General features: G+C 47.1%; 1 protein-coding gene across 1 annotated transcript; it reads right to left on the minus strand.

Annotated features, from left to right (window-relative positions):
• Positions 1-6,441: 6,441 nt before the first annotated feature.
• LOC119431849 (cytochrome P450 2J4) lies at positions 6,442-104,288 on the minus strand. Its single transcript, XM_037699303.2, has 9 exons — positions 104,237-104,288; positions 30,791-31,059; positions 28,487-28,608; positions 24,285-24,391; positions 16,742-17,046; positions 14,905-15,017; positions 14,156-14,414; positions 10,575-10,765; positions 6,442-7,136 (listed from the first exon to the last, which is right to left on the minus strand). Exons 1-9 carry the CDS (start codon positions 104,258-104,260, stop codon positions 6,958-6,960), a joined length of 1,569 nt encoding a protein of 522 aa, XP_037555231.2. The 5' UTR covers positions 104,261-104,288; the 3' UTR covers positions 6,442-6,957.
• Positions 104,289-144,179: the final 39,891 nt, after the last annotated feature.

Consider the following 144,179-nt stretch of genomic DNA (forward strand, 5'->3'; position numbering starts at 1 on the left):
CTCTTTTCTGAGGGCGATCAGGGAGTGGGAGGAAGGAACTCACCATAGGTGAATGTGTAGTTTTCGGCAGCAACGCCAGCCACCCACCGTGGAGTCCTACAAGGGGACGCTGCAGGACCTGTAAACACAAGTCCTGCAGACGCAAGCTGTACGTCGCCACTATAACCGCATAAATAACCTAGGGTGGCTACTCACGGGGTTAACACTCGCTGCCAAGATCAGAAGTAATGTAGAAGAGAGGAGAAGACAGGAGAGATTGAAAGTGAGAGAGAAAGACGACGATTGGAGAGAAGGATAGGAAAAGACAACTACCGATTTCCCCCTGGTGGGTCAGTCCAGGGGTGCCGTCTATGGGAAGTTAGCGGAGGCCAAAGAGGTGTGTTCCCTCCGGCGAGGGGCCATAACGGTCCAAACACCCGACATTGGCTCAACCCCCAGGATCCCCTTTTCCCCGGACACGGCTAAGCCGCACACGGTTAGACGTGGGAGGGTCCAACCCTCGTTTGCTCGGGTACGTGGTGTCGCAACACACCAAACGCCTGCCAACGGAGATGACTACGTCAGGGAGTAAGAGCGAGAGAAAAAAGGGTTTATTCTACATATTTACAGTGGCTCCAGATATGGAAGCCCACTCCATGAAGGAGCACTTTGGAAGTCTCAGCTCAGCTCACTACATGTCTGAGCACATATCAGAACACGTCAGGACACTTCCACTGAACCAAATGCGTCTGCTTATAAAACAGTCGTCTTCCCTAGTTGACCCGACTAGGGAATCTGATGACCTTGGTGCGGCCAATCAGAGGGGTCGTATTGTTCGCAAAACTGCACCTCTAATGTCGCACCCTTGCCCTCGCATTTGCCGCAACTGCGTGGCCATCTGGGAAACCAAGATCGTCGCCGTTCCCACGGTAGTAATTCCACGAAGTAGGCCCCTCGCATCAATCAGTGGCATCTCCGGGACGGTGAGCTTGTCATGGTCGGTGTCGGGCACTGTCGTCAGGTAGGCGGCCGCTGATGGAGGGGCTAGAATCGGGGGAAGCACCCAAAGGATGCGCACTTCAGATTTGGCGCGGTGTTTGCCCGTGACGTTCGGTGTCGGGCACAGTCGCCGTCTGGGCGACGCTGATGAAAGGGGCTGCCTCGACGGAAACAACCAAAGAATGAGCCTGCCGATTCGGGACGCAACAGACTCCTCCGCCGCCGGCAGATCCGACCTGAAGGTGACCAGCCGTCAGGTTGCCCGAAGCGGCTGTGGTCATTCGCGACCTAGGGGTTTGTTCTTGAAATGATGGCGATGACACAATTTAGCTCGAGGTCCCAGCACTAACTTCGTTGTGACCTTCTCCCTGGGAACACACACGACCACATAGCAGAGGAAAGCGCCGTACTCGCACCGAGAGCCATCAGGTGCGAGCACGGCGTTTTAACTTTGCGTTCAAAACTCTTAACTCATACGCTCGACTCACGCACTAAAGAAACAACAAAAAAACCTTGCCTGCTCAAAACTGCAAGAAGATTCGCGCTTATTTATAAGCACTTCCACTCACGCTCTAAAGGAAACTCAAAACACTGCCGTCTTCTAAATATGCGTGCGAGACACGTATCGGGGTCTCGCACACGTAAGCTTTGCCTCTTTGTGTCCGTGCAAGACACGCCTTAAAGGAGCGGCACAAACACCTTTTTAAAAGGCAAAGTTACACAACTGCTCCTCCAAGTAACGCGCTTTACTTTCAAAAAGAAAAATCTCGTGAAAACTACCGAAAAGTGAACTGATACTCAAGCGCGCCACTACAGTCCTCTAAGAAATAACCTGGACTTGACGCTGCTAAGCGTATCTCACACACACACACAAAAAGAAGCCTATCTGCTTGAAAAAAGAACGACACGTTGAAAAAAAGTTTCGCAAAAATTTATGCGCACGCACACCACCTCTTTCGGAATATTGCTGAGTTTCTAAAATATACGAATAAACGCAGGCATTCAATGGAAAAAAATATCTGCGCTATATAGGTGTACCTCTCTCACAGTATAGAAATAGCAACAGTCACTGGTCGGGAGAAGTTGGAAAAGTACAAAGCAAAGTGAATTCATGGCGAGGGCGAAATTTGTCAATGTTCAGCCGTGCTGAAAAGTGCAACGTGTTCTTAGTTTCCCGTCTCATGTATGTTCTGCAAGTACTGCACTGCTCATGACTTCGAAATCAGGCATTTGGAGCTCGAGTTGTGAATCGATGCGGCGCGATAATCTCTTCGTCCCTCTTGAACGAGGTGGTCTAGGATTAGTCCCTCTCTTCGTCAGGTAAATTGTTTCTCGTCTGTTTTTCTTTCGACAGTGACCATCCTTTTTTTTTTGCGTGAAATGTTACAGCTCCGATTAGTTCATTATCTTCCTGATATAGTAGTGTCATCAGTTGCCAAAGATGTCACACAGGCTCCTTGGGGCTTTCTAAAGGAAGTTGTTGATTCATTCCTTTTCTTGAAAGTTAAATTCAGCCTGGATTACATTTTCACTGCGAGTCGAAAAGCAATTTCTGCTGCACTGGTGGACTCGATTTTCGCAGATCCTTTGTATCGTGCACCATATTTAAATCGGCCTTACCGGGAAGTACTTATAGGCGGGTCCGTAAAATGTGTATACCTCCTGGAATTAAAACATTTTTCTTTAAATTGCATTCGGAAACACTTCCTGTTAGAACCTGGTTGAACGCGAGGAGCTGCTTCGTGCCGTGGTTCACGAACTGTCGACTCTGTCCACGTGCTGAAACCATATATCACTGTTTTATAGACTGTACGGATGTTATATTTTTCTGAAACATTCTCCAACGGACGCTTAAAAAGTACATTGACATCCCTCCATACGCAATGAGGTCCCTACCGCTTAAGATTACTGGCGGTCCTCCCTATATGACACGTTCATAGTACTGGTTTTGTATAGCCTATGGACCCGCCGTGGTTGCTCAGTGGCTATGGTATTGGACTGCTGAGCACGAGGCCGCGGGATCGAATCCCGGCCACGGCGGCCGCATTTTGATGGCGGCGAAATGCAAAAACACCCGTGTACTTAGATTTAGGTGCACGTTAAGGAAGCCCAACTGGTCCAAATTGTCGGAGTCCCCCACTACGGCGTGCCTCATAACCAGATCGTGGTTTTGGCACGTAAAAACCGATAATTAAATTTTTTTTAAATTAATAGCCTATGGAAAGCTAGAATGTGTGATCGCCATGCCGAAAGCCCGCGATCTACAAGATCATTCTTTCTCGAAAGTGCAGCTTATATAAGAAGGGTGTACGCGGCGCAGGAACCTCCGCCTGACGTTGGATGCACTTGTTGAACGCATGTGTGTGTTGGCTCGAGTTTTAAGTCTGTAGCTATGTCCGCACTGTAATATATTTTCAGTTTTTTTCCATGTATTAAAGAGAAAAGAAAGTGGCTGTATACCTTAGTGGTTACGACGCTCGCCTTGGGACCGTGGTTACGCGGGTTCGAATCCCGCCTCGGCAAGAAAGCTTATTTTCTTTTATTTCTTCATGGTTTCTTGATACGAACCACAAATTACGGCTGGCTTAAACAGGTCGCTGTTAAAAGATAAACATGGTCAATTACTATGAACACCTGCCCATACTGCGACCTCACCGGGGGACGGCGGAAACAACGAGGCGGCACACAACGTAACTCCAGGGCTAACCGACCGAGTTGCGACAAACATTGGTGCCGTCAACTCGGGGGCCGCCGAAGAAGGTGATGACGGAGACTGGGAGTGGGGAGACAGATTGAATAAATACAATGATATGACAACCCATTATTAAATGCACAGGTGTATTTATGCTGGTACTGGTAATACACAGCGCGAGAAGAAACACCACATCATCAAAAACTAAACAAATCGCAATCTGTCCAGTAACGGCAGTTACAAACACGGCCGTACTGTAATCGAGTAACGTGGAATATACTATATCCAGATATATACAAGACAAACGAATGTAAGTTACGCGGCTCAAGAGCAACTCTTGAGCATGCTGTGGGAATGCCAAGGGCTGACGAGTAGCAACGGGGAGACAGCCTCTAGCGAAAGCCTCCGCGCGCGTTGTTGTGCTGTGCTGCTCTGCTCAGCCCCAGAAGATCAACTGCGGGCCGTCCAGCGGGCCAACGACACCGCCGGAGCCCAAGGGCTCGTGGTAGACGCCTAGGCAGGGTGAAGCCCACCCTATTAACTTGCCGGGAAAACGTAAAGTTTTTACCTACCTGCCTACCTGAATAATTGCTTCTATGATGTGGATTAGCAAAGGGCAACTAACGACACCAATGTAAGCCTTATTATCTCAATTTGCAGTGTCGGACACTCTCTGTCATTTCAGCAATGTCGAGAGAGGCGCACTTGATATGCTAAAACCATTTAGGATAAAATCTGACTTTTACGCAATTAAAACTTGCCTCACAATTCACCGGCTGTTCAATATAGCTTGGAAAACAAGCTACAAGAAATATGAGGTGCCCCAAGGTCAAAATTATGCAAAAAAAAAAAAAAACTCAGGGGGATACAACCTACAAATGCAGTGAATTTTAGCTCTCCTGCATGTTTTTTCCAGAGCTATGCAGGTGTTTCAGATGTTGTTCGTTGATTTCCTCAGAACCAATTTCTTAGCAGTTCTTTCATACGACAACCAGCATAAATGTTTTTAATGAAGATTTTTAAATGAAACTTAGTACACGTACTGTTTGCGTAGTTGACCATTCAATGAACTACCAAAAATAAAATCTTACAAGAAGTTTTCATATGGCTGTCTTTTATATTAAGGAGCGCCTATCAGAAGAGCGCGTTTTTTATTTCACCATTAAGCTCCCGTGACTCTTCCGATTTTGTTAGTTTTGGTTCATTGCACAGAGTTTCTCATATGTGACTTCCAAGAATCTTTTCGTTATGGTGAGCTCAAGTTATCGATAATGGCGTGGGACCCACATTTTGTTCATTGTAACAGGCAGCGCGAACGACGAGGACAAAGAACCGCAGAGGACGAGCGCTAAACTTCGACTACATTTTATTCACAAAATATGTTTATTTAAATATGAACAAGATTACGTAGTGAACCCAGCTACCACACGACATGAGGACCGAAAAAAAGATGGCGAAGAATAAAGAAGACTTAGAAGTATAAGAAAACTGGTATGTTGACACCAGGTACAAATCTGTGACACACTAGTTCAACATCACTTGCAAAAAATTAGGCGCCTGCCTAGCCTTTTTCCAACACGGTTACTGCACCTCCTAAATGTGATACTGATGTCTAGCTGACGCACATACTCTCTCTTTATGTGGTATGCTGCATCCAACTGGCGCGCCCTCTGATTTTCATGCTGGTAAAGCACGTCAGCTTCACAGAAAACTGGCGCGCAAGCGCAACATTTGTAATGCAAAACCGAGTGGGAATGCGCTGCACCTTTATAAGAGTTGTGATGCTTCCTTAGTCGTTTATTAATAAATCTCCCAGTTTGACTTATATATACTGGACCGCAAGGAATTGGTAGACGGTATACCGCCCCGCATTTACAAGGCATAAACTGCATGTGGTGCTTGACTTTGCGAGCACCTCCTTCGGGAGCATTGATGTTGACACGTGATCTTACTGCTGAGCCAATCATTCCAAGTTTGTTGACAAAAACACTACTTCCACGTTATAACCGCTGGCAGCCTTCTTCAGTCGACGAGAGAGCGCGTGAGCAAGTGGAATTATTGCTACTTGGCTTTCATTGTCCTCGCTCATTCTTTTCCTGCACTCTTCTGGGCCCTGGATGTTCGCAGTTTAATAAATATTGATAAGTTTTTATTATCGATGTTCCATACCACATTACATAACACTTCTATGAGCCTAAAGGAATGTGGTCTACAATATAAACTAATAATGCGTATTCAAACTCGTCTCTGAAAACATTTTGTCTGAGCTTGGCATCCACCTTGGAAAAGACTGCATTTCTTTTCGAACGCAGTATACTCCTTCATGACAGACACGTGTGACGACAATAGAAAGAAACACCAAGCTGGAGGATCAAGCACGTCACCGTCAAATCTCTCTCTCGCCTCTTCATTAACTTCACAAGCGCGCTTAGCTTCATGAGGACTTCCTTCAAGCCGCTTGGGTACTTTTTAGATGGCGCTATATCATACTTGCAAGATAAAACGCCTCACGCGTCGCATACGCCACTTTGCTCCATCTTTCATACCAAGAACCATGTTGAAAGCCCGGTGTGTGAGTTAAAGCAAAACACAAGTTACCCTAGAAAGCAGCACCTGTCAGACATGCTCTTCAACAGCATGATACCGCTTGGAATTCAGCAAGGTGGTTGTTTGGGCCAGTTGGTACTGGACTTTTAACTGAATATCAGCGAGAAACAGAGGCACACATGCGCTGTATTTCCAAATAATTTTAATACACATGTGCTCACAATTTATGTAGAGATGTGCGAGAAAAAGAAACATGAAAGAAATGAGCGCTACAAAAAAGTATCTTCCATTTAAATTTCCCTTGGAATCAAGGGCGAAAAACCAAAGACACGGGAAGCTAGCGGATAACGCGAGATCACCGAGTGCCATACGCGCAAACGATCAGGTTAACTAAGCCGCTTCAAGACGGTGATCTCGTGATTCGTCTGATCGATGCTCCCACAAATTACGCTGGTGTGATCAAACCTGGTTTTTGGGTGTTTGATCAAACCACGATCAAACACCCTTTGCGGTAAAATAACCCCGATGAGCCGTATTTTGCATTGTTATTATGCTCCCGGAGTCTATTCAGGGTACGCATTGGTGTGGCTTTTCAGAAAACTCCAAGCAGGTGCAAGTGGCCTATGTAATATATGAATGTTCTGCTCACGCTAAGTTTCTGAGATACTGTATAGATGCAGCCAGACGCAGCGTACGGATATATAATGTTGCTGCGTCCTCAGTTCCTTCCTACGTAGAGTTTAATCAGAGCGGGGCAGGAAACGTATCTTTGTAGCAGCGTGCTCTGATAGCGGCTGGTACGATCCAATTTGCACGGTGGCGCCCTCTTCGGGAAGGATTATGAACTTCTGAAGCAGCATGGTCAGGTACAGGAAAACCTCAGCCGTGGCCAAGCTTTCTCCAGGGCAGATTCTTTTACCTGTAACAGATGGTGTCAATGATCGTCTTAATGACACATCCCAGGGAATATTCTGGAACTAGCATGAGTTGGTTAAAGTAGCTTGGATTGACACCACAATGATCGGTAAGCCTGCATTCACTTTTTTCTTCTTTATATTTTCAGCGAATTGGCTCTCAGCATCCTTGCAAGATTTCTCGTGACAGATTTTCTCAGTGAAATGCATGCATAGAAAGAAAATTACAGCGCACGATTGAGAAATTTCTAGAATAACAGTATTTTGAATTGAGCTTGGTGTGACATAATATCATGCGAAAACATTCAAGGCTTAAGTACGGCATGTTAACTGCAATGCCATGTCAGTGTCTCGTTAAATAATTTTTCTTTCTTTTTGAGAAACTGTATACTGCGAGCAAGCTTTCAAGCTTCGGTAAATTTTTGAGCTGATGAAATTCTCTTTGCGAGGCTGTGCACCCGGCGGCGCGAAGCGTGCCGCTGGTTACACGGCTCACGAGTCCCCAAGGGACACGGACGCTCGACGTAACGAGTAACAGGAACTTTTAACTACATCGTCAGGGAGCGGTCAGCTCTACAAGCTTCGTGACGGAGACCGACACACACGCTTTAAGCTTGCGCTGAAGTCCGTTAAGTACTGCCAACCCCCGAAGGAAGCTTTTCCCTAACTCGCATAAAAATGTTCCCTAGATTTTTGCTAAATGTGGCTGAGTAGTTTGCTAATATAATTTGTGTAATGAAACAATTTCGTTTGGGCTATGCAAATTGACTGGAAAGTTTGTAGTTTAAGTTTAATTGAAATTCAGGATTTGGGGCTATGCCTGCCGTATGCACTCCAACTCAATTTTATTCTTCTGTAAATTTCTTTCTCATGATCAGGGTCCCCTACGAGTAATTGACCTACATAAACGTACTCCTTTACAGACTGTAGAGGCTGACTGGTAATCTTGAATTCTTGTCCCTTGCCATGCTATTTAACATTATCTTTATCTTCTGTCCACTTCAAACCCACTCTCATACTTTCTCGGTTAAGGTCCACAATCATTTGTTGTAATTCTTCCCCATTGTTGCTGAACAGGACAGTGTCAGCTGCAAACCGAAGGTTGCTGAGATATTCGCAGTTGATCCTCACTCCTAAGCCTTCCCAGTCTGATAGCTTGAATACTTCTAAGCATGCAGTGAAGAGCATTGGATAGATTCTGTGTCCTTGCCTGACCCCTTTCTTTATATTACCTATAGTAACACTCTAAGAACACTCTAGTAACCCTCTATAGAAAGTTACCTATAGGTAACTTTCTACTTTTCTTGTGGAGGACGAAGGTAGCTGTGGAATCTTTGTAGATACTTCCCAAGGTATTCAGATATGCCTTATACTCCTTGATTACGCCATGTCTATATGACTGTTATACAATATTGAAAGCAAGCTAATGGGTCTATTATTCTTCACTTCTTTAACGTCTCCCTTCTTATGGATTAGTATAATGTTGGGGTTCTTCCAGCTCTCTGGTACGCTTGAAGTCGTGAGGCATTGTGTATAAAGAGCCGCAAGCTTTTCAAGCATGATATCTCCTCCATCTTTGCTTAAATCGGCTGTTGCATCTTCTCCTGCAGCTTCCAAGGCCCTTCCGCCCTTCCAAGTTCATCGCTAGTTATAGAAGTAGCCTCTGTATCCTGTTCATCACTACTTGGAATGAAGGTAGCATGACTGCTCTGTGCACTGTACGTACTACTGCGGCAACAACTTCATTTTCTGAGGTAATACAGCGCGCGATCCGTGGCATCGCCCAGACAGGTTGCCAGCGAGTTTCGGAAGCAGGGGAGAGCGGGGGGCGGCCGCCACACGGGAGGCATAGCTTTGGTTACAGAACGAAAAAGAATACACGTACTGTTTGAATTTAAGTCCTTGGTGAACTTCCACCAGAACACTACTTAACAAGCATTATAATCTTAGAACACATTTGGAAATAATAATTTAATGTCCGTGCATGAAGAAATAGCTGACTTCGAGTCAGTCGCACTAGCTGACCGACTCGAATACGCACCCTTCGTCCATATCCCACTTTGATCATGGATGCCGAGTTTGAAACAAAATATTCTGAAGGTATAGCCGACGCTTTTCTGCAACCGTAGCGGCGGAGTCAACGGAGTCGCTACGGCTGAAAGGGCACTTCACATTCGCTTCGAAAGTTATTTTTGCAGCCGAATACGGCACAGTGGTAGCTCGTTGACTTTGAGCCATCTGACATCGCAGCAACCACAGACGCAACACGTTAGGATCGCACTAATTCGCAATCACATCACTACCGTTCCAAGTTACTGCTGGTGGAAACGGCAATCAGCACATATACCAGTGGGAGGAGGACATTGGCGCGGCGCGCTGGGTGGAGGCTACGTTCTTCCTCGCCGATAAAAAGGTCTATAGATTGAGGCATCATCTGCATGCCTGCCCAGAAACCAGATAGTGAAATAAATATGCTTAATAGGAAGAACATTAAATAACTAAGCGTTTTTTAGAGCACTGTGGCTTCTTTTAGATCACCTGTTTTTCCAAATGGTATACAAGAGTGTGGCAGCATAGAATAAAGTGCCGCGCGACTAGTCACAAAGATGTCTGACTTGCTCCAAGCGACGGCAGACAACATTACCTTGGTTCTGTCCAGCTACCTGGAACTTGCATACTTTTTTCAAATTTGGAACAAGTAACGTGGGGCTCCCGTATATCTTGATGTATTCGTTAATTGTTGCTGCGTTGTTTTCCCTTCTGTTGCCCGTACTGCAAAATTCTCTCAGCTTTATTCTTCTGTCGATCTGCGAAGGACATGAGCAGCCGTCCCCACCACAACGCCGTCAACACCTGTACAACGACGTTTTATAACCGCGTGCTTATCTTTGTGCTTATTTTTGTTCATGAAGTTCTGTTGTGCTAGCGGATTTATTTCTTATCAACCACCCTCCCCCTTATGTAATATCACTGCCTCCTTTAAAATATGCCTGCCGTGTAACTTGTAAGCCGACAAGCTGGTCCCGGCCCTCTCTCCTCTTTCCTCCTCTTTGCCAGTGTCGTTTGCAAGCGCTGGTCGCGGCGGCCGCTCCAAACTTGAATCACGTACCCCTTCCTCCTAGATCGCCTGTTGCAATCCCAGAGGCAGTATTCGCGGGCTCTCGCCGAGTCATTGGCCGAGCGGGCGCCGGCTTCGTAGTCGTCACTTCTACTTGCAACAGGAAGTACTGTCGGCCGCGAGCGCCGTCTCTCTGCGATTACCCTGAACTACGGGAACCTCCGCTTTAATGGGAAAACGAGCAATGCGGCAGCCATCTAGTAAAGGAGGTATTGATAATACCCTCCTCCCGGGGATCATTAGGATAAACAAAAATAAAGTAAAAGTGATCCCAAACGTTCCACAAGGCAAACGCCTGCTGCGTTCACCTTCCTCCTGAACTTACCTATCGAAAAGGTGATGATGTGTGCAGGCCTAGTGGACGGTGCTTTGCCGTCAGGTCCGATGAACCGCGACGGGTCAAACTTCTCGGGCTCCTTCCAGAGCTCGGTGCTCTGGTGGACGGCCCAAAAGTTTGGCAGCAACACGGTACCCTTGGGAACGTGGTAGCCACCGATCACTGTGTCTTCCGCTACTCTGCAGGTGCGGTTTAAAACAATGGAAGCCCACAGGTTGGCACACAACGCGAGAATGACAGCTGAACGCCTACCTACACGCCGGGCTATGCACCTCGTTTCTACTCGCTTCAGCGATCAGTTCCGACAAAATCAGCGACGTTCCGATACAAATGTATAGGCCTACCCGCTCGAGCGACAAACCACACTCGTCGCTTCCCAACCACATAGTCGGTTGCTGACCAGTGAATGCTTCTATCCGCTCTAAATCCCAGCGCTTCTGAATGGTGGGCGTTGCCTATGGGCCTTGCTGGGTGAATATCTTGGCATTACATTACGATGTGCTGAGTTGTGTCTGGACTTTTGCTGGAGCAGAGACGTGCCTCATGATGTTGCAAATAAATTTGCTCCGGTATGTTTTAGAGCGCCGCTCTTAGGCACCCGTTCCTGCGGCGAGCGTCAGCGGCGTAACCGAGCTAATGAGCACGGCGAAAGATGAACGCGGATCGAAGCGGTGGATGAAAGACCCGAGGAGGAAAGCGGAGAGGAGGGTACAGTGGAATGATGAGGCGGAAATTGGAGGAGGGTATGGCGAAAACGTGTGAAGAAAAGCGTAGTGCGGCGACGATGGATACGAGGTGGCGCCAGAGTAGCGCGCGTCGTCTAGCTGGTAGATTTGTCGGCGGCGGCTGCTGCGAATCGCGACCACGCATCACCCACGCACAGGCTCTCGCGATTTCCAGATTAGCGAGGCAGTCGCGCCACACTTCGCTCCGTTTGCAGCGTGCTGCACGAGACAGATTGTTCGCACCAGCCAATATATCGTGAAATGAAAACGCGTTTACAGCTGCGCTCACATTTCGCATTAGGGAGTATCGTAACCGTCGGTGAATTTTTTTGTCCTCAGGCAGCTAGCCAGCTCAAGCCTGAAATAACAAGGCACTGCCCTTTCTGTAATTGTAAGGATTTCCCTTCTGATTTTGTTCTCGTCGTATTTGTAAATTTCCATGGTCCTTTCTGTTTACATCGTTTGCATCAAATTTACAGTGTCTGCTTCTCGCACTTTCTTAGTGATGACTCTCCGGTTGTCTAATTATCCTGTACTTGGCTGCCAACTTTGTTGACCTGTTCCTCCATTCCATGCCCCCGTTTTTCAGTTAGAGATATTCGTGCATTTGCGCCGCCAATTTCGTTTCAGTCATGTCTCTGAGTCTTCAAAAGTAATTTTGCTCTCCGCTTCGCAGACTTAAAAAGAGGCACAACACATGATACCCTGCGCTAAATCATTTGTTGTTTTGCCGTGGGTCCCGAGTGTAAAAGTGGTCCGCCAGCCTTTTGTTGACTGCCAACCCGACAAGACTTTCAGCACAGGATGACATTAGCGGCGCTGGCACGTACCATTGCTTTTTTTCGAATTATTCGCACCGCTTCATATTTACTGCAACTTCAAGGTGCTCGATTTTTCAGTATCACTGCATTCCGATTCCCCTTCATACACGGAGGTGGTGTGCTTCCCGTCGCTTCCGTGTGGCGTCGCTATTGTCACCGGCTGTACTGGTAGCGGGTCGGTATACGCGCTACTTGGAGCTGAGCTCCTTCGCTTCAAGCGTTGCGCAGGCACAGCTAAACCAGCAAGGAATGCGGGGACCACGAGCTTGCATCCGTACAGTATACCTTCGGCGGCGTGGAGGAATAATTGATCAATAATTAAATTTTTGATGTGATTAGCATTTTTAGCCCATTTACCCCGCTTCGGCGTGCTGCTGCTGTCTGCTATCTAGCCCCGGAAATGTCGCTGTCCCTCACGAAAAAAAAAAGAAGTTTGCATGTCCACCGGTTGGTTTCGAACGCGGTTCCCTTTAAGGTCCCTAGATAAAACAAGTGTATCTATATAGGGACCTTAGTTTCCTCAGCGCAGCAGCGCGATGTTCTACACATTAGACTATGAACGCACGCCTCGAAACGTCACACAGCACTCTTAACAGCTTCAGTCTACCAAGTCAGCGATTTGAGACGCTTTGGCACGTGAGTCACAGCGCACGGCAACAATTTGGTGACAAGAGTGAGAACGCTCGCTCTTCTAGATGACAACAAAAATTAGTTTTACGCCTGGAAAGGAAGCCTATTCAATCGCGCCGTAGTTAATTGGAAGTCAGATATGCTGAACCCAATTTCGCAATGCTAGCGGGACAAAACTGGCTACGGTTGAGATGCCGCGCTTAGTGTAGCTTTCTGTGGCATCCGAAGGTGCTCAGTGTCACCCAATACAGAATACAGCAGCTGCATGCACTGCCCTCTGTAGAACGTCAATCAAGACCATACATAAAACCATGGCACTTACAGAGCCTGAGCTTGCAGTTAGGACATGCCACCTAAGAGACTTAGAACGACAGAAAACTGAGCTAGTAGGTAAGGATTCATAATGCAATAAAGGTACTGCGTGCAGACACGGGCACAAGAGAAGTATACAACACAGGGCCTTGTCAGCTGCCGAGCTAGAATGTACCCTCACATGGGCAATCGGTAACGAACATCAAGCAATGGAAATCTCAGAATGACCACTAGAGATTGTAAGCAAAGGTGTCTTGAGCAATACGATGTGTCATTAGATTGCTTGAATGCTAATTACATTTACGTCGAGAGTCATTATCTGCTGGAATTTTGAAGCGCAGATTTCATAGCCTTTCTTTCATAGCCTTTCAGAGCCTTTCTGCACTTTGGAGGTATAATGTACCCGCTAGCATCTGTGCTATTGACTGCACTGATGTCGAAACGCCGCGCTCCCACAACTCAGGTGACGATGATCATCGAAGTTACGGGAGGCATTCGTCGCCGGAACTCGCTGCTGTGCTTTTTAAAAAGCTGAACACGTCGTGTCTTGTGATTCTGCAGGTTTTAATGATGGATAAAACTTCGGTTCGCTGCGCAAAGTCTGCCATGGTGTCTGAAGGAGGCGTTCGTCGTCGAAATCTGCAGCGCCGTCTCTTGTCGCAATTTTCCGCGCTGGCTCGCGAAAGCTTCGCGCACACCGATTCCCACAGTACGTGAAATGTGCACAATGATCTTTTTCTACGATGCATCCACTATAATGGGCTCACTTCGAGCCGTCTCGACTCCTCCAGCAGTCCTTTTTTCTTTCGAGGAAAAAGTAACGACTCGTTTATAAATATTCGCAGCGAACCTATGCGTATTGTTCTCGTTGCTATAAACTTATTATGCGTAACCAGCTACTTGAAATCAGAGATAATTTGGTAATTGCATTGTATCGTGATAGTAGGGCTGGAACTAGCGGCGCCAGCACTAGTTGCCTAATTTTAGCCCATAGCGCTTCTACAACGTTGCCAGCTAATCATGCGATTTTATAGCGCGATATATTTGTGCGGTAAAGTAAAGGCAGGCGTGATCGTCATACCCGCGAGGGATGCCAAAAGGTGTGCATGCTTTCCACCGGTACATCTCCCAGATGGTGGCCATGGTGAGCGGCATGTGGACGTGGTCCGCCCACGTGGGCAGCCGCTCTCTGCCCACAACGCGGTCGATCTCCTGCCGCACCTGCTCTTGCAGGCTGTCTGCGTGGGCGGCAAAGTTGAGCACGTGGCTTTGCAGGAACAGCGCCACCACGGCCGTGGCGCCCAGCAGGTAGTCGGTCGTGTTGCCCACCAGCCGGCCCTCTGCAGACGACGAAGGAAATCATCGCTGTATGCAATGCAGACAGTCTCTCGACTCGACGGGTCGTACTACGAATGCATCGAACTTCGAAACCTTGTCGGAAGGGCCAACTGCAGAGAAATTTCACTTTCGATAAATTACTTTAAAGTGTGCAGTAATTAATACTGAGGGAGTGGTGGCGTGGTGTAGAGGTAGAACACCGAGTTTCTATGCTCAAGGTCCTAATTTAAAATCCGCGTACGGGCCACTGCATTTTTCAGGCACGGAGGGGTGCCTGAAACCGTAAAAAAATTTTCGAAAGCCAGTAGGGCTGTACTAGTTCAGGTACAGCCAAAATAAGACGGTCCACTGAGCTTCAGAGTCCTTTAGACAATATTTCCGTCCTCACTCATAGCATAAAAACCCGTGATGCTGGCTGCATCCGCCAACGTCCTCATCGTGTGGCTCACGCAGAATGCTAGTCATAAAATCGATGAAAGGCATACCACTTGCCTGTAAAGATGCTACGGTCGCCGCCGAGTTCCTCTAGTTTTTCGTTGTAGATGTCGATGACAGCTTTGTTACGCTGGGATTTGTCCATACGCATCGCTCGCTGCACTTCTCTCCTGCAAGGGAGACGAGTGTGCTCTTGCTGATTTCTGTTAAGGATCTGCTACGCAAAGGCAATATGGCTTGCAATCTTGTGGATTGCAAGCCAAGTTGTTAATATATATTCACTTTTTCTACGCGTCGTGAAAGATCAGCAGTATCATACGCGAATATCTCAGCAAATATTTGCAGGAATTCCATATATCTGCCCTGATTCGTCAGAAGAGAAGCGGATAAATGCTGGCGATAAAAGGTGTCAGTGATAAAGAAGCCGAGGTCAAGAAGTCAGAGGTCAAGCCGAGGTCAAGAAGAAGAGGTCAAAGAAGCCGAGGTCAAGCACTGTATACTTGCAAGAATTCAACTTACTGGATTAATAAAGGATTGGGGCTGATATCAATGGAGAATTTTCAGCTAGTTGCAGTTTCTAGTTATTCATCAATGTTGGAGATCTTGAAAGTTATTAAGTAAAAGAAAAAGTCAAAGTTTCGCCTAAACGGCGAAACATCGATTGCGATAGCAAATTAGTAGACAGTTATACGAAGTAAGGACAGTAGTTTTATCGGCCTTCTTAACTTGTAAACATTCGCAAACTACACTAACAAGCGTGGTGTCACGTGTGCACAAGTAAACATGGACACATCTCATCCGATGACCGCGCATACTCGCCGTCAAAACGCTGGCGTGAGGAAGCGCGGCAGCAGCAGCGAGGGAATTGACCATCGTGCACCTGTAGCTTCAACACGAACTAAGTCGCGAGAACACAGCACACACGAAGCTATCAGCACTCGGCGCACTCTGCCCCCTTCGCAGATCGCTTTTAAGATAGTGTCGTGTAATGTCTATCTGGCCCGGCGGGTACTTGAAATAAGTAAATAACTAAATTAGTCTTTTAAATAAATAAAATAAATAAATAACTTGAGCAAGCGTAAACATTGCCGAGGGCCGGATATTCTTATAATATTTGCGTGCATATCTCGGGATTCCAGGCACTGCTGCGGGGATGGCCGCTCGAAATTTTCTTGCAGTTGTCATTATGGAGTACTATAAAAGCAGCTGCGCAGTTGTATTCGGGCTTTCAGTGGTTTCCCTTGCACACATTATGTTTGGAAACGAGGCTTTTTAAAGCTCCGCCTACCATGCGGTGAGGTACAGACCACCTGTCAGATTATTTTGAGCCATGGTCATTCTTAGTGTCGTCTACCGTACACCTCGGTTGTGACCAAGGGGCTCATGAGAACGGAAGCCTCCCTGCTGTACCGCAATCACACGCCGCGAGCTCAAATTCCTGCGTTGTGACACTAGATATACCATTGCCGACGTCCGCGTGTGCTTGTTATTTCAAGCTCATGTTCATGTGAAAAAGACTGCCCAGACTTTGTCGTTATTGAATAACACCCCGAAGGGTCAAAGATTGTATAAATGTTCTCTTTTGTCGAATTTGACCTAAAGAGCTAGCCTTATTCTACAGACATAATTAAACAGTATGTGAAGTGAGTTTAAAGTGAGCTATAAGATTATTATGAGAGTGCACAACAGCCACTAAGGCCACCACTCTTGCTTTCATGTTATGTTTGGGTAGGTCTAGCTGTTGCACATTTAATTGTGCAACAGTATTTGTGTTACAGCGATAATCGTACCGCGAGTTCTGTGTTTTCCTCAACAGCATTCGCGTGACGCGTCCGCGGACCCGTCACATAAACGTTCACGTTTTCCTCTCATCACTCTAGGTGCGTGCACTCACCTGGACATGGCCTCAAGTTCATTGGCCAGGTTTTCAACGGTCACGCGGGGCGAGCGGGGGCAAAGCCGGCGCTCGAGCCTCTTCAGCCATTGTGGCCGGCAGTCGATCGACGCGGCGGCGCTGCCCAGCAGAAAGCCCTCGAGGTGATCGTCCATGTCCTTCCGGCGTGGATCGTCCAGGTCCAGGCGTCGACCCAACAGGAACGTTACCACGTTGTTGCACGCAGACCGGAACATGAAGCCGCGCGGCAAGATGGGGGCACCGCGGAATTTGCCAATTGTGTCAACCAGATGCTGAGCTTCGGCCTGCGCCAAATTGGAGAATAAAGGAGCTTTGTAAAGGAGCTTGGAATATGACCACTAGTGACCCGAGAGCGGGGATGCCGTTTTAGCAATTTTGGCGACGTTTAGAGGCAAAAATGAGGTTTTATTTACTAAGTAATTTTTTAGCCAGAGAAACACTGTGACGTTGCATCACTGAGGAAATGCAAGAACCCTTGAAGAGACTACACACTAGGAGAAAACGCTCCGATCGTACTGGGACTTCGCCATGGAAGCCGGCGGCAGTAACGCAGTAACGCAGTTAATAAAATTTACTATTCTGCGGTCGATATTTTACGCACCTTTTTTAAGCTAATTTTCAGAGAATACGCGAAAAACGCTCGCCATATTTTAGGAGCAATACGAGTCGCTTGAGTTCGCAGTGGTGCCTGAATTGTACACCGTAAGAAGCGAAGCTGTGCGTGGTCTTTTGCTGTGTACATGATGAGGGTGCGTGCGGCGGATTCAAGCGTCGGCTAGCACGGATGCCTGTCCGGACAAGCACCACGCTAGAACTGGCGAGTATGGGAGGTCAGCTTGGTGATATTGTGGCAGAAAACACGTGGTACGATTCGGCGTGCGACCTGTCGTGCTGACAACTGCGTCCAACAAAGTTTGCGTCGGATGGCCGGAGGCACTCGCAATGGCCGTAAGTGCGGCGCCTCAACGTGTTATGGCCCGCCGCGTCGCACCATGTGTGTTTGCCGCTTAATGGCGAAACTCGGCCGACGAGCACTGCAGCTTTCCCGCTGCCAGCGTCACTGCGACACTGCCTTGCCACTGGTATACCGGGAGTATCCACATACTTGTCTGAGCACAAAGTTCCTCTTTCTTTTGCCTATCGTATGGTGTCGTAGCTAAGTAGTGATCGGTAGACAGCTGTCGTTTGTTCGTCTAAGCCGATCTCTTTAGCCACTCAATTCCGATTTTGCCTTTCTGTCATGCGGCTAAATTAAAATTAAATTCTGCAGTTCTACCTGCCAAAACCACGATCTGATTATGAGGCACCTCGCAGGGTAAGACTCCGAATTAAATTTGACCGCCTGGGCGTTATTTTACCTTTTTGCATTTCACCGTCATCGAAATGGGGCCCTCGCGGCCAGGATCGAACTCGCGACCTCCTGGTCAGCAGCACAACGCCATAGATACCGCGGCGGGCCACGTGTCTTACATTGTTGTGATGCTCGCACCAAATAAACAATCCATAAATGCGTGTAGTGCTCGACCTAACGGTTTCATCGGCATTGTCTGAGTATCTGGGCTCGCGATACACCGCAGAGACATGTTTTAAAGGGATCATCGGCTTTTCGCAATAACAGCTGTAAGTTGCAGTGTTCGCCTTTGATAACGCGGAGGATGCGATGAACATTCAGGGCGCATTTTGGGTTTCATAGCACGAATCATTTTTAGAAAAGCCGCTACTGAGTCTGGCCAGCCTCCATATACAGTATTATCACTACAATGAGTGGTGATTTGAGGCCTTTATTTTATTTTTACCGCATTAAAATTTCTTTGTCTTCCAAGTTCTTATAGCGGATTTTGAGCGATCTCGCAAGAATACTTCTCTGAATTCCAGTAGACTCAAAACGTTGCTTTAGCGCATTTCTTGCGAAAAGAATACAGCAACGTTTGCCAAACATTTCATCGAAAGGACTCAGGCTTACAGGTGTGTCGCAATCTCACCTAGCCTAAATTGCTCCCCTACGTCTCCAGAGAAAATAGATAATGAATTAAACCAAGCATGTGAGAAATTATTTATGCCTATTGAAATTTAAGAATAATGCGAGAAAGAAACTGAAAGTGAACGAAAATACGCTGTGCTCACGTGGCTTTACCAGGTAAGCTACCGCGACAGCCACATTGCCGTCCACTTTCCTGGTTATTTGTGTATCTGTACAAATTTGACGCTGACAGTTTTAGTCTGCGCCACTCATGGCCATGGCGGCGGATGTGGAACACCCTTTTAACCACAGGAAAGTAGTCTGTGAAGTCAGCAGCGGGCTACTAACCACTTTGATGGAACCAGACCAGCCATTAAATGGATTCATTATCCTTATCTGAGCATCTGAGTGCATGAATCATCAGGCGGAACCAAGCTCTTTTCCGTAAAGTACCACATGAGTAATGCGGAAAGTCTGGGTTCGGCTCCCACCTACGACAAGTTATCTTTCCGTCCGCTTTCCTTTCCATTTAGCTTATTATTGCGATAAGAATTATATGGACACTCCAGGTGCATTTACGCCTTCGTCGTTGCCATGATGTTCCGTAAAATTCGAGTGAAATGAGTTCATGTTTGCTTGTGCGCGCTCTACACCATGCTTGTTAATGTAGTCAGTAAGCAAATCTTTACAAGTTTACACAGCCGATAAAACTAATATCCTTACTTCGTATGACTCTAATAATTTGCTGTCGCAATCGATGCCTCGCCTCGTAAGTGCGACTTTAATGCGAAAGCACTATATGCCCCATTACGCGAAAATCCGCCGGCGTCGGTGGCGTGACCCAACGATGGTACCATGGACGACTACGCATTGAGTAAGAACACGTCAAAAAATGCTCGGATTGGCGTCAAATTGCTCATGGAAGTTCCTGTAAACGAAGTAAATTACTGACGTAAACTTACGAAATTTACATATCATAAACTTTGGTCTAGGTGGGAATTGAACCCGGGCCTCTGATGTGCGAGAAGAGCACGCTTGCCCGACGCCACGGCGGCTACATGGTTATGACTGACTAAAGGTGTGCCTAGTGCGTGCGTCATTGCAAACGTCACGTCGCAGCCATCTGGCTGACTAAAGGTGTACCTAGTGCGTGCGTCATGGCAAACGTCATGACGCAGCCATCTGGCTGACTAAAGGTGTGGCCTAGTGCGTACGGCATTGCAAATGTCACGTCGCAGCCATCTGGCTGACTAAACGTGTGCCTAGTGCGTGCGTCATTGCAAATGTCACGTCGCAGCCATCTGGCTGACTAAAGGTGTACCTAGTGCGTGCGTCATGGCAAACGTCATGACGCAGCCATCTGGCTGACTAAAGGTGTGGCCTAGTGCGTACGGCATTGCAAGTGTCACGTCGCAGCCATCTGGCTGACTAAAGGTGTGCCTAGTGCGTGCGTCATTGCAAATGTCACGTCGCAGCCATCTGGCTGATTAAAGGTGTGCCTAGTGCGTGCGTCATTGCAAATGTCACGTCGCAGCCATCTGGCTGATTAAAGGTGTGCCTAGTGCGTGCGTCATGGCAAACGTCACGACGCAGCCATCTGGCTGACTAAAGGTGTAGCCTAGTGCGTACGGCATTGAAAACGTCACGTCACAGCCATCTGGCTGACTAAAGGTGTGCCTAGTGCGTGCGTCATGGCAAACGTCACGTCGCAGCCATCTGGCTGACTAAAGGTGTGGCCTAGTACGTACGGCATTGCAAATGTCACGTCGCAGCCATCTGGCTGACTAAAGGTGTGCCTTGTGCGTGCGTCATTGCAAACGTCACGTCGCAGCCATCTGGCTGACTAAAGGTGTGCCTAGTGCGTGCGTCATGGCAAACGTCACGTCGCAGCCATCTGGCTGACTAAAGGTGTGGCCTAGTACGTACGGCATTGCAAATGTCACGTCGCAGCCATCTGGCTGACTAAAGGTGTGCCTAGTGCGTGCGTCATTGCAAATGTCACGTCGCAGCCATCTGGCTGACTAAACGTGTGCCTAGTGCGTGCGTCATTGCAAATGTCACGTCGCAGCCATCTGGCTGATTAAAGGTGTGCCTAGTGCGTGCGTCATGGCAAACGTCACGACGCAGCCATCTGGCTGACTAAAGGTGTGGCCTAGTGCGTACGGCATTGCAAATGTCACGTCGCAGCCATCTGGCTGACTAAAGGTGTGCCTAGTGCGTGCGTCATGGCAAACGTCACGTCGCAGCCATCTGGCTGACTAAAGGTGTGGCCTAGTACGTACGGCATTGCAAATGTCACGTCGCAGCCATCTGGCTGACTAAAGGTGTGCCTAGTGCGTGCGTCATTGCAAATGTCACGTCGCAGCCATCTGGCTGACTAAAGGTGTGCCTAGTGCGTGCGTCATGGCAAACGTCACGTCGCAGCCATCTGGCTGACTAAAGGTGTGGCCTAGTACGTACGGCATTGCAAATGTCACGTCGCAGCCATCTGGCTGACTAAAGGTGTGCCTAGTGCGTGCGTCATTGCAAATGTCACGTCGCAGCCATCTGGCTGACTAAACGTGTGCCTAGTGCGTGCGTCATTGCAAATGTCACGTCGCAGCCATCTGGCTGATTAAAGGTGTGCCTAGTGCGTGCGTCATGGCAAACGTCATGACGCAGCCATCTGGCTGACTAAAGGTGTGGCTAGTGCGTACGGCATTGCAAGTGTCACGTCGCAGCCATCTGGCTGACTAAAGGTGTGCCTAGTGCGTGCGTCATTGCAAATGTCACGTCGCAGCCATCTGGCTGATTAAAGGTGTGCCTAGTGCGTGCGTCATTGCAAATGTCACGTCGCAGCCATCTGGCTGATTAAAGGTGTGCCTAGTGCGTGCGTCATGGCAAACGTCACGACGCAGCCATCTGGCTGACTAAAGGTGTAGCCTAGTGCGTACGGCATTGAAAACGTCACGTCACAGCCATCTGGCTGACTAAAGGTGTGCCTAGTGCGTGCGTCATGGCAAACGTCACGTCGCAGCCATCTGGCTGACTAAAGGTGTGGCCTAGTACGTACGGCATTGCAAATGTCACGTCGCAGCCATCTGGCTGACTAAAGGTGTGCCTTGTGCGTGCGTCATTGCAAACGTCACGTCGCAGCCATCTGGCTGACTAAAGGTGTGCCTAGTGCGTGCGTCATGGCAAACGTCACGTCGCAGCCATCTGGCTGACTAAAGGTGTGGCCTAGTACGTACGGCATTGCAAATGTCACGTCGCAGCCATCTGGCTGACTAAAGGTGTGCCTTGTGCGTGCGTCATTGCAAACGTCACGTCGCAGCCATCTGGCTGACTAAAGGTGTGCCTAGTGCGTGCGTCATGGCAAACGTCACGTCGCAGCCATCTGGCTGACTAAAGGTGTGGCCTAGTACGTACGGCATTGCAAATGTCACGTCGCAGCCATCTGGCTGACTAAAGGTGTGCCTAGTGCGTGCGTCATTGCAAATGTCACGTCGCAGCCATCTGGCTGACTAAACGTGTGCCTAGTGCGTGCGTCATTGCAAATGTCACGTCGCAGCCATCTGGCTGATTAAAGGTGTGCCTAGTGCGTGCGTCATGGCAAACGTCACGACGCAGCCATCTGGCTGACTAAAGGTGTGGCCTAGTACGTACGGCATTGCAAATGTCACGTCGCAGCCATCTGGCTGACTAAAGGTGTGCCTAGTGCGTGCGTCATGGCAAACGTCACGTCGCAGCCATCTGGCTGACTAAAGGTGTGGCCTAGTACGTACGGCATTGCAAATGTCACGTCGCAGCCATCTGGCTGACTAAAGGTGTGCCTAGTGCGTGCGTCATTGCAAATGTCACGTCGCAGCCATCTGGCTGACTAAAGGTGTGCCTAGTGCGTGCGTCATGGCAAACGTCACGTCGCAGCCATCTGGCTGACTAAAGGTGTGGCCTAGTACGTACGGCATTGCAAATGTCACGTCGCAGCCATCTGGCTGACTAAAGGTGTGCCTAGTGCGTGCGTCATTGCAAATGTCACGTCGCAGCCATCTGGCTGACTAAACGTGTGCCTAGTGCGTGCGTCATTGCAAATGTCACGTCGCAGCCATCTGGCTGATTAAAGGTGTGCCTAGTGCGTGCGTCATGGCAAACGTCACGACGCAGCCATATGGCTGACTAAAGGTGTGGCCTAGTGCGTACGGCATTGAAAACGTCACGTCGCAGCCATCTGGCTGACTAAACGTGTGCCTAGTGCGTGCGTCATGGCAAACGTCATGACGCAGCCATCTGGCTGACTAAAGGTGTGGCCTAGTGCGTACGGCATTGCAAATGTCACGTCGCAGCCATCTGGCTGACTAAAGGTGTGAATAGTGCGTGCGTCATGGCAAACGTCACGACGCAGCCATCTGGCTGACTAAAGGTGTGGCCTAGTGCGTACGGCATTGAAAACGTCACGTCACAGCCATCTGGCTGACTAAAGGTGTGCCTAGTGCGTGCGTCATTGCAAACGTCACGTCGGAACCATCTGGCTGGCTGAAGGCGTGCCTAGTGCGTGCGTCATTGCAAACGTCACGTCGCAACCATCTGGCTGACTAAAGGTGTGCCTAGTGCGTGCGTCATGGCACACGTCACGTCGCAGCCATCTGGCTGGCTAAAGGTGTGCCTAGTGCGTGCGTCATTGCAAACGTCACGTCGCAGCCATCTGGCTGACTAAAGGTGTGCCTAGTGCGTGCGTCATTGCAAACATCACGTCGGAACCATCTGGCTGGCTGAAGGCGTGCCTAGTGCGTGCGTCATTGCAAACGTCACGTCGCAACCATCTGGCTGACTAAAGGTGTGCCTAGTGCGTGCGTCATGGCACACGTCACGTCGCAGCCATCTGGCTGGCTAAAGGTGTGCCTAGTGCGTGCGTCATTGCAAACGTCACGTCGCAGCCATCTGGCAGACTAAAGGTGTGCCTAGTGCGTACGGCATTGCAAACGTCACGTCGCAGCCATCTGGCTGACTATAGGTGTGGCCTAGTGCGTACGGCATTGAGCACATGATAGCGCAGCCATTGGTGAGGAGATGGCGCCACGTCATGAGTGTATAAAATCAGCGCGCGGCCTCTCGTGCGTTACTTGCTCTTCGGATTTTATCGGTGTTTTGTCTACTACTATGGACTCTAGACGCCACGTCATCAGTGTATGAAATGAGCTGGTCTGTGGCCAATGTATACGCAGACAGACACACGCCGAATGAGCAGAAGGAACCATAATGCTTTCGCATTCCCACCCATAAGCAGTATTAAGTGTCTCTGCCGAATTTTTGTTTTTACATCACACTTAAACGTAAAACTGATTTCCGCGGCGCCTTCTATGTCTTCATTGTCTGGTTTCTTCATATGGTTCCAATAAAAAAAGGAGCCCCTAGACACCCTGACTCTTATATGCTTCTTCAAGTAACACATGAAATGTTCAATATTTTAAAGACCATTATCAACCGCTTTTGTCTGCATAAGGAGTATTGACATCAACATGCGCACTCAGCAGAAGCCACATGGTTCTCCTCATGCCGTTTTTCAGCCCACAGCTTCAAACTTACCTGTACTCGGTCCCACATGGTTTGCTTTCCGTAGCCGAGGTCAACGAGCGCTTGGGTCACAAACCGCCTGTTCTCCCGCCATTCCCGGCCGCCAAGAACAGCGAGACCTGCAGACACCAGATGTTCCCTGACATGGTCTGAACGCGCGCAGCAATGCGTCACTCATGGAAGACTAACTCGAGCCACAAAAGCACCGGTAATCGCAGACTGTGTTGGGCTGGCGTGAATAAAAGAATTGAAAAGAGACATTATTTGCTACAGCGCGACAGAAAGACAAAGTAATAGAACAAAATTAATGCACAGAACGAAGCGTGTCCTTGTCCTGTAATTGTCTTCCTGTCGCGCAGTAGTTAAAAATGTATCCACACTAACTAGCCCTGCTTTCCTTTTCTTATGTCAGGGAACAGACAGTTATAAATAGATATATATATATATATTCGCCTTACTTATTCGTACTTATCTGCTTTATGCATCCCCATTACTGAATAAGATATTGACACGTATACATGTTTATCTTTCACCGGTGGCCGCTTTCCACCGGCTAACAAATGTTAAACGTTATCGCTCGGCGCAGGACGCGCCTGTATCGGAAGTTTCTAGAACGTTATCGATGCTTCTTTCCGTTGCCTGTTTTCACCGACGCTTATGTTATCTGATTGTATGACCGACGCGAATTGTCTAGAACTTTCTGGAAGACACGCGGGCATTAGGGATTAATCTGGAACCTTCGATGACTCGGGTGTAAAAGGCGACGCGCTTCGCCGCTGATCAGATTTTCGACGACCGCCGACTGTGTTCGCCGCTTTCGTTGTGCTTTGAGTGTAGCTTGCTTTTGTGGGCACAGGTTCGCCCAATAAAGAATCAGTTTCGTCATACACAGTTTTACGACTGTTTACTTCAGCGTCACTACTACGTGACAATATAGATTTTAATATAGTTCGTGCGGCTTTTCTTATTTCCTACGTGAAGAACGAAGAAATATTGCTTGTTGTTGTTTTTTCACTACTTTTTCCCTAAGACAGCGAGAACTGTACACCAAGGCTCTCATGAGCATCAGTCAACGTCCTTATCATTCAAAGACCTTTAAAGTTAGGCAAGTATTAGTTTGCTTGAAATGTTAGATCTAATGACACCTGAGTTACACTGCCGTCATACCAAGCATCAAGGCATGTACTCGCAAAACTCCGGCTCACTTGATTGTCCTAGGGCTGATCGACGGCGACTTGGGTTCAACCTTATCTATTATCGATGAAATAGTTGTTTCCTTTAAATTGTTAACTTAATGGTTGCTTTCTTTAACTTTAACTAGTGTAAGTGTGAAATTGTTTCCTTCAAGCGTAAAGAATAAATAACGTCTCGTATAATTATAAACAACGTTTTAGTGCCTAGGGCGTTGTCCTTGTAAGTGCTTAGACTTTTCCGAGTATCTATAGCGTCTAATTATTCAAGGAAAACCAGCACTAGGTTACTTACATCAAAGTATGTTTCACAGCCTGGTTAAATCGCGAAAGTCGGGCTAGCGTTCGCTTAACCGCGGCATAACTTCCCGCCATTAACACACACACACACACACACACACACAAACATATATATATATATATATATATATATATATATATATATATATATAGCGGCCCCATTAAAGAGCACGAGGTCGCGGGATCGAATCCCGGCCACTGCGGCCGCATTTCGATGGGGCGAAATGCGAAAACATCCGTGTACTTAGATTTAGGTGGACGTCAAAGAACCCCAGGTGGTCCAAATTTCCGGAGTCCCCCACTACGGCGTGCCTCATAATAAAATCGTAATTTTGGCACATAAAATCCCATAATTTAATTTTTTAAAGCACCTTTCACCTTAGTCAAATTATTTCGCTGTTGGATGAAGTGTTGGGAGAGGCCTTCGTCCTGCGATATACGTGAACTCGGCTGATAACAATCACTTGTGATAGAAAACAACGAGGAAGCCCGATATATATATATATATATATATGTGTGTGTGTGTGTGTGTGTGTGTGTGTGTGTGTGTGTGTGTGTGTGTGTATTTATACAGCCATATCATAAGAAGCCAACAAAAATTGACACCAAGGACAGCATAGGGGAAATTTCCGTAATTGTAATTTGAATTAAACAAGTGAAAATAAGTGGAAATGAAAGGGGATGAAAAAACAACTGGCCGCAGGTGGGATACGAACCCACGTCTTCGTATTACGCGTGCGATGCTCTTTCAGTTAACTAAGGCGTTGCGCTACTTAGCAAGATGTCGCGGGATAGAATTCTGGCCGCGGCGGCCGCATTTCGATGGAGGCGAAATGCAAAAACGCCCATGTGCTTGCGTTGTAGTGCACGTTAAAGAACCCCAGTTGAGAAAAATTAATCCGGAGCCCTGTACTACGGCGTACCTCCTAATCAGAACTGGTTTTGGAAAGTTAAACCCCATAAAGAAAAAGAAGAAGCGCGATGCTCTTACAATTCAGGTACCGCTGCGCCGTTTTCCCATCCACTTTCTGGGGCATTTACGTTTTATCTACTAGAACTAACTCTGGGAGTGTTTGTTAGCCAGCGCCACCACTCACGGCCGTGGTGATGGATGTGGAACATCCTTTCTGCCACAGCTTCGCGTCTACGTGAACCCTTTAGGTGAAGGCAATTGGTCAATAAACCCACACATGCTACCTGAAGGCACCAAAGGTGCCAGATTAGAGACCCTCGCTATGTTATGAACGGGAAGAAAGGAAACCGAGAAGCCCGATTTTACAGTGACGCCGTTAGCCTCTAGTCGGCCGGGATTTTTTGTGGGGTGCTCACCCCAAAAAGAGGCGGTCCTGGAAAAGGGTCTGTGTTTCAGTTTCCGCGCAACAGAATTATGTTTTCTCGTATAGTCGTATTAGAATCCGAAGCTGTCATGTCCTGCAGTTTGTGTTTAAGTGGTACCTTACGCATTTCATGACGCAGTTTACTTGCAAACATTAATTTAGTTCAAGGCACTTGCGCTTCACGGAGGGCCGAGAAGAATGAGGATTTATAAGCTTCACTTACGCACACGTGCGTGCGCGCGTTACGTTCGTCGCTTGTGGTGGTGGTGCTTGTGTACCGTCGTCTAATCTCAATTGGGGTCGTGGCACTTCTCTAACGTCGGTTGTGCTTGCCTAACGTCCGCACCAGCTTCGCTATACATCCACAAACTACTATCCTTCGTATAGCTGTCCATTAATTTGCTGTCGCAATCGATGCTTCGCCTTGAGGGCGAAACTGCAACTTTTATTTTCGGTTCAGATTCGGTTCGGTTTCAGGCACGTTCCAAGAATCGGTTCGGGTTCGGGTTAAGTTCCAGCTTGAATTCCGGTGAGGATTTCCCGTTCTGTTCGGCCCCCCTTTTCAGAGACACTGGAAGTGAGAGCCCTGTCCTCAAAATTCTCGTGCAGTGAACGGACATTTACCGTACGAGCATTTATATTGTAACACACAGTTGGTTAAAGTTAGTTTAATTGATTTACGTTGGGCGAACTTGTGCTGACAAACAGTTAAGCAAGAGTCTCGCTCCAACGTACACGGTCTTCTCACCAGCGTTCCACACGTCTTCTTCTTCTTCGAGCCCCGCCTGATGATCTCTTGCTCCGATCGCACGTGCCTTGTGCGCACGTATCGGCCGCTTCGCTGCTGCTATCTTTCGTACGTAGCAACACATGCACGGGCACAGTAGATGGCTGGCGCGCGAGATTTGAAGGCACCTTGTGTCAATATATATCTACCCAAAGCAGGTAAATATATACCTGCTTAACTGGTGCGTATTTACAGGAGATAGACATGGCGCCCAAGCAGCAGCCGCAGTCTTCGTTGTCTCCTTCGCGAAATACGTTGTTCGTTCTCTTTCACGCAACAATATAATAAATGCTTTTCAAATGTAAAGCGTCATCATGCATTATTTCTTGGAGCTAGAGCCGGAAAATGTATGTCGAGCGGACACTCAGCAACCATATCACGTGGGGTAACGCGGTCTAATTCCACTGGCATCCTGGTACCGCTACACGTTTCGAAATTGGGCCTTCAAATTATTTGAATACAAAGGTCGCTGCAGTGACCACTTCATGTTCTTTTATCGGTGCTGTTATTGACTGGAGCTGCAATCAATCGCGCGCAAGTGGGACCAGTGCACCCCTACAGGGATACACAATTATAGAAGAGAATATCATGTGTTCATACCTTCTGTGGTCTCCTTCAGTAACCAAGCTGCCGGGCGGTGCAGTACCTCTGCCTTCGAGAATGTGTCTCTGATTAGATCGTAATCATTGAGAACGACCACATTCACTCCAAGCATCTTCAATCTGAAAAGAAAGCACCATGGTTTTAAATCCTGGTTTCCATCTTGATATCAAGTTTCTTCGGAGTTTCTGCAGACGTCTGTATACCTAGAGTAGCACTTTTGATAAATAATGTGGGCAGAAGAATGTTGTAAAAGGCAGTTCCATATATTTAGTGGTAAACAGCACCGCCATATTACAACGTTCGTAGAGCTAACAAGGGTCCCCAAAATTATCGGGAACTCTTAACCGAAGAATTTATTGGTTTAATGTGATCCAAGCCCACATACACGTAGAACCTATCTAAAAGGTTCTAGACACAGACGAACACACACGGAGACTGCTTCTTTTTACTCTTCCACTTAACAACTAATCAAATGCGACCAGATCAAGATGTCTCGCTCGCGAGGTTCGCGCATGCGCTCGTTCGAACCTTCTTTGTTCGTCGTACCTTAGCGCTATTTACTGGCCAGTATGTTAACGCGAACCAACTTGCGTAAACTTTCCTGCACAATCTGAAAAGCTTTTTGCTACAAGGCATATTGTTTAAACGGCCCCTAAACCACCCAGAGGTCGAAATTAAGTTTTGGTTTGCAGTTGTGCACGAGTCTACGATGAACACTTAGCCGCAAAAATTTTTCGAAATGGTGCCGTAATAGCGGAGTTACACGCGTTTGATGATCGAAACACGGCCCTCGATCGTTTCACTCTTTCCTTCGCTACGCCCCGTTCGTCGGCTGGTCTCTCCTCCTCGTCGAGTGCTCCTCCAGATGTCACGTGACATACGTCATCGCCAAAGCGCTTTTCAAAACGCTGTACTTCCGGTTAAAGGCACGTCCTCGCTAGCGGCAAACATACCGACGGCGAACCGGCCTCCAGTGCTGTGGAACGTCTAGCACACGAGAGGTGTCCAAAGTATACGGCAGTTCGGCCGACGCACCGTCCACCGCACGACCGACGGGCCAATCGACAACCGTGAAGCTGCGCGCCTCCGCCACCGGCGACGCAAACATCGGCTACAGCTTCTGTTCCAAGCAAAATAATTACCGCTAGATAACGTGTACTTAAATTGTACATTTTATGAAAAAGTGGCAGTTTCGCCCGAAAGGCGAAGCATTAATTGCGTTAGCGAATTAGTAGAGAGCTGTATACGGAGTAAGGATAGTAGTTATATTAAACTTGGACACTTTCGCTTACTAACTGAATTAACAAGCATGGTGTCAGCGCGCACAAGCAAACATGAATAGATCCTACTCGATGACCGCAGACAACCACTGTGAAAACGCTGACGTGAGCAAGGAGCAGCAGCGAGCGAATGTTCGTGCGGTCTATCGCTTCAACGGAAACTGAGCGGCGAACGCACAGCGCACACAAAGGTAGGAGCCGTGTTGCAGGTAAATTTCAAGATACGGTGCGGGCGAACACCCGCAGCCGCGCAAAGTACGAGTACGCAGTTGCGGGCACAGTAGAATCCGCCCCCTCCTCCCTCCCGCGCTGCCTTCTCGCTTTCCTCCTTTCGCGTGCGAGACTGAGTCGCCAGTTCCCTTTGAGCCGTTGGTGCTGCAGCACAACGTCACCTCCCCTCCCTCCCATCCCCCTACGGCCTTAGCGACGGTCGCGTTTGCTCTCCGCCGTGCGTTCGCTCCGGGAAAGCGCGCGTCCCTCGCTCACTTTCACCCGCACATACAGCATACGGCTCGCGGCGACTATTTTATCGCCCTTGGACTTTATACGAAACCTCACTCGCGCGCTTTCACTCGCACATACAGCATACGGCGCGCGGCGACGATTTTATCACCCTTGGACTTTATACGGAACCTGACGGCGACGGCAGAAATCCGCTTGAAGTGTCCATATAATTGCTATCGCAATAAAATGCAACATTATGCAGTGACTATGCACGTGTACAAAGTCCTATTGTTTTATGTGTTGAGAAAAATGGGATCGTTTCGTAATTTAGGACAACAAAGGGCACGCCAGACTTGCGCATGCTGAACCTGCGCGTTTCCGTTTGTAACAAGGTCACCAAATCCGCTGGCAAGGAATTGCTGAACTTCACTAAACATACCATCGCAAGAAACTGGACAGGTGATACCTAGGAGAATGGACAGCCGATACAGTTGGACAAAACCCTTGCCTAGGAGGACCTTATTATATAACTGCAGTGTGCTCATGACAAGACCGAAAAGAAATCGTGTGTACTTGCCTGAACAAAGGCCCGTACTGCCTGACCCAATCCATGGCCTTGGTGCGAAAGAAGCCCTGTTTGTTGAAATCCATGTTTCCCAAAATGGGAATTCCCCTCGGTCCGGGCGGCTGCTGCTTCGGGCGTAGACCCCGACTTTTTCTTTGGGAATGCCAGATAAACGCCGAGCCAAGAACGGTGGCTGCTAGGGCAACGGCGTAGATGGCCATTCCACCGAGGTCCCCGGTGGCACCATTTTGAAGCGCATAATAGGTGCTGATGATGGCAGCCTTTGAAATGTGAGAGAATGGAGCAAATATTTAGTAACGGAACAAGTTCAGCAATTTTACGTCGGTTTTTCATGACATGTGCGGCATTATTTTGCGCCTCATTGTAGGGAGGAAGACGTTGTAAATACTCTTGCTTTCGGCGAATGCTTGATGTGCTTGAATGCTTCGGGTTCTTTCATACTGGATTCTCGAACAGCGAGACCAACATTTAACTTTCTCTTAAAGATGAAACCGTGTAACTTCCAGTTCAATGCATCGTGCTCGCTGTTTTATGGCGAAGCTGTTAAAAAGAAGCATTGGTGGTGGTGATGGTGTTTTATGGCGCAAGGGCCAGAGATGGCCAAAAAGTGCCAAGAAATAGTGTGGGGAAGTGGATGATGCGGCGAATGACAAGTGTACGGTGTAGCGGGCTCTAGAAAGGCCCAAAATATTGCATGTAAGGTACTCTACGTACCTTACATGGAATATTTTAGGCCTTTAGGAAGCTTTAGCTCGGGGGCTCCCATCTAAATACAAGGGAAACGAAAAACCGCTTTTTTCAGCAACCACTGCATGAAATTTGATGAGGTTTGTGGCATTTAAAAAAAGTAAAAATCTAATGACTGATAGAAGCAGATGTTTTCATTTAGGCTGTCGTTTTGTTTATAAAGATTGTTGAAAATCGGAAATGTTCAGAAAACGAAACTGTCAAGTTTACAACTCTGTAACTCAGCAATGAAAAACAATATCAACATTCTGTCAATTGCCCCTAACAGTACATCTAAGGGTTGGCAGAAGTGATGAGGGCAGCACGTAAGGACAGCATGCTTGCAATATCAAGCACTGTGAGAGAATGGTAGTTGTTGAGCACTTAGTAAAGACGAGGACAAAAAAAAAAAAAAAGGAGACACACGGAGACTCTGGCGCTTGTGTGTCCGTGTCTCCTTTTTTTGTCCTTGTCTTTACTAAGCGCTCAACTACTGCCTTTCAAGATTTTGAATCTTGAATAGATTTTGAATCTCGAATATCAAAGACAAACTACATTATTTTTCATCCTATCAATACAGTAGAAAGTATCACTCTCAAAATTGTCTACGCGCATACTGAATTAAAGCGAGTTTCAAACCAGAAATTTCTTGGTGTTTGATTCAATGAAAATCTTTCTTGGAATTTTCACACTAACAAATTTACGTCCGATCTAAGTAAAACAGTCGGTTATTTGCATAAGATATCTCATTTGTTGGCCCCCTGGTTAAAGATATCCATGTATTACGCACTCCTGTACTCAAGGTTATCATACTGTATTTTTGTTTGGGGAACTACGACATCCAGCAATTACCTTAAAATAATTTCAATTCAGAAATGCGCTTTGCGTGCTATTGAGGGGTTTCATGGCAGAGCTTCAGATTTACCTACCTCACCACTATTTCAGAAACATGGCATCCTTAATGTAATTTCAGAAAGATTGCCAACGACTTCATATGCACTCGCCACTCCTCTCTGTAATGCCCTCGGGCCTTGAGAGTATGTAAATAAATAAATAACTAAATAAAGGAAGTATAGAATTTCTGTCTACTTAAGTACATCCATCGACATCAATTCTTTATTTCTTGTCCAGACAATTCCAGCAGCCGATATGCTTTCCGGACGCAACGTAAGCTTGTTCCAATCACACGCACTAATTACGGCAAGCAAACACTAAGCTACCAAATTCCTACAATAATAAATCGATTTTCCTTTGAAAGGGAATATTACTTTCCACAAAAACGTTTTAAATCTATAATTAAAAATCGCCTATTGGAACAAACGGAATGAGATATTTATTTTGTCAACCGACTTTGTATTCATTTTTTACCTTTGAGATGTTTTTGTCTTACACACTTGTTGCCAGCTTTGTGATATTGTTTCTGTGTTTTAGGACTGTCATTTTTATGTTTGTAGAAAATTATTTATCTTTATACTGCTCATACGATAAGTTGTGCATGCGATTTAGTTATTCTTTTCTTGTTCAAATTTCATGCATGTTCTTACTGCGTAATGCTTTTTGCAAGGCTTGAGAAATTCACTGAGAATTTATTGTGAAGTGCTTGTGCACAATGCCAGCTGTTCCACGGGTGACCAGGACCTCGTCAGGCTCTTGCCTTTTATCTTGGCGCCCTCTTTTCGTTGAAAAGAAAATAAACTTTCACTTTCACTTAAAAAAGATGAACCAACAAGGCCATCTCGCCACACGTGAGAGAATGGTCGCCTGTGAAGTAGGCATCACTTATGACATTCGCCTATCATGCGGAAAATGCTACGTGGGACAGACCGGGCCATAGCCTCCTCCGGGCATTGCTTACATAACAGGTAAATGGACCATAAAACGTTTCTCAAGGGCCAGCCGTGTTCTAACCTATCGTTGCATAAAGAATGCGGCTGGACTCCTGTGTTTTCTGATACTGGAGTACTTGCTAGATACAAAGACAAGGTGGCACGTGAGATTGAGGAAGCGTTTTTGTTATCAAGTGAGCAAAATGTGTGTCACTAAACCATCTGGCACGTTACAAGCCTCGGAGTTAGAATATCTGCTGCGTAATTTAGTGTCCAGTGCTTTGTTGCTTCTTACTTTTGAATTTAAGGCAGAGAGTTGGGCAAGTTGGTATTTAGACAAATGTTTTGTCTAAATTCTAACTAGCTCAACGCTGTGCCCTAAATGCTGTATTGTCAAGTACACTAGGGCCCTTTGTGCCAGCGCTGTACCTTTTCTGTCGTCCTTTTGTATGTGCACCTCTTTTCATTTTTCTTACGCGCTGGAAAATTTATTTTGTCCTACTTTTGCTTTTAAATATTTGTTCTGTTACTATATATATATATATATATATATATATATATATATATATATATGCGACTTTAATAAACCTCAGTTCATTATCAGCGCTGTGTTCCTCGTCCTCACGTCTGTATCAAGTCTTATTTCTTGCGCTACTCGCCTCAAGAATGGATTACCAACTCACCCAGCAAACCATCCTTCTTCAGTACATATAAAGCGGACAAAATTGATTATTTTACATGTCTCTTAAATACACCATAAATGTGAGTAGCTCATTAGCAAAACTCTTGTAAACATTGTAACAAATTCATGTAAAATATAAATTGATATATCGAAATTGTCCGTTTTAAATGCTAACGCTTGCAGTTTACGAGAACTGCGATACATGTTATTGGTGCAGAATTACGGATTTGCTTCCTATTCTTTAAGCTTACCACCTTTCGAGTGCTCATGTAAAAAAGAATTTAGTGAATAAAGTATTCCTCTAATTTAACTTTTTCTCTGAGTCAACAAATTTCCTTCAAATTGGTCTTGAGGGTGCCTCATAGAACCATTTTTGTGTTTTCATCATTATCATCAGCCTATTTTTATGTCCGCTACAGTACAATGGCCCCTCCCTGCGATATCCAGTTAACCTTGTCTTGTGCTAGCTGATTTCAACGTGCGCCCGCAAATTTCATCGCCCTACCTAGTTTTCTGCTCTCCTGGACTGTGCTTCCATTCCAGCGGCACCCATTCTGTAACTCTAATGGCCCACTGGTTATCTGCCCTACGCATACGTGGCCTGCGAAGCTCCATTTCTTTCTCCTAATGTGAACTAGAGTATCAACTACCCTTTTTGGCTCTCTGATCCACACCGCTCTCTTTCTTAACGTTACGCCTAACATTTTAGTGCCATCGCTCTTTGTGCGGTCCTCAACTTGTTCTCTAGCTTTTTTGTTAACCTCCAAGTTTCTGGCCCATATGTTAACACCGGTAGAATGCAATGATTGTACGCTTTTATTTTCAACGACAGAGGCAAGCCCACAATCAGGATTTGGCAATGACTGCCGTATGCACGCCAACCTAATTTTATTCTTCTGTAAATTTCTTTCTCATGATCAGGGTCCCCTGTGAGTAATTGACTTAGGTAAACGTACTCCTGCACAGTCTGTAGATGCTGACTGGCGATCCTGAATTCTTGTTCTCTTGCCAGGCCATTGAACATTCTCTTTGTCTTCTGCATATTAATCTTCAAGCCCACTCTTACACTTTCTCGGTTAAGGTCCTCAATCAATTGCTGTAATTCGTCCCCATTGCTGCTGGATAGGACAATGTCTTCTGCAAACCGAAGGTTGCCGATATATTCGCCGTTGACTCCTAAGCCTTCCCAGATTAAGAGCTTGAATACTTCTAAATATGCAGTTAATAGCATTGGAGAGATTCTATCTCCTTGCCTGACCCCTTTCTTGATAGGTAACGTTCTACTTTTCTTGTGGAATCTAGATTTTTTCAAAGTTATTCACATATCCTTTCTGTACTCCTTGATTACGCAATCCTCTGTGATTGGTGGTATCTCTACAGAATTGAATGCCTTTTCATAATATATTGCATTGCTGGCCATCAGACCATTGGTTTGTTTGCCGTGCTTGCGCAGTGTCCCCACGACGTGATCCTCGGCCTAGGCTTTCTCTCGACGCACTCAGCCCTTACCGACTGCTACACAGGCGTTCTTCAACTAGAACTCCCTTTTGACGCCCACGTACTATCGGACACTCTCAGCCGCTTATGTTCTGTCGAGTTCCTCCACTTGCCACCGCAAGCGTCCACGTACGTCCCGTTAAGTCCCTCTCCTCCTGTGTATGATGGTGAATACGTTGTTTCCCAGATTGTCGACGTGGTCCTGACGCACTCTGCCGTCTTGCCGCACATTGTGTACACCGTACGAGACAACAAAACCTGCCTGCCTCTTGTGAACTTTGGCCTTTCTACCCATGTGCTACCTGCCGGGATCGCGCTTGCCACCGCGTCGTCATTGCAGGAATGCGCGATTTCTGTGTTAGCCGTCGACGGCCCTCGAACTGTTTCCGGCTATCTCACAGCCACCTCGTCACCATGTGCCCATTTCGAAAAAAAAAAAAAATGATAGCGGCAGACCTCCCGCTTACGCAAGCAGCAGATCTTCGTCGGGTCTTTCTGTCATATTCCGATATCTTTGATCTATATCAACGATGATATCATTGTTGTTTCGCCAACATTTGACAGCCATCTTCGGCGCCTCTCCGCCATTCTCGAGGCATTCCGCAAAGCCGGTCTCAACGCCTCAAAATGCCGTTTCGAACGCCGTGAAATAACCGTAAGTGGCCGTCTCGTGAACCCGTCTCGTGAACGTGGCTCGTGTCCAGCCCGATCCTGAAAAGTTCGCGCCGTGAAGCATTTTCCTGTACCTATAGTTCGGCTAAACACGTACACAGTTTCATTTGATTGTGCTCTTACTGAGCAACAGAAAGCTGTATCGGGAGTTTTTCATGCTGCTCTACAACTTGCTCATTGACACTTTTAATCTAATTATAATAATTGAGAAGTTGATTAATTAATTAGGACTAATTATCTAATTAGATAATTAAATAGCTAATTAGACAGAGCGACATGCGCCCATTTCGCCGTGGCGCCGCTAGACGGAGCAGCGTGTCCAGAGAGGAGCTCGCCAGCATATACGCCTCCCGTATGACGCGTCACGTCGTGTGGCTACATTGCTTCAATGCGAGCCACCTTAACGTCAATATTCAGCGTGAGATGGGTTCTGCACGAGTTTTATTAGTCGCCATTCGTCCCACTCGTTTCTTGCTCTCCCGACGTTGAGGCAAACAGTGACGTCACTGATAGGCAGCTGTTAAGGGCGTGACAGTCGTGCTCTTCTTCGGCAATTCAGTTTCCTCACTCTTAAAAAAGTTTGCACCCTTTGTGGCTTATCTTGTCCCACAACAATAATTGTCATCTGTTTTGTGCGCCTTTCCTTTCTTCACCGCTGCGCGCCCGGTACTTCCAGGTCCGGAACGGCATGTGCGTATTCAGCGTGACATAGCATTCTCGACAGCAAAGTAGCGAGCGCAGAGTTTTCAGTAAAGGAAACGCAAGCAAGGCTTATGACGATTATTGTTGTACGAAAAGATAAGCCCCAAAGGCGCTAACTTTTTAAGAGTGTTGGGTCAAATTGGTCGGGATTTCAACCGCTTCAGAAATTAGCAACCTGAACATTTTCATATGTGGAACCGGTAATATACTTTTTGGATGGGCATCAAGTCTTTCATAGAAATTAGTCGTCTCTCGGCAAAAAGTAAATAATTAACCTAGTTAGCACTTGTCTAATTACTACAATTCCTACCCCCAGCCATTACCCGCTGCGGTGGCTTAGCGGCTATGGCTTCGCGCTGCTATCCGAGGTCGCCGGTTCGATTCACGGCCCCGGCGACCGGGTTTCGATGGAAGTCGAATGCATAAACGCCCGTGTTCCGCGCGTTACACGTTAAAGAATCCCAAGTGGTCAAAACTACTCCCTAATACCCCGCTAAGGCGTGGCTCATAATCATATCAAGCACCTGATTTGATCATAAATCACAGTGCTCAAGCTTATTCTTCATAGACCCTAACATCAAGCTGTTCATTCCGCCAAAGTTGAACAAGAATAAAAAAAAAAAAACCCGCATTTCCCCGAAGGGGAGTATGAGGAAGTGCGAAGCACGGGGTTATGCTATGAGGGGGCGCGCGCGACTAAACTGCAGAGCCGAGCGAAGGAGACGGCAGCGAGAGAGTACGACTGACGCGCCGGCGCCACACACACAACACGTGACGGCGGAGCGAAACACGCCAGGCGGTTGGAGAGGGGGTGAGCGGTGGGGAGAGTACGCACACGAGGGGCTGTTACCGGGCGAGGAGGGAGCTGTCAGCGCGAGGGGAGAGGCGGCGGCCGAGGGTGAGTGCAAACCTAACGGGGGGAGAGGCACACCAGCTGCATGGCGCCGTGACGTCACGGCGCGGAGAGGGTGCGAGGAGCCGGCGCGGCGCGCACAGCCACGGCGCGGAGGCGCCAGCTGCACAACGCGCCGTGACGTCACGGCGCGGAGAGCGGTGCGGAGCCGGCGCGGGGCGCGCGCAGCCACGGAGCGGAGGGCGGAGCGCGCGCAGTCACGTGGGGCGTGACGTCGCTGCGCCGTTGCTACAGACGCTCCTCTCCGCTCCTCGCGCCGTTGCTAGGGAAGAGGAGGAGGAGCGCGGATGCCGGCGGAGTTTTCGGGGTCGCTTAAGAAGTGCATTCGCACTTAAAATTTATCACACCATTGCACCCCCTGCGACTTCGCACACCATACACGCGTCACCTTTTGCACAGACTTCAATGCGCTGTTAGTGCGCGCTGCCATTGCGGCCACGTTGGCGAAGACGTGCAACACCTTCTTCTCGAGTGCCCACGACACGATGCTGCGAGGTGAAGATCAAAAGCTTATTTCATGTTGCTAGACCGTAGGCCATTCCCTCTGAAAAAAATACTTGATACATGACCGACCACGCAGCTACAGGAAACAGCACTTGTGGCTTTTAAAATTTTCGCCGAAAATACAAAGAATATTAGGCTCATACTAAATGTTCGTGACTAACGCCACTATTGTTTTTTTTTTGTTATACCATAGCTAGCATATGGTTAGCGGATTTATATATTTGTAACACTTGTATGATTTTGTGATGTACTGGGTGGCTTTGAATGTACATCTGTGTAGATTCATCAACCACCAAATCGGCAAACATGTTCACTTATGTGAGTGTTTTCGAACTCTGTTGTGTTTAAGGAACTGTGTGTCTCTGGGTGTTCTTTTACTCTTTTCTGTCCCTTCTTTTACTCTTGTGGAGAACTTCGCAAATGTTTGCGATATTTGACTGTCTCAATGTTCTCGTATATTTAGTTTTCCTTGACCTGCGAAGAGAAGTAGCAGGTGCCATCAAAGGCACCAACTTCTCCAGTTATATATCAAGAAAAAATCGCATCATCAGTTTGCACAGTTACGCAAGACGGAGTGATATGTCACACATAATGGCGTTAGATTCTGGCTCAGTGCTGAAATTACTTAGGACTGCGAATTGCTTTTTCCCAAATTTCATGCGTTAAACGTGCTTCGCAGGTGTTTTTTTTTTTTTCTTTTTTTAAGTTGCATCCCCTGTGTCGTTAGCAAGGTAAACGAGAAAGCTTATTTATATATGCAGAAATAAGGACTGCGCTTTAAATTATGTGTTACATAAAATTGAAAAAGTGTTAGACAAAATTGTTAGCCAAAATCTAGCAAAAAAATTTAGCATTAGCAAAAAGTGCGCATTCGAGCACATCGGAGTTTCCTACTCGTTACCCCATTCTGACAAAGCGTCAAGTGTGTCCTCCAGGCATAATCACGGACAGTGCACACAGCCATAAGAATTTCAGCACATTAACAGTAAGTTAAGCGTGAGGCTATACGACAACGTAACCGGGGTAGCCACGTTTAAAACCGATTTACAAACGTTGAAAGAAAAGTGCTGTTTTGAACGTCAATTGTAAGGCCGCCATTTAACTCGTTAGTCCTGTGGATTGATACGTCAACATCGTAATCAAACTGCCTAACGTGCCAGCGATATTCGAACCATATCAATCAAGCTTGTCAAAATTACGTGTCAGAGAGCAAAGATACATACTAGCATCACCTACTTTATTTTTCAAGCTTTTTGCGTTACGATAAAATATGAAGATAAAGTTATATTATACAATTTTCTACAGATTCATTGACATGCGCATTGGGGCACTATATTAAACGCGTGCGTTTCTCGCGTTACCAGAAAATATGGTGATAAAGCTACCACTTCAACATGGCCTATTTTGTCAAGATTCATTGAAATTGCGCATTGCCGCAGTAAATGGCCACACTCAAATGTCTCTGCGCCAAAATTCCAGGCATCAGGCGAAGCTGTTGGTACGATTAGAAGCGCTCAAATACGGCGTATACCTCTTTATACGGTATTCTGCAAACACAGGTGCATTAACGAAGTATATAGCCTGCGGCAATGCGGGAAACTGTAAGGGCGAAATAGGAAATGTGGTTAAATAGCAACTTAACTGAAATCGATAAACCCTCGTTTTCGGTTATTAGAAGCGTTATATGAAACGCTTTCAAAAGTTTCCCCAGCAATTTGGGAGGACGGAAGACGGCAACGATTTAATGTTTAGAAAAAGGTTACAGCGATGCTGTGGGCGACGCTTACCGAAACTTTGAAGTGTGTAGGTTAATTATGTGCTTTGAAAAGAAGTACAGAATACTAGTTCACTCTCAATTTTTCTGGTTGTGCGATGCGTGTACTTGATTTTCTCGGTCTTCTCAGCGGACCATGCGAGGTACGTTGCTTATGGTATATCGTTGAAGTAGAAAACATGTTGTGGGTGACGTACTATGCATGTTTATTTTATGTAGGTTAACTACAGTCTTTGTTTAAACTTATTCAAACGTTACACATTGTCACGCTGCAGTATTGGGCAATGTTTTCCAGTTTCCTAATGGCACTGTACATGGCACCGACTTCAATATTAGTGGAAACGGAAGGAATGTTAAGCGTAATGTGTACCGAAAATGTTCCTGGCTTAATTAAAAGGATTTAAAATAATTTCTCAACCCTTGCTTTTTCCCAACTTTCATGCGCTAAACGTGCTTCGCAGGTGTTTTTTTTTTCTTTTTTTAAAGTTGCATTAGAAGCTTTCTCGTTAGCAAGCTAAACGAGAAAGCTTATTTATATATGCAGAAATAAGGACTGCGCTATAAATTATGTGTTAGATAAAATTGAAAAAGTGTTAGACAAAATTGTTAGCCAAAATCTAGCAAAAAAATTTAGCCTTAGCAAAAAGTGCGCATTCGAGCACATCGGAGCGTTATTAGAGTGTTCTACGAGAGGCTCGAAATGTAGCCCGCTGCGTTGGCATGACTAAAAATGCAACCGAGATGAAACTTCGCGAAAATTGAACGATGCCTACAGAAAATCCGCATGGAGAGTTTTATGGATGTGGATAAAATATACCTCTCACAAAAAAAAATAAAAAAAATTAAGCATGCGTACGAGAGTGTCGTACGGCCGTTATCAACCATGTTTCCAAATGTCCAGAGAGATCTCTAACTTACGCCGAGTTTACATTTGGTTGAAAATGGAGGGGGTGGGGTGGGGGTCAGGTTCTAACTGTAATGCGCAGCAAAACTTTAACGTTTCTGGCATAATTAGGAGCGTTGCAGATAATTACTAAACCGTTGTCTTTTTCGTATTTTCATGCGTTATAGGACGTTCATAGTAATTTTTCAAGTGTCCTCTGTGAGTAAACGAAGTATACTGTTTATATTACTCAAAATAAGCGCCAGGTGAGGTGCAGGCGAAGTTCGATGTTGGTGGGTTAGCTGCGGCCTTTACAATAAAATACGTGTGCTCCGGCGCGTTGTGAGGCTGTTTTACGAGCGGCGCAGACTTTAGCCCGTTGGCCTGGCTGAACTACGAATGCCATCGAGATCAAATGTAGAAAACATCCTGGCAACATTATTGCAAATATGTGCGTATGGATCAAATATAGCCCTTGTAAAAACTTCCTTTAACACTTGCTAGAAAACGTTATTTGGCCATTTTACGCTATGTTTCTCAGCCGTCCGGAGGGACCCTACGTCATACCAAACTTCCATTTGGTGAAAGAAATTTAGAGACACGGAACGTCATGGGGCATGTGCAGGCAAAGTTTATAGTGTGTGGTTAATTTTGGCTGTTTACGAACGACGCAGAATTTAGCTCGCTGCTCTGGGAGAATAATAAATACAACCGATATAGAGATTTAAAATTGGGAGAACGCTATGTAAAATATGCATGCGAAGATAAACTACAGACCTTTCTAAAAAATACCTTTAGCAAGTGCTCAGAAGCCTTATATGGGTATTTTACGCTTTTGTCCAGTGTCCCAAGAGAACTATACGTCACACCGAGTTTACATTTGATATAAATGTGGGGCGTCTTAGTTATCAGAAACTGTAACGTTTCTGCCTCAAATAAAAGCACGGGGAAGAATTAGCGTACCCTATTCTTTTTAGATTTTCATGCGTTACACAAAGTTTGTAGTAGATTTTCCCAGTCTCCTCGGTGAATTGTTGAGACACCCTGTTTACGTTTGGTAAAATTAAGGAATAGGTTTTGAATGATACATACGCAACGTTGAGTGTGTGTTAGTTAATTGTGGTTTTGCAACAAATTAAGTATGAAAGTGACTCGAAGCGTTATACTTGCGCTTTACGAAACGCGCAGAATTTACTTCGCTGCTTTGGAGAAATTATGAATGCCACGGAGATCAAATTTAATGAAAATGGGGGTATTACTATGGCCGAAGTTCTCGCGACGTAAAATGTGTGTGGATATGTAGAATATGTGTGGAAAACATTCTGTTCGGGTTTCAAATGGGTGTGTCATTTAATTAAGGGCAAAGTTTTAAAGCATGTAGTTAAATTACCACGGGCAGCCGAATTCCTTAGTGCTCGAGTGAAACAGGTTCGCTCGAAATTGGATCTGCAAGGGCCGGCGCACAGGCCAGCTGTACTTTTGTTTTTCGTGTGCGTCTAACAGACAAACTTGTTCTCACTTGTATTTTTATGAACCGCACGTACAGCACTCACAAGCTTACTGAGGTGAGTTTCATTCACTCGGCTTCGTTCGCAATGTAGAAGTGCAAACTTCATCCAAGGTCTTTTCGGATAGAATGTCGACGAGCTCATGGCTATCTATGAAGCACAGAGATGTAACGGCCAACGCAGCAGATAATATGAGGCATCGTTATAGCGAAAACTGTGAAAAGTGGAAAACGCGCTTTTGCACACATGTTTTTAGGCTTGTGACTCTTTCTGGCTTGGTGCAGCGCAAACAAGTGGATAAACAACTTCCGCTGTCAATTGTGGCACCAGACATCTGTTTTTCAAACTGCCCCTGAACTGCACATGTACGCGGTTGCGGTGGAGGGATATATATATATATATATATATATATATATATATATAATTCTAATGATCCCAAATCACATACTCTTACATGTCCGTAACGGAGTCTGTGCGCCTATATTTCGAGCATATAAAACGTACAGAGAGGCGCTGAATACGCTTCAATTTATTCTTCAGAACCTTTTGATGCGGACTCCAAACTGCACTAGCATATTCTAGAATCGGATGGTTATAAGTTTTATATGCCAATAATTTCACGTCTATCGTCGCTTTCGGCATTTGTTTCACTCAAAAAACATAATTTTTGATGTTACTTAGCAAGATAGGACTTTCATACATGAGAATGAGATCTGCATGGATTCATGTATCGCGCCCTTATTAAGTGACAGTTATCTAGACTTCTACGATGGTATTTTCAGTGAGCGCTTAGACTGGTGAATGTGAGACGCGTTTTTAGGTATGTGGACGACTACCTTATTATTTTAAAACCTGAAGCTCTTAACTTTCAAGCAACTGTATCGCTTGTTCTGGACATTTTTAGCGAGTGCCTGAAGCCACTGCAGTTAACACATGAGGTTCCGGTGGACGACTCGCTCAAGTTTCTTGACCTAAGGCTTCATTTTATTGAAGAACATGTTTGCTGGTTGTTTGAGCCTATGGCCGGTAAAGCGCTGCTCCTGTACACCTCCAATCACTGAAAGCTTGTGAAAAGGGGCATTATCTTGCCTTCCTTAAGAAATTACTTTCTCAAAATGTGTTGTCACTTGACAGAGAGCAGTTGTTTTCCTATTTTTTTTTTTTGCTCTGATTTCTGGCTTGGTGTCAGCTGGCTACCCGCTTCATCTGCTGACTATATGAGTGGCTCGTGGCTTGCTCAAAAAAATAAAGCGGAGTAACCAGTGTAGACAGCCGATCAAGAAAAAAAAATTACGCCATCTTCCTGTAGGGGAACCCTGAGTAGTATGCGAAACAGCCATGGGGTCGACTCAAGGTAGTTTTATCAGCTCTATAAACTTGGGCATGCAGCAGCAACGCGCAGAACCGTTGTCGACGCCGTCGGAGTTTTGCCCGCGTTCGCACCGAACGCGCGCGGCGTTGGTGACTGTTGCCGGTGCCTCTGGGGCGCCTACCGTCGCGCCTCTAACCTAAGCTGCTTCGCATTATCGCGCGCGGAGCCGCAGGTGTTGCCATTCGTTGCGCAATCCGGAGAGGAGAGGAGGAATGCCGAGAGGAGAGGAGACAAGGAGAGGAGGGGGAGGAGGGAGGAGAGGAGATGAGACAAGGAGAGGGGAGGAGGGGGAGGATGATGCGCATGCGCAATAGGGGTGTGGACGCCGCATGGCGGAGGGAGGGAGGGAGGGAGAGAGTGACATAGCCCCGACCATAAGATGCTTCGCATCTAAAAGAAATAAAGGTTCATAGTGGTGCCCTAGATGAACAGAATCGCACACAGTCACAAGTTGGTGTAGATGTTATCTTCACTGCCCCCAATAGGCTTTAATGAATATGTTCTATGGTTAATCCTGATGCCAGAAAGGAAGCAGGATGTTCAATAAAACATGAGGAGCAGTTTGTTATTTGCGAGGAAAGCGCAATTTACTCTCCCCTTGGACAGCGGGAAAACGTATATCGGCCAGTCGGGTAACATAAAAGGCATGTGCGAACGACAGGCTTAGGATACACACTAATCTGGTTAGAAAGACTGTCGCTTCAGGCCACCTGTCAATCCTGTCATTGCACTGTAGAAGTTGTGTTTGTGAACTGGTCTATGGGGAGTGTTCGGTAATTACGAAAAAGGAGAAGCTGACACGCGAAGTGATGGAAGCGTATGAAATCTATCGTAATAAAGATAATTGTGTAAGCACGCCTTCAGTGTCGCTTTCGAAAAAAGAAATTTAATATCTGCATGTCCCCATGTAAAGGGCAGAGGGCTACATGATGAGTGTCTTTTTTACAGCGAAGCTGTTAAGGGCTCAGTCTCCGATGGTCGTGCCCGCGTGTAGAAAAAAAAAAAACTCTCATTGGCCGTATGCTGTATGTGCAAGTGAAAGTTGTCGACGGCGGCGGCGTTTTGCGCCCGTTCGAACCGAACGCGCGCAGCGTTGGTGACGTGTTTATATATGAAGAACGTGCCAACCTTTGCCGTACACCCTATGGCGGTGTGCCGTAGCGACCATGAGGCCATGGTCCCTGTGGCCACTAAATAAATGGAAAACACCGGATCATATATATTTCTCATTCTTTAATAGTTCAAATAACCAATTACACCGTCACATCTTCATAGTCATAATTGGAAATACATAATTCCCACCATAGTACAGCTTCGCTGGTCTTCCATCTCCACCCCAGTGGAAGGGCTGGCAGTTTTTCTTCTTTCTTCTTATCACACTTTTTTGGTGTTGGGCTTCGTTATCCTTACCATTGGCTGTTTCAGCCTTTATATGTGTTGCCCCTTTCAATAAAGTATCAGTTGTAGTCTAGCGCTGTCTCCTGTCCTCGTCTGTGTGCGCTGTTACCCCTTTAAAATCCTGTATTCAGTTTGGTGCACCTTAAAGAACACCACATAGTAGAAAATGAATCCGGAGCCCCAGCATGACCGCGTCCTTTATAAACCACTTAGCAATTTCAGGACATAAACCTCCGCCTTTTGGCGTGAAACGCCTTGCATGTCGCTCAGCATAGGCGGGCCACTTGCTAAATCCACCTGTAACGTTACATGTACGTAACCAAATCATCTCATATCACTTGCATCATTGCAACTGTACTAGCCACATGCCTTACTTTATTGAATGATTGTATGTTATTTAGTGGCGCAAGGGCCAGGTATGGCCAAAGAGCGCCATGCCAGTGTTAATAAGTTTGCAGTGGAGCAATGAATTCTGACACGTAGATGAGACGTGGCCGTAAAGGGGCCTAAAAATAATCGCTGTGAAGTGCGTAAAATCTACGTGTAATAAGATTGTGGCAATGACTAATGAGGTGTACTATGAACATGAAGCATGAATTACGAAAGAAGGATACGATATTTCAAATATAAGGGATGCAAGAATCGGCCAGAAGCACACGTGCCTAAACAGAGCCCTTGAAACACAAGGGCTTGGAGGCATGTGTTATAAAAAACTATTACAGCGGCATCCTCTGGAAAGAGGATGCGCTAATCCTCTCTGCGAACTTAATGGGCTAATAACATGTAGCACAACATCGTTCTAAAAACCGAGGACTGCTTTGGCGTTAAAAAGCAGTTCTTCACAAATAAACATCATCGGATGAAGAGCGATATGATAGTCGACGTGGAGGACGGTCAGCCTCTCACCACATCTACCACAGGTTGGTGGTTCATCACCAGTCAGCAAAAAACTGTGGGTGCCGCACGTGTGTCCTATTCTGAGACAACAGCACAGGAAATCAGGGGCGCTATAACGTAAAATGATTCTAAACTGTTTTGATCCAAACTCCTGACGTCAAATTTACATGACCACCGACGCAAGCACCGGGCGGTGACCCGCAGCGTTGTCCGAACTACCCAATGAAACACTTTCCTCGTTTATAGGAGGTCACCTTTATTTGCTTTCAAAACCAATAACATTGTCTACACTCAGCAGTTTTTCTTATCTAATTGGCTGACAAGAGGCGAGGAGCACGCCTAGTGGAGAGGGTTTTGATGCGGCCGAGCCAGCACAGTGAAAATAGATAACCGCATGAAGAGGGTGGTGCCGGCTTCTCCGCTTGGTCCACTTCGCCTTACTTAGCTTGCGGTGGCTGGTCGAAAATCGCGGCGGCGTGCAACGGAAGGACAAGAATGCCGCTAAAACGGATCCTCAGCAAGGAAGAATTGGCAGAGCGATGTCGTATGCATGCCGAAAGGGCTCCATAACGTTTTACTGCCACGCAAAAAGGTTTATCATGCGCAAATAAATACATGCTCACCTGCATGCAGGTGCGAGTAGCGAGGGCCTGAGCGATCGACGGGCAACCATCTTCTATTCCTTTCACAACGGGGCAGTCTGTGGCTATTCAGAAAAATTCAATTTTGTTCGGCATATTAATCCATTTTTTTCGCATACACGTCACTTTGACGTGGTGAGTTTTCGCGGTTTTGTGAGGTCGCGTGACCGACAGGCGAAGTGGGCGTAGCCAGAAAACATTGGACCAATAGTAGAGCCCTAATGGTGAAAGGCGTCAAATCAGGAATGATTATTTTTCATTTGTGTGGTTTAACCATGCATAATTAGTTCGTACACGTTATATCAGATGGGGAGCTATGGCGATTTCCGTGACGTCGCGTGACAGATAGGCGAAGTTGGGAGTGGCCCGAAAATCGTTTAACCAATCGTGGAGGCTGATTGCAGAAATTTGAATTAAAACAGTTTGGAATCGTTTTACGTTATAGTGCCCCAGTTCGCCACGTTTTTGTTGCCTAGAGCCAGTAACCTAACTGCGGCTTAATCAAGTGAAGCTTATTATTTGTTTCAGCGTCCCACAAGCGTTGCCAGTGGCTTCGCAGTTTCTTTTGCAAGAAAGGTTTCAAATCTGCTGCAGGAACAGCAGCTGTAGGGTTAATAGCGTGTGAAGTAACTGATGTGGTCATTTTGTCTGCTAGCACATTCCCCTCGATATCTCTATAGCCAGGCACCGAGCATATATTTACATGTTGGTTAGACATATATGTTCTGCATAGAACGGAATAGAGCTCAATGAGTACAGAATTTTTGTGTTTACAAAGTGACTTCAAGGCTTTTACAAAATCAAAAAGAGATGGCTGACTAATGGAGTAGCACACGAGGAATAAGGATTATAAACAGGGATAAGATGCCTCAGAAAGGCTGGCCAACGTTTCGATAGGAGGACCTATCTTCGTCAAAGGCGGGCTCGTCATCCTCGGCGGGTTAGTTTTAAAGGGTTAGTGGAGTGACGTCACGTCGATGTCCGCTGTGGCTGTCCAAACACAATGCACAACACTCTATTGGAGTACACTTGTCTCTTCTTGAACTAGTTCTGACATATAATTACTTCGAATTTGAGGAAAATTACTATCTACAAATACATGGGACAAGTATGGGCACACCTTTTGCACCAACCTACGCCAACATATTTATGGGTACTCTAGAAACGGATTTCCTATCTCGTTGCACGCACAAGCCCCACACATACCTACGATACATAGACGATATATTCATAATATGGGAACATGGTCAGGAAAGTTTAGATAAATTTGTAACTTTCCTAAATTCTTTTCACACAACAATAAAATTCACATCGGAATCTTCAAATGAGCGCATAAACTTTCTGGACACAACAATATATATTGATAATGGGACACTAAAGACAACGCTGTATAGAAAACCTTTTGATAAACAACAGTACCTAGACTATACAAGCCACCATCCCAGACATTGCAAACAAGGTATCTTTAAAGGCCAAGCCACACGACTTCGTCGCATTTGCGTTGAAAACCATGACTACATAGACAGACTCGATCACCTTAAGGAAACCCTATCAAGCAGGAACTACCCGAACACTGCCCTTCAGAAAGCCTACACCGCTGCAACCAAGCTTGATCGAGCCAAGGTCCTCAAACCCCGCCCTAAGATCACAAGGACAACAACGCCTCTTCTTACTACTAAATTCTCAAACGCACTCCCCAACGTGAACAATATCCTCAGGAAATACCACCCAATTCTCACCAGCAACCAGAAACTTAATAAGATCTTTCCGGACCCGCCCAGAGTAGCCTACAGACGGAACAGTAATTTCAAGGACATTCTTGTACACGCCAAACTAAGGACAAAGACGAAGCCAACATCCGGTCCCTGTGGCCGCTCCAGGTGTTCCACATGCAAACATATTCAATCTACTACTACAGTAAAAAGTACAGCGTCAGGTTACATTCACAAGGTAACTACGAATTTTACCTGCACGTCAAGCAACGTAGTCTACTGTCTAGAATGTGCCACTTGTAACAAGCAATACATAGGTGAGACTGGACAAGAAATGCACACGAGACTCAACGGCCATCGCGCAGATACAAAACACAATTTACCTAAAGCAGTAGCCAGCCACTTCAATGAGCACGGCCATATATTTGATGAAGCAAGACTCTATATACTACAAACAAATTTTCGTTCACCTCGCGAGAGAAAATATACAGAATCATATCTCATACACAAGTTTAAATGCCTGCACCCCACGGGGATGAATTTATCGCGTGGCAACTTAGAATCGCTAAAAGCAGTAACATAAACCTTAAATTGTTATACCATTAACAAACGCGCATAACAAGTTAAACCTCCAGCTAATCACGATGCTCAACCTCACCTATTCTTTCATTTCCAGTTCTTCACTGCATCTCCCCTACCACTCAATTTATTATCCTCCTCCATGCTTTTACTCATTGATAAACCATACGAACGCTTTTCCAGGTACACTGTCCCCTCAGTGTTCATGTTTCAAATTATATTTCTTCCGCTGTCACTCACCTGTGCCTTTTTTTTTCCCTCAACCTCACCTATTCTTCCATTTCCAGTTCTTCCCTGCATCTCCCCTACCACTCAATTGATTGTCGTCATCCATGCTTTTACGCATTGATCAACCATACGAGCACTTTTCCAGGTACACCTGTCTCCCCCCCATGTTTAAATTCCTGATTATATTCTTGCTACACTGTCACCCTCCTGCGCCGGGTTTTTTTTTTTTTTTTCAAACGCGCGTTTTTTTTTTCTCTCCTCTTTTTTTTCTCTCCTCTTTTTTTTTTTCTCCACACGAGATCCACACCGAGACAGTCCAAAATTCCCAGACGCCAGGATACCTATTTCGGCGCCTTGACCACACAAGGTCTCGCCAATTCTGTATACCGCCGCGACGACGGCTAGGGCGAACTAGTGAGGCTAACGCCCCTTGACGGACCAAGCTGCTCCCTGTCAACCACAAAATTACCCGATGCCTTGATGCTACGCTACTCAAGTCATGCTTTCAACTCGTATTGTGACCTGCACACTGACCGGCTCTTCAGGGACCCAAACGCACGCCGACCACGACTCCTCCGAACGCTCACTCGCCTCTCGCTCCCCCAACGGTGTTTCTTTGACGGTGTTTCTTTTTTTTCTTATATATATATATATATATATATAAATTTTTTTGCCACTTTCTCGCTCTCCAGTTCTTGTCCCCTCGTCTTAGAAACCGCGCCTAGCCAGTCAAGCGCCGGCGCTCATTTTCTTTTCAGTTTCTCCCTTTACAGACTGCCACAGCGGACATCGACGTGACGTCACTCCACTAACCCTTTAAAACTAACCCGCCGAGGATGACGAGGCCGCCTTTGACGAAGATAGGTCCTCCTATCGAAACGTTGGCCAGCCTTTCTGAGGCATCTTATCCCTGTTTATAATCCTTATTCTTCAAGGCTTTTACGACACTTTGGTAGTCTGTAAATATAGTAGTTTTTTGAAGTTTTGATTTCTTTATATGCTTTACAGCTGACAATAGTGCATAGGCCTCAGCAGTAAAGATACTTCTTTGTGGGTGTACACCGGATTCCGAGAAGGATGGACTGACGGCTGCATAAGATACCCCGGTATGCGAATTAATTAAAAGCGTCTGTGTAAAATTCTGCGCACGAGTACTTGGACTGGAGTTCTATGAAATGCATTCGGGTTTCGACCTCTGAAGCGTGCTTTGTAACTTCTACAAAGGATATATCACATTCTACTACCTGCCACTCTCAAGGTGGTAACAGCTTGACTGAAGGCATTAAGTGATGTTCGAGGAGTGGGACATCCATTTCTTCGCTAAGCTCCTTGACATGCAGTGAGAAAGGCTGTCTTACAGAACGACGATTACGATAAAGTGTAGCAAACGTCATATCGCTAATTGTATTAAAACACGGATGCTCATGATTAGAGTGAACTTTGAGAAAATATGTGAGGATGATGTATGTTTTCTGCAGATGGAGTGACCACTCATTTGATTCGACGTATAAGCTTTCACTAGGGCTTGTTCTAAAAGCGCCAGTGGCCAGGCGGATACCTAGATGGCGGACGGGATCTAGCATCTTTAGCGCACTAGGGGCGGCAGAGTGATATACCACGACACCATAGTCCAATCGTGATCAAATGAGACTCTTGCAAAGATTCATTAAACCCTTCCTGTCGCTGCTCCATGCTGTGTGAGATAAAATTTTCACTAAGTTCGTTGTTTTTGGGCATTTTACCTTGAGATATTTTGTTGCCCATACAGTTCTACACAAGGATCTGGAACCAGGCCTCTCTTTCTTGTAAAAAAAAGAAACACAAGAACTTTTGTGGGGGTTCACTTTGAATCCGTTTTCATCTACCCACTTTGACAATTTGTTCAAGCCCTGTTGTACTTGTCTCGCACACTGTAAGGTTGCCGGATTTGAAACTTATTTGTATCTCGTCTACGTAGACGGAATAAAAATAGCTGGTGGTAATGAAGCACGAAGTGTGTTCATCTTCACGATAAACAATGTTCAGCTGAGCACACCTCCTTGGGGTACACCAGTTTCCTGAATACATTGCCGATTTTCACGCGGAAGGTACGATTAGACAAATACCTTTCCATTATGTTGAGCATATTTCCATGAATGCCCTTGAAATAATACCCATGAATGTCTCGCAAAATTCCGCAACGGCAAGTTGTGTCGTACGCCTTTTCCATATCGAGGAATATCGACAAGAAAAACAGTTTATGTAGAAATGCGTCACGGATATTACCTTCAATGCGCACAAGATGATCAGTTGTGGACCGCCCTACTCTGAAGCCACACTGATAGGGATCAATCATATTGTTCAGTTCAAGGAAATGTATAAGTCGGCGATTAATCATTGTTTCAAAAAGCTTACACAGGCAACTTGTGAGAGCTATCGGACGGTAACTTGCCGCCGAGGAAGGGTCTTTACCCAGCTTCAAAACTGGAATAACAATAGCTTACTTCCATGAGGAAGGCAGGTATCCGGCAGCCCAGATAGAGTTGAAAAGTCCCAGAAGTGTCATCTATATGTCCGAGTGTAGGTTTTTAATCATGTCATACATGTTTCTGTCAGCTCCCGGTATAGAGCTACTGCATACGCTCAAGGCAGCTCTCAGCTCAGCAATATTAAAAGGACGGTTGTATTGTTCATTCGGTCAGCATTTACGATCCAGTGACTTAAGTTCAGCTACTTGTTTATATTTAAGGAATGATTTTGAGTAATGCATGGAGCGTGATACACGCTCGAAGTATTCGCCCAGAGCGTTGGCCTGGTCTTCCAAGGTATTCCCTTGGTCGTCAACTAAAGGCAATAGGTAAATTTGCTACCCCTTTAGCTTTCTTAGGCTGTTCCATTCTTTAGACTCTTGAGTGTAGGATGTTATGCCAGAGAGAAACCTCTCCCAGCTAGCACTCCTTGCCTGTCGCCGCGTACGCCTTCCCTGCGATTTTACCAGTTTAAATTCGATAAGATTATCTGCAGTCGGGGAGCGACGGAGTACGCCCCACGCTTTGTTCTGTTTCTTTCGTGCCAGTCTGCACTCCTCATTCTACCAGGGACCCGTCTTTTACATGACAGACCTTTTGTTTGTGGAATGAATTTTTCAGCTGCTTCGAGTATAAAACCAGTAAAATACGCTACTGCGTCATCAAAACTAAAATCGTTGATAAAATCTTCTGATAAGTACGTTGACTTTTTTAACATTTCCAGTCATAATAATATGTGGTTTTTATTGGCGCAAAGGCCAGATATGGCCAAAGAGCGCCATGACAAATGGTGATGGTTTTTCAATGTACTATAAACGGAGTGGTATATGAGTTATAAATGGTTGATGTAGCGTGGCTGTGAAAGGCCTAAAATCAAGTCGCTGTAAATTTTGTAAAATATATTGATATTAAAATAATGACAATGACTAATGATTAGACTTATGACTATAAAAATTTCGTTACGAATTAATGATGTACTAAAACGTATACAATAGCGCACTAGTGCCTCAAGAGGTCCCTTGAAATCAAAGGCTGAGAGGCACGTGCTGTACAAACTTTTGCACTGCAGCTGCAGCCTGCAAGACGAGGCTGTGCTACAGATACCCTGGCCTGATGATTTGTAAAGTGTTTACGTCTGCTAAAAACGTTAAGGCTGTATTAAAATCGAAAAGCGGCTCATGGCTAAGAAAGAATGCTGGGTGAAGAGGGATGTGCTCACGATATGCGAGATAAAAGTACTTTTTATGCTGGGCTTCTATTTCAGGGCACTGGACAAGAACATGGAGGACTGTAAGAATGTCTCCACACCTAATGTTTCCAGTCAGCTGATGTTATTTTCCAACGGGGGGCGTGGGGTGGACTCTCTTGCTCCTGTATCAAAGTCAGCGTCACAGGAAAATGGTCGCTCCCAAATGGATTCTTAACGACATTGATGATATATGGGGTTTAATGGCGCAAGGGCCAATAATGGCCAAAGAGCGCCAGGCCAGTTAATGAGTTTGAATTGAAGCGATGAATTACGAGTGGTGGATATGACGTGGCTGTAAGGGGGCCTAAAATAGTCACTGTAAAGTGCATAAAATCTACACGTAACAAGATTATGGAAATGACTGATGGCGTGTGCTATAAGCATGAAATATGCATTGCAAATAATTGTTACTATTTGCAAAGTATGTCCGATGCGAAAATTGGCATGAAGCACTATTGCCTCAACAGAGCCCTTGAACATAAAGGCCTGGAGGCATGTGCTATACTGAGCACTATCGCAACAGCATCCTCTGGCGGGAGGATGTGTTACGAATATCTAGGGCTAATCACATGTAGTACCACGTCATTCAAAAAACCTAGGACTGCTTTGGTATTAAAAAGTGGTTCTTTGCCAAGAAACATACTGGGATGGAGAGGGATATGGTAGCGGTATGCAAGAGGAAAATGTTTCCTTCTCTCTGTTTCGGCTTCCCGGCACTCCAAGAGGACATGGAGGACGGTCAGCCTCTCACCACATCGACCACAGGTTGGAGGCTCGTTACCAGTCAACAGAAAATTGTGAGTACCATATGTGTGTCCTATTCTGAGACGGCAGAATAGGACATCAGTTCGTCGTGTTTTAGTTGTACAGGGCCAGAAACCTAACTGTGGCTTAATCAAGTGGAGCTTATTATTTGTTTCACTCTCCCACATGCGTTGCCAGTGGTTTCGCAGTTTCGTTCGCAAAAAAGACTTGAGATCTGTGGCGGGAATAGTACTGCTAAGATTGGTAGCTTAAGATGTAATTGATGTGGGCATTTGGTCTGCAAGCACATTATACCTTCGATGGATCTATGACCAGGAACCCAGCATATTGTCACATGTCTACCAGATGGGTAAATATTGCGCAAATATGAGTAAAGTTCAATGAAAACAGGATTTTTGTGTTTCCTTAAAGACATTAGTGCCTTTACGACACTTAAGGAGTCCGTGAATATTATTGCCTTATGTAGTTTTAATTTCTTAATGTGTTTAACCACTGACAGTACTGCATAGGCTTCTGCAGTGAAGATACTTTATGAGGGTTCAATACGTCTGATTCAGAGAAAGATGGACCGACAGCCGCGTAAGATACGCCAGCATGGGACTTTGACGCGCCGGTGTAGAATTCAGAGCAACAGTACTTCGATTGGAGTTGACGGAAATGTATTGCGATTTCGAGTTCAGGAGCGTGCTTTGTGACCTCCACAAAGGATACATCACATTCTATCACCTGCCACTCCCAGGGTGGTAAAAGCTTACATGGAGGCATTAGACGGTGTTCCAGAAGTGGGACATCCATTTCTTCGCTAAGTTCTCTCACACGCAGTGAGAAAGGCCGTCTCACAGAGGGTCTATTATGGAAAAGTGTAGTACACGTCAAATCGTTAACGCTTTGAGAACATGGATGTTCATGATCAGAGTGAATTTTGAGGAAGTATGTGAAGCTGATGTATGATCTCTGGAGATGAAGTGACCATTCATTTGATTGTGCATATAGGCTTTCAATAGGGCTTGTTCTGAAAGCGCCGGTGGCCAGGCGGATACCTAGATGGTGAACGGGATCCAGCATCTTTAGCGCACTTGGGGCAGCAGAGTTATATCTACAGCACCATAATACAGTCGCGATCGAATGAGGCTCTTGTAAAGATTCATTAAACATTTCCTGTCGCTGCCCCATGATGTGTGAGATAAGATCTTCATGAGGTTCATTGTTTTTAGGCATTTTGCTTTGAGATATTTTATGTGGGGATGAAAGTTAGCTTAAAGTCAAGTATGATGCCTAGAAACTTGTGTTCTTTGTTCACAGGTATTTGCTGTCCATGCAGTTCTACACAGGGATCTGGAATCAGGCCTCTCTTTCTTGTGAAAAGAACACAAGAACTTTTTTGGGGGTTAACTTTAAACCCGTTTTCGCCTGCCCACTTCGTTACCTTGTTTAAGCCCTGCTGTACCTGTCTCTCACACACTGCGAGGTTACATGACTTGAAGCCTATTTGTATGTCGTCTACGTAGACGGAATAAAAAATAGCCGGTGGTAATTAGGCACGCAGTGTGTTCATCTTAACGATAAAGAGTGTGCAGCTGAGCACGCCTTCCTGGGGTACACCAGTTTCCTGTATGAATGGGCGTGAAAATACATTCCCGATTTTGACGCGGAAGGTACGATTAGACAAATAGCTTTCTATTAGGCTTAGCATATTGCCATGGATGCCTATTAGCACCAAGTCTCTCAGGATTCCGTAACGCCATGTTGTGTCGTACGCCTTCTCCATATCGATGAATGCCGATAAGAAGAACTGTTTATTTACAAATGCGTCTCGGATATTTCCTTCAATGCGCACAAGATGATCAGTTGTAGATCGGCCTTCTCTAAAGCCACACTGATAGGGATCAAGCATTATGTTCAGTTCAAGGAAATGTATGAGGCGTCGATTAACCATTTTTTCAAATAGCTTGCACAGGCAACTTGTGAGAGCTATAGGACGGTAACTTGCCGCCAAGGAAGGATCTTTACCCTGCTTCAATACAGGGACCACAATCGCTTCTTTCCATGCGGATGGAAGGTATCCGGCAGCCCAAATAGTGTTGATAAGCGCCAGTAGTGCTAGTTGTGTATCAGTGTGCACGTTCTTAATCATGTCATACATAACTCTGTCAGGTCCCGGTGCAGAGCTGCCTTACATGCGATCAAGGCAGCTTTCAACTCGGCAATATTAAAAGGACGGTTATACGGTTCGTTCTGTCGGCATTTGCGTACAAATGGCTTGCATTCTTCTATCTGTTTGTATTTAAGGAAGGATTTCGAATAATGGATTGGGCTTAACACATGCTCAAACTGCTCCCCAAGACAGTCCGCCTGATCCTGCAAGGTATTCCCTTGGTCATTAACCAGAGGCAACGGATGAATTTGTTGCCCCTTTAGCTTTCTTACGCCATTCCACACTTTTGCCTCCTGCGTGTAGGAATTTATACCCGAGATAAACTTCACCCAGCTTTCTCTCTTTGCCTGACGTCGTGTCCGCCTTCCCTGCGATTTGATGTGTTTAAATTGAATGAGATTTTCAGCATTTGGAGATCTACGCAATATTCCCCATGCCTTATTTTGCCTTTTTCGCGCCTGCCTACAATCTTCATTCCACCAGGGAACACGTCTTTTACGTGAGCTACCACTCCTTTGTGGGATACAGTTTTCAGCAGCATCAATAATAAAAGCGGTAAAATATGCAACAGCATTGTCGATACTAAGATTGTTTACAAAATCTCGTGGTAAATAAGTTGATTCTTTAAAATGCTCCCAGTCAGCAGATGCCAATTTCCATCGAGGAATACTGGGAGGGTTATCATGCTGCGTTATTAAGTTTAGAGTTACAGGGAAGTCGTCATTTCCAAAAGGATTGTTAATGACGTTCCATTCGAGGTCGGGCAGAAGAGAAGCAGATCCAATTGCTAGATCTATCGCTGAGTACGACTCGTGTTGGGCGTTATAGTAGGTCGGCTCTTTCTTATTAAAAAGGCAGGCACCAGAGGTCAGGAGAAAATTTTCAATGAGTCGACCTCTCGCGTCGCATCGCGAGTCTCCCCACAACGTATTGTGAGCGTTAAAATCTCCCACGAGAATGTAAGGTTCGGGAAGCTGGTCAATGAGGTTATAAAAGTCTGTTTTTTCAAGGCGATGATTGGGGGGTATATAAATGGAACAGACAGTTACTAGTCTGTTAAATAGAATGGCCCGAACTGACACTGCCTCAAGGGGCGTCTGGAGGGCTGCATGTTGGCAAGCTACAGACATATCTGCTACTATTGCTACACCGCCGGCCGAGACGTTAGCCTCATTGCGGTCTTTTCGAAAGATGGTGTATTGGCGAAGGAAGTTTGTGTTTGTAGGTTTCAGATGTGTCTCTTGAACACACAGCAACTTTGGATTATGTTTGTGTATGAGTTCTCTTATATCGTCGAGGTTGTGGATAAGTCCTCTAACATTCCATTGTAGTATTTGTGTCTCCATAATGAAGAAAGTGTTTGTGCTGTGTGTTTAAGAGACTAATATTAGCTCACGGGGCCTTTTCCAGGCACCGTTACTCGGGTTTTGTCTTTTTTGGAGTGGTCGAGAGAATCCCACCGCTCCTTAGGCGCTGGCTGCGCCGTCTGAATAGGTGTTATGTCCATCGCCTCTTGTGAGGCGCTGGACACGCGCCCTTAAGAGCGCTGTGTTGGGCGTGAAGGCCTCGACACGTCGGACGAGGCCTTTGGGGCCACCAACCCGGAGGTTGACGGGCCCCCCTTCGCGGACGGCGAAGCAGCGTCAGCTGCTTTCGCCACGGGGGCTGGTGGCACAGCCGCAGCCACACTGCTTGTGGACCGAGCCGATGCCGGAGTCTGCTGCGACACTGCCCCCTTGCGCAACGCATCAGCATACCTTGCGGTATGAAAAACAGAAACACGTTTTCGCGCTTCCTGAAACGATATGTTTTCTTTGATTTTCAATGTAATAAATTCTTTTTCTTTTTTCCAGGATTCGCAGGATCGGGAATACGCAGGGCGGTCACCTTCACAGTTCACACAGTGGGGTGTTAAAGAGCAGTTTTCGGAGGTGGGGTCTTTGTCACCACATTTTGCGCAAGTGAGTTGACCTCGGCAGCTTTGTGAGCCGTGGCCGTACTTCTGGCACTTAAAACATCGGCGAGGGTTGGGTATGTATGGTCTTACACGGATTTTGGTATAGCCTGTCTCGAGGGTTTCTGGTAGCACACTAGAGGCAAATGTAATGATGAGATGTTTAGTGGGAATTTCTTTGTTGTCTCGCCTGATTTTTATTCTTTTTACCTCAATGACGTTTTGATCTTGCCAGCCTTCCAACAGTTCTGTTTCAGTTAGTTCTAAGAGGTCGGAATCTGAAATCACGCCTCGGACTGTGTTTAGGGAACGATGTGGGGTCACTGTTATTGGGATGTCTGCAAAGGTTGTGAGATTTGCGAGTTTTTCATGCTGCAGCTTGTCACGAACCTCAAGGAGGAGGTCGCCGCTTGCCATCTTGCTTGCTTTATAGCCTGGTCCAATGGTGTCCGTCAGTGATTATACGAGGAAAGGTGATATTACTCTTACGGGCTTTTCAGGTTTGTCACTGTGGATAACGTGATATCGCGGAAAGGATTCTTTGCGCGGAGTGAAAAAGTTCAAGCTGACTTCGGTGCGTACGCGCTTTGCAGCGGTACGATCGGGTAACAGAGGGAAAGATTCTCTATGCATGCTTGATGAGGTTGCTTCGGCAGCAATGGCAGCCACCCACCACGGAGCCCAACAAGGGGACGCTACAAGTTTGAAAAGGCAATGACTTGCATACGCCAGCCGTGCATCGCTGCTATAACCCAATGCGTCATACTCAAGGTTGGATATACCACACCAGGTTAACCCAAGCCGCCTGGGAGAAAACAGAAAAATTGCGAAGAAAGGAGATGACAGGACAGAAAGGTAAGTTGATAGGAAAGCAAAAGATTCAGGAAAAGGACAGGAAAAGGCGGACACCGATTTCCCCCGGGTGGGTCAGCCCGGGGGTGCCGTCTACGTGAAGCGAAGGCCAAAGAGGTGTGTTGCCTCCGCCGAGGGGCCTTAAAGGTCCAAACACTCAGAATTGGCTCAACCCCCAGGATACCCTTTTCCCCGGACACGGCTAAGCTACGTACGGGTAAACGCGGGAGGGGCCAACCCCTATGTGCTCGGGTCCGTGGTGTCGCAACACACCAAACGCCTGCTGACGCAGACGCCCCCTGCGGGTCTTAACGACATTCCAGTCTATATAAGGAAGGAGGGTCGCAAAGCCAATCGCTAAATCTATGGAAGAAAATGAATTGTGGTGGATATTATAATAGGTGGGCTCTCTTTGGTTACAGAGACACGCACCAGAGGTTACCAGAAAGTTCTCTATAAGCCGACCCCTGGCGTCACACCGGGAGTCTCCCCACAAACAGCTGTGAGCATTAAAATCATTGGCGATAATGTATGGTTCCGGGAGCTGGTCAGTTAGCGTGTAAAATTCCGTTTTGCTGAGTTTGTAATGTGGCAGTATGTAAATACAACAGATTGTTACCAACTTGTTAAAAAGTATCGCTCACACGGACACCGACTCTAGTGGTGTCTGCAGAGAGAGATTCTAGCAAGCAACAAATTTATTTACAATTATTGCTACACCTCCGGACGAGGCAATAGCATCATCACGGTCTTTACGGAAGATAGCATATTGTCTAAGGATGTTTGTTTGTGTGGCTCTTATATGTGTTTCCTGAACACACAGCCCTTTTAGCTTATATTTATGGAGGAATTCTGTGATATCATCGGCCCTTTCTAGGCACCGTGACACGAGGGTTTTCTTTTTTGAAGCGGCCGATAGAATCGCGCCGCTCCTTAGGCGCTTCATCTTAAGTATCGTAACAGCGCAAACAATACAGGGACAAAAGGAAGGAAAGACGACAACACGGCGCGAAGCTTCGCCCGCCTTCCTTTTGTCCCTGTATTGTTTGCGCTGTTACGATACTTAAGATGAATTCCAACCTACTGGCCCAACTTGCCGTCTTGTTGCAGTATATTTCTAGTCCTTAGGCGCTGGCTGCGCCCTCACACTCGGTGTTGTGTCCATGTCCTCTTGCGAGGCGCTGGACACCCGCTATTGCGAGCACTGTGTTGGTTTTGAGAGCCTCGCCTCAAAAGACGAGACCTTGGAGCCCACCAGCCCGGAGGTTGATAGACCCTTCTTAGATGGCGGAGCAGCACTGGCTGCACCCGCCGAGGGCGCTGATGGCCTCACCGCCGGCTCACTACATGTGTGCCAGGCAGCCACCGGGGGCCGTTGTGGCGCTGCCCCCTGACGCCCCACTTCGGCAAAGCTGGTTTTTGGCAGGTACGATACCCGCCTGCGTGCCTCCTTGAAAGTTATGTTTTCCTTTACTTTAATTGTTACTATTTACTTTTCTTTTTTACAGGATCGATGGGGACGACCGCGAGTATGCGGCCTGCTTATCCCCATCACAGTTAAAACAATGTAGAGAGCTTTCACAAGACTCAGAGGAGTGTTCATGAGCACTGCATTTCGCACACGTATGGCGGCCTCGGCAGTTCTGTGAACTATGGCTGAATCGCTGGCATTTGAAACATCGGAGAGGATTTGGCACGTATTGCCTAACACAAAGCTTGATGTATCCTGCCTTGATGGATTCGGGCAGAACACTTGAGTTGAAAGTAAGTATCAGGTGTTTGGTCTGGATTTCTTTGCCGTCGCGCCTCATCTTATTTGGCTTAACGTTGGTGACATTCTGCTCACTGAAACCCTCCAGGAGTTCAGCCTCAGTCAGCTCCAACAGATCATCACCTGATACAACGCCACGGGTGGTATTCATAGTACGGTGCGGGGTTACTGTTAACTTGGGCATCTCCAAATGACACAGATTGGGCAGTTTTTCGTATTGTTTCTGGTTTGGGAGCTCCAAGAGGAGATCACTGCTCGCCATTCTCGATGCTTTATAACCTGAACCAAAAACTTCAGTCAAAGACTTCGATACAAGGAAAGGTGAGATTGTTCGTACTGATTTGTCAGGTTTTTTTTGAGTGAATCACATGGAATTAGGGAAAGTATCTCTTTGGCGACCAAAACACTGGAACACTTCATCGGTGCGCCCTCTTTTCTCAGTGACCAGGGAGTGGGGGGGAAAGAACTCGCCATAGGTGAATGTGTAGTTTTTGGCAGCAACGCCAGCCACCCACCGTGGAGTCCTACACTTTCAGAGCATGCATTCATGCGAACCATAAGATTGCGTTCGAGCGAACGTTGTCTTCGTCGAAAAAAAAAAGAAAATGGTGATAGACCATCGGAGGAGAACCCCAGCCCCTGCACGTCCCTGCATGGATTTGTTGTGAAAACAGTCGCGCCCAGGTATAGAGCGTGTTCCTAGCCCCTAGTGGCGTAAAACCAAATACCTAGACTGACCTAGGGAGCGTGTGGCTTAGCGCTTCGGCCATCGGCAAAAAAAAAAACACCGCATATCCACGGGGTGAATGATGATGAGTGGGCGAAGCTCCGGAGGGAATAATCGGTAAACCGTGAATCTTCCGTGTAATTCGCCCAGTCTCACCGCACTAAATCGAACGATTGACTTCCACCAATGACACGCGCCATATGTAACGTCATTCCTATTTTATAACAGCGCCCTTCATTATAATTGCACCATCTCCCGCTTAAGGGGACGCTAGCACAAACGCGTTGGAAACGTGCAGTACTCTCTAGTAAGGGGGAGAGGCCACAGCGTCTTACGCAGCCGTTTACACACGCCGGAACGTGCACCGCGTTTGCCGAAGCCATCACATGACTGCTGAGAGAGTATAACCCCCGTATTCATAAACGCTCCTCGACTTGAACTTGACTTGCCACCGCCTTCAACGCGTTTCGAACGCGCTGCCCAAGGCGGTGGGAAGTCAAGTTCAAGTCGAGGAGCGTTTATGGATACGGGGGTAAGGCGGAGAGGCCACAGCGTCTTACACCAGCTTCTTACACGGGCCGTAACGCGCTAGCACAAACGCGTTAGAAACGCGCAGTCTTTCGTTAATGTTGGGTATTTATTGTCATCGCGGTGCGTGTGTCCATGTGCGCTTCGTGGCGCAGTGGTAGTGCTCTGCGTTCTGCTTTCGAGGAGGACGGACGTGTGATGGCTCGCTCCGTTCGAGGTGCTTCGGCGGCCACTGCTGGCCGCGGTGGCAGTTTTTCTTCTGCACCCTCGGATTACAGGATTCTGCTCCCGATATTGCCTTCGGGAGAGAGCATGCAGCAGTGTCTGGTTTTGCACGGTGATCTGGCAAAAAGACCATATCGCCTGGAAGATTTTCGAGGGCCATTGGAAGAAGCGGGATTCATCAAGAACATCACCGGTATAGGAGCCTTCCAGATGAACCACATATGGCTGGTCAAGCTGCGCAGCAAGGCCGACACGGATGCTATGGTGAAAACGGGTGGACTTTAGGTCAAAGGCGGCTTCTGCGCTGTCATTGACCCCATCCAGCAAGACGTCACCGTGAAAGTTCACTGGGTCGACTTTGCTGTCCAAAATGAGAGCGTTCGGCAAGCGTTGAGCAACTTTGGTGACGTCCTTGAAGTTTCGAACGACAACTGGTCCGTCGCTGGCTTTGAACATGCGACGTCCACGACGAGGGTGGTGCGAATGAGACTTAAGCAAGGCGTTGAGCTTGACGACCTGCCGCATCTTTTCAAGTTTGGAACTGGCACCGTCCCTCTTGTGGCCCCGGGTCGGTCACCGCTATGTTTGAGGTGCCGCAGGCAAGGACACATACAACGGGACTGTCAGACGCCATGCTGTGGAGTGTGCCGGGTGTTTGGACATGAAAGCCAAGATTGTGCAAGAAGTTACGCTAGAGTAACTAAAACGGTTATCCCAACAGACGACGTCCAAGAGAACATAATGGATGCGGAGGAAGCCGAGAAGTCTGCCCCAAACAGCAACACCAAGAAACACGAAAGCAAGAACAAAGAGAGGGACGCCAAGAAAGCAGGAGGGACAATGCCTGACAGCCAGGACTTGACGAAAACAACTGAGGAGCGTGCGCAAACAGGCTGCACGCAGGAGGCACCGCTCTTAAGTCAAGGAAGTGAAGAGGAAGACATGAGCGATTGTACCGAGACCACTACCGAAGAAGAGAAAGCAGACGCTACGGCGGCGACCACGGCGCGCGGGAAGCATCTCAGAACCGGCATTCCGAAGTTGACGGAGGACGGCACCGAACGCAAGGTTAAACGCCTGGAGCGTCAGTGGCAGCGCGTTGCTGGCGCAAAGGGTAAAAAAATGTGGTTGATCCCTCTTATATAGGAATCGGTATAGAACACGAAAGTGAAACGTATTTTTCGAAGAAACACCCCGTATAGTGTAGCGTTATAATGATAACTGTGCATACGATCGTTTGTAAGTGCAACGAAATCATATTCTTTCGATTACGCTTTGCACCTCAACCAACGCTCCGCAGAACGAAACGGGCTGGGACAGCCCATTGGCGTCTGTCGCACACGCGCGCGTTGGCTAGAGACGCCGCTCGGCATAGCACGGTCCGTACGGCTATCGCCGTCTGGTGGCCGCCGGCGGAAGGCATCATTCTCCGTGCCACCGGAAAGCCCGCGGTCGGCACACTAGTAAGTATATTCTAGGCACTATAGTCGTAGTGCTGAGACCACCGAAGCGTTCACTGTCGGTGCGCGTTAGTGTCATAATGCAGTACTTCTCTTTTCTACTCGTAGGCGGCGGCACCGCCCCGAGCAAGAGCGTGGGTACACGGAGGAGTGTTAGATATATAAGGCGCGTCTGTGTAGCTCTCTGCAAATGCGTTTGTGGCGCAATGGGTTAAACGCTCGGCGATCTATCGTCGCGGACCGAGAGGTCGTGGGTTCGATTTCCAAATTTTGCATGTTTGTGGAACTTTTTCTTCTGGTTTCTTTCTTTGTATTATGTTCTATGACGTATTTCCGTGACGGAAATACGTCAGTGAAGTCTTGGTGGACCCCGGCATAAAACACTTTCGTGTTAAAATATGCCTCGAAGTCCGGTCGGCGTCATCGTCACCGGTGCAGGGTCAGAGACGCGATAAGTAACACGCCAGTCTTCCCGCTGCAGGGTAGAGCCACGGTAAGCGTTGTACTTTTGGTTCGCGCTTACAATCAGTATGATTAGTACACCTTCACCATTACGCGTCAGTACGCTCAATGTACGGGGTTTTGGGGCTAGTAGCAGGCAATATCAGGTCAAACACATGATGCAAGAAACAGACTTTGACCTGCTTGCGGTCCAGGAGACTAAGAGGTTAGCAGAGAGGAGGTGTCGCACAGATTGGCAACACAATTTTCTTCACGGCACAATGTATGCGTGAGCCATGTGGTGGGAACATCAGCCGGGTGTATCTTGTTTGTTAAAACTTATATTGACATTGTTGTGGAAACGGTTACAAGCTACTTGCAAGGACGTTTTTGTTTTGTGTGATCTTATTTACGGGGAGGCAAAATTGGACGTTATCCTTTTACTCGGGCTGCACACAGTTGGCGTAGTCTGTTAGCATATATATATATACACTGTGATGTCAAAGGCCGATCTGTGCGTGGAAATAGTTGTGAAAGACGTGATGTGTACAAAACGACTGACTGTGATGAAGATATCAATGTGGGATGCTTTAGCACATATAAAACGAGTGTGATCTGCCAAATTCCTATTCAGGCTTGTGGCCAAGTTGGAAATAAAGAAAAAAAAAAGAAGCTTCGTGGCGTAGTGGTTAGCGCCGCGCGTTCGGAAGCGAGGGGTCCCTGGTTTGATTCCGCGCTACGTACACAACTTTCGGAATTTGTTTGTCATAAAAGTAGACGTGCCTACCTACTACGACGACGACGACTACTACTACTACTACATACTATAGAGGAGGGACAGACCCACACCCTAAGGAGCTTCGCCCCTAAAAAAGTACCTAGAAACATGGTACGCGCGAGCGGCGCACGACGGCGCAGCGGTCGAGCACTGGGCTTGGGCGAAAATAGAAACACGGCTCCCGGATGGGTCAATCCGGGAGTGCCCTCTACGTGAAGCGGAGGCCAAAGGGGTGTGCTGCCTCGGCGAGGGGCCATAAAGGTCCATGCACTCAGCATTGGCTCAACCCCCAGGATCCCCTTTTCCCCGGACACGGCTAAGCTGCGCACGGTTAGACGCGGGAGGGTCCAACATTTGTGTGCTCGAGTACGTGGTGTCGCAACACACCAAACGCCTGCTGAGGCAGACGCCCCCGCGGTGTTACGCTTCCTGAATAAGGTACTCATTATTCGGTGTCTATTCCTTTCCAGCAATTCTACCAACATCTCGCCTGTAGTGTTCCTAGAATCGATGCCGTAGTTGCCAATTGCTTGCTCACCAGCCTGATTTCCCCCCACTTTTGCATTGAAGTGGCCCATGACAATAGTATATGATGATGATTATTATTGGAGTTTATCGGCGCAAGGGCCAGATGTGTGGCCTAAGAGTGCCAAGCCTATCGTAATAGGCTGGCATTGGTGGATGAATAATAAATATTAATAAACATCGAGATGTGGATGAAACATGGCTGTATAGAGGCCTAAAAGATTCGTTGAAAAGTCCGCAAATAAATACGCATTAAAACTAGACGATGGTACATGAACTGCTATGAAGACATACTAAAATACACCGCTATGACATACTAAAAGCAGCACTAGTGCCTCACCAGGGCCCTTAAGCACAAAAGCCTGGACGCATGGGCCATACCGGTCGCTACTACTATCGTAGCAGCAGCATCTGGTGAGAGGACGCGCTACCAATCACGTGGGCTTATAACGCGCAATACGTTTACATCATGTAAAAAACTTTAAAACTGACTTACGGTCAAAAATTGGTTCTGCTCCAAGAAATAATACCGGATGAAGAGGAATGCGGCATCGGTGTGCTATAGGAAAGTGCTTATTTCGTTTAGCCTCTACTTCCCAACACTCCACCAAGACGTGGAGAATGGTCAGCCTCTCACCACACCTACCACAGAGGGGACGTTCTACACCAGTCAGCAGGTGAGAATGAGTGCCGTATGTGTCCTAATGTCAGTCGACAGAGCACATCAGTTTGTCGCGCTTTTGGTGCCGAAGGCCAGTTTCGTAGGTGCGGCTTGAATAAATGAAGTTTATTGGAGATTTCACGGTCCCAGATGGATGGCCAAAAGTTTCTCAGCTTATTGCGCAAGAAAGGCTTCAAGTCTGTGGGAGGGATAGCTACGGTGGAGTTGCAGGCACTCGTGGTTATGGATGTAGCAAGTTCGTCTGCAAGCGTATTGCCCACTACGCCTCTGTGCCCTGGCACCCACCATATAACGATATATTGGTTAGATGCGTACATAGTACATAGAGATGAGTAGATGTCATTGATTACTGGATTTTTATGTTTGCGTAGAGACACTAAAGCTCTTACCACACTTAGAGAGTCTGTAAATATGACCGTACTACTAGTAGTAAATGACTTTTATATGAGAAAAGTAAGATATAAATGCAGTATTGTAACTGTCTCTCGCTGGAAGGTCACCTAAACAGTACTGCACAGGGAGGGGGTGATGGGAATGAAAGTGTGGGGAGGGAAAGGGAGGAGGAAGGAGTTGAGCAGTAAGGCCATAAGCTGCAGAAGAAGCAGAAGAAAACTGGGCTTACAGCCGTGTGTTAAGGTTCGTACTCTCAAAAAATTTAAGCAGAGCTGTGAAAGCTCGCTTGACTACAGATGAATATCCACATAGGGAAAAGGAAGGCCTCAACACTGTCCGTGGGAAGTCCGAGGTGGCGGTATGCGGCTGTTAGTGAATCGCAGGAATGAGAGTAGCCGGCGCAGTCGAGGATAATGTGGCTCAGCGTTTCCTCTCAGCCTACGGCGCAGTTGAGGCAGACAGAACTGCCGGTGCCGGATGGGTGAGCGACTCGTTGTGCCGTTTTGGCACAATCAACGCGAAGTCGGAGGACCCGGTCGGCTCGGGAGAGCCCCAAATTTCGAAGCGGACGGGGCGGAGAGCCAGAGGAGTTTCGCGCGTCGGGATGCTTAGCTCTGATGGCGTCAGATATCGCGGGCCGTGCAGCGTCAAAAGGACACACAAAGTTAGTTTAAGGCACGTCAGGGGCGTGTGCCTCTTTTGCGAGGTCATCTGCCAGCTCGTTGCCGTTAATACCGGCGTGGGAGGGAAACCATTTCAGAACGAGGTCGCATCCCATTTGCTGCGCGTTTGCAAACTTCATAGAGAGTCACTGCACTATGAGAGGACCTCGTTCTCCTTTCGTGAGGGTTTGTAAAGCCGCACGGGAGTCGGTAAGTATGGCCACAGCTGGAGGGAGGCGTTCAAGTAGAAAGACGGCAGCCCGGTCGAGTGCCGCGAGTTCGGCCAGAGTTGAAGAACAACTGCAACGGAGGTGGCACATTTTTCCAACTGACAGCTCTGGGATAGTGCAGGCTGCTGCTGCAGAACCGTCCTTGAGAACTGACCCGTCCGTTAAGATTTGAACGCGGCCGGAAACAAATGTGGCGGCGACTTCTTGCAGAATAGCGCAAGCGGGGGTGTTCCGTTTGCTGCTGACCCCGGCAATGGTGGTATGAATGACGGGCTGGTCGAAACCTGCCGAGTCGCCGCCAGAGGCGCCTGCTGGAGCGACGGACACGGCGCGCCTTCGGCGCAAATACGGGCAAACGCGCACGGCGTCGGCAGCAGCTCTGCGCGTTGCCTCGTTGGTGCTGCTATTGACCCTTTTCGCGGAGCAGTTTGTTTTAGAGAAATGAGATGGCGCTCACGGTGGCACGTCATACGTCTTCTCAGCGACCGCGCACGAATAAGAAACCATTAGCGCTTCTACCTTGCTTCTGTGCGATCAGCTGTCGGAAATGCAACTGAGTTTTCGCTAACACACTGTGCTCCAATCATGCTAGATTGAATCATGTGGATTGAAGACGCGTGCAGTAGTTGGCTGCAAAAATAGTGACTGGCATGTTAACGAGTAGAATTAATCTTTGTGGCCAAGTTTGCGGACCGCTGCTGCAACTGTCCGAACGTGTTACCGGCACTTCGTGATGTACGGCTTTCCTCGAGGATACAGAAATTTGCTCATACGCCAGCCTTGTATCCCTAACCTTCAAAGAAAGGGCTTCATCCCCAGAACGTCGGTAAGAGTGAGTACCACTCGTTAACAATGACAAAGGAAGTAGCGCCGCCTCCTGTCGTGGTAAGTTTCGCGCACATTATCTATACACATCTGTCCCAAATGGCAGGAAAACTTACCCCCACTCTATCGCGGACGTATCAAGAATAAGTGAATGGGCGCACACTTGAATATATGCGCACTGTATACGCACAATAAATGACGGACTACACCTATGGCGCACGAATGGTCGAAGCTGAATGTTTCGTGACGGTCCACAAGAGTAAGCGAGTTACTAGCTGCAATATATATTTGCTACAAGGTATTACAATGTAAAAAACAGCTACGTTTCAAGCCTTGTGCGCAGCAAGAACAAATCTATCGGAACTGAGCACACCCGCGATCGATTAGGCAGAAAATGATCAGATAGTGGCCGCACCGAGGAACTTCACTGAGTCAGAAACTGGCAAGCCACTGCTTCAAAATATTTGCCGAATAAAGAACAAAGAGCAAAGCACATTAATCCTGACTGAATTTATAATCGGAAAGCTTGGATAGCTTGGAATACATATTTATCCCCGCTTTTCGAACAAGCACCATATACGCTGCTTCCGCCGCTTGGGCATAGCTTAATCAGCTCCGAAAGCGCTTTTGCGTGTTCTCTGCAGCTGTGATCAAAGCTTCGTGTCGTCCACGTAGTCACAGACTACGATATCTCCGAAAACAGAGGTTTTCTAAGCCGCGCCGGCGTCATACACTTCCATTGTAAACAAGGAGGCAATGGAGGTAGTTGAGGCAAGTAATGGACGCGTCACCAAGTGATCAAACATGGCAGCGCCCACGGGATCGTCGCGAAAAGGGCCAATAATTTCTTTCTCTCTCTCATTTTCTATTTTTCTCTCCCGAGCATAGTGCGCGCCGCGCGCATGCTCTCCTTCCCTCTCCTTAACGTCCCATGTCAAGGCAACATGTGCACGACACGGAGAGCATGCAAAGCACACGCCGCTCCGCGAGGTAGTTGCTAGGAAACGCGCGGTGACATCATCGCCAGGAGTAGTTTTTGTTCGCACTACGCGGCGCAACCAAGAGCTTAAACAGCTCCGCGGTTAAAAGGGTACAGCTAAGTACGCCACCCTGCGGTACCCCAGTTTCCTGTGTAAATGAGACCATTATCAATTCTAACTCGGGAAGTACGGTGTGAGAGGTAGCTTTCAATTATGCTAAACATGCTGCCACGGATACCCGTTCCTGATAGGTCTCTAATAATGCCATAGCGCCATGTGCAGTCAGAGGCCTTTTCCATATCGAGAAAAACTGACAAGCATTGTTTACAGGGAAATGAATCGCGGATGTTTGCTTCAATGCGCACAAGATGGTCGGTTGTGGACAGGCCTTCTCGGAAACCACACTGGTAGGGATCAAGCATGTTGTTTGATTATAGGAAATGGGTCATTCCACGCGAAACGTCCCAGCCCAAAAACCGACCTTCATTGATTTTCTTGAAAAAAATTGGGCTAGGTGGCTATTGGGTGGTTAAGGTTTCACCAAAGTATTTTGGTCGAAAAAAATTTTTTTGATCATGTGAGCGCTACTTGAAGTTTCCGCAAAGAAGCAATAGTTGGTTGGACGTAAATTTTTTTATTGAAGTCTGAAACTAGGTGTAATAACAAAGCTTATTTTAAAGCATTCTAGGGGCATTCTTCTTTCATATAATGTGATAACTGAATGCATTTTAGAATTTATCGCGTTTATTTGGCTCAGTAAAAAAGGAAGAAATGTTGCGTTTTCAGAATTTTTTTCGCATAAACTGCGCAAATTTTTCAACTACCATATTTTTTCTTCTTTTTTGCATGTTGCTACAGTGTCTGCTAAAAATAATTTGACATTCTTAAGGCACACATTTGTTTAGAAAAACATCTCCAAAGTTGGCAAAAAGTGGATTTTTTGCGAGATTCATGCCACATTTAAGCCTTAAGGCCCTCCAGATAAAAATACGTCAGATAGCTCAATATGAGCACCGGCCTCTTAGCTTGTGATTTAGAAATTTTTATTCGAGTAAATTTTGTTTGAGGCGAGAAAAAAATTTTTGAAATCAACAACCAATATCACCAGTACCCATTGCGTACGTGCCGCCGCTTCCCTCGTTGTCTGCTCGTTGTTCGCTGCGCGTCGCCGTCTGCGGCCCAGCAGCCGGCGGCTAGTATATGGGGTGATCATTTTTAAGATTTATGGAATTTTTAAAAATCACCTGTAGCATATATAATTCTAGTCCTTGAGCGGGATTGTTCAGAGGCGGGCAATACTTGCACGAGAAATCGAAACACGTATTGGACTAATTAACAAACTGCTAATTAACTTCCTAATTAATTATTTTACGACGCATATTGCAATTTACGAATTGCAGCCGCCGAGTTTGAAAGACGCATCCACTTGAAATTAATTTCCACGATGACACCAATTTGAATTTGAGATATCATTTCCTAAAGTGTGGGACCAAATAGTTGGGCGGTTACTTTTGTGCTTTAATGCCTAGATGAGCATTTTGTTAAATAAATCACAGTTTCGCCCGAAAGTCTAAGCATTGATTGCCATAGCAAATTAGTGGACAGCTATAGGACGTAAGGATAGTAGTTTTATCGGTCGTATAAACCTGTAAACATAGGCATACCAAGTAAATTTACAAGCATGGTGTCACGCATGCACAAGCAAACATGAACACATCTCACTCGATGACCGCTAAAAACTCGCCGTCAAAACACTGGGATGAGGAAGCGCGGCAGCAGCTCCGAGCGAATTGACCTTCTTGCTGGCAATCCCATCAACGCGAACTATGCTGCAAAAACACAGTGCAGGGCGGACTCTGCCCCCGACACAGATCGCTTTCATGATACAAGCCGCCCGCAATAGAACGCCCCCCCCCCCCCCCCTACTCGCCGAGTAGGAAGGGCAGAAGCCTTCTACTCCGGGTGGCACGAAGGTCAATTCCCTCACTGCTGCAGCCGCGCTGCCTCACCCCACGTTTTGAAAGCGAGTTTCCGCGGTCATAGAGTGAGATGTGTTAATGTTTGCTTGTGCACGCGTGACACCATGCTTGTTATTTTACTTAGTATGCCTATGTTTACAAGTTTATACGGCCGATAAAACTGCTATCCTTACGTCCTATCATCATCGTCATCACCAGCCTATAAACTGCTAATATTCACTAAGAACATCTTTAAAAATGTTCAAAGTTTTATTTGGAAGCAAATAAAGTCCTTTGTTAGTTTCGTACTTTATGTTATGCGGTGACAACTTTATGGCAGTTGTTGCGTGAACACGGCCGTCCGCCGCACGGAGCATCTCAGCGAAAAAAAGTAAGTTTTTTAACTGCCTAGTTATAATTATTTATTGTACCTTATTTTTGAATGTGTTTAGTATTTGGACACGCGAAATAGAGTAGCTGTTTGCATGGACAATGTAAATATGACGACAAATGTCTGCGTGTTCCCATTTGGGAACGTTGGCGAGAAGTGGGGGCAACGGTACAGCGACGCTTGTATGTTCACTTCAACGAGTGTTTTTCCCCCAGATGCCACGGAAAAAGTTCCTTACACTGGAGGAAGCGGTGGAAATGGTTCTCGCCGACGATTCTGCACAAGTAGCAGATGTTGTGCTGCTACCCCCACCGAGTGCGGACGATGTTGTTACGGATGAAGAGGAGGGCGACAGTGATATCGCCGTCGTAGGCGCTCTACCAAGTGATGTTGCAGGTGAGGTTGAAGTCCACACGACTGGTACTGACAAATGTGAGGAAGCTCTCCAGGAAGTAGCACCACCTAGACCGAAAAAAGCATCTCGAGATTGCCTTGTCTGGAGGCGAACTACTCAGTATTCGGGCCCAATAGTTGAGACGGAACTTCAGCCACTTCGAGTGAGCCATGCCGAGCTTGTGGATGAGGAGCCCTTTGATCTCTTTGCCCGCCTACTGAACAAGGAAATTATAGGCCTCATAACTGACGAATCCAATCGTTATGCCCAGCAACAGAACGACCACAATGTCTGCATAACTGAAAAAGACACACTTCAGTTTGTCGCCATTCTATTCTTGAGTGGTTACCACAAACTCCCACGCTCTGACCTCTATTGGTCGAAAGCTGAGGACCTCGGTGTTCCTTTGGTGGCAAATACAATGAGCCGCGCGAAATTCCGACTAATAAAAAGGTACATCCACGCGTGTAACAGTGAAAACCTTGAAAAGGGTGACAAGATGGCGAAGGTAAGACCGCTACTTAGGCTTGTCAACCGCTCCCTTCAGCAGTTCGGAATTTTTTCGAAGAATCTCAGCGTGGACGAGCAAATGGTGCCGTATTTTGGTCGGCACAGCTGCAAGATGTTTATAAAGGGAAAACCAATACGCTTTGGTTACAAGCAATGGATCCTTTGCTCTTCATCAGGGTATCCCTTCAACATCGATATCTACTGCGGGAAAACCGAAGGCGAAAGCACGAATGTACCGCTTGGAACACGGGTTGTGTTGAACGCTCTCAAGTGCGTTGATGTGCCAACAAATCATGTTATATTTATGGACAATTTTTTCACATCGCATGCCTTACTGCAAGAACTGAAGAACGTGGGTTCAGAGCAACAGGAACCGTCAGGGAGGTCAGGCTGAAGAAATGCCCACTTCCGGACTCGAAGGAACTAGCCAGTCAAGCAAGAGGATCTTTTGATTTTATGTGTGATGGCGACGTCCTTGCTGTCAAGTGGAATGACAATAGGTGTGTGTGCGTTGCCACAAATTATGATGACATTCACCCAACCGCCACAGCCACCCGCTACAGCCAAAAGGAGCGAAAGCGAGTTCCAGTGCCCCAGCCGAGAGTAATAGAACAGTATAATAAGCATATGGGTGGTGTCGACCTACTTGACAGGTTCATAAGCGACTATCGTCCTTGCTTACATGGTAAAAAGTGGTATTGGCCCTTACTGAGCAATCTGCTTGTAACACTGCGTGTTGCAGCCTGGAGGCTGTACACAGAACTAGGTAGTGAACCGCCACTTGACCAGCTTCAATTCACGAGGATCATTGTCCAAGGTCTGCTGACCAAGAGGCTGGACACTCGAGAACGGCCTGGCCCTTCAGGTGCTCTTGTTTTCCACAGCAAGGAAGGCCATGGTCATCATTTGGTGCCGTTGGGAAAGCAGAGCCGGTGCCGCCAGTGCAACAAAAACACACGAATTAAGTGCCAGATGTTATATTAATGTTCACTACAGGACGATGAGTCTCCCTGCGATCTCCAGTTACCCCTGTCTTGCGCTAGCTGATTTCAACTTCCGCCTGCAAATTTCCTAACATCCTATAGCTGTCTACTAATTTGCTGTGACAATCGATGGTTCGATTTTTGGGCGGAACTGCGATTTATTTAACAAAATGCTCACCTATACATTGAAGCACAAAAGTAACCGCCCACCTGTTTCGTCCCACACTTTAGGAAATGATATCTCAACATTGGTGTCATCGTGGAAATAAATTTCAAGTGGATGCGTCTTTCAAACTTGGCGGCTACAATTCGTAAATTGCAATATGCGCCTTAAAGTAATTGATTAGGAAGGTAATTAACAGTTGTGTGTTAATTAGTTCTATATATGTGTTCGATTTCTAGTGTGAGTATTGCCCGCCTCTGAAGAATCCCGCTCAAGGACTAGAAATATATATGCTACAGACGATTTTAAAAAATTCCATAAACCTTAAAAATGATCACCCCACATACTAGCCGCCGTCTGCTGGGCGGCAGACGGTGACGCACAGCGGACAACGAGCAGACAACGAGGGAAGCGGCGGCACGTACACAATGGCTACTGGTGATATTGGTTGTTTACTTCAAAATTTTTTTTCTCGCTTCAAACAAAATTCACTCGAATGAAAAATTCTAAATCACAAGCTAAGAGGCCGGTGCTCATATTGAGCTATCTGACGTATGTTTATCTGGAGGGCCTTAAGGCTTAAATGTGGCATGAATCTCGCAAAAAATCCACTTTTTGCCAAGTTTGGAGGTGTTTTTATAAAAAAATATATGCCTTAAGAATTTTAAGTTATTTTTGGCAGACACTATAGCAACATGCGAAAAGGAAGAAAAAATATTGTACTCAAAAAATTTTGCGCAGTATATGCGAAACAAATTCTGAAAACGCAATATTTCTTGCTTTTTTACTGAGCCAAATAAACGCGATAAATTCTAAAATGCATTCAGTTATCACATTATATGAAAGAAGAATGCCCCTAGAATGCTCTAAAATAAGCTTTGTTATTACACCTAGTTTCAGACTTCAATAAAAAAAATTTACGTCCAACCAACTATTGCTTCTTTGCGGAAACTTCAAATAGCGCTCACATGATCAAAAAAAATTTTTCGACCAAAATATTTTGGTGAAACCTTATCCACCCAATAGCCACCTAGCCCAATTTTTTTAAGAAAATCAACGAAGGTCGGTTTTTGGGCTGGGACGTTTCGCGTGGAATGACCCAAATCCAAAAGACGGCGATTTATCATTTTTTCGAAAAGCTTACATAGGCAGCTTGTATGTTCTATCGGACAGTAGCTTGTTACCAAGGATGGGTCTTTACCCTGTTTCAAAACTGGGACAACGATAGCTTCCTTCCATCCCACTGGAAGGTTTCCGGCTGCCCAAATGTGATTAAGTGCGAGCAATGTTATCTGTGTGTTCGTGTGCATGCTCTTGATCACGTCATACATGATCCTGTCTGCTTCCGGCGCAGAGCTTTTGCTGATGTTCAATACTGCTCTAAGCTCGGCAATGTTGAAACGACGGTTGCATGGATCGTTTCCTCTGCTTTTGCGGTCCAGTGTCTTGCGTTCTTCTATTTCTTTGTGTTTAAGGAATGCATGCGAATAGTGCGCGGAGCGAGATACATACTGAAATTGTGTTCCAAGAGCGTCTGCCTGGTCTTCCAAGCTGTTTCCTTGATTATTTACCAAAGGTTCCTGCCCCTTTAGCCTTCTGAGCGCATTCCACACTCTTCTTTCTTGGGTATACGTTTATTCCCGACAGAAACCTCTCCCAGCTTGCTCTCCTATTCTGCCGTCGAGTGCGTCTTCCCTCTGATTTAGACTGCTTGAGACGAACAAGGTTTTCCGCAGTGGCGTATCGACGCAGAATGCCCCGTGCTTTGTTTTGCTTCTTCCGAGCTTGTATGTGGTCATCATTCCACCAAGGAACTCGTCTTCAGCGTGAACAACCTTTTGTCTAAGGGATGAACTTTTCGGCAGCGTCAACAATGAAAGCGGTAAAATATGATACAGCATGATATATAATAAAATTACTTATAAAATCTCGTGACAAGTACGTGGATTCCTTAAAACACGTCCAGTCAGCTGAGGCTAGTTTCCAGCAAGGGTCATGCAGAGGGGAGTCATGTTGTGTTACTAAGTTTAGAGTTACTGGGAAGTGGTCACTTGCAAGTGGATTTTTGAGTGCATGCTAAATCGGGGTAGAAAGAGGCAGAGCCAACAGATAGGTCTATTGATGAGTATGAATTATGATAAAGATTGTAATATGTTGTTTCCTTCTTATTGAAGAGGCACGCACCAGAGTTCACAAAAAAGTTTTCTATAAGTAGACCTCTCGGGTCACATAGCCAGTCTCCCCACAACGTGTTGTGAGTGTTAAACTCACCCGCAAGTATGTAGGGCTCCGAAAGCTGATAAACGAGATTATAGAAATCGTTTTTACAGCGTGCTGTTGTGGGCTCATTCCAATAGTAGTTTCGGTTCGCGATGGTGTCCGCCGCCGCTGCAGCCTCCGCCGCCGGCGCCCGTGTCCGTAACCGCTACCGCCGCAAATGCGAAAGAAGGTACCCTGTTACCGTCGGGATCGAACCCGCGCCGGCTGCGTGGGAGTCAGATACTCTACCACTAAGCCACGCAAGCATTTGCTGTCAGGCAGCCGAAAAACGCCCTATTGACCCTTTTCGCGGAGAAGTTTGTTTTAGGCAAACGAGATGGCGCTTACGGCGGCGCGCCATACGTCTCCTCAGCGACCGCGCACGAATACGAAACCGCTACCACTTTTACCTTGTTTCTGTGCGATCAGCTGTCGGAAATGCAACTGAGTTTTCGCTATCGCAGTGTGCTCCAGTCATGCTAGATTGAATCATGTGTATTCAAGACGTGTGCAGTAGTTGGCTGCAAAAATAGTGACTGGCATGTTAAGGAATGGAATGAATCGGTGTGGCCAAGTTCGCGGACCGCTGCTGCAACTGTCCGAACGTGTTACCGGCACTTCCAGATGTACGGATTTCCTCGAGGATACAGAAATGTGCTCATCCGCCAGCTTTGTATCGCTAACCTTCAAAGGAAGAGCTTCAGCCCCAGAACGTCGGAAAGAGTGAGTACCACTCGTTAAACAATGACAAAAGGGAGTAACGCCGCTTTCTTTCATATAGTAAGTTTCGCGCACGTTATCTTTACACATCTCTCCCAAATGGCAGGAAAACTTACGCCCACTCTATCGCCGACGTGTTAAGAATAAGTGAATGGGCGCACACTTGATTATATGCGCACTATATACGCACAATAAGTGAGGTACTGCATCGATAACGCACGAATGGTCGAAGCTGAATGTTTCGTGATGGTCCATAAGAGTAAGCGAGTTACTCGCGATAATACGCATTTGCTACAAGGTATTTAAATGTGCAGAACAGCTACATTTCAAGCCTTGTGCGCAGCAAGAAAAATCTATAGGAACTGAGCAGACCCGCGAGCAATTAGGCAGAAAATAATTAGATAGTGGCCACACCGAGGAACTTCACGGAGTCAGAAACTGACAAGCCGCTGCTTCAAAATATTTGCCAAATAAAGTACAAATATCAAAACACACTAATCCTGATTCAATTCATGAGCGGAATGTTTGGATAGCTTGGAATACATATTTAGCCCCGCTTTTAGAAAAAGCACAATATACGCTGCTTGCGCCGTTTGGACATAGGTTAATCAGCTCCGAAAACGCTTTTGCATGCCCTCTGAAGCTGTGATAAAAGCTTCGTGTCGTTCACCCAGTCACCGTCTACGATATCTCCCAAAACAGAGGTTTTCTAAGCTGCGCCGGCGTCATACACTTCCATTGTAAACAAGGAGGCAATGGAGGTAGTTGAGGCAAGTAATGGACGCGTCACCAAGTGATCAAACATGGCAGCGCCCACGGGATCGCCGCGAAAAGGGTTAATAAACACGCCCTCGGCAGGCGCGCAGACGACGCGATGCGATTCAACGAGATCCCGAGCCTCCACCAGTATTGTGGCGCCATCTAGTTAAGGTGCCTTGCAAACGCAGCGTGCCTGACATGTAAGTTGCATATAGCAGTTGCATGCTGCTTTATGCAACTTACATGTCGGACGTGCTTAACTCAAGCAGGATAGGTGACTATTTGTCACCAGCCCGTTTTGAAGATTCCAATAAACAATCATGATGATCATCATCAACCACGTACCGTGCCACGGGTCAAGGGATGTGAGATGTGCACCACGTATTCTGGATACCTCTTCGGTACACGTTATGGCGTCTCCTCGCAAGGTACGAACCGCTGCTGAAGAAGCGAATGGTGGAGCTACGTGCGCGGCTACAACCAAGCATCATCGGGCTCAGCAGACTGCTGTGCAGAGAGCATTACAAGCCGCAGCTCGCCGTCGACGCCGGGCGGACAGTTCAGATCGTTCTCGTCAAAACGAGGCGAAGAGACTTTGTCGCGAAGACCCTGTTGTGTGTGGTGCCGAAATTGGAGCTACTCTTGCGCTGCTCAACCAGCTTACGCTGTGACTGGCAGGCCGCACCGTGCGCGCTTGCATCCAGCGGCCGTGCTTGTACATTGCTCCATCGCGCCTGTTGTACGTTTTTGTGACGTGACGGTAACGCGACGGAGCGTTTGACGGCTGTGCGAATGAGGCCTTAGCCCCTTCTCTGCCCTCGTCTTGTGCTCATAAAGTTCTTTCATGTCTTACCAACATGCCCAAACAGTCACCTTAGTATATAGAACATACAGGGACCAATTTAATAGAAAGAATTGCCCGAATTGACACTGCCTCAAGGGCCGTCTGAAGGGCCACATGTTGACAAGCTACGGACTTGTCTACAAGTATTGCTACACCACCAGACGACGCGAGAGCACCTTACGATTCAACCAGTGTAGGATTTCTTTAACGTCATTGAGGTTGTGGAGGAGTCCTCTAACGCTCCACTGTATTATTTGTGTAGTCATGGTGAAAGTGTTTCTGTGCTGTGTGTTTAAAAGAGACGAGTTAGCTCACAGAGCCCTTGTCGGGCCCAGTGATGCGCTATTTTATAGCGCATCACTTATAGCAGATCATATGTATAGTGGACTGCACTTAGCACAGGTCACTCGACCTCGGCAGTTCTGGGAACTATGGCCAAATCTTTGACACTTGAAGCATCTCAGGGGGTTTGGCACGTACGGCCTGACACGGATTTTTATCTAGCCTGTTTCGATACTTTCAGGGACACATACTTGAGCCGAAAGTTAGAATAAGGTGCTTTATTGGGATTTCTTTACCATCCCGCCTCAACTTCATTCCGTTGACATCGATTACGTTCTGGCCACTCCAGCCCTCTAGAAGTTCCGTCTCGGTGAGTTCCATCAAGTCATCGTCCGAAATGACACCACGGGTGGCGTCAGCGTGCAGTGTGGGGTATTAGTCAGTGGAGTGTCCCCTGCAGCTTTTCGTGTTGCTTCTTATTGCGGATTTCCAACAGGAGGTCACCGCTGGCCATTTTCGTGACTTTATAACCTGGACCAACAGCAGCTGTGAGACATTTCGCCACAAGCAACGGCGAGATGACTCTGACTGTATTTTCCTGCTTTCCACATTGGATTACATGATAGCGGGGGAAAATCTCTGTTTGGTTTCTGCAGACTTCTGGAGACATCTGCAGTGCGCCCCCTTTTCTAGGGTCAATCAAGGAGTGGTGGAAAGTTCCTAGCCATATGTCAGTGTGTGCTTTCGGCAGTAACGCCAGCCACCCACCATGGAGCCCAACAAGGGGATGCGGCAAAACATAGAACGAGCCCTGCAAAGGCTAGCTGTATGTTACTGCTATAACCTAATATGATATAACCTAGATTGGTTACGTCACACATGGCCCTCGCTACCTAGAAGATCGGAAGTAAATAGAAGAGAGGAGAAGACAGGAAAGATTGAAAGTGAGAGAGAAATACAAAGAGTAGAGAGGAGGACAGTAACAGGCAACTACCGATTTGCCTCGGGTGGGTCAGTCCGTGGGCGCCGTCTATTTGAAGCAGAGGCCAAAGGGGTGTGTTGCCTCCGCCAAGAGGTCAATAAGGGCCAAGCTCTCGGCATTGGCTCAAGCCCCGCGATCCCCCTTTCCCCCCGACACGGCTAAGCCACGCACGGCTAAGCGCGGGAGGGTCCCACCCTCCTGTGCTTGGGTGACAACAGTATACTGAGTTTGCACCTTTTTCATAGCTAATTCAACATCTTCATAAAACTGTTTATATTTCTTCGTCATCGTGACTGGAAGTTGGAGCGTAGGCTTGTACTAAATTCTTTCTATACCTTCTATTCAGCTCGATTACGACGACTGCTACCCTTTCATTAATGCTGTAGAATTCAATGTTTCCCGCTATGTCCTTATGGATGAGAAATCCTACTCCGTATTCTCTCTTATCTGGAAGACCTTTGTAGCAGAGGACGTGGCCGTTAGTCAGCACTGTATAAGGCTCACCAGTTCATCTGATCTCGCTAAGGTCAATAATATCCCAGTCAATGCCTGCTAATTCCTCAAACAGCCCTGCTAAGCTAGCCTCACTCGAGAGGGCGCCCGTGTTGAATGTTGCCAGGTTCAGCTTCCTGTGGCGGCCTGTCCGGACATGAGATTCTTAGCACCCTCTGCCACGTCAAGGGTCTGACTGCCGCCTTTGTCAGGTGCTCCGCAGCCGCTGGGGACTCAGAGGCATGGGTTAATTGCAGGAGTCATGAGGAATGACATAGCTTTACGCTAATTTGGTTCGTCTTTTTCATTCCAAGGTTTATTCAGACACCTTTTTACGGTCGTACGCGCATTAGAATGTCTCAAATCACCTAATTTACCAACCGAAAGTGGTTACATACCAAGAACCAACGAAATCCAAATCGATCTGAACTCGCCAAAGAAGACCTTGTGTTCAAAATATCGTGAGTGCAGGTGTGGTTCTCTCACTGCAAGACACTTAGCGAGAAGTTGTGAGGAAAATGTAGGTGAACCTGGCTGCAATAAGAAGAAAATCACAGAATTTTTGCTGCTGCAGCAGAACCGCAAGTTGGGAAAGTTGGAAGGTGTTAATTCTGAAAGCTAGGAATGTGCGAATAGTAATTTTTGAGACTGAATCGAATATGGATCGAACAGTGCACGAAGCGAATCGAATCGACTACTGTTCGACTAATGATCAGCTGTTCTCACATGTAATATAAAACTAGATACACATCCTAGTATTCATAAATAGTATACATCTGTTTTTGTTTTTGTCTCAATATGTTACTGTAGAAATGTGTATAATGAATCAATGTGTGTTGTTTAGTGGCGCAACGGCCAGGTGTGGCCAAAGAGTGTCATGCCAGAGTTAGTGAGTTCGCAGTGGAGCAATGAGTTCTGAGAAGTAGATGAGACAAAGGCTGTCAAGGGGCCTAAAATAATAGCTGTAAAGCGCGTAACATCTGCATCCAATAAGATTACGGCAATGACTACTGAGGTGCACTATAAACATGAACACATTGCGAAAGAATGATACGATATACAAAATATGCCAGATGCAATAATTGGCAAGAAGTGCTACTGCCTAAACAGAGCCCTTGAACCACTAGGGCCTGGAGGCATGTGCTATACTGAACTACTATGCCAGCGGCATCCTCTGGAGAGAGGATGTGGTACGAATTTATTGGGCTTATAACATGTAGGACATCTTTCAAGAAAGCGAGGACTGATTTTGTGTTAGCAAGAAACATAGCAGGATGGAGAGGCACACAATAGCGGTATGCGAGAGGAAAATGTTTCTTTCTGTCTCTTTCAGCTTCCCGACACTCAAGGAGGACGTGGAGGGCGGTCAGCCTCTCACCACATCTACCACAAGTGGCTGTGCTGAATAGAAAATTGTGAGTACCATGTGTGTGTCCTATTCTGAGACGACACAAGAGGACATCTGTTCTTCATGTTTTCATAGTGGAGGGCCAAAAACCTAAGCTCGGCTTAACCACGTGAAGCTTATTGTTCGTTTCTGCATCCCGCAAGCGTTGCCAGTGGCTTCGCAGTTTGTTTCGTAGGAACGGCTTCAGATCTGTGGCAGGGGCAGCAGCGGAAAGATTAATACCTTGCGATGCCATTGATTTGGCGATTTCATCGGCAACCGCATCACCCTCGATTCCTCTATGGCCAGGAACCCAGCATATTATTACATGTCTATGAGATAAAAAAGCCGGCAGATCCCACGCCCTGTGGGAATCGATGTTATGCGAAGCAGTGTGCGGGGAGCCTACCAAGTTAACGAAACAACCATGAGAGCACCAAGACGTACGCGGCTCTTTCATTACTTACATGACACGCATGTCATGACATTCATGTCATGAGTCCTCAGGAGTTCCTTTAGGTGTGCACACCTAAGAGACCTTAAGGCGAACGCCTTAGTCATGCTCATGACTAAGGCGCTCGTCCCATGACTCAGGGGCTCGTCCTGACTTCTTCCGCCACCATCCGTGCCCTCTTTGCGCTTAGACCAAGAATATGTTACCATACCAACTCGCCCAAGTATCCATTCTTTTGCAGTATATGACTTCGACCATCAACCTTTAGCGTTTTCCATCACTTAGTACCACATCCGAAACAATTCCATCGGCTTTTGAGTGTTAATCTTTTTTCTCTGAGTCATTCTCATTTTTGCTGAGTCATGCTCATGACTATGACTTCTACTACCATCCTTTAGTGTTTCCTTCACTTAGTGCCCACGTACAAACCCATTCCAGTGGTTTATAAGCGTTAATCCTTTTTCTCGGAGTCATTGTCATTTTTGATGAGTCATGCTCATGACTATGACTTCTACCAGCTTCCTTTAGTGTTTTCTTCACTTAGTGCCCACGTCCGAACCCATTTCAGTGGTTTTTGAGTGTTAATATTTTTTCGCTGAGTCATTGTCATTTTCGCTCAGTCATACTCATGACTGTAACTTCTAACTGTATCCTTTAGTGTTTCCTTCACTTTGTACCCAAGTCCGAACCCATTTCAGTGGTTTTTGAGTGTTAAGATTTTTCGATAGGCCATTGTCATGACCTATCACTTATGTTCATCATACACTCCTGTCATACTATGCCAATTTTGCTACCTACCAAGTTAACAAAACGACCATGAGAGCACCAAGATGTAGGCGGCTGTTTCATGACCGACATGAGAAGCATGTCATGACATTCATGTTATGACATCTCATTTAGGTTCGTCATATATTGTCATAGTATACCAATTTTGGTATATACCAAGTTAACGAAATGACCTTGAGAGCACAAGGACGTAGGCGGCTATATATATATATATATATATATATACATATATATATATGGAGAGCGAGAGAGAGAGATGCTGTCACAGTAGCAAATGTTCGCCAAGAACTGCTTCGCATTTAATAAATGTTGCATATGAGTTAGTAAAGCTCAATAAAAACAGGATTTTTACGCTTTTGTAAGGATAGGATAGGATGGGAATAAACTTTAAAGACATTAACGCTTTTGCAAGACTTCGTGAGACTGAATATTAATGCTTTCTCTAGTTTTAATTTCTTTATATGTTTCACTGCAGACAGCACTGCATAGTACTTGTTAGAGATACTTGTAAGAGGGTTGAATACCTCAGATTTAGAAAAAAATGTCGCAGTTTCACCCGCAAAGCGAAGCATCGATTGCGATTGCAAATTAGTATTTGCTCCAGCTCTACGGGGTAAGGATGGTAGTTTTATCAGCTGCATAAACTTGGACATGCAGCGGCACCAGCAACGCGCAGAACTGATGTCGACGCCGTCGGCGTTTAGCCCGCGTTCGCACCGAACACGCGCGGCGTTGGTGACTGTTGCAGGTGCCTCTGGTGACTGTTGCCGGTGCGTCCGATCTCTTTACCGCCTTCTCGCCTCACAGCGTTTTTATTATATACGCATTTGGTGCTGCAGCTAAACGTCGCCTCCCCTCCCTCCCTCCTGTCTCCCCACGGCCTTTCGCGCGACGGAAGAAGTCGCGTTTTCTCTCTCTCTCTCTCTCTCTCTCTCTATATATATATATATATGTTGTGATATATGGTGATTGTAAAGGAGGAGAGAGACGCTTAATTCTGCAGCCCTTCAGAGAGCACGGCGCAGAACACGCGTTTGCTCTCCGCCGTGCGTTCGCTGCCCGTGATAGCGCGCGTCCCTCGCGCGCTTTCACTCGCACATAAAGCATACGGCGCGCGGCGAGGATTGCAGCGACGCCAGCCGCCTGCCACCCCTGGGAGCGAGCCCACCACAGCCCCAGCATCACTGGCAATGCCTGGCCCGGACCCTCGGGACCAGATCATTGCCAGCCTGCAGCTCGCCCTGAAGGCCATCGGGGAGATGCTGCCTGCCGAGAGCCCCCTCCGAGCCATCTGCCTGCAGGCAGTGGCAGTCCCGACCACAGTGAACCAGCATGGCTGATCCCTCACCAGCCACAGCTGGGAAATGCCGTCGCCGCCCGAGTGTTCTCCAATGGAACACCAACTCACTGCGGCGGCGGCATGCAGAGCTGTGCGCGCACCTCCTGCGATGTGATTTCGACGTCCTCGCACTGCAGGAGGTGTACACTGTGGCCGAGGACCTGCGGCTGCCGGGATACACGGGCTACTCTGGCGCCACCACCTGCTCGACGCAGAGCTGCACGGACGCTCCCTGCCTGGAGGGTGCCCACAAGAAGGGGAAGCCGAGGACTGCCATCTACGTCCGCAGCAGCCTGGCCCACTAAGTGACCCCACTCTCGGACGTCGTGGGCGGCGCCATGGAGTGCTGTGCTGTCACGGTACGCCTTGACAGACAGGACACGACCGTGGCGAGCGTCTACGTTCGTCCTGGACAACAGTGGGACCCCTCCAGCCTGGTGCGGCTTGCAGCACGCCTCGGCGGACATGCAGTCCTGTGTGGTGACTTCAACGCCCACCACACCGACTGGGGCAGCCGCAGGTGCACCCGCCGAGGCAGGGACCTCTGCAACGCCATCAGCCGAGAAGGCCTGGTGGTACTCAACAAAGGAGGACCCACGTACGTCCGCCGTGGGGTGAGCACAGCCATCGACCTCTCCCTTACCACCGAGCAGCGCTCCTATGACTGGGCTACAACTCCCGACACTTGGGGATCTGATCACTTCCCCATCTTGATCACCCCCGGGTGTGGGAGAAGGCCGAGGTCACGAACATACCACGTCACAGACTGGTCCCTGTTCAGGAAGCGCTGCAGTGAGTTGGAAGATGGCTGTGACCTCCTGAGTGCCATCATGGAGTGCGCCCAGGCAGCCACAGTCCAGTGCTCTGCTCTGCCCGATACTCCTGCCCCGGATCTGCTTCTGCTCAACCTCCGTGCGTCCAGGCGACGCGTGGAGCGCCGAGCAATCCGGACGGGCAGTGCAGAGCACTGGACCGAATACAGCAGAGCGGATGCCCGCTGCAGACGACAGGCCAGGCGCAGAAGGAGCCAGAGCTGGGGGAGCCTCTGCGCCACCATCGAGAACCGCTCCAAGGGCCCCCTGGCCTGGCGCCTCCTAAAGTCCCTGACCGGCAGGAAGGTCAACCGCCATCCCGTCCTCGCGGTGGCTATCTCGCGGGGCATCAGCGAGGCGGCCCTGGCGGAGTTGCTAGCGGACCACTTCGCCGCCCCGGCTGCCCTCGCTGCGGCCATCCTGCCGGTCGGACTTCCCCCTGCCAACCCGCCTTCCTGCCTGCTGGAGCTGCATCCGGAGTGGGCGACCAGCCAGATCGCGGCCATCTGCCAGGACCCACTGACTCTCCACGAGCTGCAGACGGCCCTGAGGAGGGGCAAGCATCGCAGTGCACCGGGAGCAGACGGAGTGACACTCCAGATGCTCCGCAACCTGGCCACCAGTGAGCAACGACGCCTGCTCGACTGCTACAACAACATCTGGTGGTCAGGACAGGTGCCGGAGGCCTGGCGCACAGCCATCGTGGCCCCCATTCTGAAGAGCAATAAGCCGGCTAACGAGCTGTCCTCATACCGACCGGTCTCTCTCACCTCCGCTGCCTGCAAGGTGATGGAGGCCATTGCTCTGGCACGGCTCGAATGGGTGGCCCGCGCCTGCGGGTTCCTCGCGGACCAGCAGACAGGCTTCCGGCGCCGAAGGTGCACTGCGGACTCCATCGCAGACGTCGTCTCCACCCTGGAGGACGCCAGGGCCAGCGGAGACCTCGCCATGCTCCTCCTCATCGACGTCAAGGGGGCGCTCGATGGCCTCCCACATGCGGTCGTCCAGCAGGCTCTGGACCTCCTGGGCATTGGCGGCAACCTGCGGCGGTTCCTGTCATCGTTCCTGAACGACCGCACCCTCAGGGTCCGCGTGGGCCATGCAAGGAGCACTCCCCGTCCGGTCGCAGCAGGCGTACCACAAGGGTCAGTGGTGAGCCCGTTTCTCTTCAACCTCGCCCTGGCCTGGTTGCCTGCTGCACTGCCGACCGACTCTCGCTACAAGGTGGAGTGCTCTATCTACGCGGATGACATCGCCCTGTGGGTGCGGGGACCGCCGCAGTCAAGCCGCCACGTGTGCCTGGCCCTCCAGAGAGCCCTGGACACCACGGCCGCCTACCTGGGAAGCATCGGACTCTCGGTTTCGACGGGGAAGACGGTGGCCCTCCTCGTCCACCCGAGAGCAGCGGCACGGCGCTCAGCTCCCCGGCTGCAGCTGGAAGGCGTGCGCATCCCATGGAGTACGACTGTGTCGTACCTTGGGCTGCGCATCGACCACCGGCTAACCTGGCTACCGGCAGTCGGGGCCATGCAGACCCAGACCATCAGGGTCCGCAAGGCCGTGTCGCAGCTCCTTGCCCATGGAGAGGGCTGCTCGGTGAAGTGGGCCCTGCGGCTCTACGAGGCGGCGGCCACATCACGCCTGCGGTACGCCCTCTCGCTGGTGGCGCTGCCGCCACGCCGCCTCGAAAAGTTGGAGCTGCAGCACCGGGCGGCCATCCGACTTTGCCTGGGCGTCCCCCGGAGCTCCCAGATTGCCGCTACCCTTGCGGAGGCTGGAGCATAGCCCCTGTCGCTCCTCTTCTTGCAGCAGGGGCTGAGGCACGTCGACCGCCTCCACCATGCTCCTGATGGCAGAGGCCTGCTGCGTCGCCTCCAGTCCCGGCCTTCCTCAAGGATGGGTCAGCTGTGCCGCCTCTACGAGGAGGTGGTTGGCAACCCACCGCCGAATGCGGTACAGCTGCCCCCACCGCAGAGGCCTCCTGTCCCCATCGCCACGGAGCTGCCCGGGATTTCGAAGAGGCGCTCGCCCGCTTGCGCCCTGCAGCAGACGGCCGCCTGCCTCCTGGACGAGACCCTCGGAGACCACCTCCTGGTGTACGTCGACGGTTCGGTGGTACCGGACACCGGCTCTGCCACGGCGGCCTGCACGGCACCAGCCCTGCAGAAGAGCAGGCAGTGTCGACTGCCCAGACACGCCAGCTCGACTGCAGCGGATGTGGCAGGCCTCCACCTGGCCGTCGACCTACTCTCCGAGGAGCTTCCTGGGGTGCCAGCGGCCATCCTCTGCGACTCCAAGGCAGCCCTCCTCGGCCTGCAGAGGCCAGAAAGCGCCAGCCTTGGAGTCGCACTGCTGTCTACCCGGCTGACAGCGCTGCAGGACGCAGGCCACCCGGTGTCCCTGCACTGGATCCCCGCCCACGTAGGGATCCCGGGCAACGAGGCAGCCGACACCCTGGCGAAGGACGCCCACCACACCACTGTGCCCCTCAGTCGGGCCGTGACGGAGGGCGACTTCACAGGACTGAGGCTGCGGCGACACCTGGCGACCCACCACCCAGACAAACGGGTGGCACTGGGATGCCCCCCCCCCGACCACTCCCCCAGCGAGGCCTGGCTCGCAGGGAGACCTCGCTCCTTCTCCGGCTCCGCATCGGCTGCAGCTGGACGGCAGCACGCAGCTACCGACTGGGACGAGCGACGTCCCCGGCCTGCAGCTCCTGCGGGGAGCCGGAGACGATCGAACATCTCCTGCTGGCCTGCCTGGCGTACCTCCAGCAGCGGGGCCCACTCCTGCAGGAGTTCCGCCGCCTGGGCCTCCCCTCTGGCAAGGAGGAAGATCTCCTCTTCCCCGGCCGACACCACCTTTCTGCACTTCGAGGCGTCGTGGAGTTCCTTGACTCGTCAGGGCTCTCCGCACGCCTCTAAGGACATTTCTACAAGCGGGAAGGCCTCACGGCCTCCCACCCCACCCCGGGCCTGACCGGCCTGGCACAACACCCCTGCAGACTCTGCAGCACACCAAGGCCTTCCATCTCGGCCTGATACGTGCCGCCTATGCCTGCCGGTTTTGCTTCGCCCAGCCATGGCGACTCCACTCTATCCCTTCTTTCGCTCCCACTTACCCCTCCCCGTTGGCGCTGAGCCGTGCTCCCTCAAGGGCTGCAGAAGATAGCGCCAACCTTTCCCTTTCCCTCAAGAACCACTTATCAGGCTTTCATCGCCGTTTGACGTCATACGGAACCTCACGGCGACGATGACGCCGACGGTGGAAATCCACTTTGAGTGCGCATACAATTGCCATCGCAGTAAAGGTGTCGCAGTTTCGACCGAAAGGCGAAGCATCAATTGCGATAGCAAATTAGTAGAGACCTATACGGGGTAGGGATAGCAGTTTAATCGGCTGCATAAACTTGGACACATTTGCTTACTAACTGAATTAACAAGCGTGGTGACCCACCGTGGTTGCTCAGCGGCTATGGTGTTGGGCTGCTGAGCACGAGGTCGTGCGATCGAATCTCGGCCTCGGCGGCCGCATTTCGTTGGGGGCGAAATGCGAAAACACCCGTGTACATAGATTTAGGTGCACGTTAAGGAACCCCAGGTGGTCCAAATTTCTGGAGTCCCCCACTACGGCGTGCCTCATAATCAGATCGTGGTTTTGGCACGTAAAACCAAAAAAAAAGCGCGGTGTCAGCGCGCACAAGCAAACATGAATAGATCACACTCGATGATCGCAGACAACCACTGTCAAAACGCTGGCGTGCAAACGCGGCAGCCGCAGCGAGCGAAGGTTCGTGCGGTCTATCGCTTCAACGGAAACTGAGCGGCCGAAAGCACAGCGCATACAAAGGTCAGAGCCGTGTGGAGATCGCTTTCAAGATACGGTGCGCGCGACAGCCCGCACCGACGCAAAGTACAAGTGCGCGGTTGTTGGAAGAGTGAAAGCTGCCCCCCTCCCTCCCGCGCTGCCTTCCCGTTTTTCTCCTTTCGCGTGGGAAATTGAGTCGCCAGTTCCCCTTGCGCCCGGTTGCAAGATACGCATTTGGTGCCGCAGCACAGCGTCCCCCCCTCCCTCCCATACGTCGTGTGTATATATATATGTCGTCTACGTAGAGGGAATAAAAAATAGCTGGCGGTAATGTTGCACTGAAGCGTGTTCATCTTGACGATAAAGAGCGTGCAGCTGAGCACGCCTCTTTGAGGCACCCAAGTTTCCTGTATGAATGCACGCGACAGTGCATTACCTATTTTCACCCGGAATGTACGGTTGTGTAGGTAGCTTTCTTTAATGTTTAACATATTGCCGCACCCGCCGCGGTTGCACAGTCAGCTAAGGTGTTAGGATGCTGAGCACGAGGTCGCGGGATCGAAGCCGGGTCGCGGCGGCCGCATTTAGATGGAGGCGAAATGCAAAAATGCCCGTGTGCTTGCGTTGTAGTGCACGTTAAAGAACCACAGGTGGTCAAAATTAACCCGGAGCCCTCCACTACGGCGTGCCTCACAATCAGAACTGGTTTTGGCACGTAAAACCCCAGAAAGAAGAATAACATATTTTCGCGGATACCCATGGCCGAGAGATCGCGCAGGATTTCGCAACGCCAGATTGTATCGTACGCCTTTTCCATATTGAGAAACACGGATAAGAAATATTGTTGATGAACGAATGCATCACGAATGTTTGCTTCGATACGCACGAGATGGTCGGTTGCAGACCATCTTTCTCTAAAGCAGCACTGATATGGATCCATAATTTTGTTTGAATCAAGGCAATGTAAACGGCGATTTATCATTTTCTCAGACAGCTTGCAAATACAAATTGTAAGGGCTACTGGCCGGTAACTTGGTTCAAATGTGGGGTCTTGACCTTGTTTCAGAATCGGAACGACGAGGGATTCTTTCCATGCAGTAGGAAGGTACCCGGCAGCCCATATAGCGTTAAAGAGTGCGAATAACGTTATTTGAGTATCATTGTGGGCGTGTTTAATCATGATCCTGTCAGGTCCAAGTGCAGAACTCTGACATGCAGTCAAGGAGGCTCTAAACTCGGCGATGTTAAAAGGTAGGTTATAGGATTCCTTCTGTCTGGATTTGCGGTCGATATCCTTGCGTTCTCTTATTTGTTTGTGTTTTAGGAACGCCTCGGAATAATGATTACAACTGGATACGCACTCGAAGTGTTCGCAAAGACTGTCAGATTGATCTTCCAAGCTGTTCGCTTCTTCTTTCACTAGGGGCACCGGATGGATTCCTTGTCCCTTTACCCTTCTTAGCCCGTCCTATACTTTCGCCTCTTGAGTATACGAATTTATACCTGAGAGAAACCTCTCCCAGCTTGCCCTCTTGGCCTGTTTTCGCGTCCTTCTTCCCTAGGATTAACATGTTTAAATTCTATTCGATTTTCAGCCGTAGGACGTTCGCGTAGTTTGCTCCGTCGTGCCTGTCTGCAATCGTCATTCCACCAAGGGACCCGTCTTTTTGAATGATGTGCCACTTGTTTGAAGAACAAACTTCTCAGCGGCGTCAATTATAAAAGCGGTAAAGTATGATAAGGCATGATCTATACTAAAATTATTTATAACATCTCGTGATAAGTAAGTGGATTCCCTAAAGCATTCCCAGTCAGCTGATGCCGGTTTCCAGCGAGGGACGTGCAGAGTGGAGTCATGTTCGGTTACGAAGTTTAAGGTTACTGGGAAGTGATCACTTCCGAATGGATTTTTAGCAGAGCCAACCGACATATTTATTGATGAATATGAATTATGATGGATATTATAATATGTTGGTTCCTTCTTATTGAAGACGCATGCACCGGAGTTAACAGGGAAGGAGGAAGATGAATAAACATTTTATTAAAATAGCAGACTGAGGTTCTTGCGGGTGGAGCCCCTACTCCAGGGCCCCACTGGCTCTAGCGGCTCGTTCGGCTTGGTCCAAGGTTGCCTGCTGGCTTGCCAGGTCCTGCCGGGCGAGTCGCGCCTCCCACGACCTTTCAAGTTCGTTGCGTGTAACGAGGGGTGAGTTTCCCTCTGCTGGTCTTTGTTTGCAATGCCAAATGATATGTATGAGGGTTGGTGTGTCGCTCCACCAAGGACAGCAGTCATCGTATTGGGACGGGTGTATTTTGCTGAGTGTGTGTATATTGGGATATGTATTCGTTTGTAGGCGTCTCCAGTCCTGGGATTGCCAGCCTGTGAGTTTAGGGTGGGGTGGCGCCATTGTCTGCCTTGCGCGTCTTTGGCTGTCGAGGATATCTCGCGGCAGCGTAGGTGTGAGGTATTCCTCCCGGGTGGATGTGTCCGCGGCTCGGAAAATTAGTCCTCGAGCCAGGCGGTCCGCCCGTTCGTTTCCCTGTACACCTTCGTGAGCGGGGCACCATGTGATGATGTGATCTTCTCGAAGGTTGTTTCCTAGAAGGCCTAGGACGCTCCGAGGGAGGACGCCCCTGAGAAACAGTCGGCAAGCTTCTTGCGAATCCGTGAGAACGTGTGCAGATTGCTTCTTGCCCTCTGCCGCTCGTATGGCTAGTGCTATGGCCGCCGCTTCGGCCACGGCCGTGCTCTTGGTACGGATCGTAGCCGACGTGATTGCTTCGTTACCTCTAGTGACGACCGCAGCAAATGCTCTCAGCCTCGAGGAGTAGGGAGTTGCGTCTGTGTAGTGAGTGTTTGGGTCGTTGCGTAACCGTTCGAGTGCCACCGCTCTCATTCGTCTGCGGCCGGCGTTAAACATGGGGTGCATGTTCTTGGGTAATGGGTGCACGTGTACGTATGCGTTCCCTGTCTTGTCTGGGTATTTGGTGCGTCTCCTCCCCGCAGAATTGGGGTGCCAAGGGGTAGTGAAGTCTCTGTAGTAAAGCTCTACCTTGGGTTGTCGAATTGAGTCTCTCTCTCTGCGCGATCAAGACTGCCGCGGCGTGTTCATCGTACGTATTGTAAATACCCAGACTCTCCAGACACTCTGTGCCAGTGCAGTCAGGGAGGCCCAGTGCAGCTTTGTAGGCAGTGCGTATGAGTACGTTGGCCTGCTCTGCTTCACATCTGCGTGAAAGCTGGTATGGCAGAGCGTACGTAATGCAGCTGATGACGAAGGCTTCTACCAGTCTCCTGGTGTCGTCCTCCCTCATGCCGTCCTTACTGCGGGCGATTCTTCGTATGAGTCTCGATACGCTCCTGGATGTGTGTTTGAGTGTGTTTAGCGTTGACGATACGCTGCCCGTCTCCTGAATTAGCATGCCTAGCACCCGGAGCTCCTGCACTTGTTGGACCTGGCTTCCGTTGATCTCCAGATTGAGGATGGGGGAGCGTGTCTGCTGGGTGTTTTTAGGTCTTATTTGTATAAATTCTGATTTTTCTGGTGCACATCTCATGCCTGCCCTTCTCGCGTGTTCGTCAATTGTGTTGATCGCTCTTTGTAGAGTGTCTTGTCTGTGCCCGTAGGACCCCTTAGTTGCCCAAAGGGTGACGTCGTCCGCGTAGGTAGCTACTCCAAGTTCCGGGTCTTCCTCCAACGCTAGAGCCAATTTCGTCATCCCTATGTTGAAAAGTAGTGGGGAGAGTATAGAGCCTTGTGGAGTGCCCTTGTTGGCCATGTTAATCGTGTAGGATCGTAGGTGGCCCAGCCCTATGGTCGCCGTTCTGTCTTTGAGAAAACTGTGCACGTAACTGTAGATCCTCTCCCCACAGCCTACTTCTTGTAGGCCGGTGAGTATCGCGTCATGTGATATGTTGTCAAAGGCCTTCTGCAGGTCCAAGGCAAGCAGGATTCTGTTCATGCTTCTGGGTGGTGGGTTGAGAACCTCGTCCCGAAGTAGGAGGAAGACGTCCTGCGTGGAAACCCCATGTCGGAAACCGTACATCGAATTTGGTAGGAGTTCGTTGCCCTCCAAGTATCTCCCGAGCCGTGTTTGGATGACCTTTTCGAAAAGTTTGCCAAGGCAAGAGGTTAACGAGATTGGTCGGAGGTTATGTAGCGATTTTGGTTTCCCCGGCTTAGGTATTAAAATGATTTCAGCTTCTTTCCATTCAGGTGGTATGGACCCTCCTATCTTCCAAACCGTGTCGTTGAAGAGCTGCGTTAGTTTCTCTAAAGCTTCGGTGCCCAGGTTTCTGATTATGGCGTTTGTGATACGATCCGGTCAGGGCGCCGTGTTCCTCTTAAAGGACAGCGCTGCAGCGTATACTTCTGCAGACGATATCGGTTCGTCAAGGGTGGGATTAGCCGGTCCCGTATAACTTGGTGTGGTGGTTGGGGTCACCCTTTCTTCCACGTACGTGTTTTGGAGCTCGTTCAGTAGCTCCTCGTCTGAGCCTGCGTAGTTGTTAGCTATGCGCCTGAGGGCGAGCGTCGTTTCTCTCCGCGTGGTTGCAGGGGTGAGCATACTGCGAAGGATTGCCCATGTTTTCTTCGTGCTTAGAGTGCCGCGGAGAGAGTCACAGAAATTCCTCCAGTTCGTAGTGCACAGCTCTTGCGAGTACGCATTGGCTGCCTCCGTGAGTTGTGCTACGCGCTCTCTAAGCTTTCGGATGTGCCGTTGTTTCTTCCATCTTTTGGTGAGGCTTCTTCTTGCTTCCCAAAGATGGCTTAAATGGTTGTCGACCACTGGGTTTTTCTGTGTGGTTTGAAATTGTCTGGTGGCTTTTTCCGCCGCGTCCTGTAAATACCCCGTCAAATCTCGTATCGTGTTGAAGTTCGGGGCCTCCAGTTTGGCATTCCCTAAATTTCTTCCAGTCTGTCAGACGTGCCGTGCCGATCGGATGTCTTATTTTTGTCGTTTGAATGGAGACTCTGAGAATGTAATGGTCACTCCCCAATGTCTCGTCTAGGTTAGTCCAAGTGACTCCTCGTTCATTGCTTACGAAAGTGAGGTCAGGGTCTCTTGACACGCTATTTCCCAGTCTGGTAGGCGAGTCAGGCTCCGTGACGAGGATCAGATCGTGAGTCTGAGTTGCCTTCAGTAGGCTGGTACCTTTGGCCGTGTCCCTTCTGTAACCCCACTCCGTGTGCCAGGCGTTGAAATCCCCTAGCAATACTACTCTATCGCCTCGTTTCGCGGTGTTCATGATGTGTAAGATAATTGGTGTGAAGTCCGCCTTGTGATCTCTTGGCGAGCTGTATACATTTGCTACGATGTTCTTCGGGCGACCTCGCTTTACCGGCCATACCGTGGCTATTTGATGTGGTATTTCAATGCCCGGTATAGTTTCGACGCTCACCTCGAGATCTTTCCTAACCAATATTGCCGTCCCCGTGTGATCGGTGTTTTTTGTGGAGTGTGTATCCTCTTATTGAGCGTTTCGGTTTGCCTGATTCTTGCAAGCATATAAGATCTGGTGCAATCGCCGCTGCTTCCACGAATTGTGTCAGTGCAGCTTCTTTGTTGTGCAGGGAACGGCAGTTCCACTGCCACAACTCGAGATTCTCTTGACTGCGTGTGTTTTGTTTAGCCATCATAGGAGCTCTCAAAATTTGTATCCGTGTCAGTCGTTAACAAGACCTTGGGATCGCGGCCTCCGGGGCTTGGGTTTCCCCGTTTCCGTGTTTTTTGACCCCTTTGATGGAGTCGTCGACATATTGCTTGAGATTTCCTATCTCCACAAAGAGAAGTTTGAGCTGGGTTTCTATGTTGCGTAGCTGTCCCTCCCCGTGTTGCGCCGCGGGGGTAGCGTATTGTGTCGTGTCCGTGTGCATTTGTGTTGCTTGGTTTTGTGTGTTCTGGCTTTGGGTCGTAGTTGCTAGATGTTGTTTGAGTGCTGCGAGTTCGGCCTGTAGTTCAGCAAGACTGTATTTAAGTTGCTTATTTTCTGCGATTATTCTCTGATATTCCTCACTTTGTATTATTGGGGTGGTCTTGGGAGCCGCGACCCTTGCCCAGTTTACCTGCGTGTTCGTAGGTGGCGTCGACTTCTGTCCCGCCGGTTCCGTGGTGGGTCGAGTGGGCAGCTGCGATCCGCCTGCTTGATGTTTCGGGCTGTTGTTTGTCGGTGAAGGCCTGGACGTTGAGCTCGATCCGCGTCGGGGTGGAGGCGGTGTCTTGGAGCGTGCTCGGACTCTACTTCGATCGTTGGGTGACGGAGTCCTGTGTCGGCTTGGCGATCGCCACTTCACTTGGTTGCAAAGTTCCGATTCCTCTTCCTCGGATGTAAACCATCGGATCGCCCTACCCTTTGGGCTGGGCGAGCGCTTTCTTGGTTGCCTGACGGGTGTTCTCGGCTCTCTGAGTCGCTGTGTACAGCTGCGGTCACCTGTGACGTGTTCCCCCCCCCCCCCCGCACGAGGCACACTTTGGCGCGCACATATGTCCGTCAAACGGGTCCCTCGTACCACATATGCGGCAGACGCGAGTGTCCGGTTGGGGGCACACATCTGTACGGTGCCCTTTGCTGTAGCAGGTCTTGCACACCTGCACCGTTGCTCTATACGGGTGGCAGGCTAGTTCTCCTCCGCAGTAATACACAAAGCGCGGGAGAGTCGGGCCACAGAAGGTGATCGCTGCACTCTTCGTTTCCCCCATCATGCGCGCATGTATTATTTCCACCCCTTGCGTTCTCACCCGCAAGTTGGCCATGAGCGTTTCAGTAGGTGTGCTGGCTGGTATCCCGTGCACCACTCCCCTGAGGGCTTCTTCGCCAGTCGCCGCGTACACGTTTACGGCATGTTTGCGACCATTTAGTGTGAGCGTGGTTATGCGACGAATTCGCTCTGCCACTTCTTGTTCCGAGGTTGATATGATAACTATGTTCGATCCCGGCTTTATCCGTAACAGAAAGTGCTCACCTGTTACGGTGTGTTGGCAGGCGGATGAGACTGCCGCAGCCATCACCGGGGTAGTTAGTGATTGTTCGTAGTGGTAAGCCCTGGTGGGGTCGAATCACTATCTTGAAGTCGTCTTTCGGAAACGGCGGATATTTGATCCCCTTCCTTTTCCTTTGGGTTCGCAGTGGGTTTTCCTCTGGTTTTCGTTCTTCGGGTCTTCTTAGTCCCTGTTTCTTCTCTCTCGCTTGTTGTTTTCTTTGCCGCAGAGTGAGGACGGTGTGCCAGTCGTCCTCGGTGGTCGTTCTTTCAATAGTTTCACAGTGAGTTGTCGTTGGCTTGATGCCGTCGGTCTTGCGCGTCGAAGGTCCGGTAAGGTCCATGTCCTCTTCCGCCGTAGCAGAGGAACGCCCGTCGGCGTTCTTTGTGTCGAGCGCAGACGCCTCGGCCATCGTCAGCGTCTGCGTTGCCGGCACTACCGGCGCAGCTGCCAGCGTCTCCTACCTATCGGTAGGCTTGGCGCGGCTGCCACGTAGTGGAGGGCTTCTTCTGACGTGGCGATGTACATAACGGCTCCCGGGTCACAAAACTGGTGTCCACGGATTCCGGGTGACTTCACCCGGAATCCGTGGAGTCGAACTTTCCTGGGTGTTTAGGGCCGAACACACCAAAAAACATGGAACTGCGAAGCGCGATGTGAGTGCTCAGTTAACAGGGAAGTTTTCAATGAGTCGACCTATCGCATCGCATCGTGAGTCTCCCCACATCGTGTTATGAGCGTTAAAATCGCCCACAAGTATGTAAGGCTCGGAAAGCTGATCAACGAGATTATAAAAATCGGCTTTTTCAGAGATAATAGTTTGGGGGTAGGTATATAGAACATACAGTGACCAATTTATTAAAAAGAATGGGCCGAACTGACGCTGCCTCAAGCGGCTTCTGAAGGGCGACGTGTCGACAAGCTATAGACTTGTCGGCAATATTGCTACACCGCCGGAGGCGTTAACCTCGTCGCGGTCTTTTCTGAAGATGGTGTAATTACGAAGAAAGTTAGTGTTTGTAGGTTTCAGATGTGTCTCCTGAACACAGAGCAACTTTGGATTATGTTTGTGTATGAGTTCTCTAATATCGTCGCGGTTATGAATTAGTCCTCTAACATACCATTGTAGTATTTGTGCCTCTATAACGAGGAAAGTGTTTGTGCTGTGTGTTTAAGAGACAAAGATTAGCTCACGGGCCCTTTCCAGGCGCCATGACACAAGGTTTCTCTTTTTTAGAGCGATCGCGAGAGTCTCGCCGCTCCTTAGGCGCTGGCGGCGCCGTCGAGCTGGTTGTTGTGTCCATGGCCTCTTGCGAGGCGCTGGACTCGCGATCTTGCGAGCGCTGTGTTTGACCCTCTCCTTCTGAGATGGCGGAGCAGCTCTAGCTGCAGCCACCAAGGAGACGGATGGCGTCAACGCAAGCTCACTGCGTGTGGGCCGGACAGCTGCCGGGCGCCGTTGTGGCGCCGACCCCTGACGCACCACTTCGGCAAAGCTGTTCGTTGGCAGGTATGACACCCGCCTACGAGCTTTCTTGAACGTTACATTTTCTTTTACTTTGATTCTGACTTTTTTTTTCTTCCAAGACGGGCATGACCGCGAGTATGCGGCATGGTTGCCATGACATTTCACGCAGTGTGGAGCGTTTTCTCAAGTTTCGTAGGCATGGTCACAGGAACTACACTTAGCATCTGTAGCATGTCTACACTTAGCATGTCTGTCGGCCTCGGCAGTTCTGGGAACTGGGGCCGAAACGCTGGCATTTGAAGCATCGAAGAGGATTTGGAACATACAGTCTGACCCGTAGCTTTACATAGCCTGACTCGATTGTGTCGGGTAGAATGCTTGACCCAAAAGTAAGTACTAGATGCCTGGTTTTGATCTCCTTGCCGTCCCGTCTTACCATAATTCGTTTAACAATGATCACGTTTTGCTCTCTCGAGCCTCCCAACAGTTCAGCTTCTGTCAGCTGCATCAGGTCATTTCCCCCAATGACACTAAGTTAGGAAGCTTTTCATGCTGTTTCGCATCACGGAGTTCCAAAAGGAGATCGCCGTTAGCCATTTTGGATGCTTTGTAGCCTGCCCCAAAGCTTCGATGAGACACTTTGACACGAGGAAGGGTGAGACTATTCTCATAGTCTTTTAAGGATTATCAGAATGGACGACATGGAGTCGGGGGAAGTTTTGCAATCTGTTGCCATGGAATTGAAAAACATCTTCGGTGCGCCCTCGTTTCTGAGGGCGATCAGGGAGTCGGGGGAACGAAGAAGAAGCCATAAAAGTTACTATGATTTCGGTAGATATGCCAGCCGCCCACCACCGAGCCCAACAAGGGGACGCTACGAAACCCGAAGGCAACGAAGACACCAACTGTGCATAGCTACTATAACCTAATATAATAGACCCAAGGTTGGATAAACTACACCAGGTTAACCCTTGCTGCCTGGAAGACTGGAAGTAAAACTAAGTGAAGAGAAGACAGGAGAGATAAAAAGTGAGAGAGAAAAACAAAGATTGGAGGGAGAGAGAGGGACAGGAAAAGCAACTCGGAGCGTCATTCAAATTCAAATTCGGAGCGTCAATTCAAAGTCACTGGAAACGTTCCGCTCACATATTGAAAAATGAAACTGGGAATTGGTGATGACAACTTCGGACCCAAGCAAAGCGTACAATTATTTTCATGACAGATTTAAACGATGCTACAACCTGGCTTTTCCTCTTAAATGCACTAGGAATCGTAAAAACAAGAATAGAAAACCGTGGGTTACTGGTTTGCTTTTGAGTAGAATCAAGACGAAAAAAGTGGTCGCAGTTTCACCTGAAAGGCGAAGCATCAATTGCGATAGCAAACTTGTAGAGAGCTATACGGAGTAATGATATTAGCTTTATCAGCTGTATAAACTTGGACATGCAGCAGCATCGGCAACACGCAGAACTGTTGTCGACGCCATCGGCGTTTTGCCCGCGTTCGCTCAAAATGCGTGCGGCGTTGGTGACTGTTGCCGGAGCCTGTGATATAAATAGGCACTTGGTGCCGCAGCTAAACGTCGCCTCCCTTCCCTCCCCCTCCCCCACGGCTTCTCGCGCGTCGGAAGAAGGTGCGTTTGCTCTACATATATGGTGATTGTAAAGGAGAAAAGAGACGCCTACTTCTGCAGCCCTTAAGCGAGCACGGCGCGGAACGCGCGTTTGTTCTCCGCCGTGCGTTCACTCCTCGTGAAAGACGCGCCCCTCGCGCCCTTTCACTCGCACATACAGCGTTCGGCGCGCGGCGACGATTTCTTCTCCAAATGACGTCATACGGAACCTCACGGCGACGGCGACGGCGACGGTGACGGCTACGGCGACGGCGACGCCGACGGCAGAAATCTGCTTTTGAGTGTCCATATAATTGCTATCGCAATAAAACAAATTATACCACACCTTCGTTAAAAGTAGAGATCTGACTAAACTTGCTCAGTTTAAAGACTATCGAAATAAGCTAAATACTGATTTAAATCGTGCAAAAGTACAGTATTATGAAAATTTATTTACTCGGATTTCAGATAATTCAAGGAAGGTCTGGCAGGCTGTTAATTATGTAACCAATAGGAAAAAAACTAGTAACACCATAAGTGTAACGACAGCTCAGGGTACTCCAAGTGATGAAGAAGCTGCTATAGCCCTAAATGCTCAATTTATACGTAGTGGAGAATATATACTACATACTAATCTTTTAAACACTGCGAACACGGAAAGAAAGGGACTTCTGAATTCACTTGTTTTCTCGTCTACAACAATGAATGAAGTTGTCAGCATAATCGGAAATCTAAAAAATGATACCGCTTCTGGTATTGATGATATCCTTTCAGTTCCGGTTAAACATGCAGCAGACATAATTTCTATCCCCATAGCTTACATTGCTAACTCAATGTTTGAATCCGGTATATTTCCTGATGCACTTAAAGTAGATAGAGTATGCCCAATACATAAAGGAGGTACAGATCACAGTCCCAATAATTATCGACCTATCTCAGTACTTCCTGTATTATGGAAGGTTTTTGAAACAGTCATAAATATCGCATTGAATGTTTCATGAAAAAATACATTATGTGTGACGCGCAGTACGGTTTTCGGAAAGGAAGATCTTGTGAGCAGGCACTACTGAATGCTAAACATCAAATCATAGAAAACTTTGAACAGAAGCTATACACTATCGGGCTATTCATAGATTTAAGGAAAGCGTTTGACTCGGTGAATCATAACGTGCTTTTAGATAAGCTACATGATTATGGAATACGCGGTATTGCATTAAAATTATTACAAAGCTACCTTACAAATAGATACCAATATGTTTCAGCCAATAAAGTAATGTCACCGAAACTAAAAATTCAAAATGGTGTCCCCCAGGGGTCCATATTAGGTCCACTACTGTTTAACCTATATATTAATGATCTTGCTCTAATACCATTTTCCCAAAAATTAATAATGTACGCCGATGATACTAATGTGTTTTTTGCAGACAGATCGATAGCAGAATTGCAAAGTTCAGTTAATACGAATTTAGATCGGCTATCAAATTGGTTACACATCAATAAGCTACAGTTAAATGTCAACAAAACTAAGTACATATTATTTGCACCAATTAACAAACCGCGTCAATATAAAATTACAGTTATGTTCCGTGGGGCTAAACTGGAACAGGTACAAGCTCACAAGTTTCTTGGGGTGTGGTTTAGAGAGGACCTATCCTGGAATACCCATGTTATTAACCTTACAGCAGAGCTTAGCAAAATTACAGGTTGTATCTTTAAAATAAGTGACATTATACCTGTTTGGTTAAAGAGAGTGCTATATTATTCATTATTTTATTCTAGGCTTTCGTATTGTATATTAGTATGGGGCACTACATATACGCAGAATTACAATAAACTTATTAAATTACAAAAGAGAGTGCTGAGATTTTTCGAAAATCATCACGGAAGGCCACAACACTTGAGAACAGAGCCTTTGTTTATAAAAGATGACCTATTAAAGGCCTCCCAAATTTACTATTATAAGTTATTACAATATATAAAAGATAATAAACTTTCTGATGTCCACGGGTCACAATCGCAAAATCAGTATCCACTACGTAGGAAAGCTTTTCGAGTTACGCGGACGAGAACCAATTATGGCAGACAACATGTAACCTATCAAATCTCGGCCTTGCTGAATCGTCTGGGATCTACAGAGTACAATATGCTTACTAATAAATCTTTCAAGGTCTTGTTAATTGAAAATGAAATCGAATATAACTGATTATTTTCACTTCCTATTATATATCTAATGCGTGCTGTAATTACATGTTAATTTTTGTTGCTTGCTACCTGTTATATTTTATATATGTTCTTCATGCTGTTTAAAGATCTAACACCGTACAATCTTACTTAGTATTGATTCCACCCTGGTTATTATTTTCACCATTTGTGATGTATCTTTATGTTTATATCGAGTGTATGTTACATAATACCAATGTCTCACATGTCACGAAGTAGTAATTAATTTCAATTCTAGTGTTTATTTATCACGTAATCTGTTAGTTGACAATGCTGTCTTCTTTGTTACAATATCTTAAAACGACGTTGTTGTATTTACTCTTGTGCTACATGAAAGCTGTCGCTGTTGTCAAATTTTTTGAACGGAGCAGGATCCTCTGTCAGGCCTTGATGCCTTTTGCTCCTGTCACCGTTTCTGTAAAGCTACAGAAAAAAATAAAGACTTTGTTTGTTTGTTTGAAACTACCGATTTAACCCCGGTGGGTCAGTCCGGAGGTGCCGTCTACGTGAAGCCAAGGCCAAAGGGGCGCGTTGCCTCAGCCGAGGGGCGTAAACGTCCAAACTCCCGGCATCGGCTCAACCCCCGGGATCCCCTTTTCCCCTGATACGGGAAAATCCTAAGCCACGCACAGTTAGGCGCGGGAGGGCCCAACCCTCGTGTGCTCGTGTCCATGGTGTCGCAACACACGAAACGCCTGCTGACGCAGACGCCTGTGCGGGGAGAAATCTGTATAACCACCTGCAATGGTCTTGTGTTCAAGACCGCAGTATTCGTAAATTAATACAGTAAATAAATAAATCACAAATTTCTGTCATTACATTGCTCGTTATGAAGCGTTCTTTATTAAAAACAAAAATTAATCACTAGGAATAAATGAGCAGTTCGCATACGGAGGACTCCTCGGAGAGGGTGACCGATCGTTGTAAAGTCAGTAAAGCCTGGCTCCCTAGGCAATGTAGTCTGCTCCGTTACTTTGGTTCTCATGTGTGATCCCTAGCTGATACTATTACCGCGGGGACGAATTATCGCACTTTTGCTCAAAAGATACATTTTCTAGCGCGTACCTGAAATTTAGGGATATTCGTAAACTTTTCGGAAAATATTCGTAAATTAACGGTGACTATTCGATTTGAAGACCGAATCGAATAGTATAAATTCGATTCTTCTTCGAAATTTTCGAATTATTGTACACCCCCATTGAAATAAAAAGCAGCGTGATCAAAAATAAAATGCAAAAAGGATGAAACAAAAGAAAAATGAAACGATGAATCATAGTTGATTTCCCTAGCAGAACCGTGTGATTCTAAAAGGATGCGGAAACACCAACAAACAAGAAGACGGAGCGTACACGTGCACGTCATGAACGATAGCAACGACAGCTTCAATTGAAAAAAAAATTCGCTTCCTTTCCCAGTAGTAGCACTGCTACTTCGTTCGCACACGCGCTGTCCCTCGTTTACGTGTGACCTGCCTCGGAAAGTTTCCTTTCTCTTCGTTCAGGAAAGCAAATCTTTAATCGGTAGCGTCCTCTTTTTGATTGAGGACGATAAGATAGTGCCGGGAAAGAATATTAAGCCATAAAGATGCCTGCTTGTTCGGCAGCCATGGCAGGCGCCCACGACGGAGCCCAAAAAAAAAAAAAGAGACGCTACAATGCTTTCGAAAAGTGAGTTGTATGCGCCAACCATACATTGTCACTGTAACCTAATCTAGCACACCAAAACATACCAAAGTTGGATACCTCACACCAGGTTCACCTTAACCACGAGGAAATTCGAAAATGAAGAGCAGGCAAGCGGAGACGGGACACGTTGTAAACGATAGACGAAAACTGAACAAATGCATGAAGAGTTGGATAGGAAAAGGGGAAAACCCCGAGAGGGTCTATCACGAGGGTGCCGTCTTCATGGAGCTAGGGAAGCATGTTTCAGAAGCATTTGTTGCTTTGCGGTCGCCTTCTTTAAACAACGACTCCTTTGTGTGTGGGTAAAATTATTGGTGTTAGAGAAAATCTGCTAAATTATAAGAGGTAGGCGACTACCAAATTTTTCAAATACGAATCAAATACAAATAGTAATAATCGAATGTTGAACCGCATCTACGTATTTACAACAGGAATAATTATTTCTGCATAACTGAGCACCGCGGCTGTACTCACTCGCAAAAGAAAAGTTTAGGAAATAAAGAACCAGTCTTAAACACAGTATAACTAGTCGTCAATAAAAACTGCACGAATAGCCTCTCATAATCTTTAGAACTTGGTTGCAAACAAGGTTTTTGAGAATGAATTACTGATGTATGGAATAGACCTTTACAAAAACGCTAAATAAATGGTTGCCGAAAATATCAAAAAGCGAAAAGTTGCTAAAGGACTTTTCTGCCATAAACACGTGTAAAAGGGCTAGTTTCAAGGAAAAAAACATCTGTGGTCGTTGCATGAAAGGTAAAAATGCTACGTGTCTAAATTGGCAATACTATTAAATGGCAGACTACACGCAATAAATACTCCCAAGTTGTCATGTACGCTCTTGCGACAACTTTTGTCGTTTTTTTTTCAGTTCTGATAACTTGCAATGCATTGTTTAGCAGATGAAAAACAGTAACAAGACTTCAGCAGTCGGTTGTTGCGAAATATTTGGCTAGTTTCAGACATTTGAAAATACCTAATGCGAATACGAATACTTTTCTAATACGACTAAGAATACTAATATTCGATTCGTATTCGAAACATCGAATACTCGTCTACACTTATAAATATTATTTCGAGCAACTACTGACAACTTTTCACCTTCGTCTTAGCAACTTCGCGATAAATAATGTTGAACGCTGTATATTATTTGCGTGTTGCGCTGCCTTCTGGTAAAGACAATAAAACCAAACCATTGGACGTCCGTTTAGGTGTTGTTAGACAGAAAATTTACCGCAGTTTTTACGATGCATATTAAATTTTAGGTTAGGCGCAAACGTTTCAAAGCGTGCGTAAGTATATACTTTTTTTTTCATAGATATTTTACATCGCAAGCACGTCACGCACTATAATGTTTGAGTGCCGCTGACAAACAGCAATTGCGTTGACAAAAAAAGCAATAATACTGAATTGGTAATAAAGCGCAAGAAAAATAAAACGAGCCAGTGGAGGCTCTCATACGGACAGATGTAAGGGTCAGAATGTTTTCGCTGGACGAAGTCCAAAAGTGAAACCACAAACGCAAGAATGAACGCGCGAATAAGATTTTTAGGGCACTGATATCCACCAATATTCTCACGATGCAACCATACCAACCTGCCCAGGTGACCGTTCTACTCATATTCTCGAACCCTGTTCGGTCCGTGTACGCAATTAGAGAAAAAAAATTAAACTGCCTTTAATGAATATTTCAGGTAAGCGCCCGTAGATATGCGACCGAGAAGATCAAAGTTTAAATGGAAGATAAAAAGATGACTGGCCGCATCAAGAAAATTATCATTCTCAAAGGGGAATATTAGCACCGCACATTGCAGCTGCTAGACTTTGACGCATTAAAAAAACTTTTCTTGCGCACGTTGAATATGTCCGCAGTCAAATTTCAATCCTGTGGGGCCGATGTTAGTTCAAACGGATGCTTACCGAGATGCCGGCGATGCAAGCCATGTTTCGACTGCCCGAAGGCTGTGTGAGTGTTCACGATGGAAAAGGTAAAATATCAGTGCAGTTGGCCGGTTTCCGGTAGAGCCTCGTCTCCCACACACAGCACGTGCCTTCTGTTGCTCCGAGGTGAACGCCACTTCGGGTGGCAAACAGTTTTCTTTCTTTCTTTATCACACGCGGCAGGAAGAGCAGCATGCATTATAGGATACAAAGTTGTCTGTACCACATTTTTGTTTTCACGCGCTTTTTTTACGCGCCATGTGCAGGATCGCTTGCCTCTTAACTCATTAGGGACCGGCGTACTTTTTAAAGTGCAGTACCATTTTCATTTGTAAATAATTAAAGAAGAATTATACTGTATTCCTTAGTACGCCATTTTGCTAAAGAGAGTCCTGCCAAGACGACCACATTGTAGCCTTTTTGTCAGCTCCATGATGTATTTGATTTATTCATCGCCAAACTTGGAGAAGTGCAGAACATAGCAGGTGCTGCTGTACATGCACCTTCTTTGTTTTTTATCAAGCATATCATATGCTTCACGAAGCTGAGGTTTGTGTGGAAGTTTTAGAATAGAATGGCGTAAACGATGCATGCATGATGTTTCATATACAATACTTATCTATAGCATCGCGAGAAAATGAATGTATGGTGTACTTTGTGAAGTACACTGGGCCTATGTGTATGCTAGAGGGGTGTGCTCGTTCTCGAAGCACACATGGTGGCTTTTCTAGCATTAATTTCTTGCTCACTATTTTGTGAATATTTTTTGCTGACTACAAACCCTCCAGAGGCCATTGCAGGTAAAAATATATTAAGTATTACATCAAGATTGCTATTATTCCTTCCTCTTGGTTCCTTTCTTGCTGCCGAGAAAGATGACGCTCTTATCTTCAGAGTCAATAAAAGAGCGAGCAGTGCTGCATTAAATTTCAATAAATAAAAATGAATTTAGACATCATATGAAGGTTATTTAAAAGGACAGATTATTTGTGCTGTATTTTATTACAAATCGGGAAATACGTGGGATCAAATAGAAACCAACAAAGACGATCTAAATTCATCTGCCAATTGAGTTGAGTTATGCAATGAAAGTAGAGCAACCCGCATAAAGGAACCAGACCTAGATCCCATCTGTTGAAAGGTGAGTAAATTCTATCGAAAATGTTGCCGACTAAATCATACAACAGGACTGACATGCAAGAGAAGACTGTTATTGGAGATGCCACCAGTCTGTTGAATGTTTCAACTACCACTGAACCAAATTCTGAATGCTTTAGTTTTCAAAACCTGCATTCAGCGTAAGATATCACGTGTAGATGTGCATCAATAGTATATTTTCATCGCGCATGCCTCTTAAAGCAACACCAAAGTCCTTCCCTGCACATTTGAATAGTAAAAACACCTCCCAGCAAAGAATATTTTCCACTAAAATGCTCATTTTGCTACCAGAAGGTTAGGAGGGCTTACGCAAAATTTGTTTCACTCTTCGCTGCAAGTCTTTTTGTTTTTTGAAGCTCCAAAATATAGCATGTACATATATGGTGACTTACATCAGGTTTCGCTGCCGCAAAGGCCCAGCGTACTTTATAAAGTACACCATCGTAGCGTTTCAAAGAATAAAGCGGCACTCATGAAACTTTGATATAATCTCGACAGGGTGAGGTGGGTCGTCACCGCAGGAATCAGGAGACGGCGATGAAGGCGGGCATCGTGATGATGAAAAATAGAAAATATTGTATTCACTCAATTGGTACATGGTTTTGACTCTATCCGAGTCTCGAGCGGTTCTGATTAACACGGGGGCCAGGACGGCCTTAAATAACTCCTCGTGGTAGCCGATGTCTCCTTCGGGGAACTTCTGGAAGTGTCAGTCTTCTGTCGGGTGGTCAAGTTGACGACCTCCTCTCCCTCGGGTCCTCTTTCTTGGTAGCTTGCCTTTTTCGTCTGGTCAGGTCGTAGAGGTGTGACGCTTTCTCGGGGATGAAGGGGATTATCTCGTCACGGGAAAGGCGGTCGGGCTTGTTTCCCACATTTGAGAGGTACAGTTTCCAGGAAGATCGCAACCGCCTCTTGGGGATGTAGATAATTGCCCCGACACGGGAACGTGCGCGGGTTTGGTTTCCCACATTTGAGAGGTACAGTTTCTAGGAAGATCACAACCGCCTCTTGGGGATGTAGATAATTGCCCCGACACGGGAACGTGCGCGGGTTTGGTTTCCCCCATTGACCTGTCGAATTCCTTGCCGATCATAACAGCCCGTCCGCCGCCACAGGAGGTCTCGAAGGGGTTGCAGCATCCAAGCGCCTCGAAGAGACCGGTAGACCCCGTGCCTCTGCTTCGTTTTGCCGTTCGTTCCAAGGCAGGCGAGGTGACACTTTCTGGAAATAGACCACGCCCAGCCCGAGGCACAACAAACAGAGGGCACCCAACTAGCCCCGAGAACTGCCAGGTTCACACGTTCTTCGCATAAAAGCTTATCAGAATCATACCTGCAGCCCTCGTTCGAGATTCCCGAAAATGAACAAAAGGAGAAAACTAGACGTCAATGCGTATTTTCCGAAAATCGGAAACTGAGGCAAGAACTGTCTGAGCTCAGGGAAGCTTTCAGATCCTTTAAAGAAGGGTCCGAAACACCCCGTAGTCAGATAGAGCCGATGGCTCCAAAACCCTTGGCTGGCAAACCCAAACGTAAAGCCCCTCGCCCTGATCCCATTAGCGAAACGGATGAGGAGGAAGATTTAGAAACCACTGAGGCAGAGGAGATGGGAGAGGGTGAGGCAGCCCCCAAACCCAAAAAAGTCAGAATAGCCGCAAGGTTAGCAACAATAGACAGGACTCTGGCGAAAATCATGGAGCTCATCACTAATCTAGATGCTAGAGTTCGTCGACTAGAAAGGCCCAAGGTTAAGGCAAAGGCAAACGCAGCGGCTGCATCGGCAGTCCACGGAGGCACAAACGGTAGCCCGAGCGCGGACTCTAGGGGTTCGGGTAGTGAACCGATGGTATCATAATGGCTACAAACAACAGCAATAACATTAAAATCTGGCAGTGGAATTGTGCGAGTTTCCGAAGGCGCAAGGCTCCCCTGCAGCAGCTCATTAGATCGGCCAAAGTTAAGCCACACGTTATTCTCTTACAAGAAACACTAGCTAAGGAGGATATCTCTCTACCGGGTTACAACTCCGAAACCTTGATCATTCCAGGGGGTCGGCGAATAGCGACTTTGGTTAGAAAGGATACTTCCTATGAAACTCACGAGCTTCCCAAGTACAAGGTTGGTCTAGAAGCACAGATGATCGAACTCATCCTGAAGAACAAAAAAGCAGTGAACGTGTTTATAGCTAACGTTTATAGCTCTCCGGCAGATAGGAAAAGGGATTTTAAGACCCTCTTGGCCCGCATTTCCAATAAGGCGGATACAGCCCCACTCGTAGTGGCTGGGGACTTCAACGCTCCCAACAAAGAATGGGGCTATGGTCATCAGAGCGTGAAGGGCACTAATTTAGCAACATCGGCCAGTGAGTTAAAATTTGCTCTTATTACAGATGCTAACTTCCCCACGAGAACTGGTACCTCCACTACCAGAGATACAACCCCGGATCTAACATTCCTTCGGGGAATGGAAGGCTCGTGGGACAATCTGCAGGAGAATTTAGGAAGTGATCATTACATAATTGAGGTCATCTTACAGACGCAACCACTACCACTAAGGAAATATGAGTACGTGGACTGGGATCTCTTTCGTAAGTTGCGTAAGGAAACCAGTATAGATGGCGAATCTTATGAAGAGCTTTTAGATCAACTAAAGGTAACGATTAAAAAAGCTACTAAAGCAGTCTCAACAGAAATCGAAGTCCCGAAAATGGACTCCAAGCTAGCTCACATGCTGGACGCAAAGAATTCCCTTCTAACCAGATGGAAGAATCACAGACTTCATAGAAGACTTAGAGCCAAGATCGCCCAAGTTAATCGTGATATTGAAACCTACGCGACTCAACTCTCACGTCAACAATGGGACGAATATTGTTCGGAAACAGACGGCAGATTGCGCAGAGGAGGAAAATGGAATCTATTGAAGAGCCTCCTTAATGGCAAGCTCTCCAGAGGTACTACAAACCTCGCCGTAAACAGACTCGTCAATAAGCAGGTAACTATAGCGCGGACAGCAAGAGAGATCGCAAACGACCTCGCACACATGTACCTGCCACTTAAAAAGGAATATGAGAACGAGGAAGAAATAAGCGCACCTTACTCCGGAATATCGCAACCGGACTTGGACAGTGAGTTCACTGCAGCTGAGATAAGGCACGTACTCTGCCCCGGGTCTGCCCCGGGTCCTGATGGCATCTGCCCCGGGTCCGGATGGCATCACAAATAAGCTTTTGCGAAACCTGGACGATGATGCCATAGACATAATCACGGTCAAAATTAACAGTCACTGGAGATCCGGCACGGTCCCACCGGAATGGAGGGAGGCCATGGTGACGTTTATACCGAAACCTGGCAAACCACTAACAAAGGAGAACCTCAGGCCCATATCACTTACATCATGTAAGGTAGCCGAACATGCTATTCATAACAGGATAGTAGAACACATAGAAAACCAGGAGCTTTTCAGGCACAATCTCATAGGTTTTCGGAAGGCATTATCCACACAAGACGCCATGCTCATGATCAAACGTGCTATTATTGACGACCCTAGCAGGGACGTAAAGGGCCTCCTGGGTCTGGATCTTATCAAAGCATTTGATACGGTGGCACATAAACATATCCTGCATGAAATCTCAACCTTGAACCTGGGAAGCAATTTTTACAATTATGTGAGGTCCTTTCTAGCTAATCGGACAGCTCGGGTCAAACTCGGGACAGTCACAGGCGGTCCATACAATTTAGGCAACAGCGGCACACCACAAGGTTCGGTATTGTCCCCACTCCTCTTTAACATTTCCATGCACAGGCTCTCGGAGTAATTGGCCAAAATCCCGAGCTTGGGGCACGTCATATACGCTGACGATATCACAGTGTGGGTCCCCAGGGGGTCACTCGCTGCACTAGAGGAGACACTACAGGCAGCCGTAGACACCACAGAACCCTTCCTTAAGGGCACCGGACTCAGGCTATCACCTAGTAAATCTGAGCTGCTGCTCTTTAGACAGGGGAGACAGAGTGTTAGGAACCTTGCGCCTCTAGAAACTCTGCCAATTAAAATCACAGACAACACAGGACGGGTCATACCAAGAGTGGACACAATTAAAATTCTGGGTCTTCTCATTGACGCAAGGAGCTGTAATGCTACGGCTCTAAACCGTCTCACAGGGCAAGCCAACAGTACTTTAAGGCTCCTGGGCAGGGTCTCAAATCGAAATGCAGGTCTCAAGGAGGAGAATCTCATCAGAGCATATCAGGCATTCTTCATCAGTCATGTCACGTACATTGCATCATACCTGAACTGGGGGAAAGGAGAGAAGGCTAAGCTGAACGCACTTATACGCTCCGGACTCAAAAGGGCTCTGGGGCTCCCGCACGGAACGAGTACCGAACTCCTCAACAAGTTAGGACTTCACAACACTATAGATGAGCTCATTGAGGCGCATTCGATGTCACAAATTGCAAGACTATCCAACACTAAGTCAGGGCGCAAAATTCTAGATGAAGTCGGAATTCTGCCTCGAGGAGGAGACGTCTCTAAATTCAAACTACCCAAGGAGGTGGAGACACAATTACTTGTCGACCCCATACCTAGAAATATTCATCCTGTCCACAACAAGGGCAGAAGGGAGGCCAGGGCCAAATGCATTCTGGGTAAATTGCACCAACAACAAAGCTCAGCTCTTTTTGTCGATGCAACTAGTTACGGATCGGGCAACCGCAACGCTATTGCCGTGGTCGATGAGAATGGTAAATTAATAAGCGCGGCGTCACTAATAACGAGCTCAATTCATGTCACCGAAGAAGCAAGCATAGCACTTGCAATTTCAATGAGGAGAAGCTCCACGATTTTCTCCGATTCCCGTACAGCTATTAGGAACTACTCCGCCGGCTTCGTCTCAATGGAAGCACACAAGTTACTTATACACAGTATTAATACTCATAATTACCAACAACCGGATAGCTCACACTTAGTCTGGTTTCCGGCTCATCAGGGCCACTCGGTCAGCCCCAATGGCTGCAATCCTAACGAGCAAGCTCACTCTGCTGTGCGAGATCTCACTTGCCGCGCATCAGATCGGGAACTGCCCCAGGATGACTGCGGCTCCTACAAAGACCCACTTAGCACTTCTCACGAAATCACCTCACACTATAGGGACGGCAGGAGGTTTTTTCCTCCCCCCCATCAGAAGCTGAACGGAGCTCAGGCAGTTTTTAATAACTGCCTGAGCTCAATAATAACAATAACTAACGTTTTTGTTTCTCTTGCCAGAGAAAGCCACGTTTATTGAGAGACTGAGAGCCCATTGAAAATGATCAAACGGATAAAGGCTGCTCAGTGAGTCAGTTACTCGTTCGGTCATTGGTACCTGCCAGTACCAGCGCTTCTAATGCCAAACGTACTGCGCTCTGATGACCGCTTCAACTCCTAATTAAGCTGATTCATAAAGTGGCAGTTAAAGCCAGAAAACAAAAAGCCAGGATACTGTATTTGCTCGCAACACCGTGAAAGAAAACTGCTTCTCCGAAATCGCTTGAGCAAAGTAAACTTCCACAATGGTAACCTATAAATGCACCTACCCTGTAAGCATTGAATTATCCAAAATGCTTTATTTCTACAAACCTCCAATGTCAATGACTATCTACAAAATCAGCGCGTCCACGAGCCACCACCGTCGCAAAACTTGCTTCGCAGTTTTATTCGCGTCACTGGCTCTCATAACAATCAATACAACGAAACACCGAGATTAACGCGGAACCTTTGAAATTAAAAGAAGTAAGGTCTCAATAACTAACAAAAGAAAAAAATGCAACGTGCTCTATTTACAAATTTACATACGAGAGCCTTATGGAGGCGCCCAATTCGACAATTACTACCTCCTAATGCGCACTCGACTAGGTCGCAATCTGAAAGTCATTGGGCCTCGCCATGGGCAATAAAGGGTGCAAGACATACACTGCCCCCTGCCGTCACCTGTCAATTCGTGTGGCCGCAGCTTTCTTTTGCGTCTCGGAGAGGGAGGCCGTAAACGCGAGGAGAATCGCCATTCTTCCTTTGTCCTCGCTCTCGCGGCGCATTCCCCCTCAGTGACTGCTTGACTGGCCCTGTGGTTGCGCGCGTACCTCATCCAGGATGCCCCTTTCAGCCGCAGTCCTACTCGCGGAGACGCGCCCTGTTCTGTTGTCATCCGCCCTTGGCGACGTCTCCGTTTTCTTAACCACCATAACGAGCCCTTTGAAGTTCTGCATGATGGCCAATTTCCTTTGTTTACGGGCTGCTGTGTGGCTTCTTTCTCGAATTTGCGCTGCGCTAAATACTTCGCTCGTTTTCGTCGTCTGAAAAATTTTTGCCTTGCTAGGCGGTCACCGAATGTACCTCTGCAATCCCCGATCGTTCGGTTCCTGCCCTGTTTGGCCGCCATGTCAGTCTCCTCTGCTTTGGACGATTCCGGAACGTCGCTCAAATTCGGAGGTACAAGGTAGTTTTTCAGCGCCTCCTTGACCTTTTTAGGGCGGCTAAAGCAAGCCTTGCTTCCGCAAGGAACGTCCTCCGGAAGAGACACTGTTTCTACTCCCGTGGCGTAATCGTTCTCTTCTTCTGCCGCAATTCCTTCTTTAACGACCTTCAAAAGGTCTAAAGATCCTTTCGAATGTGGCAGCCCCAAATTAGTTTCTAATTCCTCTTCCAGCCCTTGCTGCTGTATGCCCACCACGGTATTCTTACACCATGATGCCCACTGAGCCGGATGCCTCCTCGCTAGCGCCCTTTCCCCCGCTTTCACTAGCTATGTGCTGTGCTTCCTGAGTGCCTATGTCATGAGGCCTTTCCCTTTCTTCGTTGCCGTGCCTTATCTCCGCCGCGATCTCCTGAGCCTGTGGACGCGGGAGAGCTTGGACAGTATGGTCGCCAAAACTCAGGCCCTTCTTTAACAGCATCTCCGAGCGATTTGAAAATAAGTAGGGGTATTGTTTGGACAGATTCTGCGATACCACGGCTTCAGTCATCAATAGTCCGAACGGCCCCTCGATCTTTACACTGGCTATGGGCAAGCAAACACTATCCTCCTCAACTACCTGCCGGATCCACGCATGTTCCCCGGTAAAATCCTCAGGTTGCACATACGCAGGGTGGACGATGTCCATTGTCGCAGCCGAGTCCCAAAGTGCCCTACATGGCGTTCCGTTCACTGCGAGGTCGCGAAGGTAGGGTTCTAAGAGCTCCAAGTTGCCGTCGTCATTCACGAAAGAAAAAACTATCCTAGGCTTCCGACAGCCGATCGCAAGGTGTCCAGGCTCCTGGCAACGGAAACAGACGACCGGTTTTCTAGCCGCAAACGCCTTTTCTGTTTTTCTTTCGTCTTTCGCTGCGCTGTTATTCTGGCCTAAATTATCGGAACGTCTTTGGTCTCATTTCCAGCTTTCTCTTTGTGAAAGGCGCGCCTGTTTTCCTCTTTGCCGAATTTAGTCAGCGGCCTGACGCGTGTTTTCTCGGATTCGATTCGCAACGTGCGGCGAATTCATCTGCTAGCACTGCAGCACGTTCTAAGCTCTTCTCGCCCGACCTATCTTAAATCCACAGGCGCATATCTTCGCTCAAGGACCCATAGAACTGTTCCATGCAGATTAGCTCAACAACCTTGTCGTGACAACCGAACGCGTCTTCCCCTTTTAGCCACTCAATTAAATTGGCTTTCAGTTTGTAAGTGAAATCTTGAAAAGACTCGCTCGGTGTCCTATAGCTGCCTCCCGAAAACAGCGGCGCAAAGCCTCCGCTGAGAGCCGATATTTTCTTAGCAGCGCAGCTTTTACTTTCTGATAGTCCTCTGACTCGTCCTTCGTTAGCTTAGCAATTATTTCGGTTGCTTCGCCAGGAAGAACGGTCAGAATCTGTTGCGGCCAACTCTCTAGTGCTAACCCGTTTCTCTCGCAGGTTCGTTCAAAGGTAACGAGAAACAAACCCATGTCATCGTTCACCTTGTACGGTGGCATGAGATCCCTTATCTTCACTCCTATTTCACCTCAACGTCTTTCATCTATTGAGAGGTTATTTGCTGATTGCCTGGCCAGATCCCGCTGCACGTCTATTTCTTTTAGCTTTAGTTCGTGAGCTCTCTGTTCCTCTCGTTCCTTTCTTTCTGCAGCTTCCCTTTGTTCAGCTTTCTCAGCTCTTTGCCTTTCCTTTGCAGCGTTTTGTTCAGCTTTCTCAGCTCGTTTCTCTATCTCTTCCAATGCTTCTGAAATTTCGTCCTCGAGAGCCCCGCACTTCTCAATCGCCTCAATAAGCTGTGGCTTTCTCTGACTTTTCCCGACCTCAATTCCCAGCTCTTCACAAAGTAATAACAACTCTGGCTTTTCCCGTTTGCCCAAATCCATGGTCAATCCCGAACGAGGACTTTCTTACTCTGCTGCGACGTGAGGAAGCTTTCAACAGGAGCCTGCACGTACAGAAACTAATTCGCCGTTTTAGAAAACACACAAGCTAAAACCTGGCAAATTCTCAAAGAAAGTCAAGCGCTCACCATTCTCCTGAAGCCAGGACGAAGGGTGGAGTATCCCATTGCTGCCAACCAGCTGATATAATCTCGACCGGGTGAGGTGTGTCGTCACCGCAGGAATCAGGAGACGGTGATGAAGGCGGGCATCGGGATGATGAAAAATAGAAAAGATTGTATTCGCTTCATTGGTACATGGTTTTGACTCTATCCGAGTCTCGAGCGGTTCTGAATAACACGGGGGCCAGGACGGCCTTAAATAACCCCTCGTGGTAGCCGATGTCTCCTTCGGGGAACTTGTGGAAGTGTCAGTCCTCTGTCGGGTGGTCAAGTTGACGACTTCCTCTCCCTCGGGTCCTCTTTCTTGGTAGCTCGCCTTTTTCGTCTGCTCAGGTCGTAGAGGTGTGACGCTTTCTCGGGGATGTAGGGGATTATCTCGTCACGGGAAAGGCGGTCGGGCTTGTTTCCCACATTTGAGAGGTAAAGTTTCCAGGAAGATCGCAGTCGCCTCTTGGGGATGTAGATAATTGCCCCGACACGGGAACGTGCGCGGGTTTGGTTTCCCCCGTTGACCTGTCGAATTCCTTGCTGATCATAACAACTTTCACAATGTACTTACATGCAGTGTGAAAATATAATCTCACTCAAAAAATCAGCAAAATGTAATTGGTAGATTTTTCTTGGTACTTAATGGTTTAATTAGGGTGCAATTCTGGTTAATACGGCTGCTATGCGGGTCGTTTTCTATCCACTATAAACGATGCGAAAACGGACTTGCCCAACTTGAAGTATTTCTACTGCATTTCCGATCGTGATCAAGCACGATCGCGATCAAAAAATACACCGTGTGGCAACAATGTAAGCCTAAGTAGAGGCTGCGGCGTTTTGCCATTGTTAACAGCAACCATTATGGGATTCATCTACAGTTTCTGCCGTCAGTGTTTAAAATGTACGTATAATTTCAAATGCTGAATACGTTCTTAGCGTATATCGATCAACACCTTATTTTTGAAGTAACGGAAATAGGCATTCCTTTCCTACATCCAAAAATCACTGTGGGACATACTTTATGTTAATGCTGATCCGCTGTATGTTTTTTCTTTCTTTTTTTTTAAACTTTAACTGTGTTTCTATATTTATTTCCTGCATTCTTTTCATCGCCTTGGAAAAGCACCCTTTGTAGTTCTGCCTATTATTCAGTGATCTGCAACCTTGTTCTTATGCATTAACTGCTGCATTTTTTTTTATTTATGCCTTGTCTTTCAAAAAAACCTGTATTACCGTAAACTTTACATGTTGCCATTGTTTGTTTGTATTAATAATTCTTGTCATCATGCATAGGAGGTCCCATTTCAGTTTTTAACTACGGGACCTCCTTCTGTATATACTTACCATGTAATTAACCCCGTTTTTTGTATTGAATAAACTGATTCTGATTCTGATTCTGATTCTGATCCTTATTACCACATAGTGATATGCTACAAACGTGAAAATTCTCGTTTTTGTTTCAGTACCAGAACTAAATTTCAGAGGTAACTTCCGCTGGAAATTACCTGTATATATGGGATAAATTTTTCACGTTCCAAGTTAATTTTGAAAAAGACAGCAGACAATGTGCAATATCACGTAGAGCCTTTCGGGTTTTTAATAATATGGCGTGAGCGTCGACTACACGGCACGTCAGTGCTTTATAGGCCCTTTTCACGAAGCAGTTCTCTCTAGAGAAACGGATGGCGCTTTCAGCGGCGCGGCGCACGCTGCCTCAACGAAAGCGTGATTGCACGATGAAGCACATGATGAAGAAAGAAGCTGGGGAGCGAAACCAGAAAAAAAGGTCATGGCTAATGTCTACGCAAAGCGAATATGTACCATATATAAGGTGAATGAGACCGCCTGGTTACAGTCCAAGTAATTTTATAAAAAGTTGCAGTTTCACACGAAAGGCAGACCAATGGATGAATGTGTGTTGATGATGATGTGTTGTGTTTAGTGGCGCAAGGGCGGCCAAAGAGCGCCATGCAAGTGGTGATGTGTGACGATGTACTGTCGATGCAATGGGCAGATGGATTGCAATAGGTAGATGTTACAAGGCTGTAAAAGGGCCTAAAAATCAGTCGCTGTAAAAGTGCGTAAAATAGATAGGTATTAAAATAATGAACATGACAGTGAGGTGTGCTGTGACTATAAAAGATAAGTTATAGCGCCAACATAATAAAATTTACGAGTACGGAACTAGCACTACCGCCTCACGAGGCCCTTAAACGCAAGGGTACTGAGGCGTGTGCTCTACGAAAACTACTATCGCAGGAGCACCCTCTGGTGAGAGGGTGCGCTACGAGATTGCTGGGCTAATAACATGTAGCACTACATCATTTACGTAGTTGAGAACTGCTTTCACATGAAAGAATGGTTCTGAGCTCAGAAACAATGTTGGATGTAGTGGGATATGGTAACGAAAGGCTTGCGCAAAGTGCTTTTTCCGTTCGGTTTCTACTTTCTTACACTCGACAAGTACGTGGAGGACGGTGAGCATTTCACCACATCTTCCACATAGTGGAGGTTCGTTGCCAGTGAGTAGGTAATTATGGGTACCAAATGTGTGCCCTATACGCAGTCGGCAGAACAAGACATAAATTCGTCGCGTTTTCGTTATGGAGGGCCAGAAACCTATTTGTGGCTTAATCACATGAAGCTCGTTATTTGTTTCTGCGTCCCACAAGCGTTGCCAGTGGCTTCGCAGTTTCTTTCGTAAGAAAGGCTTCAGGTCTGTGGCAGGAGCAGCAGCAGTAGGAGTAGCTTGCGATGTAATTGTTGTGGCCATTTGGTCTGCTAGCACATTGCCGTCAATGCCTCTATGGCCAGGCACCCAGCATATAATAACATGCTGGTTAGATATATATGCTGTACACAGAACGGAATACAGCTCACCGAGTATAGGATTTTTGTGTTTGCAGAATGACATTAGGGCCTTTACAACGCTTAGGGAGTCCGTAAATATAATTGCCTTTTGAAGTTTTGATTTCTTTATGTGCTTCACAGCCGACAATAGTGCATGAACGTCAGCCGTAAAGATACTCGTTTCCGAGTGCAGTACACCAGATTCCGAGAAGGATGGCCCTACAGCTGCATAAGATGTGATTTAGAAGCGTCTGTGTAAAGCTCTGTGCATGAGTACTTGGCCTGGAGTTCAAGGAAATGCATTTTGATATGTGCCTCTGGTGCGTGCTTAGTGACCTCTACGAACGATGTATCACAATCTATGAGCTGCCACTGCCACGGCGGTAACACTTTTGCTGAAGTCATGGGAAATTGTTCAAGAAGTGGAATACCCATTCCGTCACTAAGGTTCCTCACTCGCAATGGGATTGGCTTTCTTGCTGCAGGTCGGTTATGGAAGAGTGTGGCAGCGGTCACATCGTTTATTGTTGAAAAAGAAGGGTGTTCAATATTTGCTTGTACTTTCAGAAAGTATGTAAAACTGCTGTATGACCGCTGCAGATAAAGTGACCACTGATTCGACTCTACATAGAGGCTCTGGATTGGACTTCTTCGGAAAACACCAGTCGCGAGACGGATACCCAGATGGTGGACGGGGTCTAGTATTTTTAATGCACTTGGCGCTGCAGAATTATAAATTATAGACCCGTAATCGAGGCGTGAGTGGTCAAGACTTTTGTACAAGTTAAGCAGACACTTTCGATCACTACCCAAAGTCGTATGCGACAGAAGCTTTAAAAGATTCATTGTCTTCAAGCATTTTGCCCTCAGATACTTAGTATGAGGAATAAATGTAAGCTTGGAATCTAAAATCATGCCTAGAAACTTATGCTCGCTGCTCACAGAGAGCGCATCTCCTTTGATTTGTATACTGGGGACAGGCGTTATGCCTCTCTTGTTTGTATAGAGTACGCAAGTGCTCTTCTGGGCGTTTACATAAAACCGTTCTCATCTGCCCATTTGGACAATCTGTTTATCCCCAGCTGCACTTGTCGTTCGCAGATGGCAACATTGCATGACTTGAAGGCTATTTGCACAGAATAAAACATAGTGCGTGGGATGGACGTATGCAGGCCGTTCATTTTTACAATAAATAGCGTGCAACTAAGCACGCCCCCTTGCGGGACACCGGTCTCTTGGGTGAAGGGCCTAGATAGAGCGTTACCCACTCTTACGCGGAATGTGCGATTAGACAGATAACTGTCAATTGTGTTTAGCATGTTGCCACGGACACCCATCGCTGAAAGATCTCGGAGAATTCCGTAGCGCCTTGTTGTATCGTAAGCCTTTTCTAGGTCTAGAAATACTGAGAGGCAAAACTGCTTATGTATAAAAGCATCTCTGATATAAGATTCGATGCGAACAAGGTGGTCTGTTGTGGACATGCCTTCTCTGAAACCGCACTGTAAGGGATCGAGTATTTTGTTGCTTTCAAGAAAATGGATGAGGCGCCGGTTAATCATTTTCTCGAAGAGTTTTCATATACAACTTGTCAGAGCTATAGGCCTATAGCTACTGGCCGAAGAAGGTTCCTTGCCATCTTTGAGAATAGGAATTACGATTGCTTCTTTCCATGCAGTCGGAATGTAGCCGGCGGAGAACATGGTGTTAAAGATTGACAGTAGTGTTTTGTGGGTTTCAGGGTGTAAGTGTTTTATCATTTCATACAGTATTCTGTCACTTCCTGGAGCAGACGCGTTACAACAATTCAGTGAAGCCTGAAACTCCGCCATGCTAAATGGACAATTGTATGCTGCATTGGCTGTGTCTTTCCGACCCAGAGGTGGTCGTTCCGCTTGTCGCTGATATCTTAGAAATGTATCTGTGTAATGAGAGGTACACAGATACATACACAGGTCAAAATGTGCTCCTAGACAATCAGCCTGGTCCTCAAGAGTGTCTCCTTGTGTGTTTACTAAAGGTAGAGGATGAGTTTCGCGGCCTTTCATTTTGTTTACCCTGTTCCAGGCTTTGTGTTCGTCTGTATAAGAGTTGATGCTGGATATGTATTTTCCCAACTTTCCCGTTTAGCGCGGCGGCGTGTTCTTCTGCCTTGTGACTTAATTGCCTTGAAGTTAATTAGGTTTTCTGTGGTCGGGGAGTTACAAAGGAGATTCCAGGCCTTGTTTTGCTTTTTCCGGGCTTCCCTACACTCCTCATTCCACCATGGAATACGTCGTTTCGAAGGCGACCCATTTATTTGGGGTATACATACTGTTGAAACATTAATAATAAACGCTGTAAAGTATGCTACTGCAGCGTCAATATCGAGTGAACGGACATCGTCTCAGGGCAAATGTGTTTCTTCGCGAAACCGCGTCTAGTCAGCTGAGTCGACTTTCCATCGAGGAACATGTGTAGAGCACTCAGATTGTTTTATCAGGTTTAGTAGGATGGGGAAGTGATCACTCCCATAGGGGTTATTAATCACATCCCATTTCAGATACGGCACAATTGTACTGGAAGCTATGCATAAGTCTGTTCTTTTTTGTTAAGCAGGAAGGCACTTGAAGAGAGTAGAAAGTTTTCTATTAGTCGTCCTCTCGCATCACAGCGAGAGTCGCCCCACAGTGTACTATGTGCGTTTAGATCACCAACGACTATGTAAGGGTGATGGAGTTCATCAATAAAGCTTTGAAATGTTCTAGAGAGTTGATAACCTGGGGGGATGTATACAGACGCGATGATCACTAGTTTATTGAACAGCACTGCTTCGATAGCAACTGCTTCAAGAGGAGTTTGGAGTTGCAGTTTCCGGCATGCAACGCCTCTGTCGGCAATTATAGCTACGCCGCCTGACGATGTAGCAGCATCGTCCCGGTCTTTCCGGAAAATGGCGTATTGCTGAAGAGTTTGTTTGTGTAGGCTTAAGATGTGTCTCCTGAACACACAGCACCTTTGGATTGTATTTGTGTAAAAGTTCTTTAATGTCATCGAGGTTGTGCATTAAGCCTCTCACGTTCCAGTGTAATATTTGTGTATCCATATTGTTTGTGTTTTTGGTCTGTGTGTCAAGAAACGAGTCTAGTTGGCTTACGGAGCCTTTCCAGGCGCCGTAATCCGGGGTTGGTTTTTCTTGGAGCGGTCGCGAGAATCGCGTCGCTCCGGAGGCGCTGGATGCGCCGCCTGGCTTGGGGTTGTGTCCATCGACTCCAAGGAGCCGCTGGACTTCCGCTCAAGCGAGCGGGGTGTTTTCGGGGTGGGCCTTGCCTCGGAAAGCAGGGCCTTGGAGGCCACCAACGCAGAGGTTGATGGGCCTTCCTTAAGAGAGGGCGCAGGAGTACTGGCTGCTGTCGCCTGAGGGGCTGGTGGCACCACCGCGGCCACACTCTTTGTGGACCGGGCCGATGCCGGAGTCTGCTGCGACGTTGCCCCCTTGCGCGCCGCACCCGCATACCCTGTGGAATGAAGAAAAGAAGCACGCTTTCGTGCTTCTTGGAATGAAATGTTTTCTTTTACTTTAAGGGTGATTATATCCTTTTCTTTCTGCCACGTAGGGCACGCTCTAGAGTAAGCTGCATGTCCACCGTCACAGTTCGGACAGTGGAGTGCGCCATCACAGTCATCTGAGGGGTGACCGTGGTCACCGCACTTCGCACAGGTTTGTCGGCCTCGGCAGCTTTGTGAACCGTGGCCATACCTCTGACGCTTGAAACACCTTCGAGGATTCGGGATGTATGGTCGGACTCGGACTTTCGTGTATCCTGTTTCTAACGTTTCTGGCAGCACACTGGACGCAAAGGTGACGATCAGATGTTTAGTTGGAATTTCTTTGTTTTCACGTTTGATTATTATTCTCTTCACTATGATAACATTCTGCTCCTTCCAGCCCTCTAGGAGCTCTTCCTCGGTCAGGTACAGCAGATCATCACTCCTCTGCTTGTGTTCATGGATGGATGTGGAGTCACTGTGAGGTTCACACCACCGAGTGAGACCAGATTTGGGAGTTTCTCATATTGTTGTTTGTCGCGGACCTCAAGGAGGAGGTCACCGCTCGCCATCTTTGTAACTTTGTAGCCGGGACCAATTGTTTCGGTGATATTTTTCGCAACAGTGAAAGGTGAAATCATTCTTATGGTCTTTTCAGTGTTTTCACTATGAATGACATGAAATCGTGGAAAGGTTTTTTTTTTGCGTTGAAAGAAGAATTGAGCTGTTTCTTCGGTGCGCCCTCTTTTTGAAAGAGGGCGATCAGACAGTTTAGGGAATGATGTGAATGCCATACAGGTTTATTGATTTCGGCTGCCATGGTAGCCGCCCACCATGGAGCCCAACAAGGGGACGGTACAAGGCTTGAAGATTACCTGCACACGCCAGCTATACACCGCCACTATAACCTAATATATATATCCAAGGCTGGATATAATACACAAGGTTAACCCTTGCCGCCCAGAAATTCGGAAGTGAGAAGAAGTGACTAGAAGACAGGACAGATGGAAAAAGTGAGAGAGAAAGACAAAAAATTGAAGAGGGGGACAGGAAAAAGGCGACTGCCGATTTCCTCCAGGTGGGTCAGTCTGGAGGCGCCGTCTATGTGAAGCAGAGGCCAAAGAGGTGTGTTGCCTCCGCCGAGGGGCCGTAAAGGTCCGAACACCCGGCATCGGCTCAACCACCAGGATCCCCTTTCCCCAGACACGGCTAAGCCGCGCACAACTACACGCGGGAGGGTCCAACCTCATGTGCTCGGGTACGTGGTGGCGCAACTCACCAAACGCCTGCTTGCGCAGACGCCCCTGCGGGGCAAAAAATGTGTGTTGTTTAGTGGCGCAAGGGCCAGATATGGCCAAAGAGCACCATGCCAGTGTTTGTGAATTTGCCGTGGAGCGATGAATTCTGAGAAGTAGATGAGGCGTGGCTGTAAGGGGGCCTAAAAATAGTCGCTGTCAAGTGCGTAACATATACATGCACTCAAATTATGGCAATGAATAATGAGGTATACTATGGACATGAAAATGCATTGTGAAAGAATGATACGATATACAAAGTATGTCAGATGGAAAAATTGGCTAGAACCAACACTGCCTAACCAGAGCCCTCGAAACGCAAGTGCCTGGAGGCATGTGCTATACTAGGAGACATCCAAGCAGCATCCTCTGGCGAGAGGATGCGCTGGGAATTTATCGGGCTAATTACATGTAATACGACGTCATTCAAGAAACCTAGGACTGTTTTGGTGCTAAAAAGCGGTTGTTCGCCAAGAAACATATTGGGATGGAGATCGAGGGACATGATGATGATGACATATATTGTTTTGTGGCGCAAGGGCAAGCTATGGCCGAAGAGCGCCAAGACGTGGTGTACTAAGTGAGCAATGGTGTGATCAATGGCAGTGGGTAGGTGTAGGGTGGCTGTAAAGGGGCCTAAAATCCTGCGCACTAAAGGTGCGTAAAAGACAAAAATAATAAGATCATGACAATGACGTGATAGGGGCGCAATGAACATAATATAGTAGAAAAAAAGTTATAAGCGATACAAGGCACTACTGCCTCACAGAGACCCTTAGAAGCAAGGGCCTGGAGGAGAGTGCATTTCAAATATGATGTCGCAGCAGCGGCCTCTGCAAGAGGATGCCGCTACGAATCTCTCCAGCGAAGAACTTGCAAAATGTCGATGTCGTTTAAAAAGGCTAAAACTGAATCGTGCTGAAATACCGGGTCATTATGTAAAAAAATCGCTGGGTGAAAGGGTATATTCTCTCTATAGGCTTGAACAAAGTGCTTTTTTTTCTTTCAGGTTCTATTAGTGGACACTGTACTAGGATGTGAAGTACAGTAAGTGCCTCCCCACATCTAGTACAGGTCGGGGGTTCGCCTCCAGACAACAGGTAATTGTGCGTGCCGTAAATGTGTCCTATTCTGAGCCTACAGAATAGGAATGAATGTATGTTGTTTAGTGGCGCAAGGGCCAGGTATGGCCAAAGAGCGCCATGTCAGTGTTAGCGAGTTCGTAGTGGAGTGATGAATTCTGATGGGTACATGTTCGTGGCTGTAAAGGGGCCTAAAATTAGTTACTGTAAAATGCGTAAGATCTACATGTAATAAGATTATGGCAATATGTAATGAAGTGTAATATGACCATGAAAAATGTACTGCAAAATATTGCTACGATACACAAATGAAAATTGGCAAGAAGCACAACTGCCTAGACAGAGCCCTTGAACCACAATAGCCTGAATGCATGTGCTATAAAAAACTATCACAGCGGCATCCTCTAGGGAGAGGATGCGCTACGAGCTTATTGGGCTAATAAAATGTAGCACAACATCCTTCAAAAAGCCCAGGTGGGTGTTAAACTTTGGCGTTAAAAAGTGGTTCTTCACCAATAAACATCATGGGATGAAGAGGGATATGATAGCGGTAGGCTACAGGATGATGATGATTGCATTTTATTGGCGCAAGGGCATCTAGGGCGAAAGAGCGCCAGGACATGTGTCTTGATTTAGCAAAATTATGAGTTAAAAACTTATTTAAAATTTTATTTATTTATTTATTTATTTATTAGTTACCTGCATCGCCCCACAGCAGGGAGGTTACAGACTTAACTAAATACATGAACAATGCGTGGAAGAAAGCATCATTTTCTGTGACGTATACAATGCGCGATGGCAAACTGTTCCAATCTCGAACAGTTCTAACAAAAAAAGAATAACGGAAAACGTCACCCCTACAAGAAAATTCCCTGACCTTCAAACAGTGGTCCAGTCGCTTAGATATGTAGTGTGGTGCCTCGATATATTGTTCGCGGTTTATGCCTGTTTAAGAATAATAAATATCGTGGAAAAATTTTAATCTGATATGCCTTCTACGATCCTTCAGCTCTTGCCATTTAAGTTTATATTTGCTTTCTGTCATGCTAAGCTGCCGACTATAGTTACCAAGAACAAATCTAACTGCCCTATTCTGGATTTTTTCTAATTTATTTATAAGCTCAGATGTGTGTGGGTCCCAACAAACACATCCATATTCAAGTATTGAACGTACATGACTGAAATACAGCTGCGTTTTTAAGTTACTCGGTAAATGACTAAAACTGCGCCGCAAGAATCCCAAAACTGATGCTGCCTTATTTACAATATAGTTAACATGCTTGTTCCATCGTAAGTCAGAAGTAAAAAAGACGCATAGATATTTAAATTCCCATGCTTATGTTTAGAGTAAAATTATTAATTCTATACCTATACGGATGATTAGCTCGTTTTCTTGTAAAGGTGACGTGAACAGTCTTATTTATATTTAATGACATATCCCAACGCACACACCAGTTGCTATAGTAGTTAAGTCAACTTGTAGGATTTGTGAATCGGAAATGGAATCTACGACTCCGTAAACAACACAATCATCGGCAAACATCCTGAATGAAGACTGTATACCAATTGAAATATCATTAATGTACAACAAAAACAATAGTGGCCCCAACACTGAGCCTTGGGGAACTCCCGACGTAACTGGTGCATATTGTGAAGATATATCGTTCAGAACAACAGCCTGTTTCCGCAATAACAAATATTCAGCAATCCACGCTATTACTTGACCATCCAAGTTATAAGCTTTGAGATTAGGAGACTGTGTGCGACTACATCAAATGCTTTACGGAAATCTAAGAAAACGCAGTACACAACTTGTTGCTTATCAATTGCCGAGGCTAAATCGTGTATGAACTCTACCAATTGTGTATTGCAAGATAAACCACGCCTGAAACCATGTTGGCTGGGGCTTAGGAGATTGTTTAGTTAAATGGGCCATAACGCAACTGTATATTACGTGCTCCATAATTTTGCAGGTAATACTAGTTAAGGAAACGGGCCTATAGTTCTGAACGGAGTTCCGCACACCACTCTTATGTATGGGCACGACTCGCGCTAATTTCCAATCATCAGGCATGTTTATTTCACTGAGGGACTTCTGGAACAATCGGGTGAAATAAAAGCATGACGCGTCCGCACAATTCCTTATGATAGTGGCAGGAATGTCGTCAGGGCCGCATGCCTTAGCCTGGTTCACATCTTTTAATAATTTACGGATACCATCGACACAAAAGGTGACTTCCGGCATGCGGTCTATTTCAACAGGTAATTCAAAACAAACAGTACACTAGCTAGACGGCAAAAACACAGATGAAAAATAACGGCTAAAAGTTTCAACTTTAGACTCATTATCATGAATAATTGTTTCATCATTTTTTAAAGCAGGTATCGATCTGTTGTCCTTGCCATCACGCTTCACATACCTCCAAAATTCTTTGGTATGTCTGACAAGTCTTTCACCTAGATTAAAAAAAAATACAAGTCCTTAGCAATGTCAGACTTTTGTCTAAATTCAATTTTTATTGGTTTCAGCAAGGCCAAATGCTCTGGCGAGTTAGACGCCTTGTATCTTTGATAAGTTCGTCGCTGTCGTCGAACAAGGGCACGTAACTCTGCGTTAAACCAGGGTCTGTCTCGAGCTCTCCTACTTGATATAACTCGTGATGGGAGAAAAGCTTCACGTAGTTCAAACATTTTCAGTTTGAAAGTATTCCACAGTTGTTCGATATCTAGATCATCTACGAGTGCATCAAAGGTTGGAAAGAACGACTCGAAAGCAGCGCTAATCGCCTCGTAGTTGGCCCCGCTGTAGGCATAAATCTTTCGACTAGGTGTTTTTGCAACCTTCACATACAGAACTGATAAATCTGTTAGAACAGCGTTGTGATCGCTCAAACCTGGCAACAACCGTACATTGTACACAACATCAGGTACGTTACAGAGCAAGAGGTCGAGAGCGTGATCTGTTCCGTCAGTGCGCGATGGCTAGTGCACATACTGATAGAAAGTGTTCTGATCTACAATATCAAAGAAAGTTGAGTAAGGCTCCCTCGAGCAGTATCCCTTGGTTCCCCAGCTGACCAGTCAATATCCGGAAGGTTAAAGTCCCCCCTAGGACAAGGCATTCATTGTTAATAGTTTCAAGAAAATTGGATAAATTAACGAGTGGTTCTACACAAGCACCAGGAGGCCTATAAAATGACCCAAGAACAATTGTTTTCCCATTCGGCAGCCTTCCTTTACAAAAAGTTGATTCAGTTACATTATCGGGAAATTCCATTTGGACGCTCGGGATACTATTATGGACAAGAATAAACACCCCTCCGCCACGTGCACCGCGGTCTCGACGAAAGCACTCGTACGTGTCAGCGAATACTTCAGTGCTTACGATAGTCGGGTAAAGCCAAGATTCTGTTCCCAAAACAATGGTCGGTTGGATGGTACGAACAAAAAAGTGAAAATCATCAACTTTATTTTTTACACTGCGGCAGTTGACTAACAGAACGCTGATGGGGCACATCGTAGCATTAACAGTACTTTGTCATTGTTCCAGTACAGCGCCGGCTTTACTGTCCCATTGAAAGCGCCTGCTCCCCAAGTGAAGCGTATCAAACTTCAGAACTGGTTTCACGCCTCCTTCGCTGTTCTGGTTGGCATACGCCCATAATTTCTTTCGCTTATCACGGACAGTACGGGAAAAGTCTTCAGATGTAGCAATGTTCTGTCCCTTACGTTTGAATGCTTTTGCAAGCACGGCTTGGCGGTCTTTGAAAGAATTGAAGCGAACAATGATGGGTCAATTTTTTCCTTCACAGAATTCACCCAGCCTGTGTGCACGTTCAATAGCTAACGAAGGTAATCCAAGCTTCGCAGTGCACTGACTTATGATGAGTTCCTCAGACTGGGCTGCCGTCTCATTGGCATTATGTTCCGCTAAGCCATAAAAAACCAAATTATTGCGCCTCTCACGATTTTCCAAGTCAAACATTTTTTAATCACGCCTGCCAAAGCATCATGATCTTGTCGCTCCTGATCTTCAACGTTAGCCATGGTTATTTCAATTCTGTCGATCTTTTCTAGCTTAGTTTCTAACGAAAAAAGCCGAGCTTTAACGTCAGTAACGTCTGCGGTGAGCTGCGATAACTTGGAAAGTATTGCACTTTGACCATTTAACAGTTCTTGGATTTGTTCAGCAGTTAGTGGACCTGGGTTACACTCAATATCTGCGCCACAAAGCAGCAAAATAAGTAAACGCCGGGCAACGAAAAAGTGAAAAATGCCTCTTGACACGCACACCATTTGACAACACAGAACCACGTCGCCGACAGGAAAAAGTAAGATAAAGCACTTGGGGTGGAACCGGCAAAATGTAGCGCGACGCTTTCAAAGGGTAAAAATAACCAACCTGCGTGAGCAGTAAAAAACTTGTAAGGGTCACCGCCATCTCGCCGGTTCCACGCGCCATCGTTACAGTGCTGCTCGGGTGTTTTTGTAGTCGACACTTGACAGCGTCAACACTCACATGGCAATGTTGCCAGCTTGGAATCGGAAAACGTTCAAATTCATCACCGGCTGGACACTGTTGTAGCTCGAAGGCCTCGAACAAATCAGTTGAAGACGAAGAACCACTGTCGGCCAATTCCAGGCATACGTCGTCGAGCATAAATCCGTGAGGAAGGACCACCGTGGAAAAGCTCGCCGAAAACACCTGCGTGAGCAGTAGAAAACTTGTAAGGGTCACCGCCATCTCGCCGGTTCCACGCCATACAGCCTCTAAAAAATAGAGGCTGTATAGAGGCCTACGAAGAAGATCGATCTATAGTATTAGTGAATGAATTGGGAAATAATGACTACAATAAATATAAGGCTTGGGTGCATTGGCTACAGATACAGACGGTAAATTATTGTGCATAGTCCGAGTCCCTTGCTGTACAATTCTTGCTTGCGCAAGAAGTGCAAGGGCTCAGACTTACTTTTGTGCACCAGACCATACCTCACCTGTGAGGCAAAATCTGACGGTTAGGATGATATGAGATGATGTCTAGAAAATTGACTTGCGCAAGTTAATTAAGCATTCTTTAAAAAAGTGAAAAAGTGCGTCATCTGATAAGAACATCGAGGGATGGGGTGGTATATGGTGTGTATAAAGTTCCTTAAAATGAGCTACTCTGTCTCGGTGAAGTTCAGGACATTCAATGAGGACATGTAGGACTGTTAGGTTCTCGCCGCAGCGTGTGCACGTCGGAGGGTCAGTTGCAGTCAAGAGGTATTTATGTGTCCCATAAGCGTGTCCTATTCTGAGTCGTGCCAAGGTGACTTCGATGTGTCTATCAAGCTTTAGTGGGAAAGATTTGGTTAGTTCTGGTTTAAGCAGGTGCAGCTTATTTTCAGCTTCTTTGTCCCATTCAGCTTGCCAATTATTACGGAGCGCCTTTCGTACCGCAGGTTTCAGGTCTACGCCAGGTACCCAGCCTACATCAATTGTGTCCCGATGAGCCGCTTCTCCAGCATTTTTGTCCGCCATTTCATTGCCTGCGATCCCAGAGTGGCCTGGCACCCAGCATACAACAAGAGCCTGGTTTAGTTTATAGGCTACTTGTATGTGTTTAAGGAGCTTGTTTAATACAGGGTTTCGGCTTGCTTTGCCACAGGACAGGGCTGTGACAACGCTTAAAGAAACTGTGTACATTATAGACTTTTGTATCTTGTGCTGTACTATGTACTCAACAGTGATTAGAATACCGTACGCTTCCGCTGTAAAGATGCTGCTGTGATTATGCAAGGTTTTACAGTTGGAGAAGTTTGGGCCATGGGCTGCACATGATACTGAAGTTGCAGACTTTGAAGCATCAGTAAAAAATGCCACAGACCTATATTTGTCTTCAAGAGCCAAGAAATGTTGCTGGATGAGGGCACTTGGAGAACTCTTTTTGTTAAGCTCTTTAAAGGACAAGTCACAGGTGACTGGATATTGCTCCCAAGGTGGGATGAGTTCAGCGTAGTCAGTTTCCTTCAGATCTGTGAAAACTATTGCAAGTTTTTCCGCAACCGACCTCACTGCTAACGGGAACGGCGGGGCGTGTGAAGGCCGGTTTAAATACAACTGATTTGCAGACTGATCATTTATGAGTGCTTTCCATGGATGTTGTTTTAGCGACATGATTCTTATTGCATAGGTGACTCCAAGATATGTACGCTGATAATCCAGTGGCCACTGATCCGACTCTGCATAGAGACTTTGCACGGGGCTGGTACGAAAGGCACCAAGTGCTAGGCGGATACCCAAGTGATAGACAGGGTCGAGTAGCTTAAGTGTTGTCTTTGAAGCTGACTGGTAAACAATACATCCATAGCCTATGCGTGACAACACAAGGCTTCTAAAAAGAGATAGGAGACAATACCTATCTGTTCCCCACGATTGGTGAGATAGAATCTTTAAAATGTTCATAGTTTTAAGGCATTTCAGCTTCAACTGTTTTATATGTTGAATAAAGGTGAGCTTAGCATCAAAGATAACACCAAAAAATTTTTGTTCTTTCGCAACGATCAGGCTTTTCCCATTCATCGAAATGCATGGGTCAGGACATACCACTCTTCGTCTGGAGAAAAGCACACAAGTAGTCTTTTCTGCATTGAATCGGAACGCATTTTCATCTGCCCATTTGGTGAGCCGATTAACACTTAACTGTATCTGCCGTTCACATATGGACAGGTTGCAAGATCTGAAACTGATTTGGATGTCGTCCACATAGACAGAGTAAGATATTGTAGGTGGTATAACAGAGCGGAGAGAGTTAATTTTAAATATAAAAAGTGTGCAGCTTAGCACTCCTCCCTGTGGTACTCCGTTTTCCCGAACAAAAGTGCGCGATAGTACGGTGCCAATTCTTACGCGGAACTTCGTTTCAGATAGGTAATTTGGCAGAAAGTTCAGCATACTACCACAAATTCCATAGGACGACAGGTCTTGCAGAATACCGTATCGCCAGGCAGTGTCATATGCCTTCTCAAGATCAAAGAATACAGATAGACAGTATTGGTTGTGTACAAATGCATCACGTATATATGACTCTAGGAGAACAAGATTAGAGACTTTTAGTATTGCGGAAAATGCTTGCGTTAGCGTTAGCGTGTTACGCACGCTAAATCTTTGCGGAACGCTGTTCGATAGAGTTTTAGTATAGCGTAAGACAACGATGCGCCGCTAAGCGCAAAACCATCTAGCTGCGAGTAGTCAAAGCAGCAAACTGAGCAGCTCGACAACCAAACTAGCCGTGTTGATCCACGCCAAGCCTTGAAACGAGCCTGCATGTCAAGTGTTCGAGCCGAGAGTGCCACCATGTTTGCAACGCTAAAAACTTAGCGAGCGTTTAGCGTCTCCGCTATATTTCTGAAATAGCGGACGCACGCTATCCGCAAAACTGAAATAGCGTTCTGAGCATGCGCAGTCTGACCCCGCTATTTTATTGCGTTTAGCGTGGTGCCATTTCCGCAATACTAAAACTGTCTATTATCGGTTGTAGACCTCGATCTTCGAAAGCCAGATTGGTGAGGGTCCAATATACCATTATATTCCAAAAAGTAGACAAGGCGGCGGTTAATCATTTTTTCAAATACTTCAAGTAAACAGCTAGTGAGTGCAATTGGTCTGTAGGTGTTAACTAAGGAAGAGTCTTTGCCGTGATTGAGCATTGGTAAGGCTATTGCCTCTTTCCAGGATGAAGGTATATGACCAGTTGCGAAGATTTTATTGTAAAGCCCTAATATACAGTTTAGGGTCTCATCAGGCAGATTGTTTATGAGTGAGTGAGTGAGTGAGTGAGTGAGTGAGTGAGTGAGTGAGTGAGTGAGTGAGTGAGTGAGTGAGTGAGTGAGTGAGTGAGTGAGTGAGTGAGTGAGTGAGTGAGTGAGTGAGTGAGTGAGTGAGTGAGTGAGTGAGTGAGTGAGTGAGTGAGTGAGTGAGTGAGTGAGTGAGTGAGTGAGTGACATAACTTTATTTTAAATCCGGCGATTGGGAGGCCCGGGCCTGGGGCCGCCTAGATGGCCACTGGGAGCTGTTGCTCCCGCACGGCATCCATGGCTCGCTGGACGGCCCAAAGTTGGTCTTGGAGTTCTGAGCTAAGCAGCGTGGCCGACCACCGCGCCCGTAGATTTTCCGGGGAGACTGCCATTTTTTCTTGATATATTGTGCATCCCCACAACATGTGTTGAAGGGTGGCTCTAGCAGACTTGCATAGCTTGCATATATCGCTGGCGTATATCTCGGGGTAGAAAGTCTTTAACTGCACGGGACTCACATAGGTTTCTGTTTGTATTCGCCTCCAAGCAACGGACTCAGTTCTGTTCAATTTAGTGTGAGGCGGTGGTAATATTCGCCTCTGATTTTGATAGAATTTTGTAATATCGCTAAATCTTGTTAATCTGTCTTTTTCTCTCCAGATGTCCTCCTCCGCGTTTCCCTGACCAATGGAAGTCACTTCTTGCTCAGCTCGGCGAGTAAGACCTCGAGCTTCGCGGTGTGCTATCTCGTTGGGGTTGATCGCGTGAATTGCTGGAGTCGTATGCGCTGGGGACCAGAGCAATTGCCTGCCGTTCTTCTCTGCGTTAGAGAATTTCGCTTTGTTAACTATGATGATGTGCCACGCCGCAGGAGAGATCCTACCCTTAGCATAATTTCTAATGGCCGCCTGAGAATCACTAATTATGTATTGAGCATTTGTGGAGACCAATGCTAGTGCGATGGCTACCTCCTCTGCTGTCTCGGAATGTTTGGTATTAACTGACACGCTTGTAAGGGGTTTTTGGGTGTGATCTACGACTACTGCCACGTAGCTATTTCTGTGTGTGTATTCAGCCGCGTCTACGAAGGCTGCTCTGTCGTCTGAGCCATAGCTTCGGATCATTTTCTCTGCTCTACTCGTGCGTCTGCCCTTGTTGTAAACTGGATGCATGTTCTTGGGTATATTTGGTACTAGGAGTTTGTCGCGAATTTCTCTCGTTATCGTCGTCTTTTCCCCGTACTGATTGTGGTAATTCATTCCTAGCTTGCGTAATATATGCCGTCCTGTTTTGGTTTTGGTTAGTCGTTCCACCTGGGATGTTTGTTGCGCTTCTATGAGTTCGTCCAGTGTGTTGTGGAGTCCTAACTTTAGGAATAGATCTGTGCTTGTACTGATTGGAATCCCTAGTGCTAGTTTGTATGCCTTTTTATGAGGTTGTTAATTTTGGTCTTTTCAGCTGCAAACTAATTGTGGAAGGCTGCTATGTATGTGATTTGACTGATTATGAATGATTGTATGAGCCGTATGATACTTTCTTCCTTCATACCCTGGTGCTTGTTAGTAATTCGTTTGATTAATCTCATGGTGTTCGTTACCTTTGTGTCTAACTTCCTTATGGTTTCCCCGTTTGTACCTTTGTTCTCGATTATTAGACCCAGTACCTTGAGCTGATTTACTACTGGGATATTCCGCCCGTTCTTGGTGTGTAGCTTGATTTCCTCATGAGCCTTGTTTCTGTCGTATCCTTTGGAAGGCCTGCCCCTAAGTGTGGGGCGGTATAAGAGAAGTTCGGATTTCTCTGCAGAGCATGTGAGGCTTGTTCCTATGAGGTGTTCCTCTACTGTGTTTATTGCGCTCTGGAGTCGTTGTTCTATTGATCCGTCGCTGCCATCACAGACCCAGATAGTAATATCGTCCGCATATATTGTGTGATTGAGGGACTCTATGTGATTGAGTTTTTCGGGGAGTCCCATCAAGACGAGATTGAACAGCATCGGGGAGATGACAGAGCCTTGCGGCATGCCGCCCCCCCCCCCCCCCCCCCCGATGTCGATTTCGGGTGACGTGAGTCCTCCGACGGAAAAGACTGCTTTCCTATCTGATAGAAAGCTCTGACATAGTTATACGTCCGTTGCCCTAGTCCTAATCGCTCGATGTTTTCCAATATGGTTGCGCAGTACCAGCTCAATGGAAGAAAGATTGTTTATTATTTCATATGTTATTCTGTCAGAACCTGGAGCTGAGCTGCCACAAGAGCCTAGGGCAAGCTTGAGTTCATGGAATGTTAGTGGTTTGTTGTAACCTTCTGATGACGACTTGCTTGGACGCAGAGGAATATTTTCAGCTATTCTTTTATGGTGCAAGAACTTTTCGGAATAATTTTCTGAGCTTGATACCCTCTCAAAGTGCTCACCGAGAGTGTTTGCTTGATCTTCTATTGTATCACCAGAGCCAGTGATGAGAGGAAAAGAATTTTGGCATTGTCCTTTTAGTTTACGTACCCTATTATATACTTTGCTCGCATCCGTGTATGAGTTTATTGAGGACACGTAACGAGTCCAGCTTTCTCTCTTGGATATTCGGCGGATACGGCGGCCATTCGCTTTGCACAGCTTAAAATTTATTAGATTTTCTGTTGTTGGGTAGTGTGAAAATCTGCTCCATGCTTTGTTCTGGTGTTTCTTTGCAATTTCACACTCTTTGTTCCACCACGGTTTTGGGTTCACTTTATCTGTGCACGACTCAGGAATGCAGTTTTGGGCAGAACAGAGGATATGTTCAGTGATGTAGCTGGTCAGTTCCTCTACACCTAGGTGGTCCACATCTTCCAGGCACAGTGTACATAGGTTTTTATATTTTGACCAATCTGCACTATGAAGTCTCCATTTTTTGGGGTAAGCTGGTTCATCGTGCCACTTTGTTGTTTCTAGGAGTGTTGGGAAGTGATCGCTCCCATATGGATTACTAATAACTTTCCATTCCAGGTATGGAAGAAGTGATGCTGACCCTATGGCTAAATCTATACATGCGTATGTGTTGTGTGTAGAACTGTAAAAAGTTGGCTCTGCCTTGTTAAACAGACAGGCTCCAGATGAAAGAAGGAACTTTTCTATTGCCCGTCCTCTCACGTCACATCTTGAGTCACCCCAGAATGCGCTGTGAGCATTAAAATCTCCGAATAATATATAGGGTTCAGGAAGCTGGTCAATCAGCTTTTCAAATTCTGCTGTATCAAACCGTTCATCAGGTGATATATATATATATATATATATATATATATATATATGGAGCAAACAGTTATAACATGATCGAACAATATAGCCAGAACAGCCACTGCCTCGAATGAAGTCTGGATGATGATGATATGTAGTGTTTAATGGCGCAAGGGCCAGTTATGGCCAAAGAGCGCCATGCCAGTGTTTGTGAGTTTGCAGTGGAGCGATGAATTCTGAGAAGTACATGAGGAGTGGCTGTAAAGGGGCCTAAAAATAATCGCTGTAAAGTGCGTAAAATATACATGTACTAAAATCATGGCAGTGACCAATGAGGTGTACTATGGAAATGAAGAATGCATTGAGGAAGAATGATACGATTTACAAGATATAACAGATGCAAGAATTGGTCAGAAGCACAAGTGCCTCAACAGAGCCCTTGAAACACAAGAGCCTGAAGGCATGTGCTATAAAAATAAACTATCACAGCAGCATGCTCTGGAGAGAGGTAGCGCTACGAACTTATTGGGCTAATAACATGTAGCACAACATCGTTCAAGAAACTGAGGACTGTTTTGTTATTAAAAAGAGGTTGTTCACCAATAAACATCATGGGATGAAGAGGGATATGGTAGTGGTATGCTACAGGGAAATGTTTCCTTCTCTCCGTTTCGGCTTCCCGACACTCCAGGAGGACATGGAGGACGGTCAGCCTCTCACCACATCTACCACAGGTTGGTGGTTCATCTCCAGTCAGCAAAAAACTGTGGGTGCCTTATGTATGTCCTATTCTGAGTCGACAGAATAGGACATCAGTTCGCCGTGTTTTCGTTGCAGAGGGCCAAATACCTATCTGTGGCTTTATCAAGTGAAGCTTACTATTTGTTTCAGCGTTCCACAGGCGCTGCCAGTGGCCTCGCAGTTTCCTTCGCAAAAAAGACTTCAGATCTGTGGAGGGAATAGCAGCGGCAGGATTAATAGCTTGTGATCTAGTTGATGTGGCCAACTGGTCTGCGAGCACATTGCCCTCGATGCCTCTATGGCCAGGCACCCAGCATATTATTACATGCCTATGAGATTGGTAAATGTTACACAAGAGTGAGTAAAGCTCAATAAAACAGGATTTTTATGCTTTTGTAAAGATGTTAGCGCTTTCACAAGATTTAACGAGTCTGTGAATATTATTGCTTTGTCTAGTTTTAATTTCTTTATATGTCTCACCGCAGACAGTACTGCGTATGCTTCTGCTGTGAAGATACTTATTAAGGGGTTTGTTTAATACATCAGATTTAGAAAAATAGGGGCCAACAGCCGCGTAAGATACGCCAGCATGGGACTTGGATGCGTCGGTGTAGAATTCAGAACACGAGTACTTCGATTGAAGTTCTCGGAAATGCATTGCAATTTCGAGCTCGGGAGCGTGCTTTGTAACCTCTACAAAGGATAGATCACATTCCATCACCTACCTCTCCCGGGGTGGTGACAGCTTAGCTGGAGGCATTAGGCGATTTTCTAGAATTGGGACATCCATCTCCTCACTAAGTTCTCTTACACGCAGTGAGAAAGGCCGCCTCATAGAGGGTCGATTATAGAAAAGCGTTGCACACTTCAAATCATTTACGGTTACAGAACAAAGATGTTCCCGATTGGAGTGCACTTTAAGAAAATAGGTGAAGCTGATGTGTGTTCGCTGGAGATGGAGTGACCACTCATTTGATTCTACGTATAAACTTTCGACGGGGCTTGTTCTGAATGCGCCAGTGGCCAGGCGGATACCTAGATGGCGGACAGGATCTAGCATTTTTAGTGCGCTCGGGGCAGCAGAGTGATATACCACGGCACCATAATCCAATCGTTATCGAATGAGGCTCTTGTGAAGATTCATAAAACACTACCTGTCGCTGCCCCAGGATGTGTGAGATAATATTTTCAGTAAGTTCGTTGTTTTTAGGCATTTCGCCTTGAGGTGTTTTATGTGGTGGATGAAAGTATGCTTAGAATCAAGTATGATGCCTAAAAACTTGTGTTCTTTGTTCATAGGTATTTGTTGTCCATACATTTCGATAGTGGGATCTGCAACGAGACCTTTCTTCCTGGTGAAAAGAACACAAGAGCTTTTGTGGGGGTTTACTTTCACTCGTTTTCGTCTGCCCACTTAGACACTTTGTTCAACCCCTGCTGTACCTGTCTCTCGCTCACTGCAAGGTTACAGGACTTGAAGCCTATTTGTATATCGTCCACGTAGATAGAAAAAAAAAATATCTGGTGGCAACGAAGCATGAACCGTGCTCATTTCGACGATGAAGAGTGTGCAACTGAGCACGCCTCCCTGGGGTACACCAGTTTTCTGTACAAATGGACGCGACAGTGCATTACCTATTTTAACCCGAAATGTGCGGTTCTGTAGGTAGCTTTCAATAATGTTTAACATATTACCGCGATTGCCAGTTGCCGACAGATCGTGCAAAATTCCGTAACGCCAGGTTGTATCATACGCCTTTTCCATATCTAGAAACACGGATAAGAAATATTGTTTATGTATGAAGGCATCACGAATGTTTGCTTCGATGCGCACGAGATGGCCGGTTGTAGACCGTCCTTCTCTGAAGCCGCATTGATATGGATCAAGAATTTTGTTTGACCCAAGGAAGTGTAAAAGGCGACGGTTTATCATTTTTTCAAAAAGTTTGCAAATACAACTTGTGAGGGCTATTGGGCGGTAATTTGTTACTAATGTGGGGTCTTTACCTTGTTTCAAAATCGGAACGACAAGGGTTCATGTTATAGCGTGCGATGTAGCTGATGTGGCCATTTGGTCTTTAAAGCCAGCACATACCGGTCTCCAATCTCCAGGTGGTCTCCCATAAAGACACCATTGCGCCATTGGAAATACACGCTGTTAACTGTGATATATGCCATTAATTCAGGTGGGCAAACATGGACATCAGCTCGCAATAAATCAGCACTTGATGTACTTACAGGCAAAATGCAGGTGCGCCGAGTATTAAACTGATGCCTATAAGTTCTCAGCTATCGCATGTGCCGCGCATGGCCCTTAATTCGCGAAATGGAAAACAATGAACGACATATATTATGTGGTTTTTATTGGCGCAAGGGCCAGATATGGCCAAAGAGCGCCATGACGAATGGTGATGGTTTTTCAATGTACTATAAATATAGTGGTATATGAGTTAGAAATGGTTGATGTAGCGTGGCTGTAAAAAGGCCTAAAATCAAGTCGCCGTAAATTGCGTAAAATATATTGGTATTAGAATAATGACAATGACTAATGATTAGAGTTATGACTCTAAAATTCCGTTACGAATTAATGATGTACTAAAACGTATACAATAGCACTCGTGCCTCAAGAGGTCCCTTGAAATCAAGGGCTGAGACGCACGTGCTGTACAAACTTTTTGCACTGCAGCTTCAGCCTGCAAGACGAGGCTGCGCTACAGATACCCTGGCCAGTTGATTTGTAAAGTGTTTACATCTGCTAAAAACTTTAAGACTGCATTAAAATCAAAAAGCAGCTCATGACTAAGAAAGAATGCTGGACTAAGAGGGATGTGCTCACGGATATGCGGGATAAAAGTACCTTTTGCGCTGGGCTTCTATTTCAGGGCACTGCACAAGAACATGGAGGACTGTAAGAATGTCGCCACACCTATCACATTTCGGAGGATCACTTCCAGAAAGGAAGTAAGAGTGTGTGCCATAGGTATGTCCTATCCTTAACCTGCAAAGAAGCACTTCCTTGTGTCTTGCCGTTTCTTGGTACATCCATTTCCCTATTCTTGGTTTCATCATATGTAGCTTCTTTGACACTTCGTTGTCCCACTGCCTTTGCCAACATCTCTGCAACTGATGGCGCAAGAAAGGCTTTAGGTCTGTGGGAGCGATAGCTATGTTTGTGTCTGTATATTTAAAAACTACTGACCTGGCACTTTCATCTGCAGCTGCATTGCCTTTTATGCCTCTATGGCCAGGTACCCAGCACACTATGACCACTTGATTGCCCATGTAAGCTCAGCATAACCAGCTGTAGAGTTCGTTAAAAACTGAATTATTCTGTTTTCGTAGACTCATTAGAGCTCTAACGACGCTCAATGAGTCTGTGAACACAATTGCTTTGGTCACATTCATTAGCTTTATGTGTTAAACTGCCGAGCGGATTGCGTATGCTTCCGCTGTAAAAATACTTGTACGAGGATTTAGTGCACCAGATGTTGAAAAAGACGGTCCCAGAGCTGCGTAAGCAACACCAGCAGCAGATTTGGAAGCATCTGTGTAAAATTCTGCACATGAGTACTTCGCCTAAAGCTCGACAAATTGCGAACGTATATGAGGCTCAGGTGCGTGCTTGGAGATCTCTATGAAAGAGACATCGCACTCAATAGTCTGCCACTCCCAAGGTGGTGGAAGCGGACTGGGAGCCGTTAACACATTCTCTTGAACTAGTATGCCTGTTTCTTAAGCCGACGCTTCTAGACGCAAGGACAAAGGAGTCCTCACAGACGGCCGGTTTTGATACAGCCTGGCAGCCGATATGTCGCTTATAGTGGAATGGCATGGGTGTTCTACATCTGCCTTTACCTTCAGGGAGTAGGATAAGCTTAAATACGTTCTTTGGAGATGCAGGGACCACTCATCCGACTCAACATACAGGCTTTCTACAGGGCTAGTCCTGAAGGCGCCTGTAGGCAAGCCGAATACCCAGATGGTGCACGGGGTCTAAGATCTTTAAAGCACTAGGCGTTGGAGAGCTATAAACTATGGCTCCGTTGTCAAGGCGTGACCGTACAAGGCTTTTGTATAAGCTAAGGAGGCATCTCCTGTCGCTTCCCCATGATGTACGTGACAAGAGCTTCAGCAGATTCATAGCCTTCAGGCACTTTGTTTTCAGGTACTTCAGGTGCGGGACAAAAGTTAACTTAGAATCTAAGATGAGGCCTAAAAATTTATATTCATGACAGATAGCCGTTCTCCATTAAGGTCAATAACGGGGTCTGGTTGCATACCTCTTTTGTTCGAGAAGAGGACGCACGTGCTTTTTTGTGGGTTTAGTCTAAATCCATTCTCGTCCGCCCACTTGGAAATCTTGTTGAGGCCAAGCTGCACCTTGCGCTCACAGATAGCAAGATTACAAGATTTGTAACCGATTTGCACATCTTCCACGTACACGGAATAAAACATTGTGCGTGGCATGACACTGTGGAAAGAATTCATTTTTACAACAAATAGAGTGCAACTCAGCACACCTCCTTGTGGTACACCAGTCTCTTGGGTGAATGGACGAGATAAGACGTTACCAACTCGAACATGGAATGTGCGGTTCGAGAGATAACTTCGAATCACGTTCAGCAAGTTGCCTAGGACGCCCATTCCTGCCAGATCACGAAGGATACCAAAACGCCATGTGGTGTCATATGCTTTCTCCCTGTCTAAGAACACGGACAAGAAAAACTGTTTATGCACGAAGGCATCCCGGATATTTGTCTCGATGCGGACAATGTGGTCTGTTGTGGATCTACCTTCCCTGAAACCGCACTGTAAGGGATCTAGTATTTTGTTACTTTCAAGAAAATGGATCAGGCGCCGGTTAGTCATTTTCTAAAAGAGTTTGCACAGGCAACTTGTTAGGGCTATAGGCATATACCTGCTAGCCGAAGTCGGGTCCTTGCCCTCTTTGAGAATAGGGATAATTATTGCCTCTTTCCAGGCAGCCGGGATATACCCACCACAGAATATGGAGTTAAAAGCGACAGAACTGCTTTGTGAGTTTCAGGGTGTAAGTATTTGGTCATGTCATAAGCTATTCTGTGTCTCCCTTGTGCTGTCTTATTACAGCAACTCAGTGACGCCTGAAATTCCGCCATGGTAAATGGACGGTTGTAAGGTTCATTCTTTGTTATTTTCCGATCCAGGGGCAATCGCTCTGCTTGCCGCTGGTACCGTAGAAATGTATCTTTGTAATGGGCCGAGCTAGAAATGTACTCGAAGTGGGCACCTAGAAAATCAGCCTGGTCTTCGAAAGTGTTTCCCTGGCTGTTTACTAATGGCAGAGGATGAGTTTGCCGGCCATTTAATTTGTTAACTCGGTTCCAGGCTTTCTTTCCGTCTGTGTAAGAGTTTATGCCTGATATGTATTTTTGCCAGCTTTCCCTTTTGGCACAGCGGTGCGTTCTTCTACCCTCACTGTTTGTTTTCTTGAAGTTTCTAAGATTTTCTGCAGTTGGAGAGTCATGAAGGCGGCCCCAAGCCTTATTTTGTTTCCTTCGTGCTTCCCTACAGTCATCGTTCCACCAGGGAACACGTAGCTTGGAATGCTTTCGTTGTGTTTCTGGGATGCACATGGACGCTATATTCACGATAAATGCTGTCAAATATGCCACTGCGTCGTCAATGTTAAGTGTACGGATGTCCATCCCATGCTAGGCGGGTGAACTCTGTGTATTGCTTCCAGTCAGCAGAGTCAATCTACCACTGGGGAGCATGAGGGTACTTTTCCTCCCTTTTTGTTAATGTTAAGACGATAGGGAAGTGGTCACTCCAATAGGCGTTTTTGATGACGTTCCACTGCAGATACGGGATGAGCGTACTTGATGCTATGCTTAAATCTATAGATGATTATGTATTGTGTGCCACGCTGTAAAATGTGGGCTCTTTTTTATTTAGCACGCACGCATCTGTGGAAAAAAGAGCTTTCAATTAAGCGTCCTCTCGCGTCACAACGAGAGTCACCCCACAGGCTGCATGGGCATTTAGATCTCCAACAACGATAGATGGTTGGGGAAGTTCAGCGATAAAGCTTAAAAACTCTGATCTCGAAAGTTGATAATTCGGAGGGACGTAAAGTGTACTTATAGTGACCAACTTCTGAAAGAGTACCGCTCGGACTGCGACTGCCTCAAGAGAAGTTCGGAGAGGTAACTGCTGACAAGCAACATCTTTGTTCACTATAATGGCGACGCCACCCGAAGATGCGAGTACGTCCTCTCAATCTTTCCGGAAAATGGCGTATTTCCTGAGCAAGTTACAGTGTGTTGGTTTTAGGTGCGTCTCCTGAACACACCGCACCTTTGGATTGTATTTGTGTAGAAGTTCTTTAATGTCATCGAGGTTGTGCAAAATACCCGCCGGGGTGGCTCAGTCAGCTAAGGCGTTGTGCTGCTGAGCACGACGTCGCGGGATCGAATCCCGGCCCCGGCGGCCGCATTTCGATGGAGGCGAAATGCAAAAACGCCCGTGTGCTTGCGTTGTAGTGCACGTTAAAGAACCCCAGGTGGTCAAAATTAATCCGGAGCCCTCCACTACGGCGTGCCTCATAATCAGAACTGGTTTTGGCACGTAAAACCCCAGAAAGAAGAAGAAGAAGAGGTTGTGCAAAAGACCTCTCACATTCCGGTGTAATATTTGTGTATCCATATTGTTTAAGTTTTTGGGCTGTGTGTCAAGAGACGTGTCTAGTTGGCTTACGGAGCCTTTCCAGGCCCCGTAATCCGGAGTTTGCCTTTTTAGGAGCGGTCGCGAGAATCGCGTCGCTCCGGAGGCGCTGGATGCGCCGCCTGGCTTGGGGTTGTGTCCATCGACTCCAGGGAGCCGTTGTACTTCCGCTCAAGCGAGCGGGGTGTTTTCGGGGTGGGCCTTGCCTCAAAAAGCAGGGCCTTGGAGGCCACCAACCCAGAGGTCGATGGGCCCTCCTTCAGAGACGGCGCAGCAGTGCTGGCTCTGTCGCCTGGGGGGCTGGTGGCACAGCCGTGGCCACTCTCTTTGTGGGCCCGGCCGATGCCGGAGTCTGCTGCAGAGTTGCCCCCTTTCGCGCTGCACCAGCATACCCTGCGCTATGCAGGAAGGAAACACGTTTCCGTGCTTCTTGGAATGAGATGTTTTCCTTCACTTTCATAGTAATAATATCTTTATCTTTCTTCCACGTAGGGCATGATCGTGAATATGCTGCATGATCACCGTCGCAGTTTGGACAGTGGAGCGCACTACCACAGTTATCAGATATGTGTTCATTGTTGCCGCATTTTGCACATGTCAGTCGGCCACGGCAGCTTTGAGAGCCATGGCCGAATCTTTGGCACTTAAAACATCTGCGGGGATTCGGGATGTACGGTCTCACTCTTGTCTTCGTGTATCCTGTTTCAAGGGAATCTGGCAGCTCGCTTGTCGCAAAGGTGAGGATCAAATGCTTAGTAGGTATTTCTTTGTTATCGCGCTTAATCTTTATCCTTCGTACTTCAATCACATTCTGTTCTTTCCAGCCCTCTAGGAGCTCTTCTTCGCTCAGGTTCAGTAGGTCATCGTCGGATATCACTCCTTTGCTTGTGTTCATTGACCGGTGATGTGTCAGAGTGATTTGAAGATTGCCGGATGCCACTGGATTTGAAAGCTTATCATGTTGGTCCTTGTCGCGAACCTCAAGGAGAAGGTCGCCGCTGGCCATTTTGGTCACTTTGTAGCCTGGGCCCAGTTTGTCAGTGAGATATTTGGAAACACAGAAAGGTGAAATTCTCCTAGCGGTCGTTTCAGGGTTGAGACTATGAATGACATGGAAACGTGGGAAACATTCTTTGCGTTTGACCAAAAATTGAAAGTTTTCTTTGGTGCGCCCTCTTTTTGTAAGAGGTCGATCATTATTGAGTCGGGGGAATGACGAAGCCATCAAGTGTTTGTTTATTTCGGCAGCGATGCCAGCCGCCCACCACGGAGCCCAACAAGGAGGCGTGACAAGACTTGTGCATCGATAAAGCCTGCCATCGCCAGCTGTACACAGCCACTATAACCCAATATGTATAACCAAGGTTGGTTATCGCACACAAGGTTAACCCTCGCTGCCCAGAAGATCGGAAGTAAGTAGAAGAGAGGAGAAGACAGGAAAGATTGAAAGTGAGAGAAAAAATTTCACAGTTTCGCCCTAAGGGCGAAGCAATGAATGCGATAGCAACACAGCAATGTCATACGAAGTAAGGTGAGCGGCCTTGGTAGCAATATGAATTGTAGTAAACATGAGCTGATTAAGTAAGCAGGTGTGCTGCAGGCGTAAGTAGACCGACATGAAGAGAGACTCGATGACCACGAGAAGGCGCGTGTGAAACGGTGGTGTTGATGAGAAGCGCTTACCGTGGGCAGCGCGTGCGAAGGGACACACCTGTAGTGCTGCACTGCCGATCTGGGCAGCATTGCATGTGTAGCGTGCGTTGGAAAATGTGGCCCGACTATTACTAACTGAATGAACAAGCGTGGTGTGAGCGCGCACAAACAAACATGAATAGATCACACTGCATGACTGCAGCCAACGACTGTCAAAACGCTGGCAGCGAGCGCATACGCCGCGCAGCGGGCGATGGTACGTGCGGTCTATCGCTTCAACGGAAACTGAGCGGCGAATGCACGGCGCATAAAGGTCAGAGCCGTGCGGAGATAAGAGACGGTGTGGTCGAACGAACGACGAGCGCGGTTGTTGGCAGCGTAGAAGTGCGCCCCCGCCCCCCCCCCCCCCCTGCTCCCTCCGGCGCTGGCTTTCCGCTTCTTGTTTGCGCGTGGGAGATTGAGTGCGTTCGCTCTCCGTGATAGCGCGCGTCCCCGCACGCTTCCGCTGGGGCATACGGAGCGCGGCGAAGATTTTATCTATACGGAACCTCACGGTGACGGCGACGGCGACGCTGACGGCAGAAATCCGGTTGAAGTGTCCATATAATTGCTATCGCAATAAAAGACGAAGATTGGAGAGGAGAATAGGAAAAGGCAACTACCGATTTCCCCCGCGTGGGTCAGCCCAGGGGTGCCGTCTATGTGAAGCAGAGGCCAAAGAGGTGTGTTGCCTCCGCCGAGGTGCCGTAAAGGTCCAAACACTCGGCATCGGCTCAACCCCCATGATCCCCTTTTCCCCGGACACGGCTAAGCCACGTACTTTAAACGCGGGAGGGGCCAACCCTCATGTGCTCGGGTACGTGGTGCCGCAACACACCAAACGCTTGCTGACGCAGACGCCCCTGCGAGGAATGAACGACATATGCAAACAATTACTGCAGAATGCTGTGGCATCCTCCTGGCTGTAATGCACAACCTACAGAAGGAACAACCAGCCTCCATCATATACAGAGACTGTCTCAGTGCGGTGACTGCGTTGTCATCCGGTAAAAGCAATAAAATCCTGTAACTAATTTCCTTCTAAAATGTCTCATGATTGATTGATTTGTAGGGTTTATTGGCGCAAGGGCCAGATGTGGCCAAAGAGCGCCAAGTCGATGATCCGTGCTTCTCAATCATATACGAGTTAAATGCGAGGAGTATATAAAACACGGCTGTATAGAGGCCTAAAAACATTCGCTGAAAAGTTTAAGATAGAGATGTGGTGCAATGTGGCTTTAAAAAGGCCTCAAATTTACTCGCTCTAAAGTGCGTAAAATTCAAGTATATACATATTAAAATGACAGTAATTGATCGTGTCTGCGATGACAATAGATGTTTCACGAGAT

This window comes from Dermacentor silvarum, chromosome 10 (assembly GCF_013339745.2).
Source record: "Dermacentor silvarum isolate Dsil-2018 chromosome 10, BIME_Dsil_1.4, whole genome shotgun sequence".
Classification (NCBI taxonomy): Eukaryota; Metazoa; Arthropoda; class Arachnida; order Ixodida; family Ixodidae; genus Dermacentor; species Dermacentor silvarum.

Excerpts from the sequence above, each read along its gene's own strand:
- LOC119431849 (XM_037699303.2), bottom strand. The coding sequence starts at position 104,260 with ATGGCTTGCATCGCCGGCATCTCG. Across the intron at positions 31,060-104,236 it reads CTTGCATCGCCGGCATCTCG|GCTGCCATCATCAGCACCTA; the intron begins GTAAGCATCCGT and ends CACATTTCAAAG. Across the intron at positions 10,766-14,155 it reads CCTTTTGGCATCCCTCGCGG|AGTAGCGGAAGACACAGTGA; the intron begins GTATGACGATCA and ends CCGCACCTGCAG.